General features: G+C 42.7%; 2 protein-coding genes across 3 annotated transcripts; both read right to left on the bottom strand.

Annotated features, from left to right (window-relative positions):
- Nucleotides 1-61,657: 61,657 nt before the first annotated feature.
- On the bottom strand, nucleotides 61,658-127,505 carry MRPS6 (mitochondrial ribosomal protein S6). The gene is made up of 3 exons (XM_057696441.1): nucleotides 126,780-127,505; nucleotides 76,593-76,732; nucleotides 61,658-62,228 (listed from the first exon to the last, which is right to left on the bottom strand). Exons 1-3 carry the CDS (start codon nucleotides 127,503-127,505, stop codon nucleotides 62,039-62,041), a joined length of 1,056 nt encoding a protein of 351 aa, XP_057552424.1. The 3' UTR covers nucleotides 61,658-62,038.
- Nucleotides 90,886-127,796, bottom strand: SLC5A3 (solute carrier family 5 member 3). 2 transcript variants are annotated; one of them, XM_057696465.1, is made up of 2 exons: nucleotides 127,678-127,796; nucleotides 90,886-102,687 (listed from the first exon to the last, which is right to left on the bottom strand). In XM_057696465.1, the coding sequence occupies exon 2, from the start codon at nucleotides 102,346-102,348 to the stop codon at nucleotides 100,192-100,194; it is 2,157 nt and encodes a 718-aa protein (XP_057552448.1). In that variant the 5' UTR covers nucleotides 102,349-102,687; nucleotides 127,678-127,796; the 3' UTR covers nucleotides 90,886-100,191. The 2 variants fall into 2 exon arrangements, with proteins under 2 accessions (XP_057552448.1, XP_057552447.1); XM_057696464.1 differs by lacking the exon at nucleotides 127,678-127,796 and adding an exon at nucleotides 126,780-126,916 and having other exon boundaries at nucleotides 91,105-102,687.
- Between the last annotated feature and the right edge of the window lie 16,383 nt (nucleotides 127,797-144,179).

The raw sequence follows: 144,179 nt of genomic DNA, 5'->3' as shown, positions 1-144,179 counted from the left end.
AAAGATAAACAACAAATTAATAACAGTGGCTACCTTTTGCGGGGGGGGAGAGATAACAACTGAGCACATAGGAAAGTATGCTTTCTACTGTGTACTGTTTTATAATTGTTAATTTTCAGAGCCATATGTTATATTACTTACTCAAAACATTAAATAAATAAAACGTTTAGCTTTGAGCAGGAAGTAGAGGACAATGGCCCCTCTCTCCCTCTCGCCCCCCCCAGAGCAGCGGGGCTCCCGCTGAGCTGAGGAGTGAGCATGCCTGGTTGTCTTGGTTTCACAGAGCCTGCCCGGGTGGGCACAGCTGAGCCTCTGAGGGTTACAGGACTTGCTCGGGCCTGTCCAGGGAGGTCAGGGGTGATGCTAGAGCTAGAAGCCCAGGGCGTGTGCACTCTGCAGTGATGAATCTTGTGATTTCAGAATGGAGCCCCTGACCCCCAGGGGAGGAGGCAGGCGCCTGCAAGGGGCCACCACCGCTGCTGGGAGGGAGCCCCGGGCCAGCTGGCCGGCTCTGCAAAGAGTGGCAAAGCATTGTGGGATTTTTCTGAACTAGCCTCATCAAATTTCTCTGTCCCTGATCACTCTCCTCGCCTGGTAAGAGGCCTTGGACAAAATTACAAAAGCAGGGAAGGTCAGAGACCTGGAGAGGAGACAGGCCAATCAGCAGAATGCAGCTGCCCCCAGGCCCCTGGCCCAGGACCCAGGACTGGCCTAGTTAAAGACGGGAGGCTGCAGCCTGGACACCTGATTCCATTTTGTAATTTCCCCGGGGGGATTCCATCCAGTTACCAGCATGGTCATTTACTGCTTCTCGAGGCTTTTTCTCACCATGTGGCTGGAGGACCATCCAAGCTGCCTTGACTGTGGGCTGGCAACAGTGGCCTGCGTGTGAGGGGCTGCCAGGGGCTACAGGCCATCCCCACGCAGGAGAGGAGGAGACCTCTCTGTTTCTCAACCTCAGGCACCCCCTTCGTCCACAAGCCATCACTGGGCACCCACTAAGGCCTCAGCACAATCCCGGGGTGCCCTTGGGGTTCCCAAGGCTCCCACTTCCTCCTGTTTTCAGGGCCCCTCCGCACAATTTAGCAAGTGTGAAAAACTATCTTGTATTGGTCGCTAATGGCTTTTTGCAGCTAAACTATATTCTCAACAGGACTGTGGCCTCCTTGAAGCATGGCTCTGCATTTTACTTCCTTGTGCTCTCCAGGCCCCCAGCGCATGTTCAAACACAGCAAAGCTTTTGATAAATGCTTGCTGGTGGCTTCTCACTGTCCAAATTAGAAATAAAGCTGTCAGACGTCCCTGGTGGTCCAGCGGGTAAGACTCCGCACTCACAATGCCGGGAGCCTGGGTTCCATCCCTGGTCAGGGAAGTAGACCCTGCACGTATGCCACAACTTAGAAGTCTGCGTGCTGCAACTGAAGATCCCCGATGACGCAAGAAAGACCCAGCACAGCCAAAGTAATTAATTAATTAATTATTAATTAATTTTGAAAAACCTTAAAAAAAGAAGTTGCACTGCAGTCAGGTAAGACCCAAGGTGGTTCCTCAGCAGTGCTGTCCAGTGACTGCCCAGAACCCTCACAGTGAAAACCACAGCTTCCTTCGAAGCCCTACGAGCCTTTCCTAACCCCACCTCCACCCAGCCAGACCCTGACCTCAGTCCCATCACTCACTCCCCTTCAGGGACAGTGCCTGTTCCTCCAACAGGGAGGCCCACAGTCCCATCTCAGGCCCTTTGCAACTCGCTGGCACCCGCCCCCCCCACCTGGCATGTTCTCCCCAGAAATCCATAGGGCTTACCCCCTCACCTCCCTGTCAGGTCTCTGCTCAAAGACCCCCTTCTCCATGAAGCCCTTCCTCTTCACTTTAATCAAAATCACCCCCCCCGCCCTCTTACCTGCTATAGTTTTCTCTTTTTCATTTATCACCACCAAAAGTACTCTCTTTGTTTTGTTTTTGTTTTCTTATTTATTTTCTCACCTGTCTCCGCCATGACAATGGGAGCTTCCCAAGAGCAGGGACTGTTGTGTTTTCTTCAGTGCTGTATCCCCCCGGGTGCATAGTAGGTGTTCAATAAATATATACCAACTACATTAATACAAGTATTGACCGATTGATTGATTGATTTAGCCTTGACTTGGTCAAAGTTAATTCAACTAAATAAACATATATATTGTTTATGCACGTGTATAAAAAACACTTCCATAGATTGCTTGACAGTTTTATAGACATCATTTGATTTTAGTCTCAGGAATTATTGTCTGGATTTTTCAGAGGTAAAAAACTAAGATTCAGGGAAGTTAGATTTTCCAGGATCTTCAGCGGGTCACTAGCAGAACTACGGCGGTTTCCTGTCTGCTGAAGCTCACCTGCCTCTGGCTTTTGGACTCAGGATGGCCGCTCCTTACCTCTCTGTTTTGTGGGTTCTTCCTGAAGCTTCATACTCTCCTTTAAGAAGAAAAACCTGTATTTTCTCCTTTCCTTCTCTTTGCCCCCTACCAGATCGCTGGGGGCTCATTATCCTCCTCCCCCCTTCCAATCCCAAAAGCAGCCTTTGTGATTGCCTTCTGGCGGAGGCGCTCGTGGGCAAGGTTGCATTCTAATTTTTGGACTCTGTTCACTAGGTTCTTTTACACTGCGAGGAGCCGAAACAGGCCTGGATCCCCTGAAATCATGCGGATTTATTGCAATAATTCACGTGAAGTTAGGAAAGATAGGGATCTCATAACATAGCCCAGCTGCAGGGAAACGCAGCGGCCTGCCCAGCAGCCTCACTCCGGGGGCTGGAACGCAGGCTCCTGGCGCCTCCTCCTTCTCTGTCTGGCTAAGTTCTCTCCTTCAAGCTCCGATCTGCAGCCCCTCCTCCCCCGCAATGGCAGACTGAGCAAGATGTCCCTCCTTTGGGGCCCTGCAATTTTCTGTATGTCTCTGGATCGTAGCGCTGATCCTATTGTACTGGGTGCCGCTGTAGCCAGGTCTTCCTCCGCACCTACACTAAATACACACCTTTGCTGACTCCTAATCCTTCCCTCTCTAGGACCTACCGACCACTTCTAAAAGGGCACCGTAGTTCACAGGTGGATAGATCTAGAAAAGTGCCCCGCTCATTCATTCTCCGCACACTTATTGGGTTGAAAACCTGGCGGAGGAACTTGGGGGACAATTGCGGACAGGACTTACTGCTTGGATGGGCGGGGAGGATGCTGGCGGCGATGGTTTATATCACACACACACACACATCACAGGAGGGGAAAATGCCATCACAGCCCCCCTCCCCACCTCCTACTCCCGCAATGATTCAGGCATAGCCAGCCTTGCTTTGATTTGCTGAAAACATCTCTCGCAGAGGTGGGGAGAACGAGAGAAAAAACAGCTCCTGCACTGTGACTCGTGAGAAAGCGCCCCGAAATCGGGAGGCTTTGAGGGGCTCCCGCAGTAGCCGGCAGGATCCGGGGACCTGGGGACCTGGAGACCTGGGGACCTGGGGCTGAGGGATGCGGAGCGCGCGCCGCCGCCAGAGGCCGCCGCAGCCGCCCGCCCGGCGGATGGAATTTTCCACCGCCCAGCAGAGCTTGCACAATTGCGTCTCATCGGCCGAGTGGGGGTGTCTGTCCCCGCTTGGGGACGAGATTAGATTAGCCTGGGAGCCCTCCTCAGTGGGCTTGGCAGGGTTCTGATTAATCAGGTCAGCGGGGCCAGGGAGGCGAGCCGAGGGAGGGTGGGAGCCGGGAGGAGCCCGCGTCTGTTTTCAAACCAAGCTAAGCTCCGGCCTTTGGATGTCACCTTTCTACACAGAAAATGCTCCAGTGAGCCGGGAACAGTCGAGGGCAGAGATTAGAATTTGCCTCTTCATAGTAAAATTCCCTTAGAAACCACTGCAAAATAAGATTCCAGATGCCCAAGTCCTGCTGCCTCCCCCGCCCCCGCCCCTCCCTTTAGTCTCTGGCCCTGGCATTTAACCCTTTGAGCAGCAATGCCGTCAAGAGATTCTCTTTGGACGGTGACTTTTCACAGACCCGTCCATCCAATCAGAACTTAAGAACCAAATCAGTTTCCGCGCACTCCCCGCCCCCCAGGGTCGGTCAAGAAATGTAGACAGTGATAGACAAAAGTAGGGAGAGCGGCTCTTTTCTGCCTGTTGGAGAATCAGCATGAATTCTCCCCACACTGACGTTAAAATGTGCAGCAAGACTTGAGAGGCCTTTGCTGTGCTCAGATAGATTGTCCGCGTAATAGAATTTATGTGTGAGCTCCTTGTGTTGATTTATGATTAAAATACTCCCCTTGTTTTGTTTTCTCCTGAAGTTTCTGGCATTAGGAAGCTTCTTTCTGAGAATGATTGTTAAATCTGCCACAAAGGCCAGCTCAGGCCCTCAGTGGATGTTTGGTGAGTGAATGAATGATGTTCCCTGCAGTCCTGGTCCTTAGAATGACAGCAGTGTGAACTTCTGGATCCTAGTTCTGGATGTGCTATTTACTATTCATGTGACCTCAGACAACTCAATTTCTTTGAGCCTCATGCTTTTTTTTTTTTTTTTTAAGGTTTATTTATTTTTGGTTGTGTTGGGTCTTGGTTGCTGCACATGGGCTCTCTCTAGTTGTGGTGCGTAGGCTTCTCATTGCAGTTGGTCCTCTTGTTGCGGAGCACAGGCTCTAGGCGCCAGGGCTTCAGCAGTTGTGGCACACGGGCTTAGTTTCTCCGTGTCACGTGGGATCTTCCCTGACCAGGGATCGAACCCATGTCCCCTGCATTGGCAGGCAGATTCTTAACCACTGTGTCACCAGAGAGGTCCACATTCTTTGCTTTTACAATGGTGCTACTAGATTCCTCGAAAAGTTAGGTAGAGCACTACCATTTGACCCAGCTGTTCCACTCCTATCCATATACTGAAAAGAACTGAAAACAGGTACTCAAAACAGAAGCTCGCACGGGAATGTTTATTGGAGTGTTAGTCACACAATAGCCAAAATGTGTAAACAACCCAAGTGTCCATCGATGGATAAATAAACAAAATATGAAGGACTACCCATACAATGAAGTAGCACCCTGCCATAAAAAGGAATGGAGTACTGATACACCCTACGACATGGATCAACCTTGAAAACATTCTGCTAAGTGAAAGAAGACAGACACAACAGGCCACCTACGGTACGATTCCATGCATATGACATGTCCAGAATAGATCAACCCAGAGACAGAAAGTGGTGGGTGCTTGCCAGGGGCTGGAGGAGGGGGAAGGGATAGGGAGTAACTGATTAATGTGAGTATGGGATTTTCCTTTGTGGGTGATGAAAATGTTTTGGAACTAGATAAAGGTGGTGGTTACATGAGCAAAAAAAATGTTGCCTGCCATTTCGGTAAACAAAGGATGTTGCCTGCTATTCTGGTAAACAAGTGTTGCCAGCCATCCAGCTATCAGCCACTGCAGTCACCCCAGCAGTGCACCCCGAGGGGCATTCAGGTTGGAGAAATACAGACACTGGCCCCAGAGAGTTAACATGCATATCAAAGGAGTAATTTCGATGAGCCCAGACTCTTGCATCTTCCCATACACAGACACGCACTACACTCAGTAACACGAGATGTCTGTTTTTGATCATTAGCAGTAATCTTTTGATGTTCCACTACATGGTTTTTTTTTTTTTTTTTTTTTTCAGCAACAGCTCCTATTTATCCTGGCTCCTCCCTTACCTCTTCAGAACAGTTGCTCAGAGCCATCTGAGAGGCTGTCTTCAGGTCTTCAGTAAGGGCTCTGAGTAAATCAAAACTCACAACTTTTAAGTTGTGTGGCTTTTTTTCTCTTCAGTCGATAGTTGCACGACAGTGATACTGAATGCCACTGAAACGTTCACTTTCAAATGATTAGTTTTATGTTGTATGAATTTCACTTCAATACAAAAAATGTAATGGGGCTAATATGAAAATACCCGACTGAGGATTAAATGTGACATCTGTGGAGAGATGTTTGAGCAAGTTAAACACCTTATTCTTTGATTCCTTCTTCCTTATTCCCTGGCTCGTGTGGATCCATGAGAATAGGAGGCTTCATGTTGATCTGACACCCAGCTCTGGAGCCTCCACAGTGGTCTGTCATGCAGGCAGGAAAGCCTCAAGGGACCATGAAAACCACCAAAAAAATAATAAATACTGGGGAGGGTATGGAGAAAAGGGAATCCTCCTACACTGTTGGTGGGAATGTAAACTGGTGCAGCCACTGTGGAGAACAGTATGGAGGTTCCTTAAAAAACGAAAAATACAGTTGTCATATGATCCAGCAATCCCACTGTTGGGCATATACTCAGAGAACACCATAATTCATTAAGATACATGCACCCCAATGTTCAATGCAGCATTATTTACAATAGCCAACACATAGAAGCAATCTAAATGCCCACAGACAGAGGAATAGATAAAGAAGATGTGGTACATATATACAATGGAATATTACACAGCCATAAAAAAGAATGAAATTATGCCATTTGCAGCAACATGGATGGACCTAGAGATGATCATACTAAGTGAAGTCAGAAAGAGAAAGACAAATATCATATAATATCACTTATATGTGGAATCTAAAAAGTGATACAAATGAACTTATTTTTTTGTTTTGTTTTGTTCGTTTTTGACATACAATAAACTGCATATATTTAGTGTACAATTTGATATTTTTTCTTATTAGTAATGTATATATGGCAAGCCCAATCTCCCAATTAATCCCACCCCAACCCCCCCGCCCCCCCGCCCACTTTCCCCACGTGGTGTCTATATGTTTGGAAAAGAATTTATTATTTACAAAACAGAAACAGACTCACAAAGAAAACAAACTTATGGTTACCAAAGGGGAAAGGGCAGAGAGAGGTAAATTAGGAGTTGGGATTCACAGACACACACTACTGTATGTAAAATAAACAATAAGGTCCTACTGTATATATAGAGGGAAGTATATTCAATATCTTGTAATAACCTATGAATGGAAAAGACTCTAAAAAAGAATATATATATATAACTGAATCACTTTGCTGTACACCTGAAACAAACACAACTATGTTTCAAAAAATGAATACAAAAACAAAAAACAAACAAAAAAACACCAAAAATGCCGAATGATAGGATTGGAGGCTTTAAAATTTTTGATCCAGGAGCCTCAGGGGAACAACACAGACCCAGCACTATGTCTTGCCACTCAGGCTGGGAGCCAGGCGTCCTGAGCCGCCAGCCCTCCCATCGCCCACGCTTGGGACCTCCGGCTAAGGCTCTTGCCAAGAGTCAGTTTCCTCATCTGAACAATGGGTGTGTTGATGTACCTACCGCATAGGGCTGCTGTCAGAAGCCAGCAAATTAACACAACGTGCTGGAAATAGAGTATATGTTCAACACATGTTAGCCCGTGTTATCAAGGAAAAGGCAAACAATGACCAAGAAACATTGGGCATTTGGGCTCTGCTGAGGGGCTGGTGGGGTGAGGAAGACAAGGGGCCACTCTGAGCATTTAAAGCCAAAGGGGGCGCTTTGAAGTTGTTTTTGAAGTTGCTTTAAGCAATTTGCAGCACTGCAGGGTGGGAAAGGAGTAGGGGAAATTGGGGGACAGGGGACAACAACCAGAAGGGAGAGGAGAAGTCGGCCATCAAAGGGATTATTCTGAAAATTAAGGAAGGAGGAGCTGTCAGTACTGGGAGTGGCTCAGAAGTGGGGATGATGCAGAAATTCACAGGGCACGGGACTGGCTTTCTTTGTTGTCACAGTGAGAGGGGGACTGGAATTCTGTCCCTTGCGACAGGGCACTGGGAAAGTCCAGCTCTCAAAGCAGAATCTGCTGCACCAAGCGGACTCCATCAGAGGAAAACCACTAATGAACTCAACTCAGTAAAGACCCGCCATGCAGGTGTCCCTGAACCCCTCGTCTTATTTCCACCAGAGTTGAAAGTCCCATCGTGAGAGTGAATCTTCCTTCAAATCAGCCTTTAGCAGCAAAAGGGAGGACTGCGCAGTGCAGAATTTAATGGGAATTAGGACATTTTATGGTTTCCTCTGGTGCCCCTGACTTAGTATCTGTAATACTAGCTGCCGTCCTCATCGCCCTGCTTCCCTCACTGTAACTGGAGGCCTCCTGCCCCGGCCCACTCCTCAATGATGTGCCAGTATGAGAACCCAGGGGTGCCCCAAAGGAAGCACTGGCCTGCGATATAGCTCTCTGCATGGTCAGTCTGTGTCCCCAAAGCCCAGTTTCCCCCCAGTCGTAGGGCAGGGCACCCAGTGACCCAGAGCTCCAGAGAGAACAGGTCACCAAGCCCCAAAAGTATATGGTGTTTGGGTTTTGTTGGAAAGCCTTGCTTTCAGACCGTCTTCAGCCTTTCATGTGTTGACTGAAAAAACAAAACAAAAAAACAAAAAACAAACCCCACACAAGCCAAAAGTTGAGAGTTGTGGTTTATTCGGGGCCCTGACTGAGAACAATAGCCCAGGAGACAGCCTTTCCGGTAGCTCTGAGGGACTATTCTGAAGACGTAAGGGAGGAGGCAGGATATATAGGAGTTTTGGCTGGAAAAAAACAAGTAGTCGGACATCAAAAGATTACGGCTAATCACAAAAAACCCAGACATCTCAAGTTAATAATTTTAGTGCTTTTCTGTGTATTGGAAGATGCAAGAGTCTGGCCTCCTCAAAATTATCCCTTTGATATGCACGTGAACTCTCTCGGGCCGGTATCATGTTTTCCTTCATCCTGAATGCCCCTCAGCATACATCATTGGGGGTGGCTGCGTGACTGATGGCTTGATGGCTGGCAATATTCGTTGTTTACTGAAATGGCAGGCAACAGTATTTTCTTGCTCACACATGGATAAAAAGATAGAGATAGGGATAATAAGTGTATCAAATCAGTACATGCGCACTTTCAACTTAAACAGTGTGATATGTCACTTATCTCTCAACAAAGCCAGAAAAAAGATATAGATATAGATACACACATACAGGTAACTGTTAGCAGTATATAAATACTGAGAGTCTATGAAAGACAATACAAAAAAGCGGAGGGGTCCTCTGCTAGGAATAATTTGAAATCATAGTTCTACATAATTTTTTAATGTCTGTTGTATATCTCCCCCCCCCACCCCGCCACCCACTCCCTTCCCTCCCGACCCCTACCCCATCCTTCTAACACTGACACAGGTAAAGTACTTTGCCTGGGATGGCAGGAAACTCACAGTTAAATGTCCTAAACAATTAAGTGGATTCAGTGATTTGGAGTCATAACTAATTTCAGGTGCATCTTAATTTTTTAAATATAAGTAATACATGTTTATTGTAGAAATTCAAAAAACAAGTAAGCAAGAAAAAAAAATTTTAACATTTAAGCACCCTAATGGTGCCATTCGAAAATTATTACCATTAAAATTTTAAATTCTGATTTACATTGCTTTAATAATACGCACATGCCTGTACATGTACGCACACGCTTATGGGGGATCAGCTGAGAAGGATGAGCTTGGGGGACCCCACAAGCTCCTTTGGGCGTGGACAGAGCTATGAGTTTGGTGCTAGATGCCTGGGGGCATGTGGTAAGCCAGCATGGAGAAAATGAAGAGGTCAGTGGGACGGTTGGCATGGCCACTGGTCCCCAGCCTGATCTGAACCACAGCTCAGCCCCGTGGAGCAGCCCCTGCTCATCTTTCTCCTTCTTTGCAGAAAGCAGCTGATCTACCCTGCACAGGACCAAGGTGGGTGTTTGCAGCAGAGTGAGGCATGCATCTGGGGCAGACCTCTCTGAGGCACCAGCAGCAAGAGTGAAGGCTGGGACTGTCCACATACACCTTTGCACGTGATAGAAATCAAGAGGCCACAAAGAGAATCTGAGGGCTCATAGTCCTAATGGGTGGGAAATGCCCCGAAGTCCCCTCCAAGAGAACTGTCCGAGGCTGAAGAGAAAGGTATTATTACCATTAAGCAAATGAGGGCCACCAGCCCAGGTAATTAATAGTAATTACTATTAATGTGCCTTCATTTTTTCCAAAGACTGGTGAAGCCTGTATATGTATATATACATACTATATTAGCTCTCTTTTTGGACAGTTAGGTTGCATATAAGTTAGGATTTGTGTTCAGATGCAAATATCACACTCCTGAGACACCATGACTTAAACTAGGATTTTTTTTTTTTTCTCAAATAATGAAACATCTGGAAGGAGGCAGTGCTGACATCAGGTTAGTGGGTAATGGGTCTCCAACACCCCATCAGAGTTCCAGGCAGGATAAAAGGGGAGGGGGCACAGAGGTCATGGGTCAGGAGAGGCTGGAAACTGAGTCGGTGCCCCTCATAAAGAGCTTTCCTGGAGATGCCTCTGAATGACATCTGCCATGGTCCACCTCTATTTGCAAAGAGTCCAGGAAACACTTTTAGTAAGCACCTTACTCTCTTCCCTTCCCACAAAACCGGGGTTCTGTTACTGAGGAAGAAGATTAGAGCAACAACTAAAGCATTGTCTGAAAATGCATTTTGCTATATCCTTGAAGCTACCTCACAGCCTACATTTTAACAAGATCAAGTCACAGAAACGAAATTGCTCCCGTAAAGAACAATTCTGTGGATTGTTCTAAAACTTCCCAGCAGAGATGTTGGTAACAAACATAACAAAGATATTGGTATAATTTCTTTCCATTTTGAATCTTTGCTACTTTAATAAGCAAAATTTCTTCATGACTGTTTTTCCTAATTGTTGAAAAATGTTTTTAAACAACGGAAGCATCTTGTTTCCATTCTTATCAACGTGACCTGAATACTCCAGAGCAGTGCTTCTTACATTTTAATGTGTGTACAATTTACCCAGGATCTTATTAAAATGCAGATTCTGGGGGGGGGGAGTCAAGGGAAGGAGGGAATACGGGGATATGTGTATAAAAACATATGGTTGAACTTGGTGTACCCCCCCAAAAATAATAAATAAATAAAATTTACAGATAAAAAATAAATATGACTACAAGATAAAGCCAACAAAAAATAAATAAATAAAATAAAATAAAATGCAGGTTCTGATGCGACAGGATTGGGGTCAGCTGAGAATCTGCATTTTTAAGATGCTCTCAGATGGTGCAGGTGCCGCTGGTCCACAGACCTGGCTTTGAGTAGCGAGTTCCTAGTCGCACCACCAGTGCAGTTTCATCATGAGACAGAATACATCTGTATTGTTGAGTCAGAACAGCTTTCTTCCTTGAACAGAGAAGGGTCAGGAGCAAACATCCCCAGTCGGGATTCAGTCCCCAGGTCAAATCTACACCCATACACTGCTGCAGAGGAAATAACTCAGTTGTGCTCAGTTGAGTGAGCTGGGAGGTCCCTGGGAAAAGTGAGGGCTGCCTTAAACAGGTTAAAGCCTGAGCGGGCTGGGGCAGGGAGGATAAGAAAGTCAAGCACCTCTGCAGCTCTTGTCCAAACAGAGACCTAGAGACTGGAACAGCCCAGGGCAGAAACCATGAGCGCCACTGGTGGGCGCCTGGGGAGAATGGCATGACATTGTGATAGGATCCACTGTTAAAACACGGATTTGAGCCTGGTTCTTTTCCTTCCCCACCCACATCCATTTCCAGCTGGTAGCCAAGCTCACAATTCCTGGCTTCGGGGACATGGACCAGCTGAGAAGATTCTTCCCTGCTTTTGTCAAAGCTAAATCCCTGGCTGAGATGATGCCAAGGGCCTGGAGGATGAGAGAAGGGAGAAAAATTGGGAGAAGGAATCCAGAGCAGTGGGGCCTTGGAAAGAGGGGCTGCGGGGTCTGGGGCGGGGGGGCCCAGAGGGGTGGCCCCAGGTACCCCTACCCAGATCCCTGTCCCTGCAGATGCAGCTGAACCGCAGGGTCTGAAGGACTCAGTGCCAAAGCAGTTGGGGGGCGGGGGAAGGGGGGAAGGGGGATGGGAAGGGAGCTTTTGGGGGGATTACCTCTGTTTATACTCCTTATCCTGAAGCCTACTTTGCTGGATCCTAGGGGAGCCACGCGAGCTTTCTATATATGCTTTGAGTTTGCATGGTACCTAAGTACGCCTTTCATCAATGAGAAGCCAGAATAAGGGTGAGAAACATTCCCTTGATTAGAAGTGGAGGTCACAAGAGTGCAGTTCCCATGGTTACTGGATAACCTGTGTTCCCAGCCAGGTGACCCATGCGGGGCCTTTCAACCTGGAAAGCGTGTGTGTGTGTGTCCCCTGCTAGGTGGGTTTAGCCTGCACAATGCCTGTTTCCCTAACAGGACTTGAAAACAGTGAAGACCCCTCCCAGGGACACGAGCACGCCTTAGTGGCCCTTAGGCCACAGTGACGAATGTCACAGCATTACCTGCAGAGACAAGAGACCCAGGATTCCAGGGAACACAGCCGAGAGACAGCTTCCACGTCTCAGGCTCAGGAGTTCTCGGCCCATGCACCTTACAAGCCCCCACCTGAGAAGATTCTTGAAATGCTCGTGCCCAGGCCCCATTCCCAGGTGATTCTGTTTCATTGATCGGAGGTAGGGCTAAGTAAGCATCTGAATTTTCTTTTAGGTGATTTCAATTTGAATCAATATTTTTATTTTATTTTATTTTTTGAATCAATATTTTTAAAGGCCACCTAGGTTCATCTAGGTGTGCAATCAGACCCCACCGCAGGCTGGAAATATTCCCAAGAGAACCAGGTCGAAAGCCACCAGTTTTATACAGCCAGGTGTATATTATTCTGTGCCGTTACCAATGACACCAGGGCTGGCTGGCTTGAAGGACAACTCTGCTGAGATGGAATGTGACCAGGCAGTGCCAGGAACACCCCGGTTGGCTTGGGAACGGCATCCAACATTGAGGCTCCCCGTGGGAGAGAATCACAGCTACAACACACCGACCGAACAGGAGCCCTGCTTGCACCTCAGCAAATAATTGGGGCGGAACAACAGCATTTCTTGATATCTATCTCCAAGGTCAATGCAAATGAATAGATCTCTTTGCTTGGTTTCTTCCCTCAAAGCAACTGTTTCAAGTGTCTCTGTTTCCCCCTTGATTCAGAGTACATTGTCCAGCACATTTGGGTCACTCAAAAAACTAAGCCTGCATGTGGGTATCACAGAAATAAAACCATTTCCATGAGATACAGCGTTTCTTGTTCAACCCCACTTACAGGAGCTTACTGAGCCGGCAGAGAAAAAAGCAGCAATTTTCAAAGTATGAAAAACTACCCATTATCCATTAGAGAGAAGCTGGTGGAAGTCAGGAGCTTTGGGCTTCAGGCAGAACTAGAGAGTTGGAGGCTCATTTTTTAAATGGAAAATGCTCTTTTCTTCTTTGCTGTTCACAGCAACTAGTTCACGGTATAAAGCCCAAACCAGGCCTTTTAAAAATGATATTGTTCTAGGACTAAGGGGTTGGGAGAGACAGAGGTTTTCAAAGGATGAGAACGTTCTTCTATCTCCTTGGCCAACTGAATCCCATGCACTTATTCAGTCCAGGGATTCCTGCGTTCATTGTCCCTGGGTGTGAACTTGCCCAATGGCATGAATTCAAACCAAAGCTCCCCGCTTGCATGCACCAGGTCCCACCTGCTGCCCCATCTTTGCAGTATCAGTCCAGCCCTTCCTTCCAAGCCATCCTCCTCTACCACCAGCCTCTCCGCTCCTGCAGAACCAGAGGTAGGTGTATGAGGGGAGCTGCATGCCCCAAGGGCATGCACCATTCCCCTATCCACTTCCTGCAGAAGTGTCAGTACAAATATGCCTGGGATGGGAGGCTGGAGAATGGGGGAGGGTCAGAGGATTGTGCGGGGATCTTGTGGCTGCTTAAGCCCAGAACAGAATTCACCTCTGGTTCTTAGAAACAGCAGTCGACGGACTTCCCTGGTAGCACAGTAGTTGAGAATCCGTCTGCCAATGCAGGGGACACAGGTTCGATCCCTGGTCCAGGAAGATCCCACGTGCCTCGAAGCAACTAAGCCCATGTGCCACAATTACTAAGCCTGCACTCTAGAGCCCGTGAGCCACAACTACTGAGCCTGTGCACCACAACTGCTGAAGCCTGAGAGCTCTAGGGCCCACATGCTGTAACTACTGGGCCTACGTGCTGCAACTACTGAAGCCCGTGTACCTAGAGCCCAGGCTCCGCAATAAGAGAAGGCACAGCACTGAGGAGCCCACACACCACAATGAAGAGTAGCCCCTGCTTGGCACAACTAGAGAAAGCCTGTGTGCAGCAACGAAGATCCAACACAGCCAAAAGAAACAGCAGTCGAAGGCCGCCTCCTGAACTTCTGACCACTTGATAAAAGCAGCTGAAGATGTTTAAACACTCCTTCACCAATCTTCCCTTCAATGAATGGTCAGGATACATCTTCTAAGTTTAACAGCTCAACTGCCAGCATGGACATTGTAAAGGCAAGAGGGGGTGGAGGAGAACACGAGTTCTTCTTCACTCTGAGACAAGGGTGGCTTGATAAAATAGAAAGCCTTGAGAGAGAACAGACTGAGTCCTCACTAAGTGCCAGTGGTATCAAGGCTATGATACATCGAATGGCCTTGAAGATTACATCCACTGACAAGGACAATGAGATTTTTTCCTCGCCTACACAGAAGTTCTACTAGTCAGATACCCATGTCCCACTCGGGACAATTTTTCAGAGGGTAATTTTATTTTCCATCATCTTTCCCAGTATTCGCTGTGTCCAGGTGCAAAGTTGCAAAGTTTGGTTGCTTCCCTGTTGCACTGTTTTCTGTAGCTGGAATTTACAATGTGGAATTTGGAAGAACAAACAAGTTGCAGTGGCTCCTCTGTAAGGCCGGTACTCAGAGGCAGATCTTTCTGCATAAAAGAGGACCAGAGATAAATGACTCTGTACGTGACCCAGCTTTGCCACCCGTGGCTGCTCGGTGGATGCCTCGGGGATGAAGCACTGAAAAGGCTTGAGCGGACCTGGATTCTGATCTGCGTCCCAAAGTGCATGTGAAGTGTGGTGTATGTGTGTGTGTGCGTGTATGTGTGTACCTGCACCCACTCATGTTCATTTTCCAGGGGACAGTACCTGACCCATGCACCTCACAGCACTTGTTGGTAGATCAAATAAGAAATGAATAGATTAGGGTCCTCCAGAAAAATAGAACTAACAGGATGTAGAGATAGAGATGGAGATGGAGAGAGGTTTATTATAAGGGATTGACTCCTGTGATTATAGAGGCTGACGAGTCCCAAGACCTGCAGGGTGAGTTGGCAAACTGGGGGCCCAAGAATGCGTATGGTGTCGTTCCATTGCAAGTCCAAAGGCCTGAGAACCAGAAGAGCAAATGGTGAAGTTCCAGCCTGAAGGCTGGTAGGGTCAACACTCAGGAAGAGTTGACGTTGCAGGTCAAGTCCAAAGGCAGGACAGAGCTGATGCCCGAGCTCAAGCAGTCGGGCAGGAGGAGTCCTCTCTTACTCAGAGCGAGATCAGCCTCTTTGCTCTGTTCAGGCCTTTAACTGATTGGCTGAGGCCCACTCTTCCTGGGGAGGGCAATCTGCCCACTCAGTCTACTGACCTAAATGTTGATCTCATGCAAAAACAGCCTCTCAGAAACACTCAGAATAAAGTTTGAGCAAATGCCTGGGCACGCTATGGGCCAGTCAAGTTGGTGCTTTAAAATGAACCATCACAATGGAGCAAAAGGCAGCATGAGTACTGAAAGAACGCCCATTTCTGGAGCCCAACAGCCCAAGGCCAACCTCTGGCTCTGTTACTTGCTGCTTGTGTGATTTGTAGGTTACCTGAGTCTCTCTGGGGCTGCCTCCAATGCCTCTTTGGTGAGACAGGGATAACAAAAGAGTCAGCATATGTACGTACCTGACACGTACTAGGCATGAAAGCATTACTTATTTTGGATGCAAAAAGTTACTTTTTAAAGGTTCAATTTGTCTTTTGCATTTAATGTTTATTATTATTTTAGGCAAAAGAGACTTGGACATAGAACACATAAGAGGAAATATAGAGGTATTAACATCAAGAAAGAAAAATAACACAGACCTTGTCAGCATATCTTCACTGTTAAATTAGTAGACCAGGATCTGGGGGTTTCAGGGAGACATCAGACCTACTGGAGTGTGGGGCTCCTCTTCTCTAAGGGAAACTTCTTTACTTCCCCAGGAGGTTGGTGAGCCCATATTTACCTTGGAGCCTAATGTTCGGATGGCTGTGGTCTTTGCAGAGTGTGTACATGTTTTACATTATATGCATGAGTATTGGATGATAGTGAAACTTAATACATTTGGGACCTGATACCATCAACCTCCATAAAAGCAAAATATTTTCCCATCTAGAAATCAAGTTGGAAAACCTCCCTCACAGTTGGTTTGGATTTTAAAGTCACAGTAATGGCTGCAAAGATGGCCTGTTGGTCCAGATAAGACCAGAGCCAACCTGACACCTCATTGCAGGATTGGTCCCTCTCCCAAAGTCCTGTTAAGCATGTGGGTGGTGTTAACAGCATCCTTCTGGCAGCTAAAAATGGACCAAGAGAACGGCCTAATGGTTAGAGAAAACCTGGATGGTACAGCAAGAAATGCAGTGGCCGGACCGGCCAGATGAGACTGCTGGGGGCCAGCAGGACGGCTCTCACAGAGAGTGAGATATTTGGGGTTTGGCAAACCCTAAGAATCTGCCTGCCAAGCTCCACTGCCCCTTGTCTCCCTGGTGTATTTCAAAGGAAATTAAATCCACATGTTTCTGATTTCTGACACTTAAAGCTCATCCAAAGGTGGTTTTGCAAGAGTGGTTTGGACACGAGAAGGCTAGAGAAACTTTAATTATTATTGTTTTTTTCATTTTGAAATGCAGACCTGTATGCTTGCATAATAAATGCCATGCCTACAAAATCGGAGCCCAATTCTGCCTTACCAAAACTTTTTGTCCTGGGCTCGCCAGAAACAGATAATTGGAGTCAACTAGAGAAGACAAACAGTGTTTTTAATATCCAATCTAGAAATCCACCTTGAAAATGGCACTCTCAGTGGCCTCTTTTGATTGGGCTGCACTAGAATTGCCAAAGCTGGAGTTCAAACATACATGCACAGTGTGGATTGAGTCTATAGATTCAATTATTTCCTTAGACTCTGGCCAAGGGGACGAAACCTAAATTCAAGACAGCGTTCATAGTATGTCCTGCGAACCTGCATCCAAGGATGTGGGGCCTGAGGCCTCAGGGATAAGGGGCCATCGCGAGGGTGTTCTGTGGAATGTTCTGAAATGTCCTGCCATGTCCCTGAATGTAACCTAGACAAGCAACAACCCAAATTCTGCTTCAGGGCAATAGAATCACATGATACACTTAGAAAGAATTAGTGCTTCTGGACGTGACACGTGACCTGAGTCCAGTCACCTCAAAACTACTGGCCAGGAAGATAAGGGACCAAAGGGTCTCCCTCTTCTGAACCCCAGATTAACATTTTCAGTTCTCCCATCCCTGCCTCTAGGACTCCATGAGGCTCTTCCTGAAGATTCACCTCCGAGGCAGCCCCTCCACTGCTCTGAGCTCTCCTGACAGCAGTGGTGGCTTTGTTCTCTCCGGCTGTTCACACCTCCTTTACCAGCCCTGGGCTGTCCACTGCTTGGTTGGCCGTTTACATGTTGGGCTCTGCCATTGGAATCCTCCAGTCCCTAGCTCAGGGTCTGGTACAGGTAAGTGTGCCTTAAGTCTGTGATGGATGAGGTGAAGGCGGAGAGATGCAGAACAGGAAACAGCCCTCCCCCGGGTCCTCTCTCTGCTCCTGCTGTTGGATTTCTCTGCACCTGCAGGGTACACTTCTTGCTCCCTCTTGCCCTATGAGCCTTCACCTGTGCGCCCCTCACCCCCCCTTCTTTTATCCAGGTGACCCTGCTTCTCAGGTCCGCTTAGATGTCCCTTTCTCAGGGAGCCTTTTTCTTTCCAGCGCAGCTTGGGGTGCCGCCCCCAGGGAATTGCTTCCCTCCCGCTTCTGCACACTCGATACATATTCGTAGTTAACTAATCAAGTACAAGGTCATCTGCACTGCCTCCCTTCCCACCAGACTGCTGGCTCCCAGAGGTCAGGAACCACGCCTGTCTCCCTCCTCCTCTCCCCAGCCCGGCCTTGAGAAATCAGCATTGGTTCACTGATCAACTGACTTCTCAGCTAGAGCTGCATCCAGCCTTTGTCACCAAGATGGCTCACCTCTGTGAACTGTAAAAACGAAGAGCAATGAGAGGGTTTTCAGATGCTTTGAAACCAGTACCCACTAGAATTAGTTTGCGAGAGCTGCCTTAACAACGTACCACAGGTGGATGGCTTAGAACAGCAGAAATGTATTGACTCACAGTTCTGGAGGCCGGAAGTCCGAGATCAAGGTGTCCACAGGGTTGGTTCCTTCTGAGGACCACAAAGAAGGATCTCCCTCAGGCCTCTCCCTTAGCTTCTAGTGTTTGCCAGCCATCTTTGGCCCCCCTCACTTGTAGAAGTTCACCCCAATCTCTGCCTCTGTCATCACATGACATTCTCCTTGTCTCTCTGTGTCCAAATTTCCCATTTTTGTAAGGACAGCAGTCCTGTTGGATGAGGACCTCATCTTAAGCTGATCATCTACAAAGACCCTAATTTCCCAATAAGGTCACTTTCACAGGTACAAGGGTTAGGACTTCAATATTTTTGGGGGGAACACGATTCAACCTATAACACCACTCTTCTGGCAGAGAAATAAAAGCCAGCTTAAAACTGACATTGAAATATGGTAACTATTTATTTGTAGTCCAAACTGGGATGTTTTATGAGAATGAAAGGGGGCACCATTAATTCTTTTGCAGGGACAGCAGGACTGCCCCAGGCACGCGGTCTGAGACACATGGCCATCGTCTGCAGTGAGGCTCGTCCACCCTTTGCCAGGCAAGGGTGCATAGTACCTTCACTCCAAATCCCTCTTTGTTTGTGTTCCCAGCAAGTCCAGTCCGTTTTATACACAGACACTGCAATTCTGAGGGATTAGCTGTATTCCGGCTGTAGTTAATTCACTGTTTCCAGTTACCAAATGCAAGCCCAATCTCAGCAATTAATTTGGCCAGATTAAATCAGGCCGTCTTACACCTGTTCTCCTGTTTAATTAGGCTCTAATCTTCCCGGGGGATTGGAGGCACCAGGGACTGTGACCTAAGCCTTAGATTAGGAGGGCAGCATCAGACACCCCGCCGTCACCATAATGGGACACCCCTGAAACACCTCCAGCCCTTCAGTCTAGAAATTTGCCGTGACAACTGTGATCCCCCCAGCCGGGCCAGGGAAACGATCCCTTCTTTTGTTACAGACTTCCTTTCATCTCCTCCCAAGGGAAGGAAATGCTCCCAGCGGTGCCTCTCTCTGAGGCAATTGTTGGACACGAGTCAGCCAGTTAAGGCCGCCCATCTAATTAACAGAGTCTGTTATGATTTATCAGGATAATGAGGTGGGGAACAAAGACATCGATCTCTTTTTCCCTTCCTGATATTTTGGCCTCTTTTCTTCCTTTTGGAAGATGACCCAACATTAATGAGAAACGAATTGCTTATTGTTGGGGTGCAAATAGAGGGATAAATGACATCAGTAATTAAGTCTCAATCTCTCTTTGGTATACAGAGCCATTTGTCAGGCAATATTATTCAATTAATTAATTCCATTAGGGCTACCACATCTCCCCAAATCCAGCCATTCAACTGTCAGCGAGGATAATTTGTATGGTACAAAAATAGGATGGTTAATAAATGCATAGTGAACCCCCAAAGAAAGTATTTTAGCCAACCACAGGAAACCTAGCTAGAAGCGTTCGATTTGAGAACATGTAAAGTGCTCACAGCCAGCCACGTGCTTCTTTCCAACACGGATTGAACAAACATTTGGGTATTTTTGAGTTCAAATACCTAGAAGGAAAAGGGGGGACATCGGATTGGTCCAGCTCATCTTCTTGCGCCATGTCAGTGGTCATTGTCAAGGCCTCTGGTCAGCCACCCATCTGTGGCCAGAGAGGGAACAAGATGACATGAAATTTGATTGTTAAGGGCCAATTCTAAAGACAATACGATGGGAGGGGATGCTGCCAGAACAGCAGCTCCCAAACTGTGTGGTCAGGTTCTGTCTGCTTTCTGTCCTCCCTCTGCCCATCCATCTCTCACTGCTCACAACTCAAGTTAATGCTGCCTCCGTTGATGCTCGTGTTAATAAAAAACAAACCCACATTCTCCTTGATTCCCTTACTCTTTCTGCTTTCCTTTTCAACTCTTGCCAACTTGTCTCAGCATTCTTTACCTCCCTCCTACTGAGAAATCTGACTTCAGAAAAAGATAAAATAACTGTCCAGAACCACATTTAAGACAAATCTATCTAAAGGAGTTCGTCTCATGACATTCTAAAGAGAAAGGCCAGCCACTCGGTCATAATCTTGACAAATCCCCATTCACCTCTTCATCTGCCTCCAAATCAACCTTTCCTTCCACCACCAATATGAGCATAAATAAAATACTATCCCTGTTTCATTTATTGCCTTATTCTGCTTTGATTGGTTTCTAATACCACATGTGCATCGCGATCTGCTCTATTCCACTGTGATGCAGCAATATTGCAGCTGGATTCGGGATTAAATATGCTGGCATAGGGACCTATCTATCACCCCCAGGAAAACAGCTCACATTCCAGACAGCTGACTTCCAAACTCCAGAACATAATCTGTAAGCTGGGTAGCTACCTACATAGTCCTAGCCCCTTTCTCATCTCCTGGCTAATCAAGTAATCTTTTGTTCCCTAAGCCCATTCTCTGGGAAGGAACATGAAATCAACACTGAAAAGCATCAAAGCCCAAAAGCCAGGATGTGAAGGGAAAGACCCAGGGCGGAGGTTTTCAAACTTGAGCCCGCATCAGAATTACCTGGAAGGCTTATCAGAACAGATTGTTGAAGATCTGGGGAGGAACCCAAGAATTGGCACTTTTAACCTCCCTCCTGTGGAAATTTGCCTTCAAAAAAAGATGGTCTTGTCCAGAGATCAGACCCTGAGAACCACTGGATAGATTATACAGGTACAGGGAGGTTACTAGATTTTCAGAATCCTGAGCATCCAGCCAACAACCTGGCTAATGCAAAGGCCACACTTCCCTGGAATGGATCACAGATGATGACAGAAGCAAAGAAGCGCCCCCTGCCAGGGTCTCCTTCACTTTTATTTGTAGACAGAGACCATGCCTAGAATGAGATCAACAATGTCCTTGGAATAGGCCAGCATCACTTGCAATTTTATAATTAGATCCGGAAATAGTGCAGAAGTCTCCCGGGATAGTGGGATTTCTGAATGTTTGTCAAAATGCTCTGTTTGGTTTTGTTCTCTGTGTCTCCTCGATGTCACACGTACTCACAGGTGTTCAAGAGGCTTGACAAGGCTTGGGATCTTCTAAAGTTCTTCATAGAAGACTCAGATACCCATGAACCTGTTAGAGCTGGGTGAGGACCTGATAATTCTAATTTTACATGCCGTGATTCCAGTGGCCATCTGGTCCAGGGTTTCCCAAACTTCTCTTTGAACCCCATTCACAGACATAGAGAATCCAATCAACCCCTTAGCAATTCTTCTTCTGCCTTCATTCTAGTGTATCTTAGCATCTTACCGTGGTGGGTTCCCTACAGAAAGCAGAGCCTGTGACAAGGGCTTTTGTAAAGGAAGGTTATTTTGGAGAGTGACCCCAGGGGACAGGAGTCAAGGGCAGGAGGGAGTGAAGGAGAAAAGGGAGGAGAGAAGGTGGCCATGTGATCCATCACGTCTCTGGTGAGGACCCTGTAAGAAGCTGTGTGGAATGCACGTCAGGATTTTCAGCCTGAGGGAAGAAAAAGGGAAGCATTAAGCCATAGACTCCTGTTCCCTTTTGGAGCATTGTCTCATGAAGTATTGGCGTCCTCACAACTTCCAGGTTGCACACACATATATACCAGCATACCATCCCAGAGAAGGCCAGGGCTGAAAGGGAGACAAGGGGTGTAGCTGAAACAAGGCATTATCTGGTTACATCCACACAAAGCTTGCTGCCCAGCAATGGCTGGCATCAAAGGTGGGCCAGAAGGGGAGAGACATGCACAGAAGATGTCCAAGATGGTATACTATCAAAAAGAAGAAACTGGGAGTAAAAATAAAAAAGTTTACATTTTATCCACATGTATTATAAATCTCATATTAGTATAATCCTTAATATCCAGCATATTTAAACATTTAATTAAATATGAGGATTAACATTGGAATTCAGGCATGTGTGTCTAAAACCCAGAAACTTTACAATGTGCCTACACGCCCAATTTCTAGAAACTCCTACCATTTCAGTGCCCAATGTCACTAGGAAACACTGACTAAACAGTAAATTTTATGATACCCACCATCAAGGCCATTGCATACAGAGAGGAAGTCAATAAAAGAGTTGCTTTGTGTTAGCTGTTTGGCACACATTAAAAGATAGGTTTGGGGGGCTTCCCTGGTGGCACAATGGTTAAGAATCCGCCTGCCAATGCAGAGGACACGAGTTCGATCCCTGGTCTGGGAAGACCCCACATGCCACAGAGCCGGTGTGCAACAACCACTGAGCCTGTGTTCTAGAGCCCGTGAGCCACAACTATTGAGCCCGTGTGCCACAACTACTGAAGCCCATGTGCCTAGAGCACGTGCACCACAGCAAAAGAAGCCACTGCACTAAGAAGCCCAAGTACTGGACCAAAGACCCAACGTAGCCAATAAATAAATAAATAAATAATTTATTTAAAACATTATAGGTTTGGAGCATCAAAACTTGCTTTCGTGACCTCCTGTCTGAAATTCATATATTTTGTGCTTAAAAAATCAACTAGCTGCTATTTATAATCATCTCTGTATGACTGTTTGTTCTTGATTAAATGAAAACCAAATTTAGACATAACTGTCACTGTCTTTTCTTTCTGTAACACTGTTGCTGAGGTCCAGGGGCCTCTTCAGAGGGACAGATTTTGACTCGAAAAAGACCAGCTTTAGATAAAGTGAACATTATCGTCAGGCAACGTACTGAATTATTAACGTGAATTTCAGCATCCGTGTTGCTAATGCTTCTAGTCTTTAACAAATGATCCATTCAGGATATGGACCAAAGAACATATGGCGAAGAATAAAGGCCATTTGAAACTGTATCAATACATCAGCTAGAAGCCTTGGCGTGGGGGTGGGGGGTTCAGCTCACAGTGCAATCTGCTGAGGCCACTGCGGCGCATGCTCAGTTGAGCCTCCCTCCCTGCCGCGCATGTGTACATGATACCCACCCAGGGGCTCCGAGAGCGTTCTGAGATGAAAAATAGAAGTATTTACTTTCTGAAAACTTTCTCTCGTTGAAGTTTTCAAAAATATACGAAGTATTAGAATAATACACCCTCGAAGACCTCACCCAACTCGATTATGCCCAATCTTAAATACGTTCTCTTTTTTAAAAAAATTTTAACAGGCATCATTTTTGCTTCTAAAGACAGGAAACCGGGGAAGATTTTCATGACCCCCTGAGGGTTTGTGACCTGCTGGTTCTTTGGTTCACTGACCTTGTTCAATCCTCTCTTTATACAAGGGAATGCTCTGCGGCTCCCATTCTCTCTGGCTATCTCTCATGCTTGCAGCCAATTAGGCGGACTCTATGATTTCAGCACTGGTGACATATAATCCCAGTGTTAAAGGATGGAATTTTCCAATGCAAGAAGCAGCAGAAAACGAACAGAGGAAACGTTGCCATTAGCAGAGGGTTCTCAACACAGTATCTCCAATTGTGCTACAAAGCATCCCAGCGTTTGGATGAAGAGTGAAAAAAAAATCTGACAATGGAGTGATTGTTCGCCCTCCACAAGCCGTCCTACTATTTCTAACCCCTCCAGGAGCTGTGCTGGCAACAGGCAGACATCGCTTAGGTCTTCCTCAAGTGTCCGGCAGCCCCAAAGGCAAAGGGGAAGGGACCCACTGTTTCCAGGAAACCAAGATCCCACAGCAGGATCGCAGCTGCCACGACCTTTCCTAGCCAGACAAAGAGGAGGAGGATGATCAGGGCAGCTACTCACCTGTCTCATTTGTTCAAAGAACCCAAAGCCAGCAACATGGATCCGCTTCTTGCTTTTTTGTCCAACCACTTGCCTACTACTAGAAAAACAACCGAGGTCTGCCAAGAATCTGCAATCTTCTAAATCTCAAAATAATGACTAGCCTATCCAGTGTTTCCATCCAAGGAATTGTTGGTTCCTATACAAGAAAACCCTTTGGGGTGAGAGTCAGGAGTCCAAGAAAGGCATGTGGTTATTTTTTGCCACACTCTGGAAAGAAAGGGAAATCTATTTTTGACATCAGCTATTCAGATTTCAAATAACATCAGCCTGTAAAGCATACCTAATTTACATGCTGATTCCAAGTTTTACTCAACTTTAAGGCTTTTTGGTCTCCCCTAAGCTGTTGCTTCAAACACATACACACACTCACACTTACATTCTCTTTTCTTGGCATATCTGAGCAAAAGTTTTAGACTAGGTTAAGGATTAATGCCCCCGTTTACATCTGACAACTTTCATCTTTAAAGAAAATGGCAATAAACAGGAGTGATTAAGTGGAGAGTTTGATTGTTCATTCAGATCACAGCGCTTCTAAGTCTGGTCTTGGCATTTGATGCAACGAGTGGTTAAGACTGTGCTCATGAGCTATGATGGGAAAATGAGGTGCAAATATAGTTTTGGAATATTCCAGCAGGTGTGTGAATCATTACACGTCAACTCTGAACTGAAGGCAGAGATCAAACGTGAAGTTCACTGAGGGTGTGTGAAAACTAAGGATTGTGATATCACTGACAGCCTAACCACCTTTGTGTACAGACATGAAAATGACTTCTCCACCTGGGGGCCCCTTGCTGCAAGAGAAAGCCAAGAATATGTGTTTCATTGTTTTACAGAGAAAAAGTATATATATTTCCAGTAGTCATGAAGGCATTTGCAATCCAGAGTTCAGCTAGTCTTTTAGTTGAAAAACATAAAGGCACACCAAAATGATTCCTAACGTGAAAGAATGGAGTTGTTTTTGCCCTTAACTCGTTTCAAAGGCAAAGAAGATTCCTTTGCTTCAGAGATGTTGGTTTGTATTGTTTATCCAAAGTAAAATAAAATTACAGAATGAAAGCAGCTTTCCCTGCTCTCCTCATCTCTGTTTTATCAGCCACCCACCTTCTCTGGACCCCTGGAGACTTTGGTGGACGCTCTCTTAGGCGACCACCTTATCTTCCTCTAGCCATTTGTGGGCAAGTCTTCTCACCCCTGGCAGCTACCTTGACCTAACATTGTAGCCGCCACAGGACTTTAAGTAGGAACTTAGTGTTGTTGAGTGACTGAATGGAATGGATTTAGTAACTGTAAGATTTAAGTCATATTTGTTATATGAACCTCTTTCTATGAAAATAGGAGAGATGGAAGTGAAAGAAAATAAAAGTCCCAGTTGTAGGCTTAGTATCAAACTTAATTAGACATGAAAATAATAATGCAAATATTAAATTAAAAGGAGACCGTGTTAGAACCCCTATCAGGTGAGCAGCCTTGCCAGTGTGCCTGGGAATGCTTGCTTTAGAACTGAAATTCCCACATCCCAGGTGACCCCTCAGTCCCGGGTAAACCTTGAAACAGTTGATTACCCTTCAGGCTATCAATGACTCTCAGAGACCAAAATCCAAATGTTGACTTAGTTGGAACTCAGCAAGATCTGAGAGAGCTCATCACAAATGCGCAATACACCTTATCCCCACCCCACCGTGGGTCTTCCTCTCACTTCCCCCGCCCCCGATTTACTTCCTTCGTTGCACTTTTAAAATGTGATTATTTTTCTGTTTATTCATTTACTGTCTGTTCTCCCTACTCAATGTGAGCTCCATGTGGTCAGGGGAGTCAGCTAGCCTGTCTCCCACTGAAGACCTAGAACATTCTCTGTCTTAGGTGCAGAACTCTCTCCCAAATCATGGAGGCTATCAGAATTGCTGTGTTCTACTGATTCTGGGACACACAGTTTTGCAAAATTGAACATTTCTGGTATCCGCTGCATCTGAATCAATGGTGCTTTTCAAAAGCTATCAGCCAAGTGGTGGTCATGACGTGGTGACCACGGCCTCTGTGTGTGCATCCTCTCAGCTCTAGCTGTTTACACGGCCCTCACTTCAGCTGACGTATGTGCGTCTGTTAGTTTAACCTGTGTGCTTAACTGCCATTAGAATGTCCTCAAAAAAATTTTCACTATGACTCAGCATTGAAACAACAAGCTATTTGTACTCAGAAAGGCGCAGAAGCCAAGCAGTAGGATGTCAGTGTGATATTAGTGAAGAGCATTTGTCACAGAGGAATGATCACGCGTCCACGTATTCTTGTAAAGGAACAACCAAGTGCCTTAGAAACTGCAGGAAGGAAGATACCCACGGAGTCAGGCAAGCTGTGTTACTTCCCAGCATCAAAATATTTGTTTCATGGCCAAATCCCTCAGAAGAGATGGAGATTAATTTCAAAGGAATCTGATGTGATTGATTCACATGTCTGTTGTTAAAGGCACCTGGTCACAGTCTATTGGAAGTGTTTTTCCTTTCTCATTGGTACATAAAATAACGGTAGAGCTTATAGTCAAGGGCACCTTAGACTTGACTTAATGAAATGAGGTCGTATTTGCCTTTCCCCATCTTTTATTCAGGTCTGTGGATCACCAAGGAGATTGTTGGTACATGATAGGGTCAGTGAAGTGTAGCAACTCATCCAGTCTGTGCAACTTTTCCAGAACCTTTTGGTGACTGAGTTCTCTGCAAGACTCTGCTACTGGCTGAGCACAAGAAGGGCTCTCCAGTTCCAATTCCAACTTTAGTTTTCAGGTCTCCACAAATTTCGCATTGATGCGCCTCATGTAAAGTACCATGTGTGCTTGCTCAGTTCTACCCCTCAGCCCAGACTCCCTGCTAAGCTTGAATGATTCCCATTTGCAAAATCTCATTATTGTTTCAGCACTGCACCTACCAAGTCCTGTCCTCCAGGGCAGAAGAAATCTCAAACACTAATTCCCATGTGTACGTTTTTTGGACAGTTATCTACCATTTTGATGATGATGGCTGCATAATTGTGGAGAAAGGATTTGTGTATTTAATTGTGTTCCCTTTACAGGATAGAAGCAGGAGATGCTCAGAAACAATGCAGGTACCAAAACACAAGACAGTTGGGAGAGTCATTAGAGAGAGTCCAGTTCACAATTATGAACAGTGAGCATCTGTTGGGTTAAACAAAATGTGTCCATTTTTCTTAAAGTCTTTAGAGTCTCTCAGTGCAATGTTATATGTTTAGGTCATTTCATAGTTCGTTCATTCATTTATTCTTTTATTCACCAAATAATTGAATGCCTACTGTATGCCAGTCCACTCTACTAGGCTCAGGACATAGAAGGATAAACAAAAAAGAGACGCTTTTCTACACAGTATATAGCATAGGATGTGTTTTTAACCTGGGGCCCACAGACCCTCTCCCAAAGTGGTTCAAGAACTTGGATGGGAAAAAAAATAACAACATTGTTTTCACTAACCTCTCACTGCTGGAAAACACTGATTTGCCTCCATCACTATCATTTTATTTTTTCATAAGAAATTCTTCACAGAATTTCATATAAATGGAATCATGCAATATGTAGAACTTTTGAGATTGGCTTCTTTCACTCGGCATAACACCTTCGAGATTCATCCAAGTTCTTGGGTGTGTCAGTAGTTCATTCCTTTTTATTGCTAAATTAAGTAGTATTCCATAGGGATGTACTGGAGTTTATTTACCCATTTACCCATTGAAAGACATTTGGATTGTTTCTAGGTATTGATGATATGAGTAGAGCTGCTATAAACATTCATGTACAGGTTTTTGTGTGAACATGTTTTCCATTGACTAGGAGTAGGATTGCTGGGTCATAAGCTAAGTGTGTGTTTAGTGTGTTTAGCTTTATAAGAAACTGCCAAATGGTTTCCCAGAGTGGTTGTGCAGTTTGCCGTTCCAAACTGGCAATATATGAGAGTTCCAGTTGCTTTGCATCATCCTGAGCGCTTGGTATTGCCTGTGGTTTTTTTATTTTCACCATTTTATTTTGCCATCCTAGGTATGTAGAAATTTGCATTTCTCTAATGGTCAATGATACTGAACATCTCATGTGCTTATGTATTGCTGGATATTTGCCAACATTTTATTGAGAATTTTTGCATCTATGTTCATGAGAGATATTGTTCTGTATTTTTTTTTTTAATTGTACCATCTTTGTCTGGTTTTGGCATCAAGGTAATGCTGGCCTCATAAAATGAGTTATGAAGTATTCCCTCCTATTCTATTTTCTAGAAGAGACTATATAGAATTCAATAGTATTTCTTCCTTAAATATTTGGTAGAATTTGCTAGTGAAATCGTCTGGGCCCAGAATTGCTTTTAGAGTAGGTTTTAAACTACAAATTCAATCTTCAAAATAATTATAGGGCTACTCAACTGATCTATATTTCATCTTGAGTGAGTTTTGGTAGTTTGTGTTTTTGGCAGAATTTGTCCATTTTATCTAAATTGTCAAGTTTATGAGCAGAAATCTGTAGTGATAACCTCTCTTTCATTCCTAATACTGGTAATTTTTGCACTCTCTTTCTCTGCACTCTCTGGAGATTAACAATTTTATTGAACTTCTCAAAGAATGAAGTTTTAATTTCACTGATTTTTCTCTATTGTATTTTAAATTTTATTCAATTTCATTGCTTTATACTCTTACTTCTATTATTCCCTTTCTTTTGTTTGTTTTGGGTTTATTTTACTCTTTCTGATTTCTTGAGGTTGCAGCTTAGACTGTTGGTTTAATACCATTCTTTATTCTAATATGAGCATTTTAATTGTATAAATTTCCCTCTAAGCACTGCTTTTCCTGCATCCTACACATTTTGATATGTTATATTTTGATATTCATTCAGTTCAAAATATTTTTCTAATTCCCCTGACTACCTCTTTGACTCATGGGTTATTTACAAGTGTGTTGTTTAATTTCCAAGAGTTTGGAATTTTCCCAGTAATTTTGTTATTGATTTCTAGTCTAATTCCATTATAGTCAGAGAACATACTTTGTATGATTCCAACCCTAATTTTTTTTTTTTTTTTTTTTTTTTGCGCACACGCTTAGTTGCTCCAAGGCATGTGGGATCTTCTTGGAGCAGGGACTGAACCCCGTATCCTCTGCATTGGCAGGCGGATTCTTAACCACTGCGCCACCTAGGACGCCAGCAACTCTTTAAATTTTTTTAAAAAATTATCTTATGATACAGGATCTGGTTTATCTTGGTAAAGGTTCCATGTACACTTGAGAAGAATGTATATTCTGCTGCTTTGGGGTGGGATGTTCTATAAATGTCAATTTAAACCAGTTGTTTATAGTATCGTTCAGTTTTGTATACTATACCCTTGCTGGTTTTCTGTTGGCCGGTTCCATCGACTGTTGAGAGAGGAATGTTGAAGTCTCTATTATTATAGATTTGTCTGTTTCTTATTCAGGTTGGTTAGTTTTTGCTTCATACATTTTCAAGCTCATTTATTTAGTACATATCCACTTAAGATTGTGTGATTTCTTGATGAATTGACCCTTTTATCACTATGTATTGTTCCTTTTTATCCCTGGTAATTATCTTTACTCTAAAATTTGCTTTGTCCAATATTAGTCTAGCCATTCCAGTTTTCTTCTGAATAGTGAGATATATATATATATTTCCATCTTTTAACTTTTAACCTAGCTAGGTCATTATGTTTGAAATGAATTTCTTGTAAACTATATAATTGAGTCATTTTTGAAATCTGTTCTGACATCCTGTCTTTTAATTAGTGTGTTCAGTCCATTTATATTTTATGTAATTACTGGTGTTTAGGATTTAAGTCTGCTATTTTATTATTTGTTTTTTCTTGGTCTCTATTTTTAGTTTCTGTATTTTCCCTTTTCTTTCTTTTTAGGTTATTTAAGCATTTTTTAGTTTTTTATTTTAATTTATCTACTGCATTTTTACTATTTTGTGTAATTTTTAAGCTGTTGTTTTAGGGATTAAAATATACATACTCAATTTTTCATGTAGATTCTAATGTAGAATCAATATTTATCACTTCAAGTGATATATTACTACTATGTAGGTATCATTACCCTCCCCCCTTATGTTGCTATTGTTGTATTTGTTACATTAACATACATTGAAATCCTACCATACAAGGTTATAATTTTTGTTTTTAACCATCAAACACATGTAAAGAACTCAAGAGAAGTCTGTCACATTTACCCAGGTATGAGCCATTTCTGTTGTTCTTCCTTTGTTTTTAATGTTACAGCTTTCCTTCTGGTGTCATTTCTCATCCTGAAGCAATAGAGCTGGTGACAATGAAGTCTCTTGTGTATCTTTCTTCTAAGAATGTTTTTATTTTATCTTCATTTCTGAAGGATATTTTTACTGGATATAGAATTGTGGGTTGACAGTTGTTTTAAAATATTCTCTAAAAATGTTCCATTTCCTTTGGAGAAACCTGTGGCTATTTGAATCATGTTCCCCTATAAGTAAAGTGTTATTTTTCTCTGGTTGCTTTAAATGTTGTTGTTTTTTCTTCTTTAGCTTTCATCAGTTTGGTAATGATATGTCTGGGCACAGATTTCTTTGGGTTTATCTTGTTTGGGGTTTATTAGACTTTTTTTTTTTAAGAACTTTTATTGAGATACAGTTAACAGACAACAAACAGCATATATTTAGAGTGTACAATTTGGTATCCAAAGCTCCCAATTCATCCCTCCCAACCCTCCCCGATTTCCCCACTTGGTGTCCATGTGTTTGTTCTCTGCATCTGTGTCTCTATTTCTGCCTTGCATTTCCTCTTTCATAGTTGTTAGCATTTGCCTTATGTATTGAGGGGCTCCTATATTGGGTGCATATATATTTATAATTGTTATCTCCTCTTCTTGGATGGATCCCTTGATCTTTATGTAATGTCCTTTCTTGTCTCTTGTAACATTTTTTATTTTAAAGTCTATTTTATCTGATGTGAATATTGCTACTCCAGCTTTCATTTGATTTTCATCTGCATGGAATATGTTTTTCTATCCCCTCACTTTCCGTCTATATGTGTCCCTAGGTCTGAAGTGGGTCTCTTGTAGACAGTATATATATGGGTCTTGTTTTTGTATCCATTCAGCCAGTCTGTGTCTTCTGGTTGTTGCATTTAGTCCATTTACATTCAAGGTAATTATCAATATGTATGCTCCTATTACCATTTTCTTAATTGTTTTGTTTTTGTAGGTCCTTTTTTTCTCTTATGTTTCCTGCTTAGAGAAGTTCCTTTAGCATTTGTTGTAAGGCTGGTTTGGTGGTGCTGAATTCTCTTCGCTGTTGCTTGTCGAATCTGAATGAGATCCTTGCTGGGTAGAGTATTCTTGGTTGTAGGTTCTTCCCTTTCTTCACTTGAAATATATCATGCCACTTCCCTCTGGCTTGCAGAGTTTCTGCTGAGAAATCAGCTGTTAACCTGATGGGAGTTCCCTTGTATGTTCTTTGTTGTTTTTCCCTTGTTGCTTTTAATAACATTTCTCTGTCTTTAATTTTTGTCAATTTGACTACTATATGTCTTAGCATGTTTCTCCATGGGTTTATCCTGCCTGAGACTCTCTGCGCTTCCTGGACTTGGGTAGCGGTTTCCTTTCCCATGTTAGGGAAGTTTTCAACTATAATCTCTTCCAGTATTTTCTCAGGTCCTTTCTCTCTCTCGTCTTCTTCTGGGACCCCTATAATGTGAGTATATAATGTGGTGCATTTAATGTTGTCCCAGAGGTCTCTTAGGCTATCTTCCATTCTTTCCATTCTTTTTTCTTTATTCTTTTCCGCATCAGTGATTATCACCATTCTGTCTTCCAGCTCACTTATTCGTCCTTCTGCCTCAGTTAATCTGCTATTGGTTCCTTCTAGTGTATTTTTCATTTCAGTTATTGTGTTGCATATCTCTGTTTGTTTGTTCTTTAATTCTTCTAGGTCTTTGGTAAACTTTTCTTGCAACTTTTCAATCTTTGCATCCAGTCTTTTTTCAAAGTCCTGGATCATCTTCACCATCATTATTCTGAATTCTTTTTCTGGAAGGGTGCCTATCTCCTCTTCATTTAGTTGTTTTTCTGGGGTTTTATCCTGTCCCTTCATCTGGTACAAAGTCCTCTGCTTTTTCGTTTTCTCTATCTTTCTGTGGCTGTGGTTTTCAGTTCCACAAGACAAAATACTGCTGATACTGCTTGATACTGCTGTCTGCCCTCTTGTGGTGGAAGCTATCTAGGAGGCTCCTGCATGCTTCCTGATGGGAGGGACTGATGGTGGGTAGGGCTGGGTGGGCAGAGTTCAGTAAGACTTTAATCCAATTTGGTGGGCAGAGCTCAGTAAAACTTTAATCTGCTTATCTGCTAATGGGTGGGACTGTGTTCACACCTTGTTAGTTGTTTGGCCTGAGGCTACTTAGCACTGGAGCTTACAGGCTCTTTGGTGGGGCTAATGGTGGACTCTGGGAGGGTCCACGCCAATGAGCACTTCCCAGAACCCCTGCCGCCAGTGCCCCTGTCTCCTTGTTGAGCCACAGCTGCCCCCCACCTCTGCAGGTAACCCTCCAACACCAGCAGGTAGGTCTGGTTCAGTCTCCTATAAGGTCACTGCTCCTTCCCCCTGGGTCCTGGTGAGCACACTTTTTTGTGTGCCTTCCAAGAGTGGAGTCTCTGTTTCCCCCAGTCCTGTGGAGGTCCTGCAATCAAATCCCACTGGCTTTCAGAGTCTGATTCTCTGGGGATTCCTCCTCCCGTTGCTGGACTCCCAGGTTGGGAAGCCTGACATGGGGCTCAGAACCATCACTTTAGTAGGTGGACTTCTGCAGTATAACTGTTCTCCAGTTTGTGAGTCACCCACCCAGCATTCATGGGATTTGATTTTAACGCAATTGTGCCCCTCCTACCATCTCATTGCAGCTTCTCCTTTGTCTCTGGATGAGGGGTGTCTTTTTTGGTGAGTTCCAGTGTCTTTCTGTTGATGATTGTTCAGCATTTAGTTGTAATTCTGGTGCTCTTGCAAGAGGGAGTGCTTATTAGACTTCTTGAGTCTGTAGGTTTATGCCTTTCTACAAAATTGGCAAGTTTTCAGCCATTGTTTCTTCATACATTTTCTATGCACCACATCCCTTCTTTCTAGGACTCCTATGATAAGATTGTTAGAATATTTGGTACTCTCCCACCAGTTGATGATACTCTGTTCTTTTTTACTTTTAATCTTTTCTCTGTATTGTTCAGATTTTATAATTTCTATTGATTTACACTGAAATTCACTGACTCTTTCCTCTGTCATCTCCATTCTGCTATTGAGCCCTAACCAGTAAGGTTTTTATATTGGTTGTAGTATTTTTCCATCTAAAGTTTCCTTTCGGTTCTTCTTTATATCTTTTATTTCTTTTCTGAGACTTTCAATCTCCTCATTCGTTTTAAGAATGTTTGCTCTACATGTTGTAGTATTTTTATAATAGTTGCTTTAAATTCTGTGTCATCTAAGTATTGGCTTCTGCTGACTGTCTTTTCCCATATAAACTGAGATTTTCCCAATTCTTCATATGTGCTGAGTAATTTTTAATTGTTTCCTGAACATTTGGATGATTATGTTACAAGACTTTAGATTTTGTCTAAAAGCTATGGAGAGTGTTGATTTTTTTTAAAAATTAGAGTCTACCAGGTTGAGTTCCAACCAGTTTTCCATGGGTTATGGTTCTAATATAAGTCCTGTTTTCCAAGATTGCAGATCTGGGCCTGTGTACCCTATCCAGTAGCCAGTCTGAAACCTGGGCAATGGTCTATTTTGTAGTTTAGTTCTCAAAATTTATAGTGTGCTATTTGAGGTAGGTCTATTCTTGTTCATCTCAGGGGTGAGCCCAGAAGTTCATAAACAACTTTACGGGGTTGCTTTCCTTCTCTCTGGTACTTTCCAATTCCCAAGGGCTCAACTTTTTTGTTCCTTGGCCAAAAAGCTGGGGCTTTACTTAGCCTGCTCTTCTATGCATTTCCCACAACTGCATCTGTGTCCAGGAACAGTAGTGGGAAGACAGAAAGAAAAAAAGTATTGGGAGTTTGCCCTACACTTGTGGGATCATAGCTCTTCTGATCAGAGGGAAGATTCTTCTCCCTCAGTTTTTGGATCTTATGTGCTCTCATGCCCCTGATACCACAGGATGGCTTGGGATCTGGGGCACAAGAGAATGGAGAAAAGAAAAACAAAACGGGATTTCTCCACCACTTCTCAGTATTAGAAGACCTCCTTCCTGCTCCCAAGGGCAGGACCTGAGTGAGACTCTCTCTATAGGCACCACTGCCCATTTCTGGGTTTAGAGCTGTACTGAATCTAGGCTGGTGGTCTCTGGAGGAGAAAAAACGATAACTCACCATGAGTTAGGGGATACTTCAGATTCTGTCTTCTTCACCAATTTGCAAACTACCGTTTGCTTTTCAGACAGGTTGGAATGTGCTTAGTCCGTCTTGCCCTGGATCAGAACCCAATGTGTTTTATTTCACGCACTTAAAACATAATTTTGAGGTAAGATCCATAGACCACATCAGCTTCAAAAGAGGTGCCTGGCACAGTAAGGACTTTTTATTCAAAAGGGAGAGACAGACATGTCAACGACGACTTACAAATCAGCATTATACATGGTCAGGAGGAGCGGCTAGGACCTTTGGGAGCCCTTGGAGAGCACCTAGGCTAGTTTGGGATCAGGAAAGCCTGCCCAGTGAGCAGGGGAGGAAGAGTGTTCTCAGCAAATGGAAAGTCATGCTCATGAGCCAGAAAAGAACCAGAGCGTGGAAAGTGTGGGTCATCGCGAGTAGTTTAGAATGGCCAGGACATGACCTCTTCTTGGCTTTTGAGACCATGGCAGAAGAAAATCACATTGTTTCATTAGATAACATTGGTAGACTATTAAATTCAATGAAATTCTAAGTCCATTGGAAGCTGTCATCCTGATGATATCCATGGTAGAATCCAATTCCAGATCTCCATCTCAGTTCTATATATAGACTCTGCTGTGTAGGCATTTCACATTTCAATAAGGAATCCATTCATTTTGCATGCTTGGCAACAAATTCTGTTGTGGATACATATACCATTGGATAGCTATTTTAAATTGCTCTTTCAGAGATCAAAAATTCAGTGAGGAGACTGAAAGAAAAATACAAAAATTAAGAATGCAAAAGAATAAAATAGCCAAAGGAAAAAATTTAAATTCCATCTTTTCATTATTATGAACTAAAAGAACAACCACAAATATCTGACACAATCAGTATAATACATTTCTCTGTGCTTTTCGAAAATTTCAAATTTATCAGAGCTGGGGGCAGAGAATGGAAATAAATATGATGAAACAGAGAATGTATGCTAATAAATAAAAAAGGAACTAAATTCCCAAGGCAGGTAAATCCAGCATGCAATGACACAGATTCAAATCCCCATAGATAAACACAGGCCTGTTGTGAGAAATTTAGTGGCTTTGCCACAGAGACTATAGGCTGAATCTGACCTCAGGCATAGAGCTCATTTCATTACCATGCAACAGCAGGATATTTGGGGGAGAAGGAAAAAAAAGAAAGGACCATATATTCATGCCACTGGAGAGTTTTTTTATACAAAATATGACTGCCTAAGGATAAAAAAGACAATAAAGAGATAGTTCATTTAATTTATCTTAAGAAAGCATTTTTCATCTCTTGCATCACAACCTGCTTGAAAATCAAAATAGGGAAAGAGAACACATTGGGAGATTTTCATTTAGGCACTCAGCAAACCCTTGCTGAGCACCTCCTACAGACCAAGCATGCATTAAGCCCCAGGGGTGTGTTAAGGACTGAACTGTGTCTCCCAAACTCATATGTTGCAGCCTTGAGACTCAATACCTTAGAATGTGACTGTGTTTGGAGACAGGGGCTTTAAAGAGTTAAATGAGGTTATATAAGGTCATTAGGATGAGCCCTAATCCAATCTGACTGGTTCCTTAAAAGAAGAGGCAATTTGGATACATGAAGAGACATCAGGAACATGCACATATAGAGGAAAGACCATGTGAGGACACAGCAAGAAGATGGCCATCTGCAAGCCAAGGAGAGAGGCCCCCCAAAACCAACCCTTCCAACACTTTGATCTTGGACTTCCAGCCTCCAGAACTGTGAGATATAAATTTCTGTTGTTTAAGCTACCCAGTTTGTGGTACTTTGTCATAGCAGCTAGAGCTAACTAATACAGATGGGAGGTGAATGGAGGTCAGAGGCTTATGAGGAAGCTGACCCAGGGATAAAGTATAACAATATCCAAAACACAGGATGGGGTGATCAGCAAGCCTGTGGGCCTGTAAACCGAGCACAAAGGGAGAAAAGACATGATTCCAGGAAATAACTGAGAGGATCAAAGGATAAACTCAACTTCAGAACTGTCAACACTGCTACTTCCTCTAGAAACTGGATCCATCCTGGGTTTGGTCAGATAGAAAACACCATCTGAATCTGAAGATGCCCACTTGCTGACACAGTCTCCCCATCAAAGGGCTTTGGAACCTCTTGCCTTCCAGGTATAAACCATCCCCAATCAATTAGTGTAAAAAGTGCTAACAGTTTCTGTCCATCCCTCAGCCTTGAACTTTCTCATGATGGTGGCAGTAAACAAGTTGATCTGAATGATCAATGATCTGACTGAGCCCAGAACATAGAGCACAAATTCAATACAATGAGAGTCATGAATAAAATATGAGAGCTCAGCAGCACATCTTCAAGCACACTGTATATGAGGAAAATATCGACTATTAGATATTGGGAGCTCCAGAAAAGGGGAGAAAAATGACGTGGAGAAGCAAACTTGAGAAATAGAAGAAAACATTCCTTAACTGAATAAAGACCTATTTTTGGACCAGAATGTAAATAAACTCTAAATACCAAGCAAGATAAATAAAAATCATTTGAAAAGCAAAAAAAAAAAAAAGAGAGAGAGAGAGAATCACACCTGGACCAAATCTGGTAAATTCCCAAACTCCAGCTACTAGAGAACAAAAATAAATTATTTACACAGGGAAGGGAATTTGAATGACACCAGATCCTCTCTGGAAGCAGCTGGAGCCCCAAGCAATGGAACCAGGCTTGAGCTTTTGAGAGATAAGGCTCTGATTCAAGATCTCTCTGTCTGGCTAATATCATGCATACAGGAGGCCAGAGAAAGACACTTTGGCACTCTGTAAGGACTTAAAAAATTTCTACCCATGTTCCATTTTTAAGAAAAGACTGAGAGTACTCAGGATTAGGAAAAATCAAATCATAAGAAAAAGATACACAGGTGAACTTACAATTACAATTACCAATGAGGATTGGGACAAAATGGGTAAGAAGAATTAAAAACAAAAACAAAAACCTTGACTAATCCAGGAAAAATAAGGAAAGTAAAAATAAGACACAAGAAGAAACTTAAATAAATAGTAAAAAAACAAACAAACAAACAAAAAAACAGAGAGAGAGAGAAGATGAAAAATAAGACCAAAGATATTAGACATCTCAATAAATGTGACTAGATTAAATTCCTCCACTGAATGAAAAATATTCTGAACTAGAGTTTTAAAGCACTATTTGTTATATGCTATTTATGGGAAACAGCCAAACAAAATTACAAAGAAAGCTTGAAAAAAAGAGGTGGAAAAATATACAGGGCAAGAGGAAACAAGAGTGGAGGCAACATGAAGGTCTGATACAGTGGAATTTAAGACCAATAGCTTTAAATAGGACAAAAAGCACTATATTATAATGATAATAGGTACAACTCCAAATAGAAAAAGAGTCATGAGCCATTATATATTCCTATGACATTGTGTCTAAATGCATAGGGCAAGATTTTCCCAAAGTAAAAGAAACAGATGAATCCACAGTCTATCTTTGAAATTATCAGATCAAGTTGTCAAACAAGAAGTGAAGACGTGGAGACACTGAGTAACCAATAAGCTGAATGTCATACATCTGTGTAGAACTTCAGACTAAGTTTAGAAAACAAATTCTCTTCAAACACTTACAAATGATTTTATAAAAATTGACTGAATAATGTCTTAGTTCGGGCTGTTCTAACAGAATACCACAGACTGGGCAGCCTAAACAACAAGCATTCATTTCTCACAGTCCTAGAGGCTGAAGTCCAAGATCAGAGTACCAGATGGTCAGGCTCTCGATGAGAGCTGTCTTCTCATTGCAGGAGAGAGAGAAAGAGGTGGGAGTGGGGGTGAAGGGGAGGAAGGGAGGGACGGAGGTCTTTTGTCTCTTCTTATAAGGGCACTAATGCCATTAAGGAAGGCTCTGTCCTCATGACCTGATCACACTCCCAAGGGCCCCGCCTCCTAATACCATCACACTGAGGATTAGGGCTTCAACATACGAACTTTGGGGAGACACAGACATTCAATCCGTAACAGTTAAGCCACAAAGGAAAAGGTAAAAATAGATATAAACATTCTGTTCAATGCGGAAGACTGAGATGTTGAGAAAGAATGTCCTGTTCCGAATGGATAGAAGTATACAAACAGAATTTTGTTACATAGCTGAGCTCAAAACCAAACAGAGAAAGACCAGAAAAAAGGGGGCTACATAAAGCACTGAGCGGTAGCTACAGTACTAAAAACAGTCCAAGGCCACACAGAGTCAAACATAGGTCTGGACATCTGGGCTGGGATTGGGGGACCATACTGGGAGAGGAGCCCAGGCTGCCAGGTCAGGAGAGGTGTGGAGCTGGAGGAGCCGCTGGCATGAAATCAGGAGTTACCAAGAGTGACTTGTCTCCAGAAACCAAACTAGAAGGACTCTCTACCCATGGATCCAGGAAGCTTGCCTCAGACCCAGACCAAGCCACAGATGGCAAAAGAATGACCCATGAGTAATGGAAATGAGTGAATGAATGAATATATTATCAAGTTTCCTCCTGTCCATGAATTCAGACCTGCCCCCACATTCATTATTGGGGTGCAGGTGCAAAACTGCTTCCTAGTGCTTGAATCTTTTACCTAATTACCAGCGGGCACTGTACCCATCAGAACTACAGAAACTGCATGTGTCTGTGTGTCCTGCTTCTTTACCCCAAGACATATTTGTCAGAAAACATGAAAACACACTGTAACTGGTTCTTTTCATCATTACCCCGCCCTGCCCTGCCAGCCAGAGGTCAAGTGCATCCGCAGGAGATGGCATACTTCTGAAAATGCCACCATTGATGCCAGTTGGATGGCAGGCATCACACATAAGAAGGACAGGGCTCTGGAGACAGAAGAGCTGGGGGCTGCAGAAAGTATTCTTTGAACCTCAGTTTCCTTGTTTGAAAATGGGAATGATAATAGCTATTTTTGAAGATTAGCATGAGAATCAAATGAGATATGTAGAATAGTAACTGTAATAAACAAATGAGTATTGTTTTTATTATCATTATCATTATTAGGTGTTTAGATATAAACAGATTCCTTGATTTGAAGTAAAAAATTGCCCCAAAGATTTATTTTTATTTTTGGTTTACATAGCTTGCTAAAATTCTTTTTTATTGCCAAATAATATTCCATTGTATGGCTGTATCACATGATATTTATTCATTCATCAGTTGAAGGACATTTGGGTTGTTTTTACTTATCGGATATTATGAGTAATCTTGCTCTGATCATTTGTGTACAAGCTTTTGTGTGGACATAAGTTTTTCAGTTCCATGGGTAGATTCCTATGAATAGGATTGCTGAGTTAACATGGTGACTGTATGTCTAACTGCCAAGACCAGCTCGGCGACTCGAGGTGAGTGACGGGTGCCGGAAGCTTGAAGAAAACACAGACACAGACTGAAGAGAAAAGTGGGACCGGGGGGCTCCAGACCTCTCGGATCAAGAGCCTTGCGGACTCATCCCACGTTGCTTTTATTGGTTTCTCGGCTAACACTCCCAGGTTAATCCCATAAACAATCAAAGGCCTCACATGACTGGGACAATGATCTTTGTTTGCCTCCTGGGTCCGAGTTGAGCAGGTGTGGATTTGAGCTGGGCGTGGAGAGCAAAACAGCCAGGGGGCAGGAGACCTCTCTCAGATATTGGGGGTCTGTGCCCCACCCCTGTTGGCCCCTCTGCGACTGTGCCTGTCTTAGGTTGTTCCTCCCTTGAGGAATCTTACCCGTCTCTGGCTAACCAGTCATCCTCCAGGGCCAAACAGGGTGATATAAGGAAGGATCTATGCACCACCCCTGTTGGCCCCTCTGCAGCTGTGCCTGTCTTAGGTTGTTCCTCCTCTGAGGAATCTTACCCGTCTTTGGCTAACCAGCCATCCTTCAGGGCCAAACAGGGTGATATGAGGTGTGCAGGGAGAAAGGCGCTGCGCCCCTAGAGATGGCCAACCCTCTGCCTATGCCCCCAGAGTCTCCACGCCCCGCACCCTCAGCTCCTCCACTGCTCAAGCAGGACATTCTGAATCCCATCGCTCGGCCCACATACTTTAACATTTTCAAGGTTTCAGAAAGGCTCCTGAATGTCTTCCCACATCTAACTTTTTGAGGAACTGCCAGAGTGTTTTCCAAAGCAGCTGTACCATTTTACATTCCCACCAGCCAGCCGTATATGAGGGTTCTGATTGCTCCATGTCAGTGGGATAATTTTTAAAGTAACTGGGGAGCAACCGAACTACAGAAAAATGGGATATTCAGCATCCCCACCTCTTTCCTGGGGAGCATCACAAGTGTGGATTCCAGACAAGGCAAGCACCGGCCCCTGTGATTCCATTTTCTCTCCTAGAAATGAAGACAGAGGCGGAAGCATCTCATTAAAATACCTATTTAATCCAACATGGTAGAAAACATGGTATGATTCAAACCTAAGATTTAGAACATGTAATAAGGCTTCACGTGACATACAACCAGGTCTTTTGCAAGCCTGCTTGAGCAGTGAAGGAACCTCCTTGGTTCCAAGGAGAGATGTTTTCCTTATCCTCTTTCCAGGCCTAAGAAAGCAAAGACCAGGGTGATGAAGAAGTAACCTGGAGAGCCAAGGTGACTATAACCAAAAGGATGTAGCAAAATGCCTAGTTAAGTAATGTCTTCAACTGGTTTGAATAGAAAGAAAAGAAAAAGGAATAGCATGCCCAGATTTCTCTGCAGAAGCCCAAGCCTTCATGCTCTACAGCACACTGCATCCTTGGAGAGTATTCCCTGGCGGTCCAGTGTTTAAGAATCTGCCTTCCAATGCAGGGGATGTGGGTTTGATCCCTGGTCAGGGAATTAAGATCCCGCAGGCCGCCAGGCAACTAAGACCGTGCACTACATCTACTGAGCTCGAGCACTCTGGAGCCCCAGCAACACAACTAGAAGCCTGCGTGCTGCAACGAAAGATCCCACATGCCACAACAAAGATCCCGCGTGCCACAACTAAGACCCGACGCAGCCAAATGAATTAATTAATTAAAAACAATTTTTTAAATAGGAGAAAATGGACTTTGGGTGTGATGCATGGGGTTGGACATACTTTGAATCTTATCTCCACCCATGTTGCATTGAAAGGGTTCCTACAGAGAATTCTTATTTGAGTATAAAATGTGATTCTGTTGGTCACAGGCAAAAAAACCATCATGGTACAGGGTGACTAATCGGATGCTACACTTTTTTTCCACAATGGAGTGTTCTTTGGTGTGTTTCCTCCCTCACAGCAATTCAAAACACAAGGTGGTAGGGTAATAAAATTACATATGCCATCATGGAAAAAATAATTCCACTGTAAATAAGCTGTATTATTCCATCCAAGAAAGAAAACAGGGAGCTGGAGAGTGTATGCCTCTTCTCTTTCAAAACCGAACCATAATCAAAAGCAAACAGATTCAAAAACACAACAGAGATAAACCTGGACCTTGCCGCTGTGAAGAGAGACGCCCCTGCGGTGAAAGAGCCCCCACACAATGAGTGTGCAGAAGCGTGGTGTTTTGTTTTATTCGGGAGATGCCTATGAGGGGCTCAAAGCCCTCGAGCCAGGGCCACAGTGCTCCACAGTTGGGACACCCTGTGTGATGTGCCATCTGAGCCTTGGACAGGGACCAGATTAGCAGTCGCAGCATGGGGCCGGGGCGGGGCGGGGCACAAAGTTTACTAACTGCCATCCTGGAGTGAAATCCAGCCCTGGAGGTCCAAAGTCTTCAGCTGCTGTGTGTTGCCTTCCAAGGCTTGAAAGAGTGGGTCCTTTCCTCCTCAGCTTTCCCCATCCGCGGGCCCTTGTGAGACGGAGGAGGTTGTTTTCTGAGAAACGCCTAGAAGGAGATGTCAATACCGCGGTCTGAGGTTTACCTGTGTCTGTGCCTTGGGCAGCGCAGGCAGCGACCTCACTCGGACACTTTGTCCGGTGTGTCTCCCGCATCATTTTTACGATGCTTGGGCCGCTCACAGCTGACTTCCTCCCCTCCCGCCCTCCCACCCCCAGCCCCCCCACCCCTCACCCCCGGGAGCTCTTGGTACGGCGCAAATTATTAGCTCCCCTGGTCACCAGTTCTCTCCTAGACCCTCGATCCCCCCACAGCTCTGCGGCATCCCTGCACCCACCCGGGGCCCCTATCCTGTTTAAAGGGCCCTTGCCTTGTCATCCTTGGCTCTCCTGAATCCCTCCACCTTCTGGCCACGGCCGAGGACGCCGCCAATGTCCGTCACCATCAGGGAAGAGTTCAACATCCCCACAGGTGGCTCCTTTGGCTCCTGGCCACCCTCTGCCTTAACTCCTGGACTTCTGCGAGCTACCGCCCCCACTTCAGCCACCTTCTCCCACACTCACCTCAGGACCTTGACCGCCCCGAATCCCTCGCCTCTGAAATCTTGTTCTCCAGTTTGACATGTGCATCCGCCAGGGTTCTCATTTCACAATCCTAATGGTTCTATTGCTCAGAACGTCCTCCTTTCCATTTGGGCCGCACTGGTTTCACTCACATCCGGTCCTGCAGACCTCACTCTCAGCTAGCTGTTCAGGTTGGAAAAAATCCAGTTACCTCTTGCTCACCAAGGGTTGGTTCATCACGGATTACACAGAACTGATGAATCCTTTTCCTTCCAAGAATGACCATGGACACATCTGTGCAGGTGAGAATCAGTAGCATGCTCTGAAAGCTGGTCCCCTAATGTTACCTCTCCTCCTTCCTATCAAAGTGTTCGTTTTCAAAAAGTTAAGCCCACGACTCCCATAAAGACATAAAATGAATATGTGTCCAAGGTTTATTTGAAAATGAGCCAACCAGTAGAACAGGAAAGATGGTTCAAAGGGTATCTGCAGAATTTACTGACCTTTAAAAACAGAACGTCAGAATGATGGCTGGATCACTTGTTAAATACAAAACCGGTTAATGCCCTACATGAGAATAATACCATAACTTTTGTGGTTATCTTTTCTCAGGGACAGAGATTTACAAGTTAGAATGGAACTTTACTGTGTGTGGGCTTATCAACTACTAAATAGTAAAGTCAAACGCAGGTAAATTCTCCTCAAGAATTGAGTAATCTGGGCTTCCCTGGTGGTGCAGTGGTTAAGAATCCACCTGCCAATGCAGGGGACATGGGTTTGAGCCCTGCTCCGGGAAGATCCCACACGCTGCAGAGCAGCCAAGCCCGTGAGCCACAGCTACTGAAACCCGCATGCCTAGAGCCTGTGCTCTAGAAGAGAAGCCACCGCAATGAGAAGCCCAAGTACCAAGATAAAGAGTAGCCCCCACTCACAACAACTAGAGAAAGCCTGCACACAGCAATGAGACCCAGCACAGCCAAAAGTAAAATTAAATAGATAAATAAATAAATAAGTTTATTAAAAAAAAAAAAGCATCGAGTAATCTTTGGGTGAGCCTGTCCAACAATGCCTCTGTGTGACAAGGAGAGGACATGCCCTTTTGCCTTTTCTAAGTTTTGGATAATTTCTCTTAACAATCCCTAAAAGAAATTCTAAACTAGTTAACTCAAAATCTCCACATTTATTCCTTCTTGAACTTAAGTAAAGAAAAAAAGAAAACCCTAAGTGAATCACTCACACTCCATTGGGCTCTTGATGACCAAAGAATGATTGTCACCTGGTAGGATCTCAGACAGCATGACTCAGCGGGGGACTGGGATTCTGGCAGCTCTCTCCCTACACAGATGGCCACCAGCTCTCCCAAGACCAGTCCTGGCCAAGAACACAGACACTTTGAGTTCCAGGATAGGTTGTTCAGGAATGGATTTGGTAAGCTTATACCTTCATGGAGACATCATAGGATTGGAACTTCAAGGAACCTTCTGGAAAGTGTCCCTGGATCTTCTAGGACAGATGGTGTTTCCTATATTTAGTCCTCCCAGGATCGAGTAAGCCCACAGTCAGGTCAGCCCATGCCAGGCTCTCAACAGCCTCCCTACTTAAAGCTCTTTCTTCATCATCTTAAGGCCGTTTCTTCTTCCGTCCTCTGTGAAATTGATTCACAGTTGATCAGTGTCTTCATCTAAAACCCCTTTACTTACAATTTTTAAGCACCAATCTCTTTTACACTGAATAATCCAACCTGTTATGATCGTCTTAATTCTGTTATTCGTTGTGCTTTCCTGAGCCCTCTTGGGTCTCTCCTAAGACCAGGAAGAGCCTAATAAAGCCCCCAGAGACAATGACCTCACAAACCAGTTCTACTGTCCTCCACGCCACATGAGCTTTCTCTAAATCACACATTCGCAGAGTAGGAAAGTTGCTGTGAAGACCCTTTAGCTTGTTTCTTGTGCTGTTTTGCTTGCTCAGTCTTTCTTCACTGTTATTGGAAATATTTCTACTGTGTTCTTCAGCACATAGCCATTTTTTTTTAATTAGCAATTATAGTTAACAGAAAGAAGAAAATTAAAAATACCATCATGACACTTCTCAGAGACAACTTACTGCTGGTAGGGTGGTACTCAGCCTCTCAGTCTTTTATCCTGATTTTTCTTTTTCTTTTTTAAAGAAGAGATTAGACCGTACTGTACTGTTCTTAAGCTACTTTTTTCATCCAGTAACAGCCAGGGTCCCACGCTCTCCTGCTGCTCAGGGCTGTCTCACTCTTTCTCGGCTGTTGGGTCACCATCGCTATGACCCGATTCAACACAAAGGTAGCTCCTAGTCTCAGAATCAGTCCTAGCAGCAGTTCAGAGTGGCTTAGGAGGCAAAATAAAATGAATCTACCAACACCAATTTATTGAAGCTGAAGAGAAACCAGCCCAGTCAATAGAGGTAAACAGCGGCAAGCACTCAAGACTTGGGCTGAGATATTTATTCAAACCAAAACCTCTCCTTTGTTCCATCTCCTGAGTCCACTCAGGTTTACAGAAGGGATCTTCCCCAGGGCGCTCTGGCCCCCACAGTGGGTTTACTGGGCCGCCACGTGAGGGCGGATCACGGCTGCTGAAGGGTTGGCTGTCGTCCTAGACTAGCTTGCTGAATGCCTACCCACGCCTTCCTTGTGGATGACCCTCACGCTGGTCGCTTTTCTTCCAATTTGGTGTCAACCTAAGGCTGCTTCTGTGCTCAAACTTATACCAGACATTGATTTTCTATTATATGCACAAGCTCTCATTGATATTATATTGATCCGTCTATAGATCTGTTACTATCTTTGTAAAGCTGGTTCTCTTTCTTGGTGCAAATCTGTTTTATTTTCATATTAAGTTTATGCATCTGAGACATCATTTCATTTTACTCCCATTGATGTGTCATAAGTATTTTCTCATGCTGTTATATGTTGACTTTTTATTGGTGGATAGCAAGTCCATACACAATTTATTTCAATAGTCTCTGTTAGTTCTAAATGTAGAACATTTAGGTGATTTTCAACTTTCTGATTTTATCAGAGAACAATGTGTTGGGGCTTCCCTGGTAGCGCAGTGGTTAAGAATCCGCCTACCAATGCAGGGGACATGGATTCGAGCCCTGGGACAGGAAGCTCCCCCATGCCGTGGAGCAACTAAGCCCATGCGCCACAACTACTCAGCCTGTGCTCTAGAGCCTGCAAGCCACAACTATTGAGCACATATCCCAACAATTACTGAAGTCCACACGACTAGAACCTGTGCTCCACAACAAGAGAAGCCACTGCATTGAGAAGCCCGCGCACCGCAACAATGAGTAGCCCCCACTCACTGCAACTAGAGAAAGCCCGTGCGCAGCAGCAAAGACCCAATGCAGCCAAAAAATAAATAACTTAATTTTTTTTTAAAAAAGAAAAAGAACAATGTGGTGACCATCCTTGTACCCTAACTCTGTGTGCCAATCATGATTTAAGGTAAATGCCCTCGAGTGGAATTGCTGGGCCATAGGCCGTGCATTTTTTGGTGCTTTTTGTTACCTACTGCCAACTCACTCTTGGCAGTTCATGATTTTATGTCCACAGGTATTCTGCTGTACTCATCCCTACTCATCTTTATCCAGATTTTGACCAATCCATGCTCCCCCTGGGACATACGGGAGACAGGGCCGTTGCAGCTGGCGCTCAGGATGGGAGGTTTCAAGTCTAGGACAGTAACTTCAGCTCTCCATGTTCTCTTGGAAAATTCCTCTTCGTTCATCCAACTGCAATGTGCCAGGCACCACTCCAGGCACTATTCATGCATCCATGAACCAGCCGGATAAAATTCATACCCGGACAGAGCTTACATTCCCTCCGGGAGGAGACGGACAGTATCCATACAAGTAAATAACACGTGTATCAGATGGCAAAACAAGTGCAATGGAGAAACATACAGCAGGGGAAGCAGGTGGGGAGAGCAGGGGTATGGGCTGCATTTCAAAACAGGGGGTGGTCAGGAAAGGCCCTGCCGGGCAAGCTGAGACTCAGCCAGGCCCTTGAGGAGAGGTGGTGCTGGGCCCCCCTCTGGATCACGCACTTTGATTGTGCACACAAGCTGTGTGGCTTTGAGAGAGCGGCATAACTCTTCTGTACCTGGATTTCCTCCACTGTAAAACAAGGGGTGTTAGCACCCGTGGCATAGGGATGTTAAGAGAAGAAAAGGAATTAAGTGAATTAATGGTCATAAAATACTTAGAACTGGGCCTGGTGTATAATGAATGTTATATGCGTGTCCATTAAATGAGAAGATTCAAGGAAAGCCCTGGGAGCCAGTGCAGCTGAAGCGCAGTGGGGGAGCAGGGAGAAGGAGGAGGTCGGGTTTTATAGGCCATTGGAAGGACGCCGGCCTTTCCTGTGGTAAATAGGAGGCTCTGGGACTTCCTAGGTGGCGCAGTGGTAAAGAATCCACCTGCCAATGCAGGGGACACGGGTTCGAGCCCTGCCCTGGGAAGATTCCACATGCCACAGAGCAACTAAGCCCGTGCGCCACACTATTGAGCCTGTGCTCTAGAGCCTGTGAGCCACAACTACTGAGCCATGTGCCGCAACTATTGAAGCCCACGCGCCTAGGGCCCGTGCTCCACAACAAGAGAAGCCACTACAATGAGGAGCCTGCTCACCACAATGAAGAGTAGCCCCCGCTCGCAGCAACTAGAGAAAGCCCGTGTGCAGCAACGAAGACCCAATGCAGCCAATAAATAAATAAAATAAGTAAATTAAAAAAAAAATAGGAGGCTCTGGAGGGTTTAAGCGGAGGAGCCATGTGCTCAGGCTGCGGGGTGGACATCAGAGCAGGAGGAGCTGAGGAGGAGGAGGGGGCGGGCACCCGAGAGGAGGTGGAGTGGATTGAACAGTGTCTCCCCAAGTTCATGTCCGCCTGGGACCTCAGAATGCGGCCTTCTTTGGAAATCGTCTTTGCAGATGTAGTTAAGGATCTTGAGGTGTGATCATCCTGGACTTATGGTGGACGAAATCGAAATCCGGTATCCTACGAGCAGGGGGAGACACAGACACACCCAGGAAGGAGGCACCGTGAAGACAGAGGCCGGGATGGGGGGGATGCAGCTGCAGCCAAGGAACGTCAGGAGCCACTGGACGCTGGAAGAGGCGAGGAAGGACCCTCCTCCAGAGCCTTCAGAGGGAGTCATATTTTGCGCAAGCATATTTCCTTCCTCCCTCCCTCCCTTCCTTCCTTTCTTTCTCTTTCCTCCTTCCTTCCTTTTTCTTTCTTTCTTTCTTTCTTTCTTTCTTTCTTTCTTTCTTTCTTTCTTTCTTTCTTTCTCTCTTTCTCTCTTTCTTTCTTTCTTTATCTTTCTTTCTTCCTTTCTTTCTTCCTTTCTTTCTTTCTTTCTCTTTCTTTCTCTTTCCTCCTTCCTTCCTTTTCTTTCTTTCTTTCTTTTTCTCTTTCTCTTTCTCTTTCTTTCTTCTTTCTTTCTTTCTTTCTTTCTTTCTTTCTTTCTTTCTTTCTTTCTTTCTTTCTTTCTTTCTTTTTCTTTTCTTCCTTCCTTCCTTTCCTTTCTTTCTTTTCCTTTCTTTTTAAAATATTTATTTATTTTTTTTTTGGCTGTGTTGGGTCTTAGTTGCAGCAGGCGGGATCTTTCATTGCAGCGTGCCAGCCTTTGCTGTGGCGTGTGGGCTTCTCTTTAGTTGTGGCGTGCAGGCTCAGTGGTTGTGGTGCACTCGGGCTTAGTTCCCCCACGGCATGTGGGATCTTAACTCTCTGACCAGGGATCAAACCCACGTCCCCTACATGGGAAGGCAGATTCTTTACCACTGGACCACCAGGGAAGTCCCTAATCATATTTTCAATTTATATATTGAAACTAATATATAATTTCTTAATATTATTTCTTAATAATATTATGACCAAGAATTTTATTGCATTAATTTTCAGTGTAGTTTGTTGTTTAAAATAATGTAATTATCAAAATGATATGTATTGTTACATTACTATTAATTAGGCTTCTGTATATCAGTGTTTATTTCATTGTGTTAAATGTATACTTGTCAATAAAATAGCTGCAAGCCTTGATTTCATACTTTCAGCCTCCAGAACTGTGAGAGACTAAGTTTTCCTTGTTTTACGGCACCCGGATTGTGGTACTTTGCAACAGCAGCCCCAGGAAATGAATAAAGGAATTACTTTTTTGGTTTAGGAGAGGATGATGCTGTCTGGACCCTGGTGGCAGCTGTGGAGAGATGAGAACTGGTTGGACTCCAGATATGTTTTGAAGGTAAGAAAACAGGATTCGCCATCGGGACTGGATGGGAGATGTGGAGGAAAGTGAGGCGGGCAGGATGATTCCCAGGTATAGAGATGAATATATATTTAAAACCAGAAGAGTGGATAAGATCAGCCGGGAAGTGAGGGCGTGAGAGCAGACAGAGGAGAAGTCTGGGCTGAACATGGAACAGCCCAACACTGAGTCAGGGAGATTGATGAGGAACCAACAAAGAGCCACTCGGAGGAGACCAGAGTCAGGAGGAGCCGCATCTGTGATGCCTTAGAAACCAAGTGAAGACAGTGTTTCAAGGCGGGAGGGAGTGAGCAGCTGTGTCGGTGCCTCTGATGCAAGCATGAAATGAGGCTCGGGGCAAAAGTGAGTTCAAGGCGGGGATTCACCTGAATACAAGAGGCTGGGCTTCTTTTTGTCCTTTTCACCATTATCTTCATTAAAGAGACTGCAAAGAAAGGCTGAACGTGTATAACTCTTTTGAGACTTTTTTTCAGAGAGAATTAACAGCATGTTTTTGCTGATGGAAGTGACCAGAATACTGAGCAATTTGATGATGCAGGAGGGAGGGGGGGAAATTTTCTGGGTGATGCCCTAGCAGGTATGAGGGGACAGGGCTCTGGACAGAGGGGAAGTGTGAGCCCTCTTTAGCATCAAGGGCTGTGCACCAAGGACGGAGGCTGGAAGATGTGGTTACAGAGGCCAGGAGGACAGTAGGTGTGGTTTGAGCATTTGTGGAACTTTTCTTCTAACTGCCTTAATTTTTTCAGTAAAATAGGGAGTGAGGTCATCAGCTGAGAATGACATGGGGCCAAAATGATACTGGAAGTTTGGCAAGCGAAGGAAGGAAATAGTTGCCTGGGAGGCTGGGAATCAGTGGACTAGGGGTGTGGTGCTGTGCTGGGCACCAAAGGCCCACGGGTGGGCTCTCACAGAGACCAGTCAGCAGAGATGGGTTTTTCTCCAGCCACTTTCAGCTGCACAGGTGCAGGCTTGGACTGGGCAAAGCAGCAGGAGAGATCTAGAGAGCTGAGGGGTGATCATAGCAATGGAATCTAAGCTGGATTAGGGAGGAAAGTGACGGCGTGAGGGAGATGAGACACAAAGAAAAGATGGTAGGATTCGTAGGTCCCGGTGGCGATTGACAGAATGGACTGTGGGAGCTGGGATACAGAGGCAGTGAGCTGGAAAGATAAGAACGGGAAATGGAGATGTTGGGTGATGTCGTTTTTGGTAATGACGAGGTCTGAGGTGTAAGCAGGGAGCAGCTGACAAAGGGAGGATGGATGGCATGACCGTCGGAGGAGAGGCGATCAGGTAACAGAGAGGTCAGCGTATTAGAGAGGATCACCTGGGACTTCCCTGGTGGTCCAGTGGGTAAGACTTCTTGCTCCCAATGCAGGGGGCCCGGGTTCGATCCCTGGTCAAGGAACTAGATCCCACATGCTGCAACTAAAGATTCTGCATGCCACGACTAAAAGATCCTGCACGTGACAACTTAGACCTAGAGCAGCCGAATATATGTGTGTGTATATGTATATGTATATAGATGTGTGTGTGTGTATATATATATATATATTTTAGAACTTTTATTGAGATACAGTTAACATACAATAAACTGTATATATTTAGAGCATACAATTTGGTATCCCAGTCTCTCAATTCATTCCCCCCCAACCCTCCCTGCCTTCCCCACTTGGTGTCCATTTGTTTGTTCTCTACATCTGTGTCTCCATTTCTGCCTTGCAAACCGGTTGATTTGTACCATTTTTCTATAGTCCGCATATATGTGTTAATATACGGTATTTGTTTTTCTCTTTCTGACTCACTTCACTCTGTATGACAGTCTCCAAGTCCATCCACGTCTCTAGAAATATCCCAGTTTCCATGCTTTTTACAGCTGAGTAATATTCCATTGTATATATGTACATCAGTCACATCTCTTTTTTTTTTTTTTTAAAGAGAGGATCACCTAAGTGGATACTGAAATCACCCAGAATTGTATAAAATTGGGTGGAAGAGTAACAAGCCAGGAGCAGAAGTTGTCAAGGAACGGGAGGGTGTGGCCTGGGGTCCTCAGATGACATTCAAGTCCAGAGGGTTTAGGATAGGACCAGCAATGGTCTGGATGGGGCAGAGAGCCAAGGAGGACGCCTGCTCTGCCTCTAGGCCCAGTGGGAAAGGGGTAATGGGAGAGAAAACAGCCATGACTGAGAGGGCTCCAGGGGAAGCAGGGGTGCAGGGGTGATCCCAGTTTCAGTTGGGGCAACAAGGGGAAGATGTTTTAGGCCAAGCTGAAGAGATAAGAGACGTGACTGACGATTGTGAGTCCCAGGGGCACAGAGAGCAGATCTTGAGAGTGAGGAGGGAGATGGGTTGAAAGACGGTACCTCCTGAGCTAAATGCGGTTGGGTTGCCGAGAGTCAGGGATGATCTGGAAATCCTGGTCTGCTCGTGGCGACTTGTAAGCCAGAATAAAGGGCGTCATAATATTAGCCCCAAATTCTCAAGGCAGATAGCAGAGCCAGGCTGGGGAGGGGAGAAAGGGGAAAGGCAAGAGGGAATGGGGGTGTTGCCAGAAGAGGGTAGAATCTGGGACCTGGGACTCCCTCGTCACTCCTGCCAGGGGCAGGGTGAAGCCAGGGTGGGGTCTTAGGTCTTCTTTTGAAGTGCATTTGTATAGAAAGCATCGCCTTTGTTTTCTTAGGTTAGAAAAATGACAGTCCAGGAAGGAAAGTAGCGAAGTATATAAAAAGGCTATTAACAAGGGAAGACACAGAATGACGTTAGCATGAAAATAAGCTCATGCTTATTAATAATAGGGAAAATGTAGGTCTGAAAGAGAGACAGCTCTCAACATTTGATTGGTAAAGTTTTGTGGGGTTTTTTTGTTTTTATTAACGTCATTAATACCATGTCTTAGGGGATGTTTAAAAACACGATCTCTCAAACCTGGCTGTTGGGTGTGTCAATTGGTACAATGACTTTGGAGAGAAATTTGTCAATAACTAGTAAAGATGAAAATGCAGGGACTTCCCTGATGGCCCATGGTAAAGAATCCACTTTCCAATGCAGCGCATGCGGGTTTGATCCCTGGTCAGAGAACTAACATCCCACATGCCGCAGGGCAACTAAGCCTGCGTGCTACCACTAGAGAACTCATGCACCTCAACCTGAGAGCCTGCCTGCTGCAAACTACGGAGCTCATGCGCTCTGGAACCCTTGCGCCACAACTGCAGAGCCCACATGCCCTGGAGCCTGCACACCACAACTAGAGAAGAGAAAACCCGCATGCCACAGCTAGAGAGAAGTCTGTACACCACAATGAAAGATCCGGCATGCCTCAACGAGGATCCCACGTGCCACAATTAAGACCCCATGCAGCCAAAAAATAATTAATTTATTAAATATTAAAAAAAAGAAAAGAAAATGGAAATACCCAATGAGCCAGCAATTCAATGTCTAGTGAAACACTCACATGTAGGCCCAGGAGATATCTGTGAGCAGGTTCACTACAGCTTTACTTGATACACTGTAAACTTAGACATGCCCATTAAGAGGCAAGTGGCCAAAGTAGTGACACATGGCACCTTATAGAACAGCAGAGATCAATGAACTAGATCTACAAGGTAGATCTCAAGATGATATCGCTGAATGATAAAAAAGCACGTTGCTGAAGCTTCCATATCCAGTTAGTTCATTAAAAATCCAGTTGGTTCATTAAAAATCCACAAAGCAGCATCATGAATTATGACCAAATATGTGTATAATAAGACATAAAAGATGGATATAAATGATGCATACTGACTTGAGAATGATGGCTAGCTACTTCTTGGGAAGGAAGGAATAGATGAGAAGAGATACAAAAAAGGACTTCAACTAAATCTAATATTTCATTTCTTTAAAATAAAAGGCCTGAAAGAAATACAGCAAAAATACAATATCTGTCAGTGATAAAAGACCTCAAGTTTGTTGTAGTATCTTCTGTTCTTTCATGGGTGTTTGCATTTTTTTTAAGTCGAATGTTTCTAGTGTATCAATCCATGTGAAAGTTTTAAGAAAGCAAGAGGAGTATGACAAGTGCTGTAAGGTGAGGACGATCATTGTTAGAATATCACATTTCACCACAATAGAGATTTAACCCAGAACCCTTTCAGGATTAGGAGGGACAAGGGAGTACTGAGCAAACAGAGATTTCCTTAACATTTTGCTAACCACATTATGTAACTTATTCCGTGTTATTATATTTAGATCTGGTAAGAGATAAATGGAAGAGGAACAAGCTTTGACAACATTGGCCATAACTGCCTACTTTATAAAATCAGCGCTTTTAAAATTCCTTGTGATTTTGCTTTGTGAACAACTCTTTTTTTTTTTTTACCAGACCTTTATTGGAGCATAATTGCTTTACACTGTTGTGCCAGTTTCCGCTGTACAACAAAGTGAATCAGCTGTATGCATACATATATCCCCACATCCCCTCCCTCTTGAGCCTCCCTCCCACCCTCCCTCCCCCACCCCTCTAGGTCATCACCCATCATCGAGTTGACCTCCATCTTATGCAGTTGCTTCCCACTAGCCATCTATTTTACATTTGGTAGAGTATAAATGTCAATGCCACTCTCTCACTTTGTCCCAGCTTCTCCCCCACCCCCGCCCCCGTGTCCTCAAGTCTGTTCTCTGCATCTGCATCTTTATTCCTCCCCTGCCACTGAGTTCATCAGTACCATTCTTTTCAGATTCCATATATATGCGTTAGCATACGGTATTTGTTTTTCTCTTTCTGACTTACTTCACTCTGTATGACGAGTGAGGTGGGTGTGAACAACTTTTTGCTGTTGTCTTAAAGGTAATTAAAACGTATTTGACTGGGACTTCCCTGGCAGTCCAGTGGTTAAGACTCCACCCTTCCATTGCAGGGGTACAGATTCGATCGCTGGTTGGGGAACAAAGATCCCACATGCACGGCCAATAAATAAATAAATAAATAATTAAAAGAAACATGCTATCTTAAAAAAAGCGTATTTGATTTGGAGAGTGTTATGAAAATCCTTGAGATATCACAGCGCCCTAAGAGGGGGGTTGCTCCGCTGCTGATCGAATTGTCCCTTAAACGCACCAAATCATCTGCTCCTAAGGCTGGGGGACAAATGGACAGTGTCCAGGCTCTTTTTTGCCCATATCACCAAACCCTCCTTCCAAGGTTCTTTCTACATGTTCCCCTCAAAGAGAAGGCCCCTGGTTCCTGCAGATGTGTGGCTCTCTAGTGGACAGGAGCTGGCGGAGGAGAATGGAAGTGTAATGAGAAGGGGAGGCAGGATGGTGAAGGACAAACCAAACAAGCGGAAGAAGAACAATGGTGGAAATAAAAGTCTTTGTCACAGATAAAACTTGGAGAATCACTGCAAGATGTCAGAGAGGTGCTCAGCAGAAAACCAAAGTACAAACCCACATCAAATACAGTCAGTGCTCGACATGCATGATACTTCTGTCACATAAATTTGCTGCGAATGCTGACTTAAAGGATACTAAACCACTGCTCCTCGGGGAAATAAAGGCTTAGGTTCCTGCAAGCTTCTGGTCACAACATCTGTGTCAACACATCAATACATAATCTTGCTTTATGTGTGTTTCTTTTTAATGACACCTTACTTAATACATATTGTTGATCCATTAACATTGAACAAAGCCAATAGCACCGTAACTTGGGCCTGAACCCTAACACATGTATTTTCTCCATAAGGCACATCCCAGCCTTTTTGTGCTTAGGGACACTAGACAGCATTTCAGCATTACACAGGGTGGGGTGTGGGGGCAGCACTTCAAGCAGCAAAATCCCCAACAAAAAGCACACAAATGCAAAAACCACAACACTAAATTGACTGAGAAAATGACACTTGTTTACAGGGTAAGGGCTGAAACGAGAAGTCACCTTGTTCATCCTTGGCTGGGAATGGACTCATCGGAGACTCAACATCTTGCCACCCTATCTGCAAACGACCACGAAGACACCATTATTGATTTGTGGGTTACAGATAAATTTTTGCGAGTAGGCAAATTCACAAAAAATAGAATATTTGAATAATGAGAATTGGCAGTACCAGTGAACAGTTAATCTCTGTCCAAAAAGCAATATCTAACCTTCCACAAAGAGATGCTCACACTTTGGGGCCCACATGGACAAACAGTGCTACATCCAAGTCACATTGTTTAGCTCAATACGAGTTTACGGATACAACGGAGTCTCCAACGTATTTGGAATGGAGAGGTTAAGAGCCCATCTTGCACAATCCTGACTTCTGGCATTATCCAATGAACCATGTATCCTTGTCTTTTCCGCTAACAATGCAATGGTCACAGGGCAAATCTCTGGGAAACTACGTAAAATCACACCTTCTTCCCTAGTGGAGACACTGCTCAGCCCCAAGTGTTCTGGAGAAAAAGACTCAGTTGCAACATGCAGACGATTCTGCCCTCTTGCAGCAACCCAAAGGGCTTGAGCACTTTGGACACTGGTCCTGGCTTCAGGAGTTTGAGTTTTTTAATATCCCTATTAGATTGGGGAGGGGGGTTGGGCTGGAAGCGTGCAAGGTTATCTAGGTATTGCTGCCGTTACTATAAACTTAGGGGCTGATTTGGGGGATCATGGTGCAGCTCTCCAGACACCAGACTTCACCACCACCCAAGGACTTCCTGGTCACCACACTGTTTTCCTCCCGTGGACCAACAGGATACCTCGTGCCCATGTTTGGGTCTAAGTCCACATGCCCTAAAGCTTTGTTCTCAGAGCAAAAAGAAGGCTGGCAATTCAAGCCCAGCAAATGACCATGCTGGCCTCTGGGGTACCTTTTGCTGTTTTCTTGTGATCAAGTGCAGCACCTATGTTGCTTTGAATTAGCACTCTAATGGCAGCCCCATGGAACCCCCTGACAGGCTATGGAAGTGGCTATCCTTACCGGAAGATGAAGACTGTGCAAAGAAGAAGCCTCTAAGAAACTCTCTTAACCCTTCCCTTCCCCATCTCCCTATCCCGCCTACCACCAGGTTCTCACATCGCTGACTGAATAACCCCCCCTGCCCAAAACCCCAGAAAACTGGACAGTGGGACCCAGTCCAGGGCCTGATAGACTTGGAAGGGCTCTTCAAGACCAGCTCGCGCACTGGAGGCTGAAAGAAGATAAGAAATTGTCCATGATCACGTGGTCCATTGAAGCGGTCTCTGACCCAAAGTTCTGTGCTTATCCCACTACTATGTTTTATTCAAGGCGACTAAGAATCTCACAGTTTGCCCTGGAAATTTCCCACCATCAGCATCACACTGGCCTGTTCCCAGGTGCAGAAACCAGGGCAGGGGGGTGGCAGGTGGCCCTCCAGGTGGATGCCAGGCGCAGTCATCTCTCGCTGAGCCCCAGAACACAAATGGCAACAGCCTAGACCACACGGAGAGGATGGTGCGTACTTTCCAAATGCTCCCCCGCAGCATTTCAGAGCACCCCCAGGTCAGCCAGGAGTCGTGAGGCAAGCACTACACTGTCCAGTGCACTCTGTCTACTGCTGGTGGACACCTGAAAACCTGGCCTGCGCCCTTTGCCCTTCTCCATGATGAATGCACATAATCATTTCTTTCTCATGAACATGTGGGCAGCAGTGAGGGGCTTGGTCAATTAGGAGGTACATTTTATAACAAGTTAATATGCACAGCACTCCTTTTCTAAATACATCTTTATTGGGGTATAACTGCTTTACAGTGTTGTGTTGTTTCTGCTGTACAACAAAGTGAATCAGCTATATGTATACATATATCCCCATGTGCTATGATCTCCCTGTGCTATGCAGCAGCTTCCCATTGGCCATCTATTTTACATTTGGTAGTGTTTATATGTCAATGCTACTCTCTCACTATATCCCAGCCTCCCCTTCCCCCCCGTGTCCTCAAGTCCGTTCGCTACGTCTGTGTCTTTATTCCTGCCCTGCCACTAGGTTCATCAGTAGCATTTTCCTAGATTCCATATATATGCACAGCACTCATTCTTGGTCCTTCAAAATGGTCCTGTCAGTTCAAGAAACCCTTGGCAGCCACAACATGTCTCTTCACCAGCAGAGGGCAACTTGGACCCTCCCTGGATTTCCAGGCTCTCCTGCACTCCAAGCTCTTTCCCGCCATCACACTCTACCTACCCACTCCCACGTGTTTCCAAAACACACTCAGCCACCTCCCATCTCCCACTACCCATGCTCCACACTCGCTGCTCCCATGCCAGCTTAAACACCATCTCTGCTGGAAAACTTCCCACCCCCACCCCACCCCCAGTACTAACGAATCCAGTTCTGCGTTTCCATAGCACTTGGTTTGAACTTTAATGATTATTTTCATTACGGCCTGTTTTCAGATAGCTGAATATTTCCACCTTTCCCATCTGTGAGAGGCTTGAGGTCAGGGACACAGCCCATTCATCTTTGTATCCTGCCCAGGGCAGCACCTGCCATGTGCACGCCCTGTAAACACACCCGTGGGGCAATGTGGAGAGAAAAGAGCACTGTGGGAAATTATGGAGCAGTTTGGAAAAACATGACAAAAGGAGGCCTGGTCTCCAGGGTACACTAAGTTTTCTTCCGTTGTTCTCAGGACTTCCCTTTGAAGACCTGAGATTAAAAATACTCTCAAGGAGTCCCAGACCCACTCTCCCTCCTCCTTACAGTGATGATGCCCGGGGCCTTGATCTAGGTGTAGGACAGGAAGGGTCCCAGGTAACAGGTCAGTCAGCACGGCCTGGGCTGCAGCGACTGGTAGTGTCCACCTCTAGAAAGGCGCAGCGGGCCCGAAGTGGACACTCAAATCCCTAATCCCAACTCCTCCCTTGGTGGCCTTGGAGGAGTCACTTATTTCCTCTTAGCACTTGGGTGGCCCATCTGTATAACGGGTATCGTACTTGCCTCAGGGAGTTGTGAGGAGAGTAAAGGAGTGAGGTCCATACTGAGGTTTTGCTGAAGGTATGTGCTTATCCCTCAGGTGTGTTGGGGTGGACCGCTGCTCTTCTAGGCTCAACCAGAAACACGGAAATGCAGCTCATGCTTTCAATGCTCCTTCAGCTTCTAATCAGTATGTCATCTCAATCAACACAAATCTGGTCTTTTAGCAAGAGGCTCACTTGGGCTTAGTGGTCCTTCCTTGTGGACATTCCGTGGTACAGGACTTCGTCATTCTCAGATTCAGATGCTTGCCGGATGCTTCCATGACTTGAAAATGTCTCCAGGAAGCAGCTTCTGAGGCTCCCCTGGGACTAGCGTCTTGGGCCCACAGCCTCTATCTCATTCTCCACCTTCCTGAGCCCACCTCACGCAAAAAAAAAGTACTTCTGGAAGCGCGATGCTGTTCGAAGTGGACCATAAATAGCGTAACAAACCCGAGGAAAGAGCCCCCAGAGGGAGCGACTCTGGAGTTGCTGCTTCACCCCAAGACCTGGCCTCTTGTGCTTCCATCTCACTTCACTTGAGCAGACTCCTATCCCTTCGTGTTTATTCTCCAGGGTTCCAGTCAGTCTCCCAGACCTGGCCCCCCGATTCCTCGTCATGCCCCCTCCATCCTCTGGTCTCCAGCTCAGGGCTCGAGGCATCTGCACGTGCTCTGCCCTCTGCCAACACCATCCCATCACGTGACCGGCTCTGCATCCCGCAGGTCTCAGCTTCCCGGTCCCCTCCCAACCACGTCCTCTGCCTTTTCCCTTTGCAGCACCCCCCATCTGGCAGCATCCACACCTTTCTGCCTTCCCGGCTATCAGCCCACCAAGAATGTCCTTGTCCACTGCTCTTCTCCCAGCACCTCACTCATAACCATCCACTGAAGGGGCAGACCACCCAAACAGCACCTCTGCCCACCACCAACCTGGGCAAGAGGACCCGATGCTCTTGGCTCTGATGGCAAATATTCAGCCTGGAGGTGACCTGCACACAGGCCCTGCTCCAACACCGGCATCCCGACAGGCGGCGAGGGGACAAGGGCCCCTTGGTGGCTGAAGGTCCAGCTATGAATCAGCACCTCGGGGGGGAAGGGGCAGCAGCTTCATTTTGGAGCTTCTGAGGAGGGGAACTGGCACACGGCACAGCTGCCCTACTTAACCAGCCTCCTTCCTAACGCTCTCTAAACTGTGCCACAGGAGCCCGAACACTCGATGACCTGGAACGCCCAAGAGTCCGTCAATTTCCCAGGGACTAGCAAGTGCAAGGAAAGAAAGCGCCAGCCCCACACTCAGGCCACGAGGACAACTGTTACGACCTGAGTAGCACCAACTCACCCCTGACACCCAGCTGCCTTGTTTAACCAGAGGATGACAGCCTCAGTGCTACGGGATGGAAAAGACTACATGGCATCAGGGTCCCCAGCTCAAGAGCCCGGCTGTCTGTCACTTGGTAGTTGTGGGGTCAAGTTCAAATCTCATCCAAAAAAACATGGGTAACACCACTCTCTCACAGAGCTGCTGGAAGGACTAAATGAGGTAACAGACTGTGCGCAGCTCCGCACACGGCACGCAGCACACACATGATGCACTTTAAGGAAAATGGAAGACGGACCTCAGCTAGCACCTGAGTGAGAGTACATCCAGACGCAAGCCACTTGGTAGAGTTTGTGCTCCCTCGAGCCCTGGCTGAGAGCCTGTGCTTTCAGGAAATGCCTAATGAAACAGGAAGTAGCATATTTTCCCAGATAATCTCCACTTTATCCCCTTTATTTCCAGTGTACACTTCTTAATGACCCTCTTTACAGAACTATTGCTCTTCAAAGAGACTTTTTATAGCTTTTTGCCTCTGGAGGAAGTTGAAGCTGGATGCTGTCCGGGCTCTTAATAAGCAAAGCGCGCAATCTGATCGTCCAGGGCAGAGACAGGCAGCATCACGGGGCGGGGGAGGAAGCCCTGGACTAGCTCGGAGCTGGGCTCCGCCGAGCTCTCGGGGCACCTCTCTTGCACATCTGTCTGTGCTTCAGTCTCACCACTAAAAAGAGGCAGAGGCCAGATCTCTGGGCCCCCTCCTGCCTCACATGATCTGACTGTAGAATCTACAACCAGAGATTCGACTTAGTAACTGGCACTCCCCCCAACAACTTCTGTGCAGAAGCTCCGTCGCGCCGGTTGCTGACGGACACCCTGAGCAGGGCCCCGCTCCGGGAAGATGGAAAGGTTGGTCCGTTCCTTCCAATTCACCAGCTCTGAGGAGACTGAGGAGGAGATGCCAGCGACTGTTCCAGGGAAATCCTCATCCTCACCCACCACGGAAGCCAGCCTGCTGCCAGGAACCCCAGGTCCTCAGCTTCCCAGGCCTGGGGCGAAGACCACACGTGGAACCTTTTCAAGGAGAATTCTCAGACTGTGGTGTAAATTCAGGCTCACAGAACAGATGATCTGGAACTGACCAGCAATGAAATTTCAGTTGGTTTCTAGATCAGTTTTCTAGTGGGTTGAGGGAATAAGAGTTTGAGGCAAATTAGAGCACGCCCGCCGTGTTCTCTTCTGTAACTCGCCTCGTTGCCAGTGTAGTCAGCTGGAAAGCCAGGATGCTGGATGCTGGCTTCGTTTTCTTCCCAGCTTTGCTGTCTCTGGCTTGCTACTGCTTGTTCCTTCACATGAGTTATACTAAGGTGACCACACAATATACAGGACACCCAGGTAAACGTGCATCATTTTTTGCTACAAGTGTCTTTCACGGAATATTTGGAGTATACTAATGTGAAAGCTTACTCGTTATTTACCTGAAATTCAAATCTAATTGGCCGTCCACATTTTTATTTGCTAAAGTATAATAACCCTAATGAAATCAATTTCAAGCAAAGACTAGTGGTTGCTTAGTCTCAAAGTATAATAACATTTGAAACCAAACTTCTCCCCGCCAACACAAAAAACTCTCGAAACAAAACTTGTCTTTTTACTTCCAGGACATGTTTTTTTAAAAATGGATCTACGAGTAACAAATAAACAACCACCAAGAAGTACCTTCTTACAAGTCCCCCTATGTTAAGAGCTCAGCAGGCCACGGGCCACAGGCACTGGCGCCGGCTAGCTCTTCGGGCAGCCCCAGCTCAAGAGCAATTGGCTTCCGACACACCAGGGTAGTGGGGAGAAGGGAGGAGGTGCAGAGTTCAAAGGTGGCTACATCCCCAAAGAGGTCAGCAGGGCTGAGGGACAGTGAGAAGGCAGTGCTAACGGCAGGGGGCAGGGGACGACAGGAAGCAGTACCACCATCACCGGGCAAAGGACACACCCGCCCCTCTACCACGAGCAGCACCTGCCACGACGACAAGCTAGTTGTGAGATGAAAGGAAAAGCGACTGCTCAGGCGTCAAGGGAGAGACGCACCCCACCTGCCCTAACCCCGGCCTCTCCGGGTCTTGAACCCGCGCTGGTAACTGGGGAACCCCTCCCGCACACTACCAGCCTGCTGGGCAGACTGGAGCTGTGAGGCCTCGGAGGGTGCCCGGTGCTGGGGGAGGTGAAGAGGCAAAAGTGTTTAAAAATCACACACTTTCACTCCAATCAAAACTCATATAATACGAAGGTCTTAAAATTTTATTGTGCATGGTTGTATACAGTCTGAATGACTAGCATGCAATCCAAGGTAGTTTTTATAAGCTTTGTTCTTCAAAATGGTGTTAGTGTTGTTGTTGGGCAAAAAGTCCTCACTGACAAATTATAATCGTGAAATGAAATCGAGGAGGACGTGCTGGTGCCGTACATCACAAAGTGGCTCTAAGGAAGCCATTCCCCGACTTCTCATAGCAAAGAGGATCAAGAACTAAAAATACCTTAGAAAAATCAAATGGCACCAATCGCACCCTCTTACATAAAGATAGAGCTTGTAATTGATTAATCCATGGTGCTCAAAAGTGAGAGAATTAAACAGAAGGCTAAAATCTGGTGAATCTTCTCACTTCCTCTTCTTGGTGGAATAGAGCTTTTCTTCAAGTGGGACCGGGACGATTCCTTTGCACTCTTTCACTTCCCGGGTCAGAGGGTGTTTTATAATATTTGGTCTAATCACATCAATGTCTCGAGACAAATGCTCCATCATGCCTTCAACAGTTGTTGTCGGTGCATAAAAATCCACCAAGAAATACCTGCAATAAAATAAACATTTGTGAATATGCTGCATTTGGAAATACAGCAGTTTCACTATTTTGGTCAATGTTTTCATTTTACTTCTCCCCACAAACACACACACACAACTTTGTCAAAACAGAAACTGCCAGCTGACCAGCTAAGCAGAAGTGTAGTAGTCTGCCTGACCTCCCTTTCCTACTGCCTTTCCCCGTTACACTCTATGGAATTTTTCACACCATTAGTGGATGCTTTTTGTGAAAACATCTGTGAGTCTTCTAATTTTCCAAAGGATTTTACAAGTGACTTAATGCACCTAAGAGGGACAGTAAGAACCATCAGCCACACTCCACAAACAAGGAACAAGATTAAGAAGGCCTGGGATTCGTCTAAGACTATCCAGCACATTCAAGAACTGACAAGGAACAGAAAGAAAATCACTTGAATCTTGGGTGAGAGAAAGAATTTAACATTCACCTACTCAGACCAGACTGACACAGACAGGCATCTCCTACAGCTCACTGGTCTTAAAAGTCTCAGTACCTTTATCAGCAGTGGCATACTGTATGCCCACACAAAGGAAGAAGCGTCTCTATCCCCTGCTCACCCCTCCCCTCAGTTCCAAAAGTTCAAGCCTCCCTTGTACTGTTTGGTTTGGACCACAGTGTTGTTAAAGGACAGTTTTCAGTGCAGTATTTCAGAATTCTACAATGTTCCAGCTGGTTAAGATGACCTCTGACATCACTTATTTGGTTCCAGCCACACTCTTCTCCCAAGCACATTCCCATCCTAGGTCTCTGCACTCGCTCTGCCTCTGCCAGAAATGTTCTTCCCCCAAGTTTCACACAGTTCATCCCTCACTTTCATCGCGTCTCTGTCCAAAAGTCACCTTGTCAGAGAGGCCTTCTGCCCCGCCCACCCAGCCTCATCATTCTTTTCTCCCTTACTTACAAGCTTTATTTTTCTCCCCACAGCACTTTATCACCACTGACACAGTGTATATCTGTTTATAGTCTGTCTCACTCCACTAAAACATAATTGCCCTGGGAAGAAGGACTTTGTTGCTACATCCCCAGCACCCTGAACAGAGGCTAACATATACCAGGTCCACAGTGAATATCTGACAGTGGTGTGTTAGCATGAAAGGTGTTCTCACAGAAAGCAGCAAAGACCAAATTGAAAATGAACAAATTCAGCAAGAAAGAACGTTATTAGAAAAAGTACGGCATTTTATGTAGTGCTATACAAAGAGAGGGTTAAAAACTCATAAGAAAACTTCCCAACTTCCCATGTGACCATTCATTAGCCTAGTGGGAAAGTCATTCAAGTAAAAATAATTAAAAGTTAAAGGACAGAAAAACATATACCATGCAAAAACACTAATCAAAAGAAAGCTGAAGTGGCTACAGTAGTATCAGGCAAAGGAGACTTCTGAGCAAAAAAAAAATTATCAGGGGGAAAAAGAGACAATACATAACTGGTTCACCAAGAAGACACAACAATCCTAAATGTGTACATACAGATAACAGAGCTTCAACATATGGGAAGTAAAAACTAACAGAACTGAAAAGAGAAAGAGACAAATCCACAACTATAATTGGAAACATTTAACTTTCCTCTCAGTAACCAACAGACCTAGTGTACAGAAAACCAGCAAGGAAACAGAAAAAGCCAACACCACCCTCCACCAACAGGATCTGACATTGGGAACCCTCCACCCAACGACAGCCAGATACATTTTGTTCTCAAGGGCATACAAAACGGTCACCAAGGATGACCATATTCTGAGCCATAAAATGAATCTCAATAAATCTAAAGGGATTTGAGTCATACAGAAAAACCTTGAGAGAATCCCCAAATACTTGGAAACTGAACATACATCTCAATAATCTGCAGGTCAAAGAAGAATTCAAAAGGGAAATTACAAGATACTTTGAATTGAATGAAAATGAAAACAACACATCAAAATTTGGAGAATTTTTGCACTAAAGCAGTCTTTGCAGTAAATTTACAGCACTAAACATCTACGTAAGAAAAGACGAAAGGCCTCAAATCAATGATCTCAGTTTCCACCTTAAGAAACTGGAAAAAGAAGAGTAAATTAAATGCAAAGTAAGACTAAAAAATAAAAAAATTCAGAGCAGAAATCCCTGAAGCAGGAAAGAGAAAAACAATAGAGAACATCAGTGAAACCAAATACTAGTTCACTGAGAAGATCAATAAAACCGATACAACTCCAATCAGACTGATCAGTAAAAAGAGGTAAGATACAAATTACTGATATTTGGGAATGGGAAAGGTGAAACAACTACGAAGTTTACAGATATTAAAAAGATGGTAAGGGAATATCATAAAAAATTTCTTGCAATAAATTTGACAACCTGGCTGAAATTCCTTGAAAAATACAAACTATCAAAACTCAATCAAGAAGAAATAGAAGACCTGAATAGCCCTATATCTATCAAAGAAATTAAACTTGTAATTTAATTTCCCATAAAGGTAACTACAGGCCCAGTGGCTTCACTGGCAAACTCTACCAAACATTTAAGAATAAAATACCAATTCTGATACAAACTGGTCCAGAAAATAGGAAAACACTTTTGAACTTGTCCTATGAAGTCAGCATTACCCTGGTACCAAGACCAGAGAAAGACACGAAAAGAAAAAAAACAGAAGAATATCCCTCATAAACATAAATGAAAAAATTCTAAACAAAATTTTAGCAAATTGACTCCTATAATATATATAAAGGACAATACGTCCTGACCAGGTAGGATTTAGTCAAAGAATGCAAGATTGGCTTAACATTTGAAAATCACCATATTAACAAACTAAAAAAGAAGAATCGTGATTATTCCAATAGATGCAAAAAGAAGCATTTAGCAAAATCCCATATCCATTCCTGTTACAAAAAACTCTCAGCAAACTAGGGAAAGAAGGAATCTTCTACAACTTTACAGAGAGCATCTTTGAAAAACCTACAACTAACATCATATTAACTGGTCAAAGTCTGAATGTTCCCTAAGAGTGGGAACAAACAAGAAGGTCTACTCTCACTACTCCTATTCAACATTTTACTGAAGTGTCTTGCCAGTGCAACAAGACAAGAAAAAAAAGAAGTAAGGGGCATCCAGACTGATAAGGAAAAAGTAAAACTGTTTTTATTTGCAGGTGTCATGATGGTGTAGATAGAAAAATCTGAAGATAGCACAACTATAAGTTTAAGTTTAGCAAGGCTGCAAGATACAACATCAATAAACAAAAATCAACTGTATTTCTACATACAAGCAACAAATAATCAGACCTTGAAATTAAATATGAAATATTCAGGGATAAATCTGACAAAAGATGTGCAACACTTGTACACTAAAACTACAAAACACTGCTGAAAGAAGTTAAAGAAATTCTACAAAAGTGGAGAGGTATACCTTGCTCACGGGTAGGAAGATTCCATTTATTTAGATGTCTATTCTCCCAAACTGATCTAAAGATTCAAAAGAATCCCAAACAAAACCCTAAGACTTTTTGTTAGAAATTGACAACTGATTCTTGAGTTTGTGTGGAAATTCAAAAGACCAAGAACAGCCAAAACAACTTTGATAAAGAATGAAGTTGAAGGACTAACACCGCCTGATTTCAAGACTCACTATAAAGCTATGGGAATCGAGACAGTATGGTATTTGCATACAGATATACAAGTAGATCAACAGAACAGAGAGTTCAGAAACAGATCCACACACGTACACACAACTGATTTGTGACAAAGGTGCAAAGGCAATTCAGTGAAGAAGGGACAGCCCTTCGACAAAAAAGTGCTGCAACAATGTGATATCCACAGGCAAAAAAATGAGCTCTTTGATCCATACTTGTACCATATACAAAAATTAACTCAAAATAGAACATGAATCCAAACATAAAACATAAATCTATAAAACTAAAACACGGGAGAAAATCCTTGTGACCTTGGGTTAAGCAAAGATTCCTTAGACATGACACCAAAAACATAATCCATAAAAGAAAAAATTGATATTTTAGGCTTCAACAAAATTAAAGACTGCTCTTTGAAAGATACTCATAAGATAATTACAAAGACAAGCCCTACACTGGGACTTGCAAATCTCATATTTTGATAAAGGCATTATTTCCAGAATATTAAAAACTCTCTAAGTTTAATTAAAGAAACAACTTTTTAAAATTGACATAAAATTTGAAAAGGCACTTCATTCAAGATATACAGTGAGGAAGAAGCATACGAAAAGATGCTTAATACCACAAAGAGTTACCTACTAGAATGACTAAAAAATGACCATACCAAGTGTTGGTGAGCATGTAGAAGAACTGACACTTTCATACACTGCTACTGGGAATGCAAAATGATACAACCAACTTGGGAAAATAGTTTGGCATTCTCTTAAAAAGTTAAACATACACCTGCCATTATGATCAAGCCATTCCATTCCTAAATTCACCCAAGAAAATTAAAGCATATGCCCATAGAACAACTTGTACATCAATGTTCACAGCAGTTTTACTTTAACAACCGCGAAATGGAAGAAAATAAATATTCATTAACGTAAACTGATAAGCAAACTGTGGTATATCCATAAAATGGCCTACTATTCAGCAATATAAAGGAATAATCTAATAATACACACCACTGCGGAATCTCATAACAATTTTGCTGAGTAAAACTAAAAAAGAGTACCTACTGTCTGGTTTATCTAAACAAGATCTTAGAAAATACAAGCTCATCTATAGTGAAGGAAAGGAGATCAGCTGGCGGATAAGTGGAAGGAAGGGTCACAAGAGGCAGGAGAAAACTTTAGGGGGGATCAGTTTGTTCCTCATCTTGATTGCGGTGATTTCATGGGTTTATACACGTGCAGTTTATTATGTCACTTACAGCTCTATAATGCTGTTGGTTTTAAAATGGTACGTAGAAGTTGAGCGAGCAGGACTTGGTGAACGACTTGCTAGAGGGCGGTGGTGATGAGGGAGTAATTACAGCTGATGAAGACACTGAGGGTTTTAAGAAATGCGATAAAAATGCCAATTCCTCCACTACCTGGCAAACTTCCTGATGCACTGACTTGCACATTTGCTCAATGATGAGACCACCATTTGGGTTTACTCTGAAAATTACACACCAACCTGGCCACATTTTCCGCGGTTTAACTCTACTTGTTTAATTCTACTCCACGTAGCAGGCATTAGGGTTGCAATCGCCCAACTTAAGAACTGCTCATTTGTTCAATGGTTCATTATTGATTTGCTCACCTTGAGTAAAGCTCTGAATTAGAGCCTAAAAAGTAAGTGTAATCGACCTTAAATTACCTTCTCTTTGCCAACGCCCAGCACTTTACCCACTTCTCCAACCCCCAAATAAGTATGGCCGCCTGGTGGCCAAGGCTGGGAACGCTCTCACTCAACATGCCTCCAGCATCTCTCTTCCCTTTTTATCCATGTGTTCTTTCACCTACTATTCAACAGAATGTCTTGCCCAGCTACCATGGACAAGTTACAACCTCAGCCTCTGTCAACATCCCACCATACTTAATTCTATAGCAGGTAGTTTCCCTTTAAACACACACCCATCCTCTCTGAGCTCCTTCCTCTTTCCTCCACTCTCTGTCTGGTTTCCCTAGAGGCGTCTTCCTCTTTTGCTTTACTCCACTTGACGCCCTGACAGCCTGAGGCAGTGCACTGTGAAATGCATCTATGACACAGGGTGCTATATGGAGGGAAATGCTTAGCAAGGGCCTGACGTGCTCTGGGCACACAGCAACCCCGGCAGTCACCACTGCCAGTCCTGCGAGTGCTCCAAGTCCCCTCCCTCCAGAAAGTACACAGGTGTCTCTTGCTCTAGTGAGTTAAGCCTGCCCCTCTTTATGGTCAAGTGTTCAGGCTATTCAAATACCATACCCAGGGTTCAGCAAGCAGTGTTTTCTTCCATTTTTCCATTCTACTATACCACAGAGGCATTTTTGTGGGCTAGCCTCCGAGTGTAAACATGTTTCTAGGAGAGTGTTTACAAAAGCCAACAACCAACTCACCTGCCCACAAATCAGTTCTCATACAGTCTTCCTGAGGAGTATTCTCCGCACACTGGCCCTCACCAAAGAATGCTAAGAGACAGCCCAACGCTTCTGGATAAGGGTAGAAAGGATACCCAAGGATAGAAACGAGAGGCCAGATATATCAGAAACCTCTTATTTCAGGAACGAAAAGGAAAGGGTCTTAGACAGAAATTTTTTTTTTAAGAACTTTTATTGAGATACAGTTAACATACAATAAACTGCATATATTTAGAGTGCACAATTTGGTTTTTTTTTTCTTATTAGTAACGTATATATGGCAATTCCAATCTCCCAATGACAGAACTTTCTTTTAAACAGCTCCTGAGGAAGAGGAGGAGGAAGTGGAAGCTCCACTCCGTGTGGCAACTCAGGAAGTGCCAGAAGAGGAAGTGGTGCTGGGCGCTGGTTTGGGTCCAGCAGCCCTCTCCTCAGTGACAACTACCACTCCAGCAGTTTTCAACGTGGTTTCCTATACATTATCTCCTTTGAATTTTATAATGGTTCAGTCATTAGTTCAAGGTCACTCAGCTACTAAGGGGCCATAGTCAGGATTCTAACAGAGTATGTCTTTGACTCCAGGAGAAATGAAGCCACAGAGAGCTTTGGGATCAATGGGTTACAGAATCAGAGAATGGGGAGAGGACCATGAAGATGATGCTGTCCAATCCCTTCTCTTGCTTTCAAGGAAACTGATCTGCACCAGGTCACAAAGTGAGAGGCAGCTCCAGACTCCAGACCCCACAGCTCCCACTCTGTCAACCACAGCAACCCCCATTCTGGAGGTTTCTCGAGGATAAAGAAAAGCCCTAGAAAAGGGTCTGGAAATCCTAAGCTTGGCTTTAGGAGGCTCTGTTACTACCAACCCCCCACCCCGACCCGGCCTTTACCTTCTTTTACCTACTCTGCCTTCCCTCTACCAGTCAACACACTCAGCCAGCAACCAAACCCAAACAAAAGCACTGGCCGAGATGCAAATGGGCTTGTGCCCACAAGCACAGCTGTGACAGTCCTTTCATGCTTATCACCCTGCTGATCTACGCCTGGGGCTCATGTGGGCAAAGACTGCTTCTACTCCATGCTCCTTATTACACCATGGAAATTTCCACAAGAAGGAAACACCACCAAAACAGAGAAGGGGAGGAGCGGCTCAGAGATGGGCAGATCTTTACTGTATTCAGCACTCACAGCTGAAAGCTAACCTCTTACCTCCACATCTCCCTCCTAGGGAACCAAGCTGGCCCTCCCCTCTGCAAGGGAACCAAGCAGGAGCCCAGGACAATCTCGACCGGCCTTAGCAGCCCAAGCACACAGGTCCTTTAGGCTTTCCCACACAAGGATGCCCTGACCAATTCTTGGTTGCTACCAGGATGTACTCTTTTTCTCACTGATTTTCTTGGGCAAACTTAACCAGTCAATGAACATCTACTACAGGCAGGCCTCAGGAGGCGAAAAACATGAGGTACACATGGCCTCGACCCCCTGGAATGTTGAGTCCAGCCGCGGAGAGAAGTCACAAGGGCCGCTGTGCTAGCAGAAACCCAGGCTTCCAGGACCTGCACACGTCTCCCAGTCCTGTGGGAGACTGTGGAAATGACGTGGCGACCGTGGACACCTGACTCCTAGCTGCTGGGTTTTTCTAACCATGGGGGACTTCAGGACTGCCAACAAGACTTTTCCCCCACGAAGAAGTGAGGCCCGGAAACAGCCTCCTTGGAGCTGTAGGTCTGGGCAGCTTCTGATGCCTGTGAGGATCCCTTTACCATGACAGCACAGGTCCACACCAGACCTGCAGAAACACGAGTCAGGCTGACAAAAGGATCTCGGGACGCCCTACATCCCACTGAAATCTGTCGAGGAGAAGCCATTCTGAAATTCAGATGCACTGCTGTTCAAAGGAAGGGGGCCAAAAGAGGGGCCCGGTGTCTCCAGAGGAATCTGCCCCACCTTTATCCCACAATGAGATGTCAGTGTGTGCTTCCTCCCCTAACTGAGCTAGGCAGAATCAAAACGCAAGACCAAACATCATCACACATGTAGTCTCTTTCGTGTCTCCATCCTCATGATAAGCTCCTCAGCCAAGGTAGTTCAGAATTATAACTATAATTGCAACTGCCTAGACATGCCCAAAAGCTGACATTCCAATAAGAAAAAATAAAGTTCTCCAAATAGCTATTTTCCATTCTCCACATTTACTCTCATCAGTGATTAAATCAATAAACGAATCGATCATTCTGGAAAAATCCAGTTTAGCAATCTGAAATCTAATTACAGTCTGCATTCCCAGCACCTTCAACCACGTGTCCAGTGGCACCACTGAAGTGGTTCTGCACACCAGACAGCCAGGGTAAGCACTGCTCTCGCCTTCACATAAAACCCAGTGGTGTTGACATTTCAAGGTGTGTTTTCCCATATGTGGTTCTAATTATAAAATCACTGCATCCGCAAGGTAGACATCAGCCTCACCCAAGGATCTCTCTTTTCTATAGAAAAGCACCCTACAGAAGCAGAATCGGGGAGATGACTGATACCAGGCCAGGAGACAAAGGACAAAAAAAGGTTCAGTACACTAGCACATTTCTCATCACAGAGTCCCATGTTCAAATGCAGGAGGAACACGGAACCATCTGGTAAGCAGAACTGCCCACGTGGGCTTGAAGGTGATAATTAACCCTTTCTGTATTTCTTAAGAACTCACTACAGAACTCCACTACATGACTGAAACCCCAAAGACATCTGAGAAGACCCGGAGAAAGGGCTTCCCCAGGACAGATGAGCCCCGTGCCACCAGGACCACTCCACCCGCAGCTGGCTTTCACGAAGGAGCCAGTGGCCCTCAGCGTCCTTTCTGCTCCTCCTCTCTAAGCAGCAAGCCCCTAGTACCACTCGGCTGCCTTCTGACACAAGGCTCTGCACGCTGCCAGGCCCCACCCCACCCGAGTGCTTGTGGGAAGAAACGAGTCTTCTTGCAACGCTCCTAAATGTAAAGGTTGTGTTTGGTTTTTATTTCACTTTTGTCTTAACCCTGTATTTACGAGTTTTCCATAAAAAAGTGCCTGCCTGAATGTGAGTTATGTTCTTTGTCTGTCTCTCTCAGACACAGCCACACACTCACTCACAGCTTCCCCTTCCCCCAGCAGACGAGTGGAAATTTCCACCGAAGCGCTCAGTGGCTCAGTGAGTGGGGTGGGGGAGGGGGAGGAGAGGGATTTGCAGCCATGAAGCATCTTCAAGCCTTTCTGAAGACAGGAAACAGACCCATTTGAATGCCAGTCCCTAGACCGATCGGTTACACCTTGCTGGATTCAGGCTTCGCTGTGGCAGTGAGTTATTCTCCTTAAAACCAAGCCACCCTCTGCATGGAAAAGCCCCATTTCTTTTTATATCTGTTGGGTCTCATGCATTTTAAAAACCACTAAACCTGCTGCAGGATTCTTACAAATCTTGGGACACTGCCACTAAAAAGAAACCTCCAAGGCCACAGCAGCCCTGCCCTGAAACCCCGTCGTGAAGCACCTACACACAAGAATGGGGTCAGGATGCTGGCCTGGACTTAATGCTGGCAGGAAAGCACAAGAACATGGAAACGTTAGCTAACGGGAAAACTACAGAGGAGAGTCAATCTCCTCTAGAGAGGGTGCCAGCGCTCTTGGAGTAAGCTGCAGACACGTTTGGGGAGCGAGTCAGTAAAATTCCACTGATTCACCACAGAGCCAGTTATTTTTATCATTCTGCTTACCCGTAAATAGAAGGGCATCTTATATGTAGGCCAGCAGATCTTTGCTATAAGCACCTATTCACATTTTAAAGCAGATGAGAACAGAGAAAGAGGGGACAAAACAGGCAAGGAAAACCTCCTTTATTACTTAAGAGTTCTCATACACAGGCATTCTGAAGCCAGCATAACCACACTGCAGTAACATCAGAGGTGGTAAAAAACAGTCACAGCCAATCCGGGGCATCCTTTCACAAACAAGCACTAGCCCATCGCTGCAATATGGACCACGGTTTCTTCTAAGGTTCCCTCTCCTGCACCAGAAATCCCGCTTAGTCTCAGTCCAGCCCCATCTAGTGGAAAGAGAGCCTTAAACCAGTCTGTGCAGCCCTGGAGGAAGACGCTGAGGCAGTTAGTCCTGGCTGAAGGTGACTGATAGTATGATTCAGGAAGACGCCTGCCCCTTCCGAGCAAGGTCCACGCGAGCGCTTACGCTCGCTGCTCCCTTCTGCATGTGTGACACTGTCCCCATTTAGACACCAAGGAACACAGTAAGAATTTTCCACCACACCAAGCCTGCCCTTCCCAGAGAGCTGGTGAGGGCGTGCAGGTGTGAAGGTGAGCACGCAATGGCGCAAGGGAAAGATCATCTGGGGGCCCCTAAGGGACCCCAGTAAATCCAGAGCTGAGGATAAATCCCAGGCCTTCTAAGAAAATCCCCACCCCACCCCCTGCTCCGAATCATGCTCCAGTGGTTTCCAGACACTGCCTGGTAAAAGGGCTGATGAATGAGGCCAGAAGCCGCCATCTGGAAAGCTGGTCCAGAGGACCCAAACTTCCCAACCTCCCCGACCTGGCCCACATGGCGGCATCTGGTCAACTCCTCCCTGTCCCTAAACTCATATCACGGGGTGCGGGGCGGCGGGGATAAGTGACTCGCCCAATTCTACTGACCCTCAGAGATTATGAGTTTAAGTAAGTTGCTGTGGATCAGCCTGGGAACTTAACCATCAACCATCAGGACTGACTGAGTTAATATCTGGAATATAATGATTATATTTTTTTGGCATAAACTGGTAATAGATGATATAATAATAATAAACACCAGGTACCTCTTTCAAGGTACCACCTCCTCCTTTTGGAAAACTTCCCCAATAACCCTAAAGTAGCACGCTCTCTCCGACCTCAGTACCCTCTTCTTTCATTCTTCTTTCAGACCTACTTGGCATGTGTGTAGCAGGCGTATGGATTTGAGGGAAGGAGGTGAGCCGGAAGGCGATCACTCAACATGATGGAAGTAACTGCAAGAGAGACAGCTGGTTGTCAGCCTCGCCCAGAGGGCGCCGTCCGTGCTGGGCCCCTGCCCTTACACTCCCTTGGCTGGTGCCTAGGTTAGCCACATACAGGCAAGTCCTTGATTCAAGTGACAACTCCTTGAGACCAGGAACCACAACTACCACAAGAACCGTCCTGAGACCTAGGAATACCATAGGATATACCATTTCTTCCCACAAAATGCAAAAGCAACAAGCACTCAAGACCAACAGCACCACAATGCAATGTGGATTCATGGAGGGCACCAAGGGCTCGCTCGTTTGTTAGGCAGCTGAAAAACTGGCTCTCACGTACCAACCTCAGGAGTCAAATCAGTGAGTGCCCCACCAAAATTACAGACACGTTTCATGGCCTCCAGGGCTGTGTGAAAAGAGCCAAAACCTTCTCCATGCTACTAAGTGCATAACAAACAAGTCCAGTCTGTTTCTTCTCAACCACTTCATAAAAGGGAGCCTTCCCAGCCCCCAACACACCTTGGCACATAGTCTCCACGGTGCGTGTTTGTAACGCCTTCTGTGGCTACGTCCGTGCACAAAAACAACCTGCCCACGGAACAAAATGCCTACTGCAACGTCACGGGGGTCAGCGACTATGGGAGGGGTGGCTGCAGCTAAGGGAACATCAGACTCAGCCGAAGCTCCACACCGCAGACATCTGTCCCGTTGCTCACTTCTAAGTCCCCAACCCAGGGAGCTCCCAACCACACTAGCCCCTCATCTCATCGACCAAAAGCCACCGTGAAGAACGTCAGTGAGTTCTGTTACAAAGACAGAAGTAACAAGGTCAAATAAAACTGACAAACTAGGCATCTTACGGAAGGGTTTCTCACCACGTATACGCTGAGATGTGTTGTGAATCTCCGGAAGGATTAAATCATGCAAGGCCTCCCACATCCTCACAGTATGCAAGACTCAGTTCCATGACCAGGGGTCGAACCCATGCCCCCGCAGGAGAGGCGTGGAGTCTTAGCCACTGGACCACCAGGGAAGTCCCCTTTTTTACTTTTTTTTTTTTTTTAAGGCTTCCCACATCTGACTGATCAAACACACACACCCCATTTTTTGGTGGGGCCTATCTATATCACTAGCATTTCAGAGACCACACTTTGGAAAACATTACTTCAAACACATAAATACCAGATACGGATTTATCTTCAGAAAAGCAAGTTTAAAACAGGAACCTCCCACCCTGGGGCTGGGCACCACCTCTCTGTGTCAGTGTATCATAGACACAACATGATACACTTTAAGGATGTTGCTTCTCCTTTTCTGAGGAGTCTGAAAGTTAAAAAACAAACAAACCAAAAAACCCAGAAATAAAGTCCTTAACTATAAATGAACTAAGGGACTGCAACAGTGTCCTTGGTGGGGCACATGCACCTTGTCAGGAATCCGGAATGTAGGGCTGGTGTTGTTGGCAGTTCTGGCTTAATTCCTGGTGAGCTCTTCCCAGATCTGCATGTATTCTATCCATAAAGGACAAAGAGTACAACCCTGCCCCAGCATGGCACACAGGGGCCTGAAAACTAGATGAGTTACGGCAGCAGTTCTCAAAGTGTGGTCCTCAGACAGCAGCAGCACTACCCACGTGCTATGAGAAATACAAATTCTAGGATGCTGGCCCCACTAGCCCTCAACGTCAAATCCTCTACTTGGAAAGGGGACAGAAGAAAGCATTCCCACTGGACATCCCTGAAAGCACATAATGAGGAAACTGACTTCTCTCTCTGTTCAGTGCGTTGCGTCACAGAGCCTGCCTAATAACTCTTGGCCAGATTTTATATGCTTCTCTTTAAAAAAAAAAAGGGGGGGGGGAAGCAAAAAAGATTCACAGCCTTGCTATTAAAACCAAATTCCTTTGTGGTTAAGTTTAAAAAAACTGTTATACACACCATCTCCATGGCTCACTGCTGTTATGATTGGGGAGAGGAATAAGCCACCGTGCATTTCGTGTTGCCTAGCAACGCCTCAGGCACGCTCTTCAGAGGTGTTCTCAAGAAGCTGAACACTAGCACGAAACAAGGTGAAACAATCAAAGACGAGATGTGCAGCCCGTGCCACACGTCGGCAGCGGGAGAGCCTGGTGTGCGGCGCAGCATCACTCGGGCCCATCGTGTGTATCACACCTGCACAAGACTGCTCGCCCACCTGACGAAGAGCAGCATCATACAACACCCAGTACTGTCCACAGAGCACATCTTCAGAGGTTATCTCATTTGATCCCTGTGACAAAGTGGATGGGAGAACGACCCCCTGAGTTCAGTATCTGAGGAAGCTAAGTGACTTGGTCGAGGCCACACAGCTGGGAGCACCAAAGGGAGAATCAAGTCTTCCAGACTTCGAGTTTCCCTGCTATGCTAAACCTGATTCCCATCTCTCCATCACCTACTTCTAGGAAACCCAACAATGTAAGATTCTTCCTCCAAACCAGAAACCTCGGGCATAAGTTCGTAGAAGAGTCAAACCAACCCAACAAACAAACCGGCCACAAAAGAATTTCTACAAAGATAGTTATCACTATAAAACCAAATCCTTGACGTGTGTGAGGCACTTGCTATACAGCAGTACCGGTCCGGGGCCTGGTAGGAACCAGGCCACACAGCAGGAGGTGAGTGGCGGGCAAGGCAGCGAAGCTTCATCTGCTGCTCCCCATCACCCCTCCAAACCCACCCCCCAACCCCATCCGTGGAAAAGTCGTCTTCCACGAAACCGGTCCCTGGTGCCAAAAAAGCTTGGGGACCGCTGCTATATACTATGTGAGAAAAAAAATCCCATTACAGAAAAGTGTGATTAAAACTGGTTGGAATAGGGAAATCTATTTTTCTACTGGGGATTTTAGGCTCTGGTTATACACATTAGCAATAAGAAGTACATTCTGCTTGTTATCTGCAACCTGCATACTTACAAAGGATGCACTGAGTGGGTGAACAACACGTTGCTCGATGAGGTGTTTTAAAATCGAAAGTTAAAGAAATGCCAGGGGAAGACAGTGCTTAAGTTGACAAGAAAAGTTTCCCACGATCAAAACTTATAAACCTGTAACTGCTGGCATGACCTCTCTTGGGGCTCTGATTAGTTTACTGTGCGTCAGCATTAACTGCATCCCATTTGCAACACAACACTTCTGAGGGACACACCTGCATACCACCTGGCACAACAGGGTTCCAACTATGAGTGTCTAACAACTTCTGAGATGAATTTACACAGCACTCCTTACAGAGCCTACCAAAGGCATGTGCCCAGGACGCACGAAGGACTTACCCTCCCCTGGTGTGCTTCTGACTGTGGGCGGAGATCTTAAAAGGAAGCGCACGCTCGCCCAGGTTCTCCAGGTTCCTCACCACGGCCCCTCTGTCCATCAGGGTCTCCAGTGTACGCTTCAAAGCAGCAGCGGTCTCTGGCTGTTTTTTGTTTTTGTTTTTTTAAAAGAAGAAAAAAACACATCAGAATCAGTGTAAGAACTAGAATGATTAAGTCTGGTCAGTTCCAATCATAACAGCTCTATTGGTAGGGATCTTTAGGTAAAAGCAACAGAAACTATTTTTGGCTAACTTAAAGTTAAAAAAAAAAAGAGAGAGAGAGAAAGACACATTTATCATAAGGATATGCGATAGCTCACAGATACGAAGGAAAATCTGAAGAAGCAGGCCTCGGAGAGTTCGGGGACCAGAGCAGCTCCTGGGATCTGGGAGGCAGGAACTAATGAGTGGCTTCTTCAGAGCACCTTGGCCAGGATGAATCAGCGTCAATCACTGCCAGTCCTTGTAGCCCATGATTCAAAAGTCAAATTCCAGGGAAAGAGCATCCTCTTGGCAGGACACTTTGATTGACCATCTCACCAAAACAACAGATAGCCAGTGGGAAAAGGGGTTGTCCCCCAAAGAAAAATTGAGAGATTGTAACCAAAAGGGGGAAAGGATGAGTAAGACCCAATCTCTGCCCGCATGGAGCTTACAATCTAATAAAGACGTGAACTCAAAAACGCATGTAAGAAGACCAGAAGGCAGAACACAGGAAGTGACACAGGGACAAGAGAGCTCATGAAAAGAGAAAGCACATTCAGCTGGAAGAAGGGTTCCATTAAGGAAAGCAGTCTTGAGGGGAGCCCTGAAAAATGACAATGGGAGATGCAAAGAACAAACAAACCAGTCACTGAGTAAAGAAGCAGAGACAAGAAAGTATTGAGGAAACAGCTAGAAGTCCCACCAGATGAAGTTCAGCACAAGGGAGGACTGAGATGTAAGACTGTAGGCTGGGTCCAAGTATACAAACAATCAATATCTGTTACTAAAAAACAAAATTGAAATAATATAAAATCCCATCATCCAGAGATAAAAGACTTTAAACATTTTGGTGAATTTCCCTCCAGATATTCTCTACGCATATGTATACATCAAAAACTTTTGCAAGAAAAGATACTTTACAAGGGTAAACTTGAGAAGACACACTAATGGAGTGTGGAAAATGAAGGAGAGGCATGGCAAAAGAGGGGCACCAAACGTGGTGGCTGGGAAAATGGGTTATTATTAACAGCTAAAGGGAAATCTGGACACGCTGGCTGGGGACCGTAAAAGATGAATCTGGGGTAGGACATGCTGAGTCTGAGATGCCCACAGTTCCTCCAGGTTGACCTCTCAAGATGTAAACCTTAAGCTCAAAACAACAGGCAGGCTAGAATTACACATTTAAAGTCATCTGCAGAGCAGGGCTATCTGAAACCCTGGGAGGAGTCCGAGCACTGAGGGAGCGTGTGGGGTGAGAAGAAAAGAGACCAACAACAGAGCTGGGGGAGCACAAACATTTAGGGGCTGACAAGAGGCCTCAAAGTCAGAGAAGCAAAGAGCAAAAGGAAAACCAGGCCTGCTTTGTCACAGCAACTAAGCAAAGCGGCAGCCTCCAGAAGGACAGGGTGGAGGTGAAGAAAAAGCCACAGCACAGTGACTGCACGGTCACTTAGCAAGATGGCGCTAGAAGCGAGATTGCAAAGGTAGAGATATGATGGAAAGAGAAAGCTCCAGAGCCTGAGGGGCAAACAAATTTGAGCAAAGTGTTTGAGGAGAGAGAAAATGTGAGCAAGTTAACAGTTAAAGGGGAGTGAACCTGTCAGAGGATAAAAGGCAGGATGTTTAAACATCATCATCGATGGCCAACATGATTTGCTGCGTTAACTACTGTACGACCAACACTGGTCTAGTGTTTCTGTTACATATGTAGTCTTCCCCAGGAAAAAAAAAAAGGCGGTGGGGAGCAAAGAAGGTTTACAGACTTGGAAATCTGGCCTCTGAGAGATGTCATGACTGTGAGATTATATGGCAGTTAACAAGTGGAAAAGCCTGATGCAAAGAAGAGGAACACTGATAACAGTCGAGTCAGGGGAGGTGGCCAGAGGACACCTTGGCAAGGAAAAGAGAACTTCTCAGACATAGGTGAAGAAATGCAAGCAAAGAAATCGTCAATGCAGGAGTGAACTTAAGAAAAGGCTACCTTCCAGTGGCTCATTTTGGATCAAATGAAAAGAAAACTGCAGGACAATTTTAAGTATGCATTCTATAGTAACTCAAGAAAATCCACTATATACCTGTATATTTGCTTTCTGACAAATACTGCTAAAATGCTGTGAATGTACTAAGTATTAGCTTAAGGTTTAGAAATAAAATTTCTACCTTTATTTCATATTGTAGCTCACTAGGAATTTTTTAAATTCCTACTGAAAATTATGTGCATTTATATATTTAACCAACTTTATGATACACACAAATTTCCTGAAAACAAAAATAAGGGCTAGAATCCCATTAACACTAGCTAGGTAAAAAGTCTATGGCAATTTCTCCTTATGATTGTAAACAAATGTTTGTATATAGTTCTAAATCAAATGGAGGCTAAATTCATCTCGCATTTCATTAGTTCACAGACATTCCCGTATTTTGCAAAAACCTCATTACTAACAGCAGGGTAATATTTCATTTCATTAAAAAGGTTATTTCTTGACATGGTATTACATCAATTAACTGATGATAAGGTAGATGAACAGTCTATCCAAACAAAGAATGGGTAAGGGAAAACACTCTCTCTCTCTGAATACAGTCTTCCGATTAGCTACCCAAATCATAAATTTTGAGCTTTGCCTGATGAAAAAGGAATATATCTCAATGCCTCCTGTCTTGTTTAAATTCCAACTGAAGAGTTTATAGTATGAAACAGGGAGCATCCTCTTCTGAAGTAAGAGCTTGTAAAATAAAAGATTTTCTTCTGTCCAAAAAAGATGGAAGGCTACCTAACAAGAATGAAACTTAGGAAAATGCCACAATAAATTTAACTTCGGCATGTCAAGGCCAAACTCATTTCACTGCTTGAATGGCCACATTCATTTCACTGTAATTCAAATTACCCAAAAGTTTAAAAAGATGAAGGAGGGGTTAAAAGACTTCCTATTTATTAAGGGAGCTGCTCAACTTGTCGCATTTACCTGCCTCATCACTCTTAAGTCAAAGGTCAGCAAACCAGGGCCTGTGGGCTGAATCTAGCTCACTAACTGTTATTGCAAATAAAGTTTTACTGGAACACAGCCAGCTCATACATTTACGTAGTGTCCATGGCTGCTTTCATGCTAAAAGCAGACCTGAACTTACAGCAGAGACTATATGACCTGCAAAGTCTAAACTACTTATTATCTGGCCAACCTCTGCCCTACAGTGTCAAGGGTTGAGGGAAGCTGGCAAGGTCTCAATCCACTCACCCTAAAATGTACCGCAGATAATACCATGAGCCTGGGCACTGAGCTACAGTCAGTGAACTCCCCACGGGATGGGTCCTCAGGTAGACACACAGGGCACCAACCTAATAAGGGACATCAGCCTGACTGTTCAAAGCACCGCAGGATTCAGAAGGGATTCTGCAAAGTTACCATTCCATCCACCAAGCTCCTAATCTCATCAATGCAGGCTTTCAACTTTACTCATTTGGTGAAACTTGTAGGTCTATGAAAAAAAATTTTAGGCTTCTCCCCCACCCCCCGCCGGCAAAAAAGCTCTGCTCAACACAACACAATGTTCAATTTGTAAAAACATATGGTATACAGGAAGCACACGATCTTGCTGGCATAATTCTCATTTACGAGGTCTCTGAACCCTTTAATTCCAACTATTCTAAGAGAGGTTGTATGCACGTGCTTCTTATGGGCTTCTCTCACCCCGTCTGAAAGCAGCTCCTTAAAAGACTTTCCTCCAACCCACCATATGTCAATGAAACACAATTCTGTTACGGCACAGATTGGAGAGCCGAAAACGTTCACTTGAAAAAAAAATATGGAAAAGAAACAGTGAATGAATGAGAATGGGAACTAGGAAAACTGGATTCCAGCCTCAGCTCCTTCACTAATGCTGCGCAACACTGGATAAATTATTAAAATGCATCATTTTTAAAGATGTGCCTCAGTTTCCTCATGTGCTATATTAGTGGTTCTCAACAAATTTTCTGTCTCTGTAAGCCTCACACAAACAACATTTATGTCACAATTTTCAAAATATCCTGGGGGCAAATAAAGCTTTTAAAAAGTCTCTCTCTCTTTCTATGTTCTTCTTTCCAAAACTGCACTCCCCAAATCTACCATAGTCTGTATCATGGAGCAGGCACTAGAAATGGTGTTAAATAAATTAACCTATCGACTGTACCTCCCCAAGAGGGTCTCTTGCTTACTTACTCCCATTTTTCCCCCCGAGGAACCTGAAGTCTCCCCATTTCTCTAATACAATTTGGGGCTATGTTTCACATACAACATAGCTCACTATCAGGGTACTGACTGTAAAGCTAAAGCAACATTACAGTATTAGTGTTTTTCTATTTATTTCATGTAATGCCAAAATGCTGTTAATACTAATACTGCAGCTTAAAGGAATCCTGAATTCATTTAATAGAAGTGAAACTAAATATTTCATGTATTTTACAACTATAAAGTTCAAACATAAACATAAATGTTAAACTTGGAATGTTCTAATTATCTGTGATAAGATAGAATACTATCCAAAGAATTCACATTCAACAATATTTAAAAAAAGAAAGTTCATCCTAGACAAAATTAAAACCAAATTTTGATCTTATTAATTACTGAACCTACAGGTGTTCAGGTTACAAAAGAAGACTTAGGGAAAACCCAACCACTAACTTCAAATATTTACAGGGTTGCTATGTAAAAGATAGGTATGTTTTATTTTGATTGGACCCTGAGAGTTAGACTGGAATCAAAAGGTAAAAATTACAGAGAAACAGAGCCTTGATATATAAACAAGAACACATTTCTAAAAATTACAGCTATATGAAAGTGAAATAGGCTGCCTTGGGAAGAACTGACCTTCCCATCACTCGAAATGCAAAGATATGGGATGACCATCAGATCAATCTTTGCACCGGGAGGAAGGTTGGACTTGCCAACTTCTAAAGCCCCTGCTGAGATGAAATCCCAATGCTATTCTGGCACCACTCATCATTCGGAAGGATATTGAGTGAAACTGAATTTTTAAAAACACTACAGTTGCATGGTGGTGAGGAACACACTGACTACTAGTAAAGTCTGGTGGTGGTGGTGCCTAGATTTATACTAATGCACCAGCTGTTTCACCCACTATTGCTTTTGTAATGATTCCTTGAAAACGTCCCTGGGAAGCCCAAGCCTCCTCAGATCACATCATCAAAACTGCAGTTCTTAGGGCTTCTAATGGGCAAAGTTTCCACAATAAAGAATAAAGAGCAAGGCGATGAGGAAGATTAAAGGAAGGACGCCTCTACTTGCCTCCCAAATAAAACCCCCATTCAGTAAGGTAAGTTAAGCTAAGAATTCATGGGAATATCATCAATAACACCATTGGTCAATGACCAGTGTTTAATCTAATTAAACATATTTTCAACCCTAAAGAGAAGTTTGTCAACAAAATTATCTTGCAAATTACACTGTCTGGTAAAGACAGTTTTGAGCCAGTGGCCCTTGGACGCACCCAGCTATCACTACAACACCCTCACGGCCCACCAGAAAATGAAAGCCACGCAGGATCCACAACATTTCATGGCATGAAGCATCTACCTACACCTCACCTTTCTCACTTTACAAAGAGTAGTGCAACTCCCAGGAGCAAGCAGCATTTAGGGACGGCAGAGCCAGGTCAGAAAACTGTCAAAACCTGTGAAAATGTAAATGTAAAAGCCTTTCCCAATCTATGCTGTATCTTAATACCAAGGTTTATCTCCTGAAGAAAATTTCCTTGAATCTCTCTGCCCCACAATTTATTGAATCAAGAGCTGTAGTCCTCCTGGTAATTAAGGATAAAAATTACTAAGCGCAGAAGCTATTTAAAAATTAGAATAAAATTCAGTAAGGGCAAGTCTAGAACACTAATAAATACATGCTGGAACATCATTATATTTACCTATAATAGACCATTACACACTATACAACTTGTGGGTAAGTGACTAGAAAAGTAACTCTTTTTAAAGGTCAAAGATAGAAAACACTTTTGAGATCTTAACTGCTCTCCTACTTTGCCCATGAATCATATTTAATACACCACTTATTTTTAAAAAAAATATAAAATAACTATGAACAAAGACTTAACAGGCTTTAAGAAGGTAGGGGAGAGAAGGAAAATAAGAGACGGGAACTAATACACATCAAGTGTACTAGGAAAGGAACAAACATTGTAATGCAGTGAAAAACGGTTTCTTTGTATAAGCCACTGTTGTGTGCTCTGCAAAACCAAAAATACCTCGAAATTTTTAAATAAGTATGCACTAAGTGAAAAGCACTCATGAATATGATATTCAATTTATACAATCATCTTTATGAGAAACAGTTATGGGGGGCATCTAGAAATCTCCATTGGGGAAAAATTTTTAAATAATCCTAATGGCATAAATCAGCTGCAAAAGAGAAGGTGTATACATCCACACCTGGGAATGGAGTGAGGACAAACTGGATGACCTCTTATAAATATACCAAACTCTGTGGGTATCAGAAATATAGATTGAACCTTATGAAACTGCCATTTGGGAGGATCAAGAACAGTCCAAATATTGACCATTTCTCAAGGCTCAACCTAATATTTATCCACAAACATTCCTCTCAAAGTGTCTCCCTCAAGACAAGTATTTCCAAGTTGCTCACTGTGAAATCCATCTCCAAAAGGATCGGCACGGGGATATGAAACACAAAGACCCTGCCTTTTAGAAGTCTGTGATGTAGATATGCAGACACACATAAGTACCTAATAAAAGCAAGGGTGAAACACTTCTGACTGGTGGGTTAGAGATGGCAGACCTCAGCCGGACTCTAAAGGCTGAACACCTCTTCGAGAGGCAGGAGGGTTAGTGAGGGTCCTCTCAGACCAGGTCTGGATTAACAGTCCAACAGGAAGAAGGTTCTGACAGAATTTATATTCCATCAGTGTAGAATCAATGTGGACACTGTACTCGGTACAGGTAGAAGCCACTGCTTTTTTCCACTCATGGAAATTTTTCTGCCTAAACATTAAGATTTAATTTCTTCAAACACACTTTTGGTAAAAATGTAAACTTCCTGGAGGGCAATTTGGCAATATATATTAGTTTAAAATATGTATACCTTCAATCCTACAGCCACTTACAGGAAATTACTCTATGAAAGCTGTCATACCCACGCACAACAATTTAACTACAAAAATACTCAGCACAAAATTATTAGGATAGTGAATAAACGGAAACTTAGTTGTTCATTAGTAGGAGTCTGGTTCAATAACTTACTTTTACTGATTGAACAAGTACTAGGCAGCCATTAAAAAACAGGATGTTGACTCATATATACTGACATCAAAATATTTTTATAATAAAGAAAAAAAATCAGCATTGTAGGGTCAATCCACAGTTTTTTCCAAAAGAAAAAAAAGTACTAAGATACATATACTTTAAAAGTCTGGACAAACATACAGCTAAATGATACTAGTTTTCCTTAGGTAGTTAAGATGAGAGGAGTATTCCATTCTCTTCTTTTTGCACTTTGTTTTATTAACTGATTTCTCTTACAATGAGCAATGAAAAGGTGTTTTAAAAACAAACTTTTGGGGTGGGCGTGGGAACAAATTCAGTTTTGTTTTAAGAAGAATTTCTTCCCCTAAATCTATGCCAAATGCTATATTACTAGATGCCAGAGCTTCTGAATTCTGTATCAGAGCCCTGAAACTATCCTGCAACATTCAGAACTCATTCCATATCCATACTGATTCCATAGCCATATACATTTTAAAAAAATATGATACTCAGGGAGGTACAGATGGAGAGCTTTACAGTGGTTACTGAAAGAGCCTTGCAAGCTATACTTTCAGCATCATGAACTCTTACAACTGGCTGCTCCATCTCTTGGGAATCAGAGGAAAAACTGGAATCTCGAAGTCAGAAGTCCAGAGATCTCCGATCTCTGATTCTAGAATAAGAGCAGACCAAAGAGATGTGATGGGAAAAGGCCAAGTATGGCCTTGAAAACAGAACAGCCAATGAAAGCAAGATGTTGAGAAAAATAAGAGGAGCCTGCCCATTCTATAGTCATGCAGCCAGGACTGAGAATCTTGAGATCTGGGAAATCTAACACAAGAATGTGTTCTTTGGACGACATAATGAAAATAAAAAGAACCCAGGGCAGAATGCAAGAAAAAAATCAGAGGAGTAAGGGTCCAACGACTGCCAAATTCAGCATAGATTAATGCCATGCCAACAGCAAAGTGCAAATAATGAAGTAGAGTCACAGTTCGTAGCATGGCTGAATTTGCAAATATAAAAATAGTAGGATGATCGGTAACTTCACCTGCAAGGTAGGCAGAATGCCTTTACGTCATAAACTGGCATCCAAGGGATCCCTGCAGCTGGTCCACACAGAGACACCAATACCGGCATTGGTATCAAAAGGTTATAAATGAATAAATTCAAAGAACTAACACAGACAGCAAGAAGGAAGTCATGATTACATGAGATCCAACTTTATAGGAATTTACTAGTTGTCAATTACTTATGTGCCTAGGTTATGCATTTCAACCATAATGCAGTTTTGTTTCTTAATAAACCCATTTCTTCCAAGGTCTCAAAGAATGTCATTTAGAGGCCATTTAAAGCCAAAAGTGGGGGCTCATTTGTATATAACCAACCATTCCCTTAGTGACTCAGGTAAGTCAAAGGAAAAGGGCAGAATTGACAAGGCATTCCTCTAGAGCACATTAGAATCATCTGGGGAACTTTTAAAATGAGATGCCTATGTCTCACCCTCAGATATTTTGATTTGATTGGCCTAGGGATTCAAATATCTTGGGCACTAGGATTTTTCAAAGCTCCCCAGGTGTGGACAAAGGTGAGAACCACATTCTAGTAGGAAGTTGGCTAGCTTCTCATCACTCCAAAGATGAATGATTCTGGCTGAATTGCAGTTTCTAAAGGATTTTCAGCAATGATCTCCTCCAACTCTAATTTAAGGAACATAGAAGCTCCACTTTTCTCATAGTAATAATGGAGCCCTCCCTGAATGTGAAACGACAATCACAATACGTGACTACTTGTGGTTAATACTGCCTGAACACCTGGAAAAACGCCAAAATTAAGGTACCCGTGTTTGCTATTCAGAGGACATTCCAAAATCCACAATCCTTTTGCTGGGAGATTTCCATTTCTATCCTCCTCATTCCCCCTCCAGATGCACTCACAGATGAATAAAAGATGGGAAACAAGAAGACTGGCAGGAGTCCTGGTTACTATGGCAGCAAGTAAATGAAATGCCACAGCTCATGAAACTGATAGTGAGTGCAGGCATCAGGTAGACATCATGGAGCTGTACCTGTCTTGTCGATAGCTCTCCTTCATGCACAATTCAACTCACTGCCTTCACCTTATATTTCAACCTGTTCAGAGAGGAGGAGGGGGACAGCCCTGGAATGACAGGGAGACCAGGGAGGTAAGAATCAGCAAAGGATTTTTGACAGCAGAGACAAAAGGGTTATCAGAAAAGTCGATTTAGATTCTGTGAATCTTCAAAGCGTCAGTGTATGGGTTTAGCAAAAATATCAGTTTGGGTCAAAAGAAAAATTTTTTACAGTATGCCTTGAAAGAGTCAGAAACTTGGGCTTTGGCAAGAGAGTCAGATTTGCATACCTTGCTGAACAACAGACCAAAAGCGTGACCACCAACCAAACCACTGCAGTAGTGCTTAATTCAAGTGGTGGGAGGAAGGTACTTATGGGACTACACTGCTCCAACAAGCAGGGAGGAGAAAGGGCATAAAAGCACAGAGGAATTAAAGGAATCAAAACACCCTTCAAGATTCAGCTACTTCCTAGGAAAAATGTGTCTTTCCTCCCCTAATCCTGTGTGTATCTCTCTCACTCCACACACATCTTGCAAGTGTAATTATTTAGAAGTACACTCCCTTCTCTAACCAAGCCTCTTCAAGGCTGCTTCCCATTCATCTTTACTAGATGCTGGAGATGCGACGAACCTGGCACACAGGATGCATTCGATAAATGTTTTATGAATACGTACATCAAAGAATAAATGGAAAGATAGATGAGAGATGGAAGTTACTAACTGTACTTAATTCAACTAGAAAGGAAGAAAGGATTGAACCAAAAAATGAATTAAAATTCAAGAAGAAATAAGAATTTCACTGCAAAAAGGAAAACAGCATATTATATATATATATATATATATATATATATATATATATATATATATATATATGTGCAGAGATGCATACTAAGATTAAGCATAGCCTGTTAGTGAAAAACAGAGATGTGTGGTTGAGGAACTAGGAACAAACAGCTGGAAAGTGGAACTAAAGACACAGTGGGAGACTCATAAAGGTGCCTCTAAACGTCTAAAGATTCTTGGGACATAATAAAACCAATGGATATTCGACTCCTAGACTGTACCACAGAATATTACAACAAAACTGACTCCAAAAACCTATGAAAAGTTCAGGTAAGTGAGTCAGCAAGCTCCATGCAGAGACAGTAGTGTTTTACAGAGACTCTGCTGTAGGGCATGACAATAAAATTTCAAGCTAGAATTGGAAGGAGAGTAAAACCCAAAGTAACAATAGCCCTCATTTTGTTGTATTTACTTCTCCTTCCAGTCTAAAATCAGCAGCATCTACCTTGGAGTACTGCATTCAAACTTGGAGGTCCCATATAAAAGTTGTCTAACTCCTAAGATAAGCAGAATTTTTAAACTCCCACTGTGCTTCTGGTTGACAACATGTTCTTTTAGGATAAGGCAGAAATGGGCAACAGGCTCTGAAATTTCAAGCTTCAAATGCTAAGTGAAGAGTGGATACCAGGATTTCTCAGTAAGTTGGAGGATTCAACATAAGCATGTTATGCTCCCTTCTGAAAACCTACTAGAACTACTGTAAAAGAGTGGGGGTTTTGGGGTTGGGGGGGGTTGTCTTTGTTTTTTTAAGGTATAACTGCAAGAATGAGGGAGAAAGGAGGGGAAAACAGCAATACAACTGTAGAAAAAACAAAGCAGACACAGAAAATGGGGAAAATCAAGAGTCAACCACATTTACACTGTAGAATTCCCCCAAAGATCTGCGAATTGGCAACACTGAGTACACCTCTGAGAATGGCAGTGAGTGGGGGACTAAAATACAGTTGGTTGAAAGTTAATGAAAGTTGGGGCTTCTCTGGTGGCGCAGTGATTAAGAATCCGCCTGCCAAAGCAGGGGACACGGGTTCAATCCCTGGTACAGTAAGATCCCTTATGCCACGGAGCAACTAAGTCCGTGCACCACAACTACTGAGTCCACGCACCTAGAGCCCATGCCCGCAACAAGAGAAGCCACCGCAAGGAGAAGCCCGCGCACTGCAACAAAGACCCAATGCAGCCAATAAATAAACATAAATTAATTATTAATTTAAAAAAAAGATCTTTGTTCCAGGAATTGGGGACAAAGACCAAATTAAAAAAAAAAAAAAGTTTATGAAGTTGGTTGGACCCCTAGATGCAGGTTTGTAGTCGATAAAACAGAGAAGTACGTGAACCGGAGGACACAGGCACAGCTGTAAGAGGGGATAGTATACAAAAAAGGAATTAAGAAAAAAAAAAGGCATACTGCATGCTGAACACCCCTGTGCTCTTTCTCCCGATTGGCTTCCAGTATGATGGCCTGAGGTCTTTTATCCTTCAAAGAACCTTCTTTGGGGAATCTGATCCATTCTAAAGAGACTGCAGGAGTTATCCAACCAACAGCCAGGCCCTGCAGGCCAGACAATGAGGCCTACAAGCTCCACCCATGCACTCTGAGCATTTTTAGTCCACGCTATTAAATATAAGCAAACTACCAAAGATCAGCACACATTTATGAAAAGCCTTTAACATGAGACCAACACAAACAAAACAAAAACTGGAGGAAACAATGCAAAAGGAGAAAACTAGCATCTTCAAAGATGAAAAAATATAGCATCCATGAAAAAAGAACGAGGCTATAAAAAAGAAAGACTCGGGGAACAAAGGACCTCTTAAAAATTAAAAACCTGATAGAAATTGAAAAGAAATTCTTTTTCAACAGTAGGGTTGGAAGATAAAATGCAGACACACCTCTAGAAAGTCCAAAAAGACAAAGATGAAAATTAAAAGACTGTATGAAACAAACCAGACCAGTCCAGATCGTCCAAGAGGTGAACAAAAGAGGTTCTAAAAGAGGAGAAAAACTATCCCCAAACTGAAGGACATGGGGTTGACAAATTGAAAGAGGCCACTGAGGGCCAGTACAAGTGAAAGAAAAGCTTTCTTCACAGCACATGATCATGAAGTTTTAAAACACAGGGATCAGAAGCTAGAGAAAAATGGTCTTATGCTTACACATTTCTGAAGGAAAATACTTCCCAATCCAGAATTCTGTATTCAGCCAAACTTGTAAATGAATGAGAATAAAAATATTTTTAGACATGCAAAAGCATTGTAAAGTTGAAAAAAATGAGTAAACGTGTCAGTATGATCAGATTTCTTGCTGTTGGAGAAGGGAGATACGAACATAGAAGGGGAGGCTAAAAAGAAACCTCTGGCGCTGGTTTAGAATTGGAGGCATCAGTAGATGTGTTCATGAATTTCCTAATTCTGTACACTGACCATGCGTACCTCTGTAAGAATAAGCACGCCCAGACCCCGCTTTCTAAATGCCATACTCTACTCAATGCCGGATTCTGAATGGGGCAACGTACAAGATGAGCCTGGAACAGTTGTGCTGGAAAATAAGGCAGTACTCAAAAAACGATGGGAACGTGCCACAGAGGACACACACTAGCCTGAAGGGAGACCTGCTAGCTAAACCTTAAAACATGTGAGCAAAATACTGACAGTAATGAATTACAAACCACCATATAAGATAATACATGGGTTCAAACTGACAAATAAATGGGGAAAAGGGGAAACTCTTGATTTCAGTATAGTTAAAAAAAAAAAGTTAGAAAAATCACTGTTTTACACTGCCATAGTAATAACTTACTCAGGCAAGAATTAGCAATGGATGCTAAAACTAGGGGTTCAAGTCTGATGAGGAATAAGTTATTTACATAAACTCTAATTCTCTCCCCACAATTTACTTATTACCAAAGGGGAAAATGTTAACTAGACAGTGGAGAGACCTGGTAGGTACCACCTCAATCAAGTATCAAAATAAATGTCAACAATAACGAGAGAACACATCACACGCCTTCCAACGTGAGGCTTTGAGGGCATGTTATTGCTTATGTTGTAGTCCTGCCAAAAATGCCTCCTGTGAATCAAATCATGGGGAAACAGCCCTAAATAGGAGTGGGATTCACAAAATGACTGGTCTCTAAACTTCAAACATACCAATACCAACACCACAAAAGACAGAAAGAACAGCTGAGGAACTATTTCAGACTAAAGGAGACAGACACAAAAGCTAAATGCAGGGAACTGGTTTCTGAACTTAAAAAAGTTGCTATAAAAGAACATTATTGAAACAGCAACATCTGAATAAAGGCTTTAGATTAAAATACTGTGCCACTGTTACCTTCCAGATTTTGATAATTATATTGTGATTATGTGGGTGATTATCCTTGCCTTAAGAAATATGCCCCTGAGTACTTGGAGAGTAAAGGGGAAGGTTGTCTGCAACTTGTGTTTTCAAATGGTTGAGGACAGTGTCTGATGAGAGACTGACAAGGCAACTATGGCAAAACGTTTACTACTATGAACCTGGATGAGAATGATTCCTGGGTTCTTCATACTATTCTTACAACTTTCCTAGAATTTAGAATTATTTCAAAATTATTATTTTTTTATTATTGGAATATAATTGCTTTACACTCTTGTACCAGTTTTTGAGGTACACCAAAGTGAATCATCTGTATTTATACACATATCCCCATATTCCCTCCCTCCCTCGACTCCCCCCCACCCTCCCCATCCCGGCCCTCTAAGGCATCACCCATCATCTAGTTGATCTCCCTTTGTTATACAGCAACGTCTCAATGCTACCTATTTTACAGTTGGTGGAATATATATGTCTATGCTACTCTCTCACTTAGAAGTGAAAAAATTAAGAATATTTTTATTTACTCAGTGTTTTATATACAACTCAATTTTTGGTCGAGATTTGCGAGCCCATGTTTACCAAGGTAAAGAATGGCAATAATTGGTAGGGGAAACCCACTGGAACGCTTCATGAGCCAGCAGTAAAGGAACTGAGATACAATCTCTGGAGGGCAGACGTGTTCATACTGAAAATACTTAGCCACAGAAGTGTAAATTTTTCATTTTATTCAAAGTTGGTACAGAAGTGCTAACATTTCCATAAAATAATTACTGTACTTCAGTTACAGGACAAAATACCACAGAAAGGAATATATTTTGCAAGAAATGTAGTTCATCTTAAGTTTCCAAATACTTTTAAAGGCTAATGCAGCAGCTGGCAAAATAACACATAATACACAAAGAACAGTGTATTTTACAGAGTCAGTAATGAAAACTGACAGCTCTTTAGCAGATTTGCTTCATTTTTTTTTTCATTTTTAAAGAATAACACTTTGAAAAACACATTAAACCAAGATCATACATGTCTACAATTTAAAAAATCAGATTGTATACAATAGGTTAGAATAGTCAAGTTAGAATTGTCATGTATGGTTAACAATCCTAAATCTACAACTTCAATTGTATTCCTTTCAATATGGAAGCAACCTGGTTTACACCAAACTCTACTTTCTGCTTGCAACTAAAACACTGTACAATGAGATGGACCTGATCACTCAAACCTAAAAAAAAACACAAAAAACAAACGAAACTGTGGACAATGACGGGTACCCTGGAAATCAGTTTACAATTCAAAACACTCACCGATAACTTCATTTAAAATCACATTTGGTCTACAATGCATAACTGACAAAACAATCCATGTATACAATACACACCCCCAGTGCACAGACTGGTCTCTCACAGAACATTTGAACAGAGCTAAAGAGGCAAGACACTGGGAAAAACATTTTTCAATGTAGACATCTTTTAAAAATGCATTAATACTTATATATCAAAATTACTAGATAAAAGCAGCAGTACTCTGCTGACATTTGGCTTAAAAATAAAGGAATGAATGAAGCAATTTCACAGGATATTAGAAAAGGAATTGGTTTTCTTCTTGAAGAAGACTACTAACTTTTGCACAGCAACTATTTTTGATATCCACCTTATCAAAAAAGAAAAACAAAAAAGCACTGAGAAGCATACCATAGTTCATGTGTGATTGCCAACATTAAGTCCAGGCAACGGAAAATAGGATGTCCAAGCAAAGAATGGGTAAATCCTCACTTTATTTCCGAACTCTGTTGGCAATCTATAAACTCAAGCAATATTGGTGGGGGAAGCAGGGCAACAGATTCCATACCATCACCTGACACTAATGTAATATGTTATTATTTAAAACCAAAATAAAGGTTTTGCACTTTAACAACCCCACAGAGAAGTCCATGAGCAAAAGACTTGTTGATCTGTTTGCCACTCAAAAGTTAGAGATCTCACAGTGAAATTAGAAAATTCTAGTTATACATATTTACATCACTAGCACTATTTTCACCTAGACTAATTAAAGCAATTTTCCATGGAATTACAGATGAAAGATATTCACCTATAGAAGCCAAAGGAATCTTCAAAAGCATCCTTTAAGTTCTTAAAAACTATTTTAAATTTTAAAAAAAAATTTAAAGGTACAGAACACATTCTACAGAGGACTAACAAGTTATTACTGCTTTGCCTTACCACATATTGCTAAGCCAAAGATATCCCTCAAACCTCTCCTTCCTCCTGCATTTCTGGTACTCCGCTCCCCTAATCCCACCAGAGCCAACGTTTTACATTCTTAAAAAATGCTGTAGGTACACACCTGGCAACTTTTTGCTAGAGGGGGGACTCTCTCCCTCAAAGTGTTCAGGTTAATTCTTCTAAAACATGTTCCATTAGTCTACACCAGCTTTAATCTTCACTCCATGTGTTATTAAAGTTGATTATCCCTAAGAAGATAAAAATACAAAACAGAGGAGAGCAAGAACGAAGGTAGTCACTCCTCTCCATTCTGAGAGTTCTTTCTGTCTTCTGACATATGGGCAAAATCCAAGACAGAGGTATTTATTCACTGTTTATAATCAGGGACTGTTCAGGCGAAGAAAGTGAGGAGTAACATAAGGGCAATGTCAAGTGCAAGAAAACACACTGTTTTCTTCTTTCACGTGCACATTCACAGATTTCATCTAATCTAGTCTGGAAGAGGGTAGTGAGACAGGCAGAAGAATCCTTTAGAGTCTTACAACCACTGTGAAGAGCGAAGCAGTATATCTGACAGATCCGTCTCAATGAGTCTGATGCTTGTAACACTAGGATCAAATTCTGCTCTAGTCAAATGAAGTGCAGTCAAGCATATGAAAAAATAACTTCATTACGGTTAGATTAAACTTACACAAAGATTAAAGATTAGCATTTGTCCTACTGAAACGTAAGACTTCTCCATGTTTTCAGGGTACTATTAATGGGAGGTAAAATTTCCTAAAGATTTATGACTAAAAAAAAAAAAAAAATCCAATGGCTCTACACCTTAAAGTGAAAGTTTGTCAAAATGTTCCATCCCCCAAAAACCTAGAAGTCTGTCCCTGTTTTTCAAGTTCCAGATTGCAGGAAAGAGCCCACAGATCCCATTTTAGCTAGTAAACCCCCAATACAATTGCAGCATTCTTGACATTGGCATTCTCTCCTCCACCAAAGTAGTACAAACGTCCTCAGATTAGTACACTGAATTCCTTGTGATTTAGGACCCTCACTGTCTAGGGTTTTCAATACTGCAGTCCTCATCCTGACAACTCCAGAGACAAACCCATGGCGGGCTTTTTATGCCTGGCACTTGTGGGACACTGAGGATACTGTTAGCCTTGTGCTTTCTCCACGTGGAGTTACACACACGAGGGAACGTGGTTTTGTGCTTTCTATGGACATTTACTTTAAGCTTTTTCCTTATCATGGAACGTGAAACTGTTGTCACGTTTATGTTCTCAGATATGCCTATCCAATCTACACTGGAAAGTGATAGAGTTAAAATATACTCACAGAAAAAGTAACCTTAAATTTTTAATTAAGGATATAAAAGAAACAAACACAGACGAATAAATAACATTTAAGCTGCAACACAAACCAGACCTACCTGGTTCCTTGAATCTAAATAAAGGCTGCATATAAAGTATGTAAATATAAATGTATTTCCTTCACTAGTTATAACAATATTTAAAAAGAGGAACTGTAACAAATAAGAGTTATCTATCAAGAAAGGGAAAGGTGTGAATTAGCAGATTCAATATTGGCAACCAGAAGGCACTAATCAAAACATAAATTTCAGAAGCTGATTATGCTATGGAATACCCTACAGAGTGGCCTTTGCCAACTGGGGATTTCAATAACACAGAGAGCAATGAGCTTAATTTCAGTTTCCAACTACCACAACAAAAAAGTGAGTTATCAAGGAACATTCCACTTACAGAGGTATAGGCTACAATAATATATTGGAAAACTATCCAGACTAGTTTGTCCAGAGGCAATAAAAAAAAGTAAACACTCCTTTATCCAGCAGCACTAGGGTACAAGGTGAATTTACCAAGATAAATATGTCTCCAATAAAGGTGTGGTTATCTACTGCCAACTTGTGCTGTTGTCGAAATCACTGAAAAACGTGTTTCCCTCATTGACAGAGCTCACTCACTGTAAACTGTCTTGAACTGGGGTGGGGGGCTCCATTATCCTGGGCAACAATTATAATACAGTGCTCCTCTGAACAGAGCAAAGCACTGCTCCTACACTAACAAGAATCTGAGCCCACTGTGCTTTGTCTTGACTTATCAGTCCAGCATCCCTCTCTCCAAACACACTGTAAATCCAGGTAACCAAACCAAACTTTAACAGTCATTACACAAATTAAGGTTATCGGTTTAAGTAAAGTCTCAGACTACGGTCCTCCCCGAAAACGTAAAGTGCACGAGATGAGTAATGATACAGACACAGCAAATCTTTTTTGTTTACTTCTGAGTAAAAGACTATATGCCAATGGTTAAGGCTGTTAGTTACCAGATAAATGGGGTGCTTAACCCAAAACAAAAAGCTAAATCCTATCTTTTATAAAGGATTTGAGATGGAAACAGAAACATAAATTACATCAATTCTCATAACATTCTTTTAAAGGTGAATCAGTAGTTTAAAGCCTCATTCCCAGCACTGGAGAGAGAAGTTTAAATAAAAACATTTATATGACAACATGAATAATGGTGTGGGACTCAGCGCTGGCAAAGTCTATCAATTATTTTGAACCTTAGCTAAATTCTGTTCAGGAGTCAAAGTAACTGAATAGCTACTCTTCCAACAGAGGTGCGAGTCTGACAAAAAGAACATACCAAATTAAGAGAAGTTACTTTAATGGAGAAAAAGGAGTTTGCTGCCCTGAGTTAAGTCAACCAAGGAAACCAAGTGTAGTGATCAAAAGATTACTTCTTATGTAATCCAGCTTCATACCTAACTAGGATTTTGGTAACCCCAAAAGGGTTTCTCTATATGCCAACTGACTAGTTCCAACGTTTTACCTTTAATTACTTCAAGAACAAGACTTTTTGGCATCAGAACAAACTCCATTCCTCTCTATACTGTGATACCATCACGTCAAACGGACTGGTGTGAATTTTAGCTATTCCTGCTTCCTAATTTTTGAAAATTGAGTTGAGAATAAAATAGTGATGAATTATTAACTTTCATTACTAGTGAACACAAAGTCTGAGAAAATAATTCTTGAGAACTAACAGTTTAAGCTAATAGAAATTTAGTATATTTAAACACAACTACATTGAGTGAATCACTTTTTGGATCCAAGCCTTCAAATCTGGGGCAAAGCAGCACTTTTGCACACGATGGCAATAAGCCTGAAAGTGAATTAAGCTGATGAAAGATCAAAATAGGAATCTGATAAGTGTTGAAAGAAAGAATAGGTGAATAATTAAAGCAATGTGAAGGAAGACAAAGGGGAAAACCAGTCTCTCTGAATGGTAGGTAGGCATACACACAAACAGGACTATATTCTATTTGTAAAGTCTGCTCAGGCTAATGTCAACATTAAAATGACTTAAGCAATTTAATACCTGGCTAATGAGAAATCTTATGAATACTGAAGCCTAAAAGCATTTTTTTCTACTAAAGTATCATTATCAAATATCAGTCATTTTAACCTCAAATATGTTCATAAACTCATACTTTACAATATTTAACATCAAACCAAGGTTTAATAAGCTGGATCTTACTCACTGGTACCCTAATCTATATGCAGAGAGGTTTAAACTAGCCGAAAGCAAAGATGCCTCAAGTTCCAGAGTTCAATGAATAGGGTTCTACATCTAACACGTTTTAAGCTAATTTTCTCTTTTATCAACTTGTTAAGTCTGCATCACCCAGGTACATCTCAGCATCTAAGTAGTTTTTCTGACTTCTGAAGAAAATTTTGTCCTGACAAGTCTCTGTAGTCATGTAATTTAACAGCAATGGTCTTTATACATCTCTCAACCCAAACTCAGGAAATGGTGAGTGTCACTATTAGATACCCATGAGGTCATTTTCAGCCATCATACCTCAGATGAAAATGACACGGGGGAGTAAAGTATAAGCAAAGCAAGTAAGCCGAATACTGCCAAGTGGGAACATTAATGGGGCTAACCTTTCAATAGCTAATAATATAGCAGGTCTGTAGGGTGGTAAAGAATAAGAATAACCCATATGCTACATTAAATGACATCTAGAGAGAGGGGGGAAGATACACACACACACCCTACAGGGAAGACGGCAATGGACTGCAAAAGGTAGAGACTTCAAGGTTCTAATCACCCTGGACAAGACTTGCAACCCCCACTTGGCCTCAGGTTAGAGAACTGAGTAATAACCTTCCCACTCAATTCTTAAAAGGTGAAGTTTCATGAAGTGATGGCCTGACGTACCATCCCCAAGAGCTAGGGCTTTGTGACCCAGGCCAGCCTCTTCTTGCAAAAAGACAATGGATCCTTTGAGCCAAGTGAAAAAGAAGCCTTGGGAGATCAGATCTGCTGGATTTAGTAGGCCACAGGACACAGCACCATTGCTACTGCTTGATGCTTCTCTAACCAAAAGATAAGAGTGACAACCTCACCAGGAAAGAAACGCTGGGGAAGAAGAGAGGCTCAGCTGTTTCAAAAGCCACTTACTATCTTAGGGTGAGAGAACAAAATATTCTTAGATAAACAGGGAAATTAAAGGTCCCACAAAGGAACCAATAATCATTCTGCATGTCAGGGTAATAAGCTCTTCTCATCAGATCTTGAGACTAAGATTGCCTGAGAGGACAAAAAGCTAAGAACTGGGGATACCATTAAGAGCAGGTAAAACAATATTTTTCTCCACCTTTGAACACCAGTGTCCTCGCTTTATTTTGACTCTTAGCTAACTATTTTAGTCAATCACTCTTAGCCAACTCTGAACCTCAGCTTGAGCCAATATGAAAATATATACATGTTAATGTCTAGGTATCGATGTCATCATTTAGGACCCATTTAGTTTGTGTAAAGTATGACTATTTTGCTAGCTTTAAGACAGACCATGTATCATTCCATGAACATTCTAATGAAATACAGACTGAAGAACGGTCCCCTGAAATGAAGTTGCAATCAGGAATTCACATACTTATCCAAGCACATTATCTATTACTGGGAAGCAATAAGAAGGGCAAGCTTCAGGGACTTCAGTCTAAATAAAGTGATGTTTATACTGGCAAGAATAAACAACCCTAATGGATATGCTAATAATCATTCCTTATTTACAAACACTAGTCCTCTAAACTTGACCTACTGCTATATACACACGAATAGACACAGGATGATGTATTTTATGTATCATACTAAGACAACAGCAGAGAGAAGGTAGGGGATGCTAATACCCCAAACTATTATGAGTCAACATTAAATAAAGGCAGAGGGGGAATCCACATAAACACCACCTATTCATTTATGCTTTTAATAGAAGGGGTAAAAAGGCCGCTCAGCCAAATGTCAATCCTCACTGCTGAGTTACACAGCAAGGTGTTCAGAGTCAAAGAAAAATTTTCACTCTGACAACTTAATGTCAATTTGAAAAATCTAAGATCCTGTTCTTTCCCCAAATACCAAAAGGCTGTCTCAAAGGAAGAACAGTTCCGTTGAGAAAAGAGGAGGACAAACCGTGAGTCCAGATCTGGACACCTGGTTTTCTGCTCTCTCCAACAGACTTTGTAACCTTGGACGTGTTACAGCCTCAGCCTCCACATAAGAAAAGGATGGTCCTTATTTTTATTTGGCCCCCAGCTTATAAACCTTAAGAATGAAACTGAGAAAAAAATTCCACAAGGCACTCTAATACGCTCTCAGAGATCATACTCTTCATACATGAATTATTTTTTTCACCTACAGACTCAGTCCAACAGAAAACCTCCTGGAGATGGGAAGACATGATGCTGCCTGATAATTTCTAAAATCAACTTTGAACTAATCAAGTCCATCATAATGAAACTAGTTTATAAATACAAAAAATTTAAAGTCATTAGGACTGAGTTTTGATTCAAAATCTACAAAAGTATCTAAAAAAGTAATAATTTTCCCCTAAAGAATAAAGGTTAATAAAATCATGCAATTTAAAAAATATCAGAGATTACAGAAAAGTCAAAGAAAGTAGATACACAGTTAGTTTCCTTCATTTGTCATGGAGGAAAAAGGACAGCACACACAAAGAGCTACCTAATCTGTAGAGCTCTTCTCAAACGTCTTTTGTACCCTGTCCTCATGAAGGGGAATCAGCCTGTGAAAAATGGATTCTCTTTCAGGAAGGTTGTAACTGGGCACCAAGCCGTGTCAAGACAGAGGGTCCTACAATTAACACAAGTCCTCTAACCTCTTCCATGAGACACACTACTAAACCTATACGAGTCCTTGTTCATGGCACCTCTTGAATGTGCTGTCCATTCTACAGAAAGACCACACTCACCATCCACCAGTGGCAAAGCATACACTCTTGAGTTTTCTGTTATCAATGGTCAATTTGCACTGAAATATCCTCATGCTCTAAGCCACTGTAACTTTTTAAACAAAAATGTAGAGGCTGTGTACAGATGGCAAGTCTTTTGAAACAAAAGTATATTGGGGGGGGGGGGGGACTCATCAAGGATACAATAGCATCTGAGAATTAAATTTTCACTCTAAAAACTCAACCTCAATATATCATGATCTAATCAAGTAGGGCAACCCAGCACAAAGGCAGAGTTCATTCTTCAAATTTCTGCATATATCTTCCAAACGGATCCTCTTGGGAAGGTACCTGGCTAATAAAGAATGTTACCAAATGACAAGAACAAAGCTAGAAAATTAATGGAGTATGAGTAATCATCTGTTCAGCTTAGCTGATCAAACACTGCTTAGGGGATGCTGATTTCCAAACTATATAAACAATTTTAATTTGGTCAGTAAATTTAGGGATTATCAGCAATGTTTACTTCATTTTCTCCCCATAATCATTTACAATACAATTATGACATACAACTTTATAAAGACAGACTTGGTGGTCAATTGAGTAGAGTTCATTTAAACTTCAAAGTAGCAAAAAAAGAAAAAAACAACTGGGACAAACTTTTTCCCAACATTCCATATACTGGTGGTACAAGAATAGCTACAGGAAAACATTCTTCTTCCTTTCTTTCAGCATTCAGAATCCACAGGCTCATGCTAACAAAACGAACCTGGCAAAGGAACCGGCCCTGAAACAAGCACCCCACAAGCACATGTTAGATTTTCAGTACATAATTGATTACACAATGTCTACAAATGCGGTTTTTTTAAAATGGGAGTAGGGATTACAGAGACAGAGAAAAAATTTTAAAATGAGCAAGTCTTCTACTTCAGGGTAAGAAGGCCTACCAAGATTTGGCAGTGGAGACAGTATATTTTATTCGTGATATCTCAGCATATATTCTGCTCTAAGTGCTCTATGAGAATAATTGGTCTCTCCTTACTTTGGTATGGAAAATTTTAAACCACATTTGCACAATTCAGTCTTTGTTAAACAAGTTTTACTTCATTTAGGTTGAAAATTTACTTTTATCCATCTCTGGGAAAATAAAGTCTTGCAAATAGATGATTTTTCTGCTAAGTAAAATTTGGCTAAAACCTACAGCGTAAACAATGCCTGAGAGATGCAACAGTTACATAAGTTTTTTGTTTTTGTTTTTTTCAAAGACCAGTATTTTCTTAAGTTAGTGTCTCATCATATCCTTAAAAGTTCATAAGGAAAAATAAACAAACATGAAAATTCCAAGTGAACACACAGCAAAAAGTCCAATATTTAGTATTAGTTTAACTTGCGGAGTTTCTTCCAACATTTGTAAACAAACAGCCTCCTCCTCCATCAGGTCTCTGAGACTCCTCTTGCTGAGGCTCTTACTTTTAAAGCCACAGAACCAATCTATGAACTTCCAGTACCGGCCTCCATCCTCTGTTTCTTTCTTTCTCTCCTTCTCACCCATGAGAGCCGCTTGCCCATTGGAATAAGCATCTACAGGTGTTTCTGCCTCCGAATGACCTAAGGAAGCCACGGGGTTGCCCTCCTCTCTGCAGGTCACCAACAGATTAACATCTTCGGGCTGCAGGCCCTTGATGCTATCTTCAGATTTCCCATTGGGAATGACGTGGTTGATGGCCTCACTATTCTCACTGCATCTCAGAATGCTCTTCTCTTGCATTTTGTACGGTTCATCTTTCGGGGAGCAGCTCTCTTTCACCACCAGGCTCTTCTTAGACCAAAAGGTGGTGGTCCGAATCTGCTCCTTCGTAGGAGGTGGCGTGAGAAGGCTAACAATTACAGTAATGAGTCCTGTGACCCAAAATAACACTGTGGCCACATACATGTAATGGATGTCTTTGATGAAGCCTGGCCTGGTATCAGGTTGGTCACATTCTGGGGCGCGGTAGGCAAAGGCCAGCGTCAAACGGACTGCTCCAAGAACAAAGCCAGCCATTCCACCATAGAAAGCCCCTTGTTCATTGCAGCGCTTCCAGAAAATTGCCAGAAGGAACAGGGCTGCAACTGGAGGCGTCAGGTAATCTGCTACCTCCTGAATGTAAAGGTACATCTGGCCTCCTTGCATCTCCACGATGATGGGCACCCACGCAATGCTGATCACCACCATAAAAGCCACAAATATCCTGCCCACAATCATCAGCTCCCGGGAGCTCGCACTCTTGCGGATGAGCTTGTACACATCGAGGGTGAATATGGTACTGGCGCTGTTAAAGATCGAGTCCAAGTCACTCATCAGAGCCGCAATCATCACCGCCATCATCAAGCCCCGGAGGCCCACAGGAACCAGCTTCATCACCAGGCGCGGGTAAGCGATATTAGAGCACCCAGCTCTGCTTCCACACACGTGCATGCAGTGCTCTGGGTTGATGCAAGCTATATCATCAGCAAACAGTATCCTGGAAATCATTCCTGGGACAACTATGATAAACATTGGCAGAAGCTTCAAGAAGCCAGCCATCAGAGTAGAGCCTTTGGCATGAGCAATGTTTTTAGCCGCTAGGACCCTCTGCACGATGACTTGGTCAGCACACCAGTACCACACGGAAGCTGGGGTCTGCCCAAGAATGAATCCAGGCCAAGGAACATCTTCATCTGTTGGGTTCCGCAACATTTTCAGTGCATCTTTCTTAGGGTGGACATTACAAGAATTTGTGTTGGAAAGGTTGTATGTCAACAAGATGGAAGTGACATTGGGTGAGGCCAACATGTACCTTCTCTTAACTTCCTCAAACCCACCAATCTCCATCATGCTAATAACCATAAGCGTGAGCGCCCCAACGATCATGAGCAGAGCCTGGAGGGTGTCTGTGTAGATCACCGCCACGAGGCCTCCGGTGACGGTCAGCAAGGCAGTCATGCCAATGAGCAGGATGACAGACACGTACAGGTTCCAACCCAAAGACTCCTGGATAAAGAGGGCGCCCGAATACAGGTCCACTGAGAGCTTGGTGAAGATATAGAGAATCAGAGACAACGCTGCAAAATAGACCTGAATCCTATGGCCACCGAATCGCTTGGACAAGTATTCAGGCATGGTGTATACCCCCGACCGGATGTAAATCGGGATGAAAACCCATCCCAGAAGTTGCAAAAGCAGTAAGGCATTGAACTCCCACGCGCCCACTGCAAATCCACTCGCAGCTCCAGATCCTGCGAGCCCAATGAAGTGCTCGCTCCCGATATTGCTCACAAAGAGAGAGGCACCGATCGCCACCCAGGTCATAGAGCGCCCCGCCAGGAAGTAGCCACTCACGGTGCTTCTATTAGATTTCCACATGGCAAAAAAGCCAATGCCCATGACCAGGATAAAATACAGGGCCACTATGGCAATGTCTGCTGTCTCCAGCACAGCCCTCATTTTGGTAACTTTGCGAATAAAAGTGTCCAGTGACAGAAGTGTCCGACTTTTTATTTACTCATTAGTAACCCCAGCCAAGTCTGCAAACCATACGTGAACTGGACTACACAGAGCAACACAGCAGGTCAAAGTCTTTGTCCTTTGGTTTGCTGTCTTGATGGTGGTGGTTGTGATAAACTTTGAAGGAGACAGTTTAAATTTTCCTCCGCTTCTTAATTGGGATTGAGAACTTAGCTCGTACTCTTAATCCACTCTCCACAAGACCATCAGCATTTACTCAGGTGCTGGAGGAGAAATTCTGAGTTGCAGCTAAGTCTAGTGAAGCCTACTGTACCAACCCTGCAAGGCAGCAAAGACAAAAGACAAAGATTGAATTAGAGGAGGGGCTCACCAAGCCATGAGGAAACTTTCAGTCTAGCAAAACGGCGCAACAAGACATTACAAAAAGAAAAAGAAAAAAAAAACTTTTAAAATATATGTACTTTAGTTCCACAGGAAACTATCACATCTGATGCTTAAAGTCAGGGAGAATATTTATCATTTTGAACTCAGAACAAAAATTCATCGACCTAATTAAGTGGCCTAACTTCTCTGGCAACTAAGAACTGCCCGCCATGACACTGCCCTTTCTTGTCTCACTGTGGTTTTCTCAGACTGGAAAGGCAGCAAGGTCTTAAAGCACCTTAAAGAGAGGGGAAAAACACTAATTATCCATAATAAATAGGGGCACCAAAATGAATCTTCAAACACTGTGAATCCTAAGAGTAATGTATTTTATAGCCAGTTAGGGTCCTGGATAGAACCGGTATTTACTAGGTATTATCATCTACCTCCAAACATAATACCAAATATTGCTTAGTCTGTGTGGACTACTGTTACAAAATGTTCCTAAATTCCTACTACAAATGTACATCTGTGCTAGTCAGCATACATTAACCTAGAAATTGTGACATGACTCCTGCCCTAAAGGGAAACAAGATGTTCCACACAAAAAACTAGGAACATATAACTTACAAACAACCCTAAAATTTTACTCTGCTAGCGAGAAGGAAGACATTGAAAAAAAGATTTTTTTACTGTTAGAGAAAGTAATCTCCTTTCCTTCACTTTCATCAGGCATTATTTCCAAGAGAACCTCTGAGAGGATAAAGGCATTGACTCAAGGTTTGATTCTGCTGAATAATTTTTCCTATGAATGCTTTCTAGTTGAAGGGTATACAAAGCAAGGAGAGGAGGGAGAAGAAGAAAAATTTTCTGGAAGACTGAAAAATAACATTAGTATTATTATTACATCTTCCAAACCTAAACAAAACAGATATCTATAAACCATTAGATAATAAATTATCTTCAATAAGTCAATCAAATTTTTTCAGTCCTAGATTAAGAAAATCATTGAAAAACAGACATTTAAATTCACCTAAAATTGAGTTTTATGACGGGTTTTCTCCTGGAAAAAAGAGACAAATTCTGAATCTTCAAAGTTAATTATAATTGGCGTTGAAAGGTCAATATGAAAAACATTGTTATTCAACCTAATGCCTTCCACATGATAGCCCCTGTAGTGGGAGCCTTCTGAGATATGGCAACCTCAGAGTGAAATGTTTTTCTATGCTTGACAAAGCAGATGCTTTTTGATGAATCTAGATATTTTCCTTTAAAAATCAGTAGCAAACTTATTAAGTCCTATAAATGACACTAAAAGCCACCTCTTTTCAAAATAGACCACAGTACTAAACATTTAACAACACACCTCTCACTGATAAGGAAAAGAGAGGGAAATGATGCTTAAAGATAAAAGCTCTACTGAATTAGGTTATTAGGTCTAATTAATAATGCTGCCATGTAGAAATGTCTTAAACCCATCTTTATGCCTTTGTTAAGCATAAAGCACTACAACAATTACACTAAAAAAAAAAAAAACTGACTAAAATCCTTCCTCCTAAAAGCCAGTGTCAATAATGACTGGTATGCAGAAAGAGAACAACAAATATCATATATTAACATATATGTGGAATATAGAAAAATGGTACAAATCAACCAGTTTGCAAGGCAGAAATAGACACACAGATGTAGAGAACAAACACAGGGACACCAAGTGGGGAAAGTGGAGGGGGGGTGAATTGGGAGATTGGGATACCAAATTGTACACTCTAAATATATGCCGTTTATGGTATGTGAACTGTATCTCAATAAAGCTCTTTAAAAAAAAAATAATGACTGGCATGAGTAAAACTGCCCCACACAAAATACATTAAATGCTGGGATTTGTATTACTTCATACTTGCCAAATCCTGAAGCTGGTTGTGTACCTATGACTACTTTCTCTGACCCCAAAGCATTCAAGTTATTTAAAAAAATACTTGGACATTATTTAGGAAGAATTACCTAAATTTTTAATAAAATCTGATCAGGTGGCTAATAAACTAATTATTTAAAAGGGTACCTTTAACATTTCAGTATAAGGGTTAGGTCCTCAATTACAAAGCAAACTGTAGTTGGCAGTTACAAGATCCCTGCCTGCAACAGAGCTCCTGCTGCCATCCAACATCCAAGCCAGACCTTTGCCATTTTGTTCCAGCTTACACACAGATAAACCCCGCTCACTGGTCAGAAGGGCCATTTCAAGTATCTCTCTTCTCAATGGCAGTACTTGACTATCTGTCTCCTCAAGGAGGGGCAAACACCCAGAGTGTTTTTATTTTTGTTTGGAGGGAAGGTAGAGTGGGGTATGCGTTGCAGTGGCCACAGTAGCAGCTTATCTGTTCAAAGAACAAAGTTCTCAGGAACAAATCAAGCCCTTCCTTCTCTGATCACTAGGAAGCACTGCTAAAATCAACAACACTGTTTCCCACCATCAAATATGATGCAAGTCAGATATCTAAGCCACATTCTGCTCCCTGATGAATGCTTAGACTGGTCTAACCCCTAGCTTCCCTAGAACAGCAAGCAGCTCAGCTAGAGAGAGAAGATGTTCTGCCCACAGGAGAGGCAGCAGCAAGAGGCCAAATACTAGCTCAAGCTGAGTTCTCGACTCTTTCTGCCTCCTCAGATCCTTCAAAAGCCACTGCCAACAGTCCCCATCTCACTGGATACCGTAACAGTCTGTGGACAGATTTAAGATTTTTCCAATTTAAACAAAAAACATCCAGAGACCAGCACCTAGTAAAGACTGGAAAAGGAAACAAAAACAAAAATAGGTCAAATTAGTTCACAGAAAGACACAAAATACTATAATACAATGCAGCCAAATTTCACATTCTAGTCATTAAGAGAAATTGTCACAGCCTTGAACTTCAGCCTTTAGGAGATAAACTGTGCAATTCTTAAAAATGGTACCAAAGAAAATATATGTTTTGCATATTTTTTCTCACTCTTTTAAAGAAGTAAACATTCCTACAACAAAAATACAGCAAACACTATTCAGAGTTCCTTTGTGGTTAGAATATACATGGAAAATTTTTTTCTCCAGCTAAAATGAAGCTTTTTAATTTATGTTTTTATATTTCTAGGACTAAGCTGGTTCACAGTTCAGATAAATCCCGTGAGAAATGTGGGACAAGTAATAAAGTAGGTATAGTAATGATAAGTATGTGGGTTGGTTCCTTGGTAGTGCATTTTTAAGAAAACAATTCTTTCTATAATGAGAGTGATAGTCGCAGAAGGCATGAAGAAATGGTCCCCTAGTTACGATGGCCGGTGTTATAAATTTAGCCAATTTCAATCAAACACAAAGACTCTCCCCAGAGAGACTCTCCCCAACAGGAGGGGGCTTCCTTCTCAGAAAGCAGGGTTTTGTTGATAGTTCTGCACAAAATCAGAATACAATCTTGGTACGTGAAACTACTATTTCATGTACTTGGATGAATTAAATTACAATTGAAGAATTAATCCAAATAGAGAAGTGTACATAAATAATTGCTGTGTTTGAACTAGCAAGAGTAAAATAGGGAAGATGAAATTTAAATCAGCTCTTAAACTCCTTCAGGTAATGCAATCAAAACATAATTAGTTATAATGACCAAATCTAACATCTCTCTTCTATTACCTAGGGAGACCATACAGTTTAACTTCCAAACTAGGAAGCTATTCTGGGACACTGTAAAATCCAGGATGTATGGTCACTCTAAAAAGAAAGTCATCTGCCATAAAAACCAAAGAACAAGAAAAACAATCCCTAAAGCCATCAGGGCTGCAAGTCATAATAAACTCAATGAGGCTCGTGGACTAACAAAGAGTAGAACACAGTGACCCTCAAAGTGACCACACCATAATCTTTTTAGCTTTGGGGTTGATTTAAAAACCACACACTCAAAAGGACACTCTGAACAGAGCCCAGTACTGTCAACAGTAGGCTTGCCAAGTCTTGCTCATTTTCTGATCCAATGGAAAATATTCCCTTTACTAACTTGTAATTTAAGGGGTATAGAACACACGGACACCTCTGAAAACTTACATGTGTAAGTGGCATGATCAAGAAAGCTTTGAAGGGCTGGGGTCCAAGCTTTGTCAATTCCTAACTGCAGGATCTTAGGCAAGAACAATCTCTATGAGCCTCAACTGTCTCATGTGTAAAATGAAAGCCCCACCTAGTTCCCAACGGTTTAATAAGGAATAAGTAACACCTAGAAAGTGTGTAATCTTGCCCAGTGCAACAAGCAGGTGCTCAGTAAATGTCACTTTACCCTCTACAACTTGCATAGACTGTAAGTAGTGATATCAGCTCCTTTCAAATGAAACTGTCGACAATGCTCCAGGCATTTTAGGAGGCTCATAAAAGTTATTTATAGATAAAAAGAACCAGATAATGTTATTAAATATGCAGTTCTCTGGCAAATATTTTAAACAGGCTCCCAACTATTAGCTCCTATCTACATCACTTTATTCAAGTAAAATACAAAAAAAAACTCACTAAATTTATATCAAATTCTGCTTATGGACTTTTCAGACACTTTCACTTTTGTCATTTTGATTCAAAGTCCAGTAAAGCAAATTCCGCTAGTGGAGTAGGTTACTGGTGCTTGGTATATACATACTCATAAGAGGACCTTCCTCAACCCTTGTTTCCTTTAAAAATGTAGAGCTTCGGAGGGACATACCATGTTCCTGGATTGGAAGAATCAACATCGTGAAAATTACTGTACTACCCAAAGCAATTTACAGATTCAATGCAATCCCGATCAAGTTACCAATGGCATTTTTCACAGAACTAGAGCAAGAAATCTTACGATTTGTATGGAAACGCAAAAGACCCCGAATAGCCAAAGCAATCTTGAGAAAGAAAAATGGAGTTGGTGGAATCAGGCTTCCTGACTTCAAACTATACTACAAGGCCATAGTGATCAAGACAGTATGGGACTGGCACAAAAATAGAAAGGAAGATCAATGGAATAGAATAGAGAACTCAGAAGTCAGCCCAAACACACATGGGCACCTTATCTTTGACAAAGGAGGCACGAGTATACAATGGAAAAAAGACAGCCTCTTCAATAAGTGGTGCTGGGAAAATTGGACAGCAACATGTAAAAGAATGAAATTAGAACACTTCCTAACACCATACACAAAAATTAACTCCAAATGGATTAAAGACCTACATGTAAGGCCAGACACTATCAAACTCCTAGAGGAAAACATAGGCAGAACACTCTATGACATCCATCAAAGCAAGATCCTTTTTGACCCACCTCCTAGAATCATGGAAATAAAATCAAGAATAAACAAATGGGACCTCATGAAACTTAAAAGCTTTTGCACAGCAAAAGAATCCATAAACAAGACTAAAAGGCAACCCTCAGAATGGGAAAAAATAATTGCCTATGAAACAACGGACAAAGGATTAACCTCCAAAATATACAAGCAGCTCATGCAGCTTAATACCAAAAAAGCAAATAACCCAATCCACAAATGGGCAGAAGACCTAAATAGACATTTCTCCAAAGAAGACATACAGATGGCCAACAAACACATGAAAAGATGCTCCACATCACTCATCATCAGAGAAATGCAAGTCAAAGCCACAATGAGGTATCACCTCACACCGATCAGAATGGCCATCATCACAAAATCTGGAAACCATAAATGTTGGAGAGGGTGTGGAGAAAAGGGAACTCTCCTGCACTGTTGGTGGGAATGTAAGTTGGTACAGCCACTATGGAAAACAATTTGGAGGTTCCTTAAAAAACTACAAATAGAACTACCATATGATCCAGTAATCCCACTCCTGGGCATATACCCAAAGAAAACCATAATCCCAAAAGAAACTTGTACCATAGTGTTTATTGCAGCACTATTTACAATAGCCAGGACATGGAAGCAACCTAAATGCCCATCAACAAATGAATGGATACAGAAGATGTGGCATATATATATACAATGGAATATTACTCAGCTATAAAAAGGGATGAGATGGAGCTATATGTAATGAGGTGGATAGAACTACAATCTGTCATACAGAGTGAAGTAAGTCAGAAAGAGAAGGACAAATATTGTATGCTAACTCACATATACGGAATCTAAAAATGGTACTGATGAACTCAGTGACAAGAACAAGGATGCAGATACAGAGAATGGACTGGAGAAATCGAGGTATGGGAGGGGGCGGGGGGTGAAGGGGAAACTGAGACAAAGCGAGAGAGTAGCACAGACATATACATACTACCAACTGTAAAATAGTCAGTGGGAAGTTGTTGTATAACAAAGGGAGTCCAACTCGAGGATGGAAGATGCCTTAGAGGACTGGGGCGGGGAGGGTGGGGGGGACTCGAGGGGGGGAGTCAAGGAAGGGAGGGAATACGGGGATATGTGTAAAAAAAACAGATGATTGAACCTGGTGTACCCCCAAAAAAATAATAATAAAAAAAAATGTAGAGCTTCGTTATGATAGCAGTTTATCAGTGACACCAGAGGGAAAATGAGTGTTTCTAATACAACGGATATGAATTCCAGCCAATTTTAAATTACAAGTGGAGCTGAAGACAACATTATATGTAATCATATAATAGTCCCTAAAAGAGTTAAGGAGCTTGCCCTTAAATTTCTTTGGCAAAACATTTCTACTATACCTACGATCTTGCTATTCAAGTTTTTGGAAGTATATAAGAAATGTATAAAACCCTGATTGAACTCAAATGGCATTCAAACTATATTCTGAGGGTTCCTAGTCCCCACGTCCCATCACAGGGTTGAGCAGAGTGAGCAGGGATTAAAGCCCACCTCCAACAACCCTCGACCAACCAGAACAGCTCTACTTTTAGCAAATTATGGGTGGGTAGGGGGTTAGGAGGGATGGTTTCCATGTAAGTAAACCATTTCTTCAAATAAAATCTTTTTCACCTAGAAAGTTCATACATCACCAGATTTATCATTTCATCCATATACACACATCCCTCAAGACAGTCATTTTAATTTGCTTCTACTTATGTATAAATATGGCTCACAATGGGTCTTTCTGGTTTTGTTTGTTTTTCTAAAGAAGTCTCAGCAAATGAAGACCTTTGGGGGCAACTGTGAAACTACCAGTGGTTTCAACCTTTATGTGGATGATACCAGAACATGTACATGGAGCAAAGGCCAATAATCTATTTTTTTGAGAGAAATGAAAATGTAAAATAACACAGTAGTAGCACCATATCATGTAATCCCAATGACTAAACATCTCTGTTAACTTTTAATGGGAAGAACGAAAGAGGCTCAGCACTATTTGCTTGCAATAGAGTGGTTATCATGTGAGTGAGTTATAAATAATGGAGATAAAAAATAAAAACCTGGCACTAAGTCCTAACACCTTGCAAGTACAGCCTAGAGTGCTGTATACATTACTTTAATCCTCACAACAATTACGGGATAAGTATGATTATTATGATCATTTTACACACAAGAAAACTGAAACCAATGAGGCAGTATAATACCCCAGGATACAGTGATTTGTGTGCTCATCTGGATTTGCATTCCCATCTATGTCTACATTGTTTCTTCCCTAACCACTATGCAACACTATCTTTAATGGAAAGGACATTTATTAATAGAAATAAACAATATTAGTGATTTGTGTGCTCATCTGGATTTGCATTCCCATCTATGTCTACATTGTTTCTTCCCTAACCACTATGCAACACTATCTTTAATGGAAAGGACATTTATTAATAGAAATAAACTATTAATTAATAAAAGATCACCCAACATCATCCATGTTTGAAAATGTTGAGCTTGCAGAGAAGACACCTGAGATGTATATATAACAAATATTAACAAAAGAGACTGCAAAAAGTACACAGGATAAAATCCAATTGAAGTATTTATGTACAATCATACGTGATGAATGTATGTATGAAGAAAACGAAGAGATTCGAAACAAAAAGAAGTCCCAAGCACAAGCTTCTAAATAAGTAAAAACACAGAGTAGAAAATTCACCTAGAAGACCAAGGCTTAACCAGTTTCTCACCATCCAAGTCCAAGGCTTTTGCCTCCAGTCCCATTTTCAGTGTTAGAACTAAAAAATTAAGTCTCAAAGTCTATTCTACATCTGACTTGTTACCATGGGCTATATGAATCTCAGTCAATCTTCCTTCATCTGCTAACTCTTACACCCTTAAGACAGTAGGTTAAAAGAATCAGCTACATGATTTATAGATGTGAGTTCCCATAGTAAAATCCATGGACCACTGTTCTTACGGAATCAAGTGTTTGTAACCACCTACCCTTGCCTTTGGGAGTATGAATGATCTGGCTCATCCCCCACTCTCAATCGTCCTCATCTCAGAGAATGGCAACTCCACCCTTACTACTGCTCAAGCCAAAAATTATCATCAGTCATCCTGGAGGGCTTGCTCACTTTCTCTCTCAACCCATGCATAATCAACCCTTTAGCAAAATCTGTTGGCTTTATCTCAAAAATATATCCAGAATCAGACCACTTATAATCTCAACTACTAGCACCCTGATCCAAATCACCACCCCCATCTCACCCAGTTAACTGCCTCAGCCTCTTAACTTGTCTAAGCTCTGGCCCTTGGCCCATTACAGGGCATTAACACAGCAAGCAGTTGCTTCTTCACTCACAACACATCGTGTACCAAACTTGCCTCGGGACCTTGACAGTGACTGTTCCCTATGCAGGACACACTGCACCCCCAGGCTTTCACAAGACTTGCTCTCCTCTCACTACCTTTGCTCGAAAATAACTTCCCTAACCATCTCAATCTCTCCTTATCCTGCTTTTTTTCTCACAGCACACAACACCTTCTAACCCATAACACACTATACGACTTCTTTATGTTTACTGTCACCTCACTACCAGAATGTAAATTCCACAAGGGCAGAGACTCTAGCCTCTCATGTTCACTGATGTGGTCTGTGTCTAGAACACTATTTGGCATACTGCACATGTTCAAATGTTTGTTAAATAAATGAATAAAATATTAATAAGTACCTGATCAAGAGTGTGAAACTTCCAATACTCTATACAGCCATCAACCGGGGCGGGGGGGTGGGGGGGTGGGGGTGGTTAAAGCAATAAGAGAAGGCAGATTAAAAGGCCAAGGAAGAGTAAGGCATTTCTACCCCTATCAACATGACTTGCAATCTCAAACAACTCTAGTTACTAGAGTATGTAAAACAACAAGGCAAATCAGACTAGGCAAGCATGCTGCCCTTTGTCCAGACAGAAACCTCAATGGGCCATGACACAGTAAAAACCTGCATCTGGAGCCACCATCTCATCCTACCCACCCACCCACCTACTTCCCTTCATTGCACTAACTCCACTCCAGAATGTGTTCCAGATTTACCTCTGCAACTGTCAATGTCCGCTTCACAGCGTGCAGTGATGCATGCTTCGTGTATCAGGGTTGTTTCCATGCAGTCAAAAAGGACCCCTGGTGTGGGCAAGCGGCACTGCCCTCAGCTCCCTCCAAGCAAGTCCAAGCACCCTGCTGATGTCAACACACCAAGAACCTCCCGCATCTCTGCCTCGCCATTACACTTGAAAAGTTCAATGAAAAAGTTACTTTAATAACCAGCACTTACCAACAAGTGCCAGACACCTTTTTTACCCTACACGTACCTGACCATTTAATGCTGACCAAATCCCCAAGGGGTAGGCATAATTACCTCCATTTACAGATGAGAAAATTAGGGACATGTCAGAGAATTACTAAGGAAGCCCAGAACCATCCTCTGTGAAGTAAAGATGAAGAATGTATCCTTTTACAACTCTCCCCAGGAATATATACATAAAAAAGTAGAAATAAACACAAGTCATAAAAAAATCTGCTAATCAATACAGAAGGAATGATGCAGTTTGCGAATCACCTTTTGTAATCCCTAATGAAATAATGCCCCTGGGCAGTGATCACAATGGATGCTAGAACCCTTAGGTGAAAGGAAGTTTAACGGGATGTCAGAATGGATGGCTGAGCTGACAACATCTACAGCCACCAAGAACGAATCTTATGTCTAAAGGCAGACATATGTGCCTCCTAACATGATGCTATACCCAGGAACACTTGCAAAAACATCAGGTAAATACAACCTATGGACCTTGCTTGGATTCAGAGTCAAGCAAATCAACTGCAGAGAAACATCTGAGACAATTCAGGGCATTTGAATACGGACGTTAGATGTTAAGGAACGGATGTTAGGTGGCATAAAGGCACTACGGTTTTTCATTTCGTTTTTAAGCCCTTACCTTTTAGATACGTGCTAAACATTCACAGGTAAAATTTTATATCTGCATTTGCTCTAAAGTACCCCAGCAATAACTGATTCAGAATCATCGATAAATGCTAAATCCAGTGGAAGACTGGTGGAGAAAAGAATATTCAGTCTCAAGTTTGTCACTTCATAAATCACTTAATAATTACTAAAGGAAAAAAAGGTAGATTTACAATGAAGCAATCTGCTGGATATCACCTAAACCAAATGACTGCTTTACATCCCCAATAGTGGGACAAATCAACATGACTCCTGATGTGAGGCACTGACATCCCTATGTAACATTCCTGCCAACATTTAACCTACCTCTAATCATGAGAAAGGAACTTGACAAATTCAAATTGAGGGATTCTGCAGACCAGAGGGCCTGGACTCTTCAACGTAACACTGTGCTCAGCGACAAAGGCTTGAGAACCGCGGAGACTAAACAACAACCAAACGTGTGATCTTTGACTGAATACTGGATTAGAGAACTAAAGGGTAACACTGGAATAACAAGGGAAACTTGAACACGAAGTGAACGCTCTATAATTGTACTCTACTGATGTCAAGCTTGAGTATAATGGTCAGGCTATGGTTAGGAAGAAAGTCCTTTTTCCTAAGAAAGGCATGTCAACAATGCCTGCAACTCTCAAATGGTACAGATAAAAAAAGAGGCAATGTGGCAAATTCTAACAATTAGTGATCCAGGTGAAAAACATACAGGTGTTAACTGAATGGTTTTTATATCAATAACTGTTCTAAAGGTTTAAAATTTTTAGATAAAGTTAAGAAAATATAAAATACTCCAGCATAAATAAATAAATAAATAAATAGAGGGAGGTGGAGATACAGCAAGAGTGGTATATGCTGATCATGGTCGAAGCTGGGGGATGGGTACAATACAGAGATCCGGTAAACGAGTTACTTTCATGTGTGCTCGAGTCCTCATCTTAATTCTCACTTCTATAAAATAGGAAAGACATGTACCTCAAGTCAATATCCAGAAGGATTACTAGGTAAAAGTCCTGTGGGAAAAAAGTAAGCATTAAACAACTGTCCCTGGGGTCAAAACAATATGACTGGCCAAGTAGGAGACAAAGACCCAAAAGACTACCCCTTTATAAAGAATTTAAACTCCCCAAAGCGACGACTCTGGAGACTCTCCCTGGGCTCGCCCTTGAGTGTTTCCACATTTAATCTGCTTTTCCAATAAACTTTTTTACTTTAAAAAAGAAAAAGTAAGCATTAAACAACTGTCATATACTGTCAATTTTCTTTCAGGAAAGGCTTTAAGATGACCTATAAAATGAAAGCCTGCCGAACTGAATGCACGTTAATACAGCCACTCCAAGACCTCTGCACTCCAGCTGTCCCCAGTTAATGGCCAAGGCTCACTCCCTCACTGAAGTCTCAACTCTGCCTGAGCACTATAATGAAAATATAAGGCCATTTTTTGTCCCCTTATCCTGCTGCTTCTCTTCACAGCATCTGCCAGTTTGTCTCCCTCGTTGGAAAGTAAGCCCCATGAAAGCTGGAACTTTGTCCTATGGTATATCGCTCTATTCCCCAAACACATGTAGTGCTGGCACCTACTAGGCACCCAAAATAGATGTGAAATACTTTCCTCCATCTAAAGGGACTTTATAGCTATAATACCAGTACAGTGTACACTGTTTTCTATAGTTGCAGTGATCAGAAGTATAGCTTCTGGTTTGAAACTGCCTTAGGATGCTGACTTGGCCCCTTAGTGAGCTGTGTGGTCCCGGGTATCTTTTTGCTTCAGTTTTTTCATGTGTAAAATGGAGATCACACTATCTAAGCCAAGGGGTGGGGAGGGGGATACAGACAGACAGACAGACAGACAGACAGACACACACACACACACACACACCCTGCTTAAACCAGCCACTAAGAATTAGGTATTACAAACCATAAGATTTACAGATGTAGGACATCCAACTAGGTCAACTTGGTGGTTTCACCTTCATGTTTTCTATTCTCATCCTACTTGGTTCCAATTTTATGTTCCTAGAAAAACTGTTCCTAGAAGAATGGAGGCCAAGGAGTTTCTCATTTTTCAATGAAACTGGGGCCAGAAAATGTAAACACAAGAGTCTTCCTGGTAGACCAGATTCTAATTCTCCCAGGAGGCCAAATCATAAAATAGAAGATCCTAAAATTGGGATGTTTCCTCAGGCAGATACTTTTGGTTAGAATATTTTAAAACCTTCTAATCTTCCCCAAGGTTTGGGGAATACAGGCTTTTCAAGAAGTAAACAATAGGACCATAAACAGGATAACTTTTAGTGAACATAAAACTGAGGCATGTTTTTGTAGATTATAAATGCAGCTGGATTTTTCTCTTACATTTCAAAGACAGAACAAGTACACTGGTATAAAAATCCAGAGAAGTAAGATCAGAACTGCTTTCTCTGGATGTCAGAAGGTAGGAGATCTTGAAATTATAAGTAGCTTCTAATTATTTCATCCTAATCAGATAAAATATTTAATAAAGGAAATGATATTAGGAGGAATTTTTTTTCTTTAATCTTCTTAACCTGAATCTGCAAACTCCTTGCCTTTAGTCTAGAAAAATGGCATTCCTGAGACCAATCATGCTACTAGAGTCTGCTGGACTAAAGATCATCCCTGATGGAAACCTGGTGTCTAAGGTTTTCAAGTTAGTATACATACTTCACAAAACTGCTTTCCCATGTAACTGCCAACAAAACAGAAGGCAAGCAGTATACTAGCACAAAAGAATGGCAATCAAAACAACCTACTACTGGGTCATATATTTATTTAATAGTGGTTGAAGCAATCTTTTTCTTTAAAGGACACTTAAGTTCACCTTCCCTGTAACATACGCCTGGCAAAGATCTTACCCTCAAGTTTTGCTTTTCATTCAGCAGCAGAAACTCACCTTAAATCCAAATCAGAACCGCTATTGAATAACGTCGTATTTCATAATTTGCACAGAGAACAGCTGAACAACTGAAAACAGGGCAGATATCTGGGACTTTGGTCCTCCATCCTTCTAATACAAGCAAAGACTACAACATGAGTTCCTACATGAGCACCTTCCCAGCACCTGAAATCCAAGCTCAGCTATGACCTCACCACCACATCAACGTGTTCTCATACTGAAGTACATTCACAGCAATCTGACTATTACAGCTGCACTTGGCTTTCTACAGCTGACAAAATTAAAGCATTTTAATAGCCAAGGTAGGTGTCAAGAACACTTTAAACACTGAAGACAAAACCAACAATTCTGGGTTTTGCTGTTTTGTTTTGGGTTTTTTTGGCCACGCTATCTGGCTTGTGGGATCTTAGTTCCTAGACCAGGAATCAAACTCATGCCCTTGGCTGTGAAAGCATGGAGTCCTAACCACTGGACTGCCAGGGAATTCAAAACCAGGATTTCTTGATGCTAGGACAGAAGCAGGCAAATGCCAGTTTATGAGCATTGAGAGCTCCAGGCAGAGGTTTTGTTAAGTCCCTGCTTTCACCTGCAATTCCATTTTTAAGCTCTCATCCACATCAACCTCTACTGAAATGTTCCCAAAGTGTGTAGGGATTCCCTTAACTAGGGCATGGAAAGGGGGCGGGGAACAAATCCCCAGACCTGAAAGGTAGGGAAGAACACATTGGACCTGAGTTTATTCGCAATTTGCTGTTATGTACCTGGAATGCGAGTGGGGAAGTAACAAAGACAAAAAGGGAAAAGTCAGTCAAGGCAATGACTTGGCTTCCATTCTATGAAAACATGAAGACGGGCCAAAAATTATAATATTACATCATCCCCTTGTTCTATACTCTGACTAGAAGAGCACCTAATTCTTTTTCATAGCAATACTATATTGCAAGGATCATGTGTCATGTAAGCTAACGTGAACTTCATAGACATACCCTGAGCAAAAAATGTCACTTTCTAGATAACGCAGTCTTTTCCAGAAAGCAGTATTTCCAACCGGTAAGACTTTGGTACAGTGGGTGTAAACCACACTGTACTAAGGCATGCTTAAAATAAGCAATCACCCAGACATGTAAAGAAAAAGTGGACTATGAATACCAATTTCTGACAGTTCACACTAAGTCATACCTCAGGCTTTGGGCAACTCTCTGAAGTCTGTACATACACTGAGCCTAAATGGGCACACATAATCTGCTAGTCCAAAACTGGACACTGATACTACTCTTAAGACATGAACATGTTTGCCATTTGCTAGTTATTAGTCCTATTGAAATCAATGACCAATTAACAAGCTGGGTTCTGTCAACATGTGAGCAGCAATTTTTGTAACCTAAATGCTAAAAGAGATCTAAAGGCAATTAAGGATGTCTTTAAAGAACATCTAACGTCCATCATCTAAATCAGAATTACCAGATGGTAGCCATATCTATCCATGGTGCTTAAATATTTTTAGTTGCTGACATCTTAAAAACTGGATTACCTGTAAAATCTGGATTTCTAGCTAAGAAGAGGATAGAAAAGGACAAGCTGGCACATTCTGCATGGCAATAACAGGGTGTAGCAGTAAGCACCAGTACCACCAAGACATGAGCACGCACGCACGCGCGCGCGCATGCACACACACACACACCCCCACTCCTTCCCCCCCACCCCTAGCAGCTCTACCATCTTGCAACGGGCCCAACTAAGCCCTTTTGGTCTTGAGTTACAACACTCCAAACTCTGACAATGTAATCTAAGCCTGATTTATACTTACCCAGTTTTAAAACACCATAGTCAAAAGACTTCAACCTATAATCTTTCTATTTCTTAAGCAATTTTGTTAAACAGCTTTCATTAACTCATGAACATATTTACACCTCACACTGCCATCTCCAAACACAATGAAAATGATTTAAAAGTTACCAGCATTAGTATTCAATCTTCTTGGTCACATTCTCGTTTCTTCACCCACTATTATACACTCACACACACACACATTTCTCAACTCCGCTTCATACAGCACCCAATACCCTAAATCATCCAACATTTCACTATGCAGCTTCAGAGTAAAATAGTCAAGTACAAAAAAAAAGTCACAAATTAAGTCTGAAACAAAGTTGGACTTAAGAAACTGTTAAGTATACAGCAATACAAAATGTGCATTCTCTTGTAAACGGTCTTATTTTGGACTTGGATCACAGGTACCCTTGACTTACGAGTATTTAAAAATTCAATCAAGCATGTTAATGAAACATATATATTCCAGCAACATGCTATAATGCAAAATAATACTGTTTTATTTTAATTCCTTTATAAAAATAAAATCTGTACCAACAGGAATGAAAAAAATCTCTTAAAATCAACAATTAAAAGACACAGTTTTACAATACATTGCTCCATGAAAAATAAAAAGTAAAACACTAACTGAAGATACTACATAGCAGGAGAAATCAATCAGGCTACGATCTACCTGCTCCACGTGCTGATTTTACTGGAAAAGGTCATCCCTAAAGCTTTAGCAACTTGGCAATTAGCAATCAAACATTCACTGAAGATTAAAACACTAAGTTTTCCCTACCTGCCTCAAATCACCTTGACACTTAACAGCCTATCTGAAGTAATTCTTTCCTTTAGATCTTTCCTTATTCTTCACTTTTCCCAACCTTCTCACTTAAAATACACATTAAGTCTAAGTACTAGTTATACAAGGTCAGATGAGAGAGATGACCATAAAGCCCGGTTGCAAACAGTTCGGTTCTTGATGAGGAATCCCAGTGCACTCGGCCTGGCAAAGGCTGGGAGCTGCTGAATACACGCTGCACGTCTGTCCGACAGAGAGGCTTCTCCAGGCGTTGGAGTTCATTCACGGGATCCCTCACACACACATTCTACACTTCATGGACGCAAAAGCTCGACCTTGCTTAATTAGTATGCAAGCTTATTATGCAGTATGGTTCACGTTCACGAAGTCAAACATTTTTGAGCAAGTACTACATTCCAGGTTTGACTCAGTCTTGGATTCACGTAGCTGACACAACAAAATTTACCTTATGGAGTCTCTTCATTAATAAAGTGGGAATAATGGAAAACTACACAAATTTGATAACTTGCATGAGATCACAAAGTCACTTTAATGACACACTGAATACCTACTACCTGCAAGGTCAAGTTACCATTTTATCTTCAAGACTCTCCAACTAAGGGATCACTCCCATTTTACAGATAGGGTTAAGAGTCCCAGCAGGTAAGTACCAGGAACCAAGACCAGGTTCATTGTTTCTAAAGCTCTTTCTGCTGTCCCAGTGTCAGTTCTTTGTTTATTCCAACATAACACAACCAGGATCTTCATTTCAGATCTTATGTTCTTCTATTCATTTAGAAAACAAAAAAATCAGAGCACTTTCTGAAGCAGAAGCCTCTGTATCCAGAACAATCATACACAATAGTAGCAAAAAAAAAAAAAGGATTAAAGCTAAAATAGGAAATCAAAAAATCATACATACATACCTTAAACATTTTACCTATGCTTAACATATAAATGTATTTCCCAGTCTTAACACGGAGTCAAGTACTTGGAGAATGGGACTGATGATGTGGCGCTCCTTGCTAACCAAAGTTCCTTCTGCTTGATCTAAACTTATCTATAAATGCATCATTTACAACCTCCATTCCAGTTTCATTAAAGTGGAAAGCTTTCAGAAGTCCTCGTAAAGCAGTCTACATACAGAATCATCCTGGAATATTGCTATTCTTCCTCCAAACCTTTGTTATTACAGCCATATCTAATTCTACAGCCGTTATTTTAGTGACTCACCTTTATCAAGTTTTTCCAAAGAATCCAACTTGGTTTTCAGGGGGAAAAAAAAAAGTTTGCACTGATTTCATCAGTTTGCATATTTAAATTATTATAAAGTCAAGATTACCTGCCAGGAAAGTGTCTTGGAAACCAACACAACTTCTGGTAAGCATACAACTCCCTCAGTGCAAAGTGCTCTGACTTGAAAGCAACTTACTAACACAAGAGGTCAGCATGCTGTCTCATATTCAAGAACTGTTTTAGACAGATGACAACAGGAATCCCCATAAGGCAGCTAAGTGAGCATCAACCTTCTGTGCAAAGCAGAGCAGAGGACAGAAATGAAACAGACCTGACCCTCAAGAACATGTAACCTACCAAAGGAGATATGAAACATTCACCAATTAGCTGTAATACTAAGTAGAAAGTGGTCCATGTGATAAGACATGGAAACACATCAAGCAAGTCCAAAGGAAAGGTTATACTCGTAACAGTGCAGGTCCTCAATACGTTTCATGTGCCAAACGAGTTAAAATGAACTTGGGGCATGTTTTCATGGAGATGGGGTAACACAGGAGGGCATTGCAAGAAAAGCAGTGTGACACAGGCACCACAGGAAATAAAAGGGAATGGTATTTATAGGGATCTACAGAAATTTTCTCTGCTCAGTACTATAGGAAATGGAGAATGAAAGAAATTGAGAGCTGAGATCAAAACAAACAAAAAAAGACTTGAGTCATATCACAGGTGGCCTTGGACGCCAGACTTCATTTTGACTATCTTTGAAAAAGAGCACATTTCCAAATGTGCTTTAATTTGGCAATGGTGTTGACACAATCAACTGATATGGGAAGGTAATGATGTAATCAAAAAGGCATCACTATACAATGCTTTGTAACAATGGTTTGTATTATTTCCTTAAAAATGCCTCCCAATTTAATTCTTTCAAAGTATCTCAAAAATTTATATTTTTGCATTCCAAAAAGCATATTTACAGGCATTGATTATCCTCCCCCCAGCAGTATGTTAGACCACCTAAGAAACTGCAAGAATCCAAACAAGAAACGTAACTGGTTCAGCTAGGGCAGAAAGGAGACTACATGGGATTGAAGACTGCAGGAAGAGAAAGAGTTGGATTGGTTCAGCCACATGTGACAGAAAACAGAAGCCACAAACAGAAATAAGTTAGACAAGTTTTCCGGTAGCCCACTCATTAAGTCTGAACCACACTGAGTCTGCAGTGTCAAGGGAACATCCAGGAGTCTATAAGCAGCACAGAAGAGTACAAAATGCCAGAGTTCTTGGCTTGTTACCAAAAAAAGGCAAACCACATGAACGTCAAACCGTATGAAAGCAAAGGTACTGTATATGAAGAGGAGGGAAAGGAAGGAATCAAAGCAGAAATCTCAGAAAACAGCACCATAAGAAGCTGAGAGAAATGGTGAACCTAGGAAATTGTGTCTGTATACTCTAAATCAGGGGTCAGCAAACTTTTTTGTGAAGGACCAAATAATAGAAACAAATGAATAGGGTTACATTCCAACAACACACCTGTTTTTAAGGACTCTGATGTGTGAATGTCATGTAACTTTCATAAAATATCCTTCTTTTAATTTTTTCCTAATAATGTAAAATCCTGCCTTAAGCTCACAGGACATACAAATGCAGGCAACAGGTTGGATCTGGCCTGTGAGCCACATAGTTTGCCAACTCTTGCTCTAAGTTCAACAAGGATGACAGGACTGGATTAACTGTCTTTTTCCAAACTTCTGAGGGTAGTTTTCCCTTTAGAGAAATTGATAACTTACCAGACATTTACTAAATTTGAATGATTTCTTTAAATCTGTCTAATTCCTTAAATTTGATGCCTCTAAGAGATGGACTACGTGTGTTGGTAACAATCCTTGTTGGCTTAGAATTGCTTTCCACTAAAAAGATGTATTCCTCCTCTTAAACAGATAAATTCTACCTGTACTACAAACACAGTGAGGTACTAAATGAAAAACATTACTTTAGAATTCCCTCATTGCTTTCAAACTTAGTTTTCTTTAAAGTGATTTTATAATCTAAAGGTGAGAAGATTCAACAGCAGTCTGCATATGAAACACCTAGATTTTAAAAAGCAATAAACATCTGTATTGAATGTGTGAGTCACGGATAACAAAAAAAACAGTGCAGAATGTTAAACTTCTGACAAGCAGTCTTCATACATACAAACCATGTCTGGTGAGGAAGGATTCCTTACCCCCAAGCCACTCCTTGTACCTTAGCTGTAGCTCAGGGGCAGGAACAGGACTCCTTCTTCAATCACTTGCTGCTGCAATAAGCTGTAACCCAAGAAAACTTTAGTACCAAGTGAAAGTACAACATTGCCCACAAGGCTCAAGTCTTTCATTACTAGGGAACTATTTTAAGTTGTTTGATTTGAAGTAGACAAAACACAAAGGGTGATTATTTAAAGATACAGGCTAAGCTGTTAAGGGAGGGCTCCTGAGAAGGAAAAAGAGACTAACTTAGCCATCTGACAACTAGAACAAAGATGTTTCCATTTGAACTTATGTCTGCCACCACCTGACAGGAAAAATATCACTAGTTCCTAGTTATCAAATGTTGCCAAGCAAGCCAAGCTACAATGACCTAAGGTTGGCCAGTCCCATATTTGAGTTCATTATTAGACCCTATGCCTCCAAAAAGTATCTAAAATGCAAACACTTGGTAGGAATTACTTTCACAAGATCCTAAACTTGGGATACAACTCTAGAATACACAACTTTTGCCAGGTTTTCTAATCAAAAAGGCTTGACTGAGGAGAAATAGAAGAGATGACTCTTCACTGCATTATCAGAAAACCTACTGCTTTGTACACTTTTGGGAACTAGAATATCACTACTCTTCTATTTCTAAACTTATAAAATCCAAGTCATGAATCAAACTCGGTATGTCATAAAACTTTACTTACAAAGAACTATTTCAATGTTATCTTAAAATTTTAAATATAATCTGATTTTCAATGAAATTTAAAAACAGGGTATTGAACATAAAATAACTTGTGAAATCTTTTAATGAAAAAGAATTTAAGATGTCCAAAGTAGCTATCTGCTCTTTTATTCCTATTTGAAAAATATATACAAGAGAATATATAAATGCTATTTTATTGTACACACCTGTATTCACTTAAACTAATGATTATTTAAACCATTAACCTTTAATTCTTCACGTAAAAATTCCTGAGTAGCTATGAGAAGATTTCAGGAAAAATATTTTCCCAGGGCTTTCACAACTCTAAATATGCCCACTGTGATCATCCTCTGGGCAAATGTGATAAGACATGATAATTAAAGTGTTCCTAAACTAAGTAACCAAAAAACATAAATGTTCTGCATAGATCTTTTTTTAACCTCAAAGTCCTCTTCCTGAGCCTATCCCAAAAGCCTTTCAACACAGTATGTGGCTTTAAACGTCGTAAACTGTCAATTCACTCCTTTACCTAGCTGAAATGAAATACCAATCTTTTAAATCAAATTTCAAAGTGAAATCAAAGAACCTAAGGCATTTCTGAAACTATCAAGAGAAGGGACCCCAGAAATCAGTGTCAGATCTCACCCACCAAATGCATGATCCCTCCTCTATCTACCTAAACATTCCCACTGGAAGAGGTCACGGTGGAAGTGGAGAGAAAATTCACCATCTCACAGGCGATTCGTTACTTTTTTCAGTTGCCAGAAAAGGTCTTCCATATGCTTAAGTGAGACTGCCTGGAACGCTGTGGCTTGTGGTCTTTCCTCTACAGCTATGTCCTTCCACACTATGGGCATGAAAACCGTATTTGCTAGAAGTGCTGCTGACCTATGACCAGACTTTTCAAAACATTTTTATCCTGGAGACTCTTCTACCTAACGGTCTAAGACTGGTCTAAGCAACCACATTTTCTGGCTTTAGTCATCACCTTTAAGCGTCTGGTGTCACAACATCCTTTACCATACTGTGTCAACTTTCAGAATTAACTACATTTCTCTACTTCTCATGCTAAATTAAAAATAAGGGGAATATGGAAAGATAACTTTATATATACATGTTTTAATAAAATTCAAGCTAAATGGTACCAGCAAATAAATTTCTTCTTGGGAAGACTGGTATCTACATTCATAAGTGCACAGACTTGAAAGTGCGACCAAAACAGAGGCTCATTATAATTGAATCCCAACTGCAAACTGAGAAAAAGACAGCACTGAAACTTGTGACTAACACAACTGTATACAGTTCAATTCATTCTATATACTACACCCTGAAATCTTCCCATGGGGACTCCCACAAAAGTCTGCGCTACAATGCAGTGAGTCTCCAACACAAGAAATGCTGCTGTAAGAGCCTCAACACAGTATCTGCATCTTAAATTTAAAATCTCTTCTATGCTCAATTTTAAGGACTCTGAGCTAGGAGGGTCAAAGGAAATAAAACAGTGGGGGAGGGAAAAGTAAAGGAGAGAAAAGTAATACAGCCTAAAGAGATGAGGAATGCTCTTCAGGCCTACAGAGTACCACAAAATAGAAAAAGATAGGAAAACCTCTCTGGGAATCCAAGAAAAGACTGCAAATATTAGTCTCTCAACTTCCACATCTGTTATGAGTTGTCTAACAGAATATTTCCTCAATTCCAAGATACATAAATGATTTGAGGGAGGTGGGAAAGGAAAATAAGCCATCAAAGGGGACACCGTAAGAGGTATATATTTCAGAATCTAAAAACATAAAAGATATGCATCTTAAAATTGAGGAGTTATATACAAGAGACTACATGCAGCAGAACCACAAACGGCTGCATATTAGAAAGGAGGTTTCCCCAAAGCCTGTCAAAGATATACAAGCTCATGGTGGCATTTTTCATTCATTTCCCCTTAAGTATCGATCTTATTTTAGAATCCAACTTTCCCAAACTGAAAGCAAGCAAAACTGTTCAAAACCAGAAAGTCTTTGTGTTTGTTATACATTTACAACCTACTCAAAAATAAGTTTTATTAACAATACAAAAAGAGAAGTTTTTTGTTTAATCTTTATTTAGGTCAAGGATCTCTTCAACACAACTTCATCATTGTTACAATGTCCTTATCTGTAGGCATGGAGGCCTCTGCCTCCAGGGAGGAGTTCACCTTGATTATTTGCAAAGGAACCCCCCCCCCCCCAACTCCTTGCCAGGATTTCAAGGAAGGTTAATTGAATTATTATTCTAACCGAAGTGCACTATGGGGCTTATTTGAACTGGAGTAAAAAAAACGTATGCTCCACACCAAAGACTGTGAATTCTGGTTGGTACAGGATACAAAAAAAAAAAAAAAAAAGTAACAGAGGAAATACATTTAACATACTTGTTAACAAATGCACAGTACCTGGCAGCTGTGCTAAAGACAAGAGTTTTGAATTTTCATTTCAAAGGTTTATGGAATGAACAAATACTATGTCTACACATTGACTCAAATACATTGACTCTTTTAAAGATTCTTGTTTCCTCCCTAAAACGTGAAACAAAAGAAATTTCAATAATTCCATTCCCCAGGTTCTGATAACTCCTAAAACGCCTTAAGTTAAAGGGAGGGCTTAAACAGCTGCCGCAGAACTTTAAATGTTTCCTTTTTAACAATGCGCTTTCCTTTTCGTTGTTCCCGTTCTCTTTAAGCAGTGTGTTTTAGTATAGAGGGAAGAGGGCCAAGAAAGGGGCTAAACAATGCAACCTTATCTTCCCCCAGATTCAGGGAGAACAAGCTTGGGGACACAATGGCATGCCTGACCAGGCTCTCCAGACCTCATCAAAAGACACTGGTGTCTTTTCCCACTTTACGGTGTGCAAAGAACGGAACAATTTTCTAAGGCTCTGTGATTGGTATCTTTTCAATAGCGCTAGGACCGAGATCCCAGGCTTAAGTTCAACCAAACTTTCTAACAGCTCCTTTTCAAAATCGACCCAAAACACACAATGTGCCCAAGCCTCTAGCGCTGTAGGAAGCTACGTTCCCAAAGTTCGAACACAGTAGTTATTGTTTTTGTATACCTGGAAGGGGAGGGGAAAGGGGAAGAAAAAAAAAAAAGAAAAAAAAAGCTTACACCACACTCTACGTTACCGACCTCACGGAAGAATGGGGGTTTCGGCGACGGCTTGAGGAGTACCTGACCCAGAACAGAGAACGAAGAGCTGCCTCCGGGCCGCGGGTCCCTGTCCTCGGCCACACCATTACCTGGAGTGAACGGACTGCAGGATCGCTTAGCATCCCTCCAAACCTGAAATTCCCTGCCTCAAGAGCAACCAAAAGCAGAGGGGGCAAAGTTTCTTCCGGAAGGCGCAAAAAAGGCCACAACGTGGATGAATGAAACTGGGCTAAGGGCACCCGGAGCAGGGCTGTCGCTGAAGTCAGAAAAAGAAAAGTCAAAGATGTTTTTTTAACGTGAGAGCCGGTCCTACGCGACCGCAGTCCGGACAGATCGCACCAACACGCTTTGGAGAAGGTTTTATTGAGCGCGGACGGTTCCGGGGCGGCCGGCGGGCGCTAGAGTGGAGGCGGGCGGCGGAGGCGAGGCGGAGGCGGGTGGGTGGCGGGGCTGGGCCGGAGCGGGCGGCGGCGGCGGGGCCGGCGACGAGGCAGCTTCGCGACGGCGGGCGCGGGGCCCGGGTCGGGGCCGGGCGCTGGCGCGTGTCCTCCCGCGGAGCTTCCACTGGACCCCCGCGGGCCACCCCGCCCCCCGCCCGCCCGGCGGCCGCGTGCGAGGCACACCCTCCCGCGGCCGCGCTCCCGCGCCGGCACACCCCCGCCTCCCGCGCGCACGCGGCCTCGCCGGGCCGGCCGGCCCCACGCGCCCCCTCAGCGCGGACGCCCGCCGCCCGCCGCCCGCCCGCGGCCCCGGCCCCCTCCGGCCGCGCGGGGAGGGCGAGGGGCGGCGGTCTAGAGGCTGCGGGGGCGCCCGCGCGGGAAGGCGGGCTCTCGGGGAAAGGTCACTTACCCGCTGCATGGCTTTCAGGATCAAAGCCAGCTCGTAGCGGGGCATGCCCGGACGCACAGCGCGCGGCTCCGAACCGAGCCGGTTCCCGGGACGCGGGAGGGCGGGGACCGCGGGGAGCGGACGGGCGGCTGGGCCGGAAGGCTCCCGGGCGACGAAAGCACACTCCGGCCGCGCGAGCCCGGGCTTAAAGGCTCTGGCAGCTGCGCAGACGGCCCGCCACGCCCCTCCGCCAGCCACGCCCCCGCGCGCCAAGCCACGCCCCCTCCTTAAGGCGGCCGCGCCGCGCCCCCTCCGCGGTCCCGCTCCCCGCGGCGCGCCGCCTCGGCCGAGTCCGCCCCCCTGGCCGGGCAGGTGGTGCGAGCGGGAGGCCCCCCGGTTTCGGCCGGGAACCGCCAGCGGCAGCAGCACGCCCCCTTCGTCCGACCCTGCCGCTGCCGCCGCCGCCGCCGCGCTGGCTACGTACAGTTCTCGAACCAGCTGGAACTTTCCATGCCTTCCGTCTTCTCCGGGGCGGCGGGCAAGCCTGCGCCCCCGAGTGCGCGTGCGCTGCGGTGCGGGCTGGTCCTTGCGCGCGCCCCCAGCCCGCGGCTCCTCGGCGCGAGGGGCCTGCTCCGCCGCCACGGTTCTCCGCGCGGGATCTCGGCCGCAGCAGGCGTTCTCTCCGCCCTCGGCCGCGCACCCGGGTTCCGGAACGTTCCCGCCTCGGTCTGCGCCCCCCACCCCCATTCTGCGGGGCATACCCGGGGGGTGCGGCTAGTCCCAGCGCCCTTGCCCACAGCTCCCCTGCGCGGCTGCTGGCGCGCCTTCCCGGGGCCCCTTCCGCGGCGAAGCGGGCGTCAGGCGCAGGCAGTGGGCCGCCGGATTCGGGTCGCGCCCCGTCCCTTGCCGGCTGTCTGACCTTGGGCCGGCTCCTACGAAAAGGAGATGTGAAGGGCACCTCCTTCCCGGAGCTGTGATGCCTCCGAGTTGATTCTCATAAACCACTGAGAACGATGCCCGGACAGACCGGCATTTGTTGTTGCACGAGCACGGCCTGACCCACGTGTTGTTGCTAAGGACAGGCTAAGACTTTGGCTCATATGTTTACTGGGCGTTCATTTAGAGAACCAGTTGAATGCTTGGAAAGCCGTTTAGTAACCGTCCGAGATCGTGCGTGGAAGGAGTCTCATCTTGCATATCCCTTACCCCCCTCCAAACACGCACACAGAACTCACCTCCCTCCAGCCGTTGGCTGTACCCTCCCGGGCAGGAGTTGTACTAAATGCATTTTTCTCCAGCTCCAGTCCTTAAAGATAGAGTCCCTGCAACCGTAGCCCCTGCCCAGGCTTGTCCCATTAGAAAGAAGGGTCTGTAGGCAAAACGCTTGTCAACTTTTCAGTGCTTTAATAATAGGTGAAACTTATTGAGCGCTTACTATTGATCAGGCACCATGCTGCTGCTTTTACACGTGTCTCCTAAGGGTCTCAACAGCGCAGTGAGGCAAGAACTATTATTAACCCCCCTTGGGGGATTTAGAAATACAGACACGCAAAGGTTATGTAACTAGCCCCAGGTCGGATAGTAATAGAGACAAAGTTTGGATCCAGACTATATGGAGGCTGAGCTCATTCTCTGTTCAGTAGATTTACCGTGCACTCTGTGTAAACCAAGAATGAGTTCCTTTGTCACCTCATCCAGACACCTTACTATTTCTCATCCGCAACCAAAGATAAGGATGGTTTGAACACAACCTCTTCTTGTGATACCTGGATTTTGACATTTTCTTTTCTTGGACTTCTTCACCACCTATTTTCTTCCAAAGAGAAACCATAGGAGTAGTAATACAAATTACCTGGTTAGTGTAATTTCGCCTTTGGTTAAAAAGAGTGGAATATTGTAAATAAATAAAATAAGGAAGCAAGGAATTTCTGGACCATCAGAAGGGAGTTAACAGGTTTCCCAGGATGGTCCCTACTTACAACTATCTCTCCTGTTATCAACCTCATGTCCCAGTTTGAATGAGCAAGTGTGGACCCCAAAGGAATATGCCGAGCCAAAGACCAGGGCAATAACATGAGCTGACTTCAACTTCAGCATTTCCTCTAGGAAGCGCTATAGTGTCCCCTAATGCCTAGGGCTGAGTGAGGATCTGGCTTCTTCTTCCCTTCCTCCCTCTAACCTGAGCAGTAGCATAAGGAAATGAGCCTGATTGCATAATGCTTCAATATGGGCAGCACCCTCAACTCTCCCAAGCTGGTGGCTGCCTCAGGGCTCATTCCATTTCTTCTGAAAAGGAGAAAAAGGAAAATTGTACTCCTCTGATTATTTGAAATGCTGATTAAAACATGACTTCTGCGGTGAAACATAAAAAAGTATCCCATGTTCAGTAGCTGTTTACTCTTTCATCTCTTGTTGTTGTTGTTGTTGTTAATAAACTTTAGACCCCGTCAACTTTTTTTTTTTTCAGCACAGCAGCAGAATGCTGACAGGTTTATTTAAAAAAAATAATAAAATCATAGAAAATGCAGCTGCAAATTTGGTGTCTTCCTACTATAAATGTAAATTCTCCAAAAAAGATTTTTGTGCAATGTATAGTCATCATTTAGAATTATAAAACATTTCTGCAGTATTTGTGTATTAATTTTAAAAATTGCTCTGATACTTAAGAATAAGCTTAGCCGAAAAGATGAAATATCTATATACGGAAAACTACAAAACACTGATGAAAGAAATTAAAGCAGACACAAATAAATGGAAAGATACCCATGTTCGTGGGTTGGAAGAATTAATATTTTTAAAATGCCAATACTACTCCAGGCAATCTACAGATTCAGTGCAATCCCTGTCAAAATCTCAATGACATTTTTTAGAGAATTTTTTTTTAAATCCTAAAATTCACGTGGAATTTAAAAACAAACAAAAAAAACCCTGACTAGCCAAAGCAATTCTGAGCAAGAAGAACAAAGCTGGAGGCGTTATACTTCCTGATTTCAAACTGTGTTACAAAGTTACAGTAATCAGAACAGTACTAGCATAAAAAAGATGTATAGACTGATGGAACAGAATAAAGAGTCCAGAAATAAACCAGCACATATAAGGTCAACCGATGATCTTCAACCGGAGTCCAAGAATGCACAATGGGAAAAGGATAGTCTAATATACGGTGCTGGAAAAACAGGATATCCACCTGCAAAAGAATAAAATTGGACTCTTGTCTTATACCACATACACACAAATCAACTCAAAATAAGTTAAAGACATATACATAAGACTTGAAGCCATAAAACTCCTAGAAGAAAACATAGGGAAGAAGCGTCTTGACATTGGCCTTGGTGATGATTTCTTAAATATGACACCAAGAGCAAAGATAGACAAATGGAATTGCGTCAAAGTAAAAAGCTTCTGCACAGCAAAGGAAGTAATCAACAAAATGAAAAAGAAACCTGCAAAATGGGAGCAAATATTTGCAACTTATATATCTAATAAGGTGTTAATATCCAAATATATAAGAAACTCATACAACTCATAGCAATAAATAAATAACTTGATTTTAAAATGGGCAAAGGAACTGAATAGACATTTCTTCGAAGTCATGCAAATGACCAACAGGTACATGAAGAGATGCTTGACATCACTAATCACCTGGGAAATGCAAATCAAAGCCACAATGAGATATCACCTCACACCTGTTAGAATGACTATTGCCCAAAAGTCAAGAGATAAACAAGTATGGTGAGCGTATGGTGAATAGGGAACCCTGTATGCTATTGGTGAGAATGTAAATTGGTGCAGCCATTACGGAAAAGAGTATGAAAGCTCCTCAAAAAATTAAAACTAGAACTCCCATATGATTGATCCAGCAATCCTTCTTCCAATTGTATATCTAAAGGAATTGAATCAAGATGTTAAAGAGATATCTGCACTCCCATGTTGATTGTAGCATTATTCCAACAGCCAAGACAGAAAGCAATTTAAATGTCCATGAGTGGGTAAAGAAGATGTGGTAAATGGGACATTATTCAGCCTTTAAAAAGAAGGAAACTTTGCCGTTTGTGACAGCGTGGATGAACCTGGAGGACATTATGTAAGTGAAGTAATCCAGACACAGAAAGACAAATACTATATGATACCCCTTATATGAGGCATCTAAAGTAGTCAAACACACAGAAGCAGAGAGTAGAATGGCGATTGGGAGGCACTGGGAGAAGCGGGGAAAGAGGAGGTGTTAGTAAAAGAGCAAAAAGTTTCAGTTCTACAAGAAAAATTACTCCATAATTCAGAGTCTTCTAAACATTTGATATAGTATATGTTAAAGATTTGATTAGCCAGAAATTATAATTCACTTCCAAGTAAGTTTTTATGAGATGGAATAGTAAAGAAGAAATAAGAAGTCAAAAATCCCATCCTGTTTCAAAAAAGTAACCCCAGCTTATGCCCTGGGTCAGTTTAACCACCTTTACCTCCTTATTTTATATTACTGTATAATGAGACTTGACCTTGAGCTCACACGAGATCATTAATTCTCAAAGATATCTCAAATATAGTCCTGTGTCTCTAAATACAACCCTCAGAAAGTGAAGAAATGTGAATGTTTTCAATCAACTGAGAGAATAATCCCACGGTGGAACCGAGTTGTATTTAAAGCTGTCAATCATCACTCTCATCAGCCTATCATCTTCTCTCTGATGAAAGGGAGCAGCCATTTCTGGCAAACGTGGGCTCCCCCTCCTGAATCCCACCTCACTAAGACCTGGGGCTGTTCAGCCGCTAATTGCTCCCAGAACGGGGACCTGTAAAATCCTGTTTCTCTGCCTGGCTCTTCAGTACGTACCTTTGTTCCGCATCCGATGGCCCACACGCAAGTCACAATGTTTCACACGTATTTTGTTTTTAAATGTTTTACCAGTGAACCGGTGGTGTTTCCTAAGCCCCCTACCCACACCCCTTGCCTACCCTTTTCCATCCTTTTGGCCATGTTGATTTGCCTGTGATTCTGTCTGCTCAGCAAGGCTCTAGGAAATACCTAGACTAATCTTTACCTCTCTCACCCCGTCAGCCTGCACGTGCTATTGGTTGTGTGCCTTGCAGAATGAAATCCTGTGTGCAACATATATTATTAGGTCAGGCATTTGGGGAGTTACCTAAACATTTTCCCCTCTTGTAATCCACCCGTTTCCAAGTTATTTTTTTAATTTTGAAAAAATAAGTGTTTTGTTTTGTTTTGGGGCGGGGTGCAGCTCAAATTTGGGCACTTATAAGGAAAAATAAAAAAGATAAAGCAAAGGTTTGCTTAAATGGGATGTTCTCTTACTTTCACCCCTGCCTATCCTCGCCTGCAAATACATTATGGGATGTTTGTGGGAGATGTTCTCCTTATCACAATATCTCTTTTCAAGAAAGAAATGTGTAATATATTTTTTAACTTTACAACTTTAAAAAGACAAAATACTTCCTGCATCTTCACTTATTGAAGCAGTTCGTTTTTCTTCTAACATTATTGTGACATATCCCCCACTGCCTATTACAGGCCCACAGGTGTTCTTAATGTTAAATGCCGATAATGTTGGAGGTATTAAACAGCTTTACGTTCTTCCTCCACAAGTGCAAAATCCAGGAGAACACACGGGGAAGGATTTTAGATTTAGTTAAATGAACAAAGGCCGGGAGCTGGAGAAGTTTGGCAGTGGATGAAACAGCATCTACAGGGGTCGTGGAGAGGCAAGGCTTCCTGGGCAAGGCGGGGACACCCAACAAAATAAACTAGGGAGACAGTTATTCAGGGGGAGGCCTGAGAGGGGCAAGAGCCAGGAGGTTCAAGGCTGGAGGTGATCAGGGATGAATGGATTCAAAGGGGGCACGTGTGCAAGCAGGAACATGCTCAGAGGACATCGTGCAGGCCAAAGGAGGGGTGCGGGCTCGTGGAGGTTGAAGGAAGCAGTGTTAGGGGTAGAATCTGTAGGATTTGGAGACTGATGGGATATTTGAGGGATAGCTAGGAGGCAAGTGTCAACAATGGCAACAAACATTCTGGACTGACTTTCCTTTGTGCTGGTCACACCCCCGTGTGGTATCTCCTCAGCTCCTAATTCATAAAGCTTATATTACAACTCAGTGTATTGGTATTTTTTTCTCCGATTGTCTTACCTTTATAAATCTTCAAAGAAATGTTAGAATCTTCTGAAGAACCTAGGTATCTTTCATTGCTCGAAATACTCTCCCGGTTTAAGACTTTCACCAAAAGAAGGAAGGTGACAGTCCTGAAGCCTGCACAAGAAGCACCACCTAAATGATCTGGCCACCCAAGGAGTGTTGAAAGGTGGGTGTCGTGACGTCCTGGTAAGAACATCAGCACTTCCTGGTAAGAACATCATTCATACAAATATCATCTCAAAGTCTAGCCCGTGTGAGGATCATCCCAGCCTGTGTTGCTGGGGCTCTGTTGATGCACGTTTGTGACAATGTCCACGTTATCATCAGACAGGACTGAACAGAGACTTAGTGAAAGAGGCATGTCCCATAGGCACTAGGTTACATGTAATAGCTGTGCAGCCCCCAATGACTCAGGGTCAAGTTTGCCTTGGCAAAACAGAGCTGTGCCCTTGATGTGAACTTCGTTGACTTTCCTTTTACAAAGCAAGATGACAGCTAGGCAAGAGGGTGTAGGAGGCAGAGGGAATTCCAACAGAGAACGTATTCAGGAGGTAAATGATTATTTTCACTGCAGAAGGTATTTAGTAGGTAGCCAACTTCCTCCAAAGCTGCTAGGAGGAAGATTTTATACTTTAGATGTTTCAAATCTAGATATACTATTTTATTTTTCGATAGTATCTATTTTTTTCAAATTGCCCATATTTTAGAAAATAAACGCAATGGCAGCAATAGCAGCTATCTGTGCTGCCAGAAAGAAAAAAATTTCCCTCACATACAATTAAAATTACAAGATAATTGGGGGCCAATTGGGTGGTTCCTCTCCCAACAAATCATCTTGAACTTTCAGCCTAGGTTTTCTGAGGCCTTAGGAGAACATGCACAAAATATCTTGGAAATTTAGTTCCTGACTTGGATAAAGAAGTCCACAACTGACCTTAGTATTAAATACATAATCACCAAGAAAACTTTCCCGTATTAACCAAGTGCTCCTCTACAATGCTACTGCAAATGAAACAGTCATTTTAGTGATAAAGAATCATTACATATGGTGCTATTATTAAATGATCCCTACGAAGGGTTAACTTTTGGAATGATCAGTTATTATACAAATCCTTTGGCTTTTTTTCTTTTCCCTTCTGCACCAAAATGTTCAGGATCTTAATGAGGTGGCCTTTGGGACCCAGAGTGACACTCTCACCTCAATCGATAGATAATATGCCTGATAGACATTGGAGAGCAACCAGATAAGAGACTCTCTTCCTGTTATTAATGATTCAATGATTAAGAAATGACAGGTCCCTAGAGGCAGCATAGCAGGGCAGTTAGTCTGACGGTGAGGAAGACCAGCCACCCGCAACACTCAGGACCAGGAACCCTCTTCCTTTCCCCACCTTGCCGCTGCCACTCACCTGGATACCGTAAGGCATATCCTCACACGGGGGCCGAAGGATCTTTCTGGAAATGTAAATCTGATTCAGTCTCTCCACAGCTTAAATACTTCAGTGGCTCCCTGTCACCTTCTGGGTAAAGTCCAAACTCCTTAACAGAGGTTTAAGAGGCCCTTCCTTCTGCAGGGGCCTCCTGTCTGCCTCCAGCACCTCGCCACTCCTCACCACGTCACCCCATTGTGTGTGCAAGTCCCTGAGCTCTGCACTCACTTCCCCGCCTGTCCTTTGCCCTCTGCCTGGAACACACTCCACTCCCTGCACCCAGACTACTCCTACCGCCCCTCCTTTTAAATTATGAAATATACAGAGATTTCATGAAACACATATGGAGAATTTAAAGAAAAGTTATTCAACAAGCACCCCAGAATCACACAAGCCAGAATTCTCTTCTGTGCCTGTCCAGAAACACAACCCCAGCTCTCCCCACTTTCTTTGCTTTTCTTTATGGTCTTACCCTCTGTGTATGCATTCCCTAAGCAGTAGCTCATTTCTGCCTGCTTTTTAAATGTTGTATGAGTGTCTTGGATTTTCCCCCCTCGATATTGTGTTTATGATTCAAGTTATTGAATGTAGCTGTAAATTCATTTATTTTCATTGCTGACACTATTCCATGGTACCACAGTTCATCTGTTCCGCTGATGGACGTGGGTTGTTTCCTTGGTGGGTGACTATTACAAATAATACTGCTGGGAACATTCCTGTCCACATAGACAAGTGCATCTATGTGTACCTGCAAAGAGTTCCTCTAACTGCTGTCTCTAGGAGTGGAATGCTACCTCCCAGGGTGTGCAAAACTTCAGCTTTTCTACATAGCACCAATGGTTTCTCCAAGTGGTGGCACCAGTTTGCACCTGCATCAGCAGTATGTGTGAATTTGCTAATTTCTCCTCTCTGCTCAGGTCTTGGTTTTGACCACTGCATTGCAGAAAGCCTGCCCTAACCCTAAAAGTCTGGATTAGGTGCACCTCTTTTGTACTCCTTTAGCACGTGTGCTCACCTCATCATGACACTAGTCATACCTTGTTGCATGCACATGACAGATGTGAAAAGACGCTGCTCGGATCCCTAGCTGCAGTCCCTCTGAAGCCACTGCTCCAGTAGTGCTGAGGCCACATGGCCCTCAGGCTGCTCCCAGTCAAGGACTGAACACTGTGGAGGTACAAATCCAGGCTCACTTCTGTTACACACAGTGTGTGGGTGACTTGGGCTCAAGGACTTCCCAGTGGCCTGGCACATCCTTTCTTGGAGTTGCGCTGTGGTGCAAAACTCTCCCTACCCACCTCTCCTTCCTCCCCCAAGCCTTGCACAGATGTCAGACCCATAATGCAGGCTGAAAGCCCTCCCCACCTTCTCTGGTTCCCTCCCTTTGTCCTTCATAGGCATTTCCTCCAAGAAATCTCTCCTATCTTGGTATCCACTTCTTAGAGAACCTGAACTAACACTATGTAATTTCCTCTTGATTTTGTGGCCTTAACAATCAACATGAAAATTATGAGAGAAGAAACTCTTGTGCCCCCAGTGCCTAATAGAGGGACTAGCACATGGTAGGTGCTGAGTAAATTTTGCTGACTAAAGGAGTTATTTATTTAACGAGTGAGATACCCACTTCTGTGCTTCATATGAACATGTTTCTTGTGTCATCCGAAAGGTAGAAGAAAACTGCTTGGCTCAACCTTGATGCCTCCTTTATTTCCATGAGCCTAGCTTCACACTGCACTTCCTACTTAAAAGGTGTGGCCAGTGTGCAGCGGTGAACAAAGGAGCTAAGATTCGATTTCTTTCCATGAGGGGAAGGCAAAGTCATTGGCTCAGGAATACTCTCACTATCTTCTCATTCCATAGTTCAGAAGCCTCTGGCCACAACCCGACCTACCAGACTTGTGAGAATCCTGGAAAAGGGAAGGGGCTTATCATAAGCAGCCTCTCAGATGGTCTCCTATGATCCCTACCTACTGGCATTATACTGCATATAATTCCCTGACCTTGAGTGGGAGCCAGATTTAAAGACTAGCTTCTAAAGTACTGAATACAGTAGAAGTGATAGAAAATAACTTCGGAGGTTAGATTGTAAAAAGACTGGGGCTCCCATTATAGTCTCAGAGATGGAATAGAAAAGACACTGGGTTTAAAGTCAGAAGACCTAAGTGTAGACTTTATCTGTGTGGCACTGGCCAAGTCATTTAATCTCTTTTCATATTAAGTTCTTTATCTTCTAGAAGGGAACAATAATACCTAACTCCTGTGATCATTTTATGCAGGAAGTTATACAAAAGAAAACTTTTATTGAGTGTTCTACATACTCTTTTTTTGGTATCAACACAATGATCCCAGCAATCTGATGAAAGGATACTGTCATCATCCCCATTTTATAGATAAGTAAACTGAGGCACAGGCACAAAGAATTTGCCCAAAGCAATAGAGCCAGTAAGTGCTAGAGCCAGGATTTGCACACAAATACCTGGCTCCAGAGTCCACAACATGAATGCAACTCTATATCTACGGGTGAAAGCACTTTATCTAAAACATTATAGGAATATAAATCATACAGTGATATATTGGTATAAAGATAGATACAACAATCATCAGAGCAGAATAGAGTCTGTAAATAAATAGATCCACACACATATGGTCAATTGATTTTCAACAAAGTTGCAAAGGCAATCCAGTGGAGAAAGGATAGTCTTTTCAACAAATGACTCTGGAACAACTTGATGTCTTTACTTGAAAAAATGACCCTTGATCAGTACCTCGTACCAGGAATCCCCGGGCAGTCCAGTCGTTAGGACTCCAAGCTTCTACTGCTGGGGTCCCAAGTTTGATCCCTGGTCAGGCAACTATAATCCCACAAGCCACGTGGTGCAGCCAAACAAAACAAAACAAAACCAAAAATCATAAACCATATGCAAAAATTAACTCAAAATTTATCATAAACCTATTTAGGTAAAACATAAAGCTATAAAACTTCCAGAAGAAAATCTTTGTGACCCTAAGTTAAAGATTCTTAGTTGTAACACTAAAAGCACAATCCATAAAAGAAAATACTGATAAATTGGACTTCATCAAAATTTAAAACTTCCACTATTGAAAAGACATAGCTAAGAAACAAGTCAGAGACCATGAGAAAATATTTATAAATCACATGTATGATAAAGAATTTGTGTCCAGAATATATAGAGAAACTTGAAATTCAAAACTCAACAGTAAGAAGATAACTCAGTGTTTTTCAGGTTTTTTTTTTTTTTCATTTTTTTAAGAACTTTTATTGAGATACAGTTGACATGCAATAAACTGCATATATTTAAAGTGTACAATTTGATTTTTTTTCTTATTCATAATGTATATATGGCAATCCCAATCTCCCAATTCATTCCCCCCCAACCCTCCCCACTAAGAAAACAACTTTTTTTTTAAGTTGTTTATTGGAATATAATTGCTTTACACTCTTGTACCAGCTTTTGAGATACACCAAAGTGAATTAGCTGTTTTTATACATATATCCCCATATCCCCTCCCTCCTGCGACTCCCTTCCACCCTCCCAGTCCTGACCCTCTAAGGCATCACCCACCATCAAGTTGATCTCCCTTTGTTATACAACAACTTCCCACTAGCTATCTATTTTACAGTTGGTAGTGTAAATATGTCTATGCTACTCTCTCACTTCATCCCAGCTTCCCTTTTGCCCCCCAACCCCCACCCCACCAAGCCCGTGTCCTCCAGTCCATTCTCTGCATCTGCATCTTTATTCTTGTCATGTCACTGGGTTCATCAGTACCATTTTTTTTTTAGATTCTGTATATATGACAACTCAGTTTTTAAAATGGACAAAAGATATGACAAACTTCATCAAAGAAGATGATAAATGAGCACATGAAAAGATGTTCATCATTAGTCATTAGGAAAATGCAAATGGAAAGCACGGTGAGCTACCACTACATTATAGTAGCCAAAATTTAAAAAACGAGAGCAAATATTGGTGAGAAGATGGAGCAACTACAACTCTCCTACACTGCTGGTGGGAATAAAAATAGTGCAATCATTTTGGTAATTTCTTAGAATGTTATACGTAGACATACCCTATGGCCCAGCCATTCTATTCCTAGGTATTTACCTAAGACGAATGACATCATGTGTCCACACAAAGACGTGTACAAATGTTCATAGTAGCTTCATTTGTAATAGCTAAAGACTGGAAACAACTCAAATGACCATCAAAAGATAAATAAATTGTGATATGCTAATGCAATGGAATACTCAGCGATAAAAAGGAGTGAACTATTGATATGTTCAACAGTATGGGTGAATCTCAAAATAATTATGCTGAGTGAAAGAAGCCAGACAAAAAGAGTACATACTGTATGATTCCATTTATAGAAAATTCTAGAAAATTCAAACTATAGTGACAGAAAACAAATCAGTGGTTGCTTGAGGTGGAAGCTAATGAAAGAGATTACAAAGGGTTGTGAGGAAACTTTTGGGGAGTGAGCTATATTTATTATCTTGATTAGGGCAAGAGTTTCACAGATGTATACATATGTCAAAACTTACCAAATATGTGCAATTTTGCATATCAGTTATATCTCAAAAAAGCTGTAAAAAAATATAAATCATTCACATCATTATTCTAGTCTGAGGAAAGATATTTTAAGTTATTGCATGACTTACTTCTACCCTCATCTTCCCCTGTTTCCCCTTCCCCAAATTCCTGGATAATGCGTCAAGACTATACCAACCTCTGGTATTCATATAAATTAAGGGAAAAACAGTCCATGTGGTAAGAATTTTGTTAAGTTCTATAGGAGATGCAAAGTTAGATAAGAAATAGTTCATGTCTTCAAGAAGTTATAATCCAGGTAGAGAGAGAGGATATAAGTATGTTTAAAATTAAATTACCTAACAATATGTAAGTATCAATTCTAAAAAATAGAAAACATTTTAAGAGAGAGTGATTAACTGCCTAATGAAGAGTATGGGCAAAGACTTCCAAACAGTTACTTTGGGCTGGGATGGTTCAGGAATGTTTCATGTAGGATGTGGGATTTGAGCTGGAATGTGAAGAATGGATAACATTTAGATAGATAAGAGGAGTAAAGAGAATAAACACAAGATGTTTCGATGGGGTCAGAGGATGGTAACGTTGAGTGAATAAGTTGAATGGGAAGAAAGATTTCCATAGAAGAATCACAGGACTTACCTCTACAAAAGTGCGACCAAAGTTAGAGGGTCTTGAGTGTCAGGTGGGGTCTAAACCCCCTGCCTTTATTTCATCCTAACATGAAAAACAGCTTGTGAGGTAGTGAATCTTTCATGGTTGGAATCATTCAGCAGAGAGTGTATAAGCATATGTGAGGAATATATAAAGGAGATAACTTCTCTGAGTGGACAAATTCCTCCCAATCCCAAGACACGGGTCACAGATTCACGGCCTTTGAAAGAATCATTAGAGGTAGCACTGGATATTTGTCTGATACTATCTTGATTCCTCCTGGAGGTGGTGCCTAACTCCCACGTCAGAGTCAACAGGGACCTTATTTTCCCCTAGTCCACCCGCCTTCAGTCAGGGAATGGAAGATGATCTTGGCGCAACCATAAGACTCTCTCTCATGATTCTGACTCCTGAGTGAATGACTCAGTGACGTGAGGACCACTTAGAAGTCATTCATCATGCTGATCAGACCCTGTCTGCTCCATGGCTGTGGCTATGCTTCCTGCTAACCAGCCCTCCAGATATTCTCGATTCCTGGCCAGTAGTCTGGTATATGGTTAATTCTGTGATTGCCCTCAAATATCATTTTTGGTTTTGTCTAAAACATTAGAGTCTGCTTCTATTGCTTAAAGCCAAGAACTGAAACTGACATGGAACTCTTCGGATCTTAGAGCTTCAATTCCTTGCATACCCTGTTGGCCTTACTTCAGCCCCCTGGGACCACATGGAGCAAGTCTATCCTCTCTTCCACATGAGTTCTTCCTAAGTCTGCTGACAGCTCTCCAGCCTATCCTAACCTTTCCCCTCCCTCAGCTGAATGCCCCATGTTCCTTTGGGCACTCCTCATCTCACATGAGCCAGATTGCTTCACCAGCCTGGACACTTTTTCCAAGGGTGCTCAGCTGTCCACATTCAGACCTTTGTGACTCAATAAACATTTGTTTAATGAGTGAATTTCATGGATTTAAAGTTTTGCTTTTGGCTACGCTACCTTTTGTAGAAAACAGTCATTCATCTCTGTTTTTCCATGTAAAGGCTGTGTTATGGTTAAGGTACTGGCTCAGCTACTGAAACAAAAGTCAAAATAACAGGGACTTAAATAAGATGGCTTATTTCTCTCACATGGAAAGATCTAAATGTAAGTAGGGCTGAAGACCCATGCTCTTTCTAGATTTTTGCTCGCCATTTACAACAGATGACTTCTATCTTGTGGTCTAGCCTGGCCATTCCTACTGCCAGTCCATGTTTATATTCCAGAAGGAAGGGAAAAAGAAGAAAAGACTTGGGATATTCCTTTAAGGGAATGTTCCAGAAGTTGCACCCATCATGTCCACTCCTTTTCTGTGGGTCAGAACTTAGTCTTATGGCCTTGCCTTGCCTTCAAGAGGGGCTGGGAAATGTAGCTTTTGCTGGGAGACAATGGTGAACTAACAGTTTCAACCACAGACCATATAATGCAATTTGGAGATCTTCCAATAGACTAAGTATAATGAGATGGTTCACAAGTCGCAAGTGGTTAATTGGCTGTAACTTTCTTATACTCAGTGTTTGGTGTTTTGCAAGTGATTATCAGGCCAGAGTTACTCTAAGAGTAGAGTTTTAGGTAAATTTGATTTTGTGGACTTATCAGGGGACATACCTTGGACCAGTACTTATAACACAAAGATCAGATCTACACTGGAAAATTCCTCTAATTGAGACAACCAAGCGGCTATTTCTTTTTAAAATAAAACCCATGAGTTTGCTTCATGTGAAGAGTTTAATATCTTTCCAGGCATATTAGATAGTATTCTTTTGGTTAAAAATAATAGAAACTGACTCCATTTTATTCAGAAGGGAGAGTTGAATTGTTAATAGTGTGCCAGATGTCTCCCAACACTCAAGTCAATGTGCAGCTGACTGGGCTTCTGGAGCAGACTAGAACCCGGATGCTCTCCATCTTTTGTTTCTGTTTCTCTGCCATCAGCTTAATTCTTCTCTCTCTAAAAGGACCCTTTTTCTCTGCTCTGCAGTCTCCAACAGTAGATTTAAGCTACTCCCAGTTCCTTGGTCAACATATGATCCTTCTAGCCACCTAGAGATAGTCTGAGGCTCTCTTTCAACTCGCACTCTTATTAGCCTTGCTTGGGTTAGTGGTCACTTTGGGCCAATCAGTCAAGTCTAAATACTGCGTCAAATCATATCATTATGACAGCAAGATACCTCTGAACCTTGTAGATTTGGAGGTTTATGGGTGGGGAGAAACAGTATGCACCAAAGAGGACAGGCATCCAAATAGGCATCTTCTCCACCCACGAATGTTTGGAGGGTTGTCATAAGCAGAACAAAATTTAGAAGTATAACTGTGAGATCTATGACACTGAGACAGAGTAGAAACATGATGTAATAGGGTTAGGGGAGAAACTGAGTCTCCCTCAAGACATTTTTGGTTGTAAGTAACAGAACCCATCCAAAGGCTCCTAAACACGGCAACTGAGATTTATAATATCTGAAGGAGGCTTTTATATGCAGAGTATTACTTACAGCTACTTGTTTTAATTAATATTCGAGTTGTTAAAGTTGTAATTATTTTACACCTTTCTTACTTATTTATCTTACATTCCTAGCACTTATTTATCTTATAACTGGAAGTTTGCAGCTTTTGGCCCTTCACCCAGTTCAACTCCCCTCAGCACCCACCCCTGGTAACCACAAATCTGACCTTTTGTCTATGAGTTTGTTTGTTTTTGAGGTATAATTGGCCCACAAAACTATGGTTTTCCTATTATACAACATAATGATTTGATATTTCTATCTATTTCAAAATGATCACCGTAAGTCTAGTTATGATCTGTCACCATACAAAGATATTACATAATTACTGACTTTATTCTCCACACTGTATATTTTACGCCTGTGACTCATTTATTTCGCAACTGGAAGTTTGTACCTCTTAATCTCTCTCACCTATTGCTTTCCTCCCTCACCCCCCTCCCCTCTGGCAACCACCTGTTTGTTCTCTATAACTCTGTTTCTCTTTTGTTATGTCTGTTCATTTGCTTTGCTTTTTCAGATTCCACATATAAGTGAAATCATGCAGCATTTCTCTTTCTCTGCGTGATTTATTTCACTTAGCATAATACCTTCTAGTTTCATCCATGGTGTCACAAAGGGCAAGATTTCATTCTTTTTATGGCTGAGTAATATTTCACCATATATGTGTATATACCATATCTTCTTTATCTATTCATCTATTGATGGGGACTTGGTTGCTTCCATATCTTGGCTATTGTAAATAATGCTATAATGAACATAGGGGTGCACATATCTTTTCAAATTAGTGTTTTTGTTTGCTTCAGATGAATATCCAGGAGTGGAATTGATGGATCATATGGTAGTTCTATTTTTAATTTTTTGAGGGATTTCCATACTGTTTTCCATAGTGGATGTACCAATTTACATTCCCACCAATAGTGCATGAGGATTCCTCCTCCTCCACATCCTTTCCAACACTTGTTGTTTCTTGTCTTTTTGGTAATTGCCATTCTGACAGGTATGAGGTGATATCTCATTGTGGTTTTGATTTGCATTTCCCTGATGGGTGATGTTGAGCATCTTTTCATGTGCCTATTGACCACTTGTATATCTTCTTTAGGAAAAAGTCTATTCAGAGTCTCTGCCCATTTTTTAACTGAGTTGTTTGTTTGTTTGATGTTGAGTCATATGAGTTCTTCATATATTTTGAATATTAACCCCTTATTGGATGTATCATTTGCAAATACCTTCTCCCATTCAGTAGCAGCCTTTTCGTTATGTTGGTAGTTTCCTTCACTGTGCAAAAGCTTTTTAGTTTGATGTAGTCCCATTTGTTTATTTTTATTTTCATTCCCCTTGCCTGAGGAGACATATCCAAAAAAAGTATTAGTAAGGCCAGTGTCAAAGAGTGTACTGCCTATGTTTTCTTCTAGAAGTTTTATGGTTTCAGGTCTTACATTTAAAACTTTAATCCATTTTGAATTTATTCTTGTGCCTGGTGCAAGAGAGTAGTCCATTTTGATTCTTCTGCATGTAGCCATCCATTTTTCCCAGCACCATTTGCTGAAGAGGATATCTTTTTCTCATGGTATATTCTTTCTTCCTTTGTCATAGATTAATTGCTAATATAGGTGTGGATTTATTTCTGGAATCTCTATTCTGTTATATTGATCTATGTGTCTGGCTTTTTTTCCAGTACCATAGTGTTTTGATGACTATAGCTGTGTAGTATAGTTTGAAATAGAGTGTGGTACCTCCAGGTTTGTTCTTCTTTCTCAAGATTGTTTTGGCTATTCAGGGTCTTTTGTGTTTCCATACAAATTTTAAAATTATTTGTTCTTATTCTGTGAAAAACGCCATTGGTATTTTGATAAGGGTTGCATTGAATCTCTAGATTGCCTTGGTTAGTATAGTCGTTTTAACAACATTAATTCTTCCAACCCATGAACATGGTATACTATCTTTCCATCTGTTTGCATGGTCTTTAATTTCTGTCTTCGGTGTATTATAGTTTTCTGAGTACACGGCTTTTACCTCCTTAGTGAGATTTATTCCTAGCTATTTCATTCTTTTTGATGCAATTGTAGCTGAGTTTGTTTTCTTAA

The sequence above is a fragment of the Hippopotamus amphibius genome, chromosome 10 (genome assembly GCF_030028045.1).
Source record: "Hippopotamus amphibius kiboko isolate mHipAmp2 chromosome 10, mHipAmp2.hap2, whole genome shotgun sequence".
In the NCBI taxonomy this organism is placed as follows: domain Eukaryota; kingdom Metazoa; phylum Chordata; class Mammalia; order Artiodactyla; family Hippopotamidae; genus Hippopotamus; species Hippopotamus amphibius.
Note: the sequence above shows the minus strand (reverse complement) of the source record. Positions and strands in the feature narration are given on the sequence as shown.

Excerpts from the sequence above, each read along its gene's own strand:
- SLC5A3 (XM_057696465.1), bottom strand. The coding sequence starts at position 102,348 with ATGAGGGCTGTGCTGGAGACAGCAGACATTGCCATAGTGGCCCTGTAT.
- MRPS6 (XM_057696441.1), bottom strand. The coding sequence starts at position 127,505 with ATGGGGGTGGGGGGCGCAGACCGAGGCGGGAACGTTCCGGAACCCGGG. Across the intron at positions 76,733-126,779 it reads TCCTGAAAGCCATGCAGCGG|CCAGAGACCGCTGCTGCTTT; the intron begins GTAAGTGACCTT and ends AACAAAAAACAG. Across the intron at positions 62,229-76,592 it reads CAGAAGCACACCAGGGGAGG|GTATTTCTTGGTGGATTTTT; the intron begins GTAAGTCCTTCG and ends ATTTTATTGCAG.